Raw genomic sequence first — 144,179 nt, 5'->3', positions numbered from 1 at the left:
GCGGAATCTTAGATATGACACAAAAGCATTAGCAATGAAAGAAAAAAACAGATAAACTGGGCTTCATCAAAAGTAAAAAGCATGCAGGCATCAAGGCACATTATAGATAAAGTGAGAAGACAACCCACAGAATGAGAGTAAATGTATTTTCTCTCATTGTCTTCTCATATATATAATATATATTATATATATATATTATATATATATGATAAGGGTCTAGTATCCAGAGTGTAAAGAACTGTTACAATTCAACAAAAAGTCAAGCAACTCAATTTAAAAACGGGCAAAAGAGATGAGTAGATAGTTCTCCAAAGAAGATATACAAATAAGTGGCCAAAAAAAAAACACATTAAAAGATACTCCACATTGTTAGTCATTAGGAAAATGCAAATTCCACTTCACACCTACAAGGATGACTATAAACAGAAACTAACAGGGATTGCTGAAGATATGGAGAAACTAGAACCTTTGTACATGGCTAGTGGAATATAAAATAGTCCAGGCACTGTGAATAGCAGTTTTGTGGTTCTCCAAAAAGATAAACATAGAATTAATATATGATCCAGCAATTCTACTCCTAGGTATATAACCAAAAGTATTTTTTTCTTTACCCAAAAGTATTAAAACAATTATTTGTACACAAATGTTTATAGCAGGGTTATTCACAATAGGTGGACACATTCCAAATATCCATCAACTGACTATTGAGGTGTCTTTTTGGATATACAGGGGTCAGGGAGCCACTTGAGGAGACAGTGTGTCCCTTATCAGAGCTCAAGTGCTGTGCTAGGAGTTCCATTGCTCCCTTCAGAGCTGCTGGGCAGGAACGTTAAGGTCTGCTGCTGTAGCACGCATAACCGCCTCTTTTCCCAGGTGCTCTGTCCCGAGAAAGTGGGGCTTCAGTTGGAAGTTCCTCACTTGATGCCTTTTTTCAGAGATGCCCTGCCCAGCTAGGAGGGAATCTAGTCACAGTCTGCCTGTAGAGGCGCTGCTGAGCTGCCATGGGCTCTGTCCAGGGGCTGTGTAAACTTTCTCGCAATTTTGTTTATACGGTTAAGGTCAGAACTGCCTCAGCAATGGTGAATGGCCTTCCCTGCACCAAGCTCAACCACAATCAAAAGACACAGACTGGCAAATTGTATAAAAAGTCAAGACCCATTGGTGTGCTATATTCAGGAAACTCATCTCACGTGCAAAGACACAGACTTAAAGGGATGGAGGAAGATTTAGGAAGCAAACAGCAAAAAAAAAAAAAAAAGCAGGAGCTGTAATCATAGTCTCTGATAAAATGGACTTTAAACCAACAGAGATCAAAAGAGACAAAGAAGGGCATGGACTTTAAACCAACAAAGATCAAAAGAGACAAAGAAGGGCATTATGTAATGGTAAAAAGATCAATGCAACAAGAAGGGCTAATGATCCTAAATATATATGCACCCAATACAGGAGAACCCAGATACATAAAGGAAGTTCTGAATGACCTACAAAGACACTTAGACTCTCACATAATAACGGTGAGAGACTTTAACACTCCATTGTCAATATTAGACAGATTAATAAGACAGAAAATTAACAAGGATATCCGGGACTTGAACACAGATCTGGACCAAGCAGACCTGACAGAAATCTACAGAACTCTCCACCCCAAATCCATAGAATATACATTCTTCTCAGCACCACATCACACTTACTCTAAAACTGACCATGTAATTGGAAGTAAATCACTTCTAGGCAAATGCAAAAGAATGGAAATCATAGCAACCAGTCTCTCAGACCACAGTGCAATCAAATTAGAACTCAGGATTAAGAAACTCACTCAAAACTACACAACTACATGGAAACTGAACAACTTGCTCCTGAATGACGAATGGATAAATAATGAAATGAAGGCAGAAATAAAGATGTTCTTCAAAACCAATGAGAACAAAGACACAACATACAAGAATTTCTGGGACACATTTAAAGCAGTGCTAGAGGGAAATTCATAGCACTAAATGCCCACATGAAAAGGAAGGAAAAATCTAAAATCAACACCCTACTGTCACAATTAAAAGAGTTAGAGGAGAAAAATCAAACTTCAAAATTCAAAAACTAGTAGAAAACAAGAAATAACTAAGATCAAAGCAAAACTGAAGGAGATAGAAACACACACACACACAAAACTAAGCCTTCAAAAAATCAATAAATTCAGGAGTTGGTATTCTGAAAAGATCAACAATATAAATAAACCGCTAGCCAGACTAATAAGAAAAGAGAGAAGAAACAAATAGATGCAATAAAAGATGATAAAGGGGATATCATCACCAATTCCACAGAAATACAAACTACCATCAGAGATTACTACAAACAACTCCATGCGCATAAACCAGTAAATCTAGAAGAAATGAATAAAGTCCTGGACCCTTACACCCTCCCAAGACTAAACAAGGAAGGAGTTGAAACCCTGAAAAGACCAATAACAAGGTCTGAAGTTGAGGCAGCAATTAATAGACTAGCAACCACAGAAAGTCCAGGTCCAGACAGGTTCACAGCTGAATTTCACCAGATGTACAAAGAGGAGCTGGTGCCATTCCTTCTGAAACTATTCCAAACAATACAAAAAGAGAGAATTCTCCCTAACTCGTTTTATGAGACCAACATCATCCTGATACCAAAACCTGGCAGAGATACAATCGAAAAAGAACATTTCAGGCCAATATCCGTGATGAACATCAATGCAAAAATCTTCAATAAAATACTGGCAAACTGATTGAAACAGAATATCAAAAAGCTTATCCATCATGATCAAGTAGGCTTCATCCTGGGGATGCAAGCCTGGTTCAACATACACAAATATATAAATGTAATCCATCACATAAACAGAACCAAAGACAAAAACCACGATTATCTCAATAGATGCAGAGAAGGCCTTAGACAAAATTCAACAGCTCTTTGTGCTAAAAATTCTCAATAAACCAGGTATTGATGGAACGTATCTCAAAATAATAAAAGCTATTTATGACAAGCCCACAGCCAGTATCATACTGAATGGGCAAAAACTGGAAGCATTCCCTCTGAAAACTGGCACTAGACAAGGATACCCTCTCTCAGCATTCCTATTCAACATAGTATTGGAAGTTCTAGCCAGAGCAATCAGGCAAGAAAAAGAAATAAAAGGTATTCAATTAGGAAAGAAGAAGTCGAATTGTCTCTATTTGCAGACAACATGATTGTATATTTAGAAGACCCCACAGATTTTGGTCTCAGCCCAAAATCTCCTTAAAATGATAAGCAACAACAGCAAAGTCTCAGGATACAAAATCAATGTGCAGAAACCACAAGTATTCCTATATACCAATAACAAACTTAAAGAGAGCCAAATCAAGAGCGAACTCCCATTCACAATTGCTACAAAGAGAATAAAACACCTAGGAATACAACCAACAAGGGATATAAAGGATCTCTTCAAGGAGAACTACAAACCACTGCTCAAAGAAATAAGAGAGGACACAAACAGATGGAAAAACATTCCATGCTCATGGTTAGGAAGAATCAATATTGTGAAAATGGCCATACTGCCCAAAGTTATTTATAGATTCAATGCTATCCCCATCAAGCTACCATTGACCTTCTTCACAGAACTGGAAAAAAACCACCTTAAACTTCATATGGAACCAAAAAAGAACACACATAGCCAAGACAATCCTAAGCAAAATGAACAAAACTGGAGGCATCATGCTACCTGACTTCAAATTATACTACAAGGCTACAGTAATCAAAAGAGCATGATACTGGTACCAAAACAGAGATACAGACCAATAGAACAGAACAGAGGCCTGAGAGGCAATGCCATACATCTGCAACCATCTGATCTTCCATGAATCTGACAAAAATCAAGTCCCTGTTTAATATATGGTGCTGGGAAAACTGGCTAGCCATGACCAGAAAGCAGAAACTGGACCCCTTCTTTACACTTTATACAAAAACTAACTCCAGATGGATTAAAGATTTAAACATAAGACCTAGCACCATAAAAACCCTAGAAGAAAACCCCAGCAATACCATTCAGGACATGGGCATAGGCAAGGAATTCATGACTAAAACACCAAAAGTAATGACAACAAAAGCCAAAATAGACAAATGGGATCTAATTAAACTTAAAAGCTTCTGCACAGCAAAAGAAACAATCTTTGGAGTGAACCAGCAACCAACAGAATGGGAAAAAATTTTTACAAAACACCATCTGACAGAAGGCTAATATTCAGAATCTACAAACAACTAAAACAGATTTACAAGTAAAAAAAACAACAACAACAAAAAGTGGGCAAAGGATATGAACAGACACTTTTCAAAAGAAGACATTTATGTGGCCAACAAACACATGAAAAAATGCTCTTCATTACTGGTCATTAGAGAAATGCAAATCAAAACCACATTGAGATACCATTTCATGCCAGTTAGAATGGCAATCATTAAAAAATCTGGAAACAAGGCCGGGCGCAGTGGCTCAAGCCTGTAATCCCAGCACTTTGGGAGGCCGAGGCGGGTGGATCACGAGGTCGAGAGATCGAGACCATCCCGGTTAACATGGGGAAACTCTGTCTCTACTAAAAAAAAAATACAAAAAATCAGTTGGGCATGGTGGCACGTGCCTGTAATCCCAGCTACTCGGGAGGCAGAGGCAGGAGAATTGCCTGAACCCAGGAGGCGGAGGTTGCAGTGAGCCAAGATCGTGCCATTGCACTCCAGCCTGGGTAACAAGAGAGAAAGTCCATCTCAAAAAAAAAAAAAAAAAAAAAAATCTGGAAACAACAGATGCTGGAATGGATATGGAGTAATAGGAATGCTCTTACACTGTTCGTGGGAGTGTAAATTAGCTCAACCATTGTGGAAGACAGTATGAGGATTCCTCAAGGATCTAGAAATAGAAATACCATTTGACCCAGTAATCCCATTACTATGTATATACCCAAAGGATTATAAATCATTCTATTATACACTGCGGTCCTGGATCTCCCACAGCTAACATGGCTGCCCTCTGTATGTCCTCCTGCGGAGTAGTTTCCTACCGGCTGCTTCTCTGGGGTAGGGGTAGCCTCCCCCTCGAAGCAAATCCTCTGGAAAACCATGGCAGCTGAGTTGCAAACAAATGTCAGATCCCAGATATTAGGGCTAAGTCATACTGCAGTTGTAATAAGAAAGAAAAATGTTCCCGCCTTAAAACATGAAACTTACACAGTGGATTTTATTAAAAAGCAGATTGAAGAGTTCAACATAGGAAAGAGACATTTAGCCAACACGATGGGAGAAGATCCGGAAACTTTCACTCAAGAGGATATTGATAAAGCTATTGCTTACCTTTTCCCAAGTGGTTTGTTTGAGAAAGAAGCCAGGCCAACAATGAAGCATCCTGAACTGATTTTTCCAAAGGAGCAATCCAGTGGGGAGAAGATGGCCGTCCATTTCACTATCTCTTCTATACTGGCAAACAGTCGTACTATTCACTAATGCATGATATATATGGAATGTTAACCAATTTAGAAAAACGTCAAAGCCAGTTGCAAGCCAAAGGTCTGCTTCCAGAAGAAACTAAAACCAGAGACCTGATTGGCAGCAGATGGCTGATTAAGGAGGAACTAGAAGAAACGTTAGTGGAAAAACTGTCAGATCAAGATTATATGCAGTTCATTCAACTGCTAGAAAAGTTATTGACATTGCAGTACAGTGCTGCTGAGGAAGAATTTGTGCAGAGGTTTTGAAGAAGTGTAATCATTCAATCAAAAAAACAGCTGATTGAACCTGTGCAGTATGATGAGCAAGGAATGGCCTTTAGCAAAAGAGAAGGTAAAAGAAAGACTACAAAAGCAGAAGCAATTGTTTATGAACATGGAAGTGGAAAAATAAAAGTAAATGGAATTGATTACCTGCATTACTTCCCAATCATGCAGGACAGAGAACAACTGATGTTCCCTTTCCACTTTGTTGACCAGCTTGGGAAACATGATGTGACCTGCACAGTCTCAGTGGGCGGGAGGTCGGGGCAGGCTGGAGCAGTACGATTGGCAATGGCAAAAGCCTTGTGCAGCATTCTCACTGAGGACGAGGTCAAGTGGATGAGACAAACTGGATTGCTTACTACTGACCCACATGTAAGAGAACAGAAGAAGCTAGGCCAAGAGCGAGCCCACAGAAAGTTTACCTGGAAGAAGCACTATGGGTTTGTTCCCAGGAAAGAAGAAGAGCTGTGTATACGTGCTGACATGTAGCAGACACGCAGTGAATAATGGCTGACCAGCACAAGGGCAGTACTGTCAGAAATGTCTTTGAGTTGTGAGATGGATTTTTAAATGCTACTTTGTAAAGGTGACCTTTACAAAACAAAAGGAAAAAAAATCATTCTATTATAAAGACACATGCAATGTATGTTCACTGCAGCACTGTATAATAGCAAAACCTGGAACCAACCCAAATCCCCATCAATGACAGACTGGATAAAGAAAATGTGGCACATATACACCATGGAATACTATGCAGCCATACAAAGGATGAGTTCATATCCTTTGCAGGGATATGGGTGAAACTGGAAACCATCATTCTCAGCAAACTGACTCAAGAACAAAAAACTAAACACGGCATGTTCTCACTCGTAAGTGGGTGTTGAACAATGAGAACACATGGACACAGGGAGGGGAATATCACACACTGGAGTCTGTTGGGGGATGGGAGGCTAGGGAAGGGATAGCAGGGGTTGGGAAGATTGGGGAGGGTTAACATTGGGAGAAATACCTAATGTAGGTGATGGGCAGATGGAAGCAGCAAACCACCATGGCATGTACTTACGTAACAATCCTGCAAGATCTGCACATGTAACCCAGAACTTAAACTATTATATATATAAAAGTTTACTCTGAGTAAAAGATATGAAAGTAGAGGTTTATGGAAAGTAGAAGAAATTAGATTGATACCTGTCAAATGTGTATGTCAGAAAATAACAGGAAGTAAATAAAGTAAATAGAAAGAAGACAGGCTATGGGGACTTCAGAATCTTAGCAAGTTAAAATATCACCCCACTATCACACAATCAGACAGGGCTCAAACCGGGACACAGCCCACACAGAACTGTTGCATTATTGGTTCACAAAGCCCCACCTCAAATATATTTTTCAGAGTTTGCATGGTAGAAGAAAATTATTTCCAGAGCAAATAGCTGTTTTGTTGGGCATAAATGATGCTATCATCATGCAAACATGTCTTCAACTTTATTCCTATATTACAGACCTTCTCCAGTCAGATCGTCCTCCAGAAGGTGCCCATCTGGCAAAACTCATCCTTTGTCACCTCTTTGTCTTTGCCGGATGCTGCTCCATCTAGAGACAGCACACTCCTTCCTGATGGCTTCGGAAGGAATTAATTCTATCTGCTCTTAGATCATAAACTCTCAGAACATTCTGATCTTCGTCCCAGTCCTCTAAACCCACACTGATATCTCCTTTCTCTGAATCTTTTTAGGATTTAAAATATATACCATATGATTAAGTCCTTAATTATAACCTACCTTGTATTGTTCTCTAATCTTTATGTCATTAAGTGTCTTAGTAAAAACAACATATGTATGTACAGGAATCACATCATATTTTTTTCTCTCTCCTGAATAGCTCTAGATGTATATTATCTTTATTATTCTCTTTCCTTTCCTTCAGTACAGTGTTACTCATATAGTCCCAGGGATCAGCGATCCTAATGGCTAACATGGCCAGTATCTTCAATATCCTCTCCTGGGAGAGCTGAATAGAACATGAAACTAGGAACATTTTGCAAATTTCCAAGTCACTTAATCTTTTAAAGATGATCTCACTGAACAATAGCAGATAATACAGAGAGCTGAAATGATGAAGATGGGTTTTTTCTCTGCTTTTTTTTTTTCAGTTTGAAAAGCAGAGAAATGAGTTATGGGTTCTAAATTCTGAAATGTTCAATTCACCCACTTCAGAAAAATAAGCATATTAAAATGCATTGTTTATTTAAAAGTTTCTCCTAGTGGCACCCAAAATTTGAAATCCAGATGAGTCACAAGTTTCTCTATGTTTAATTCAGGGACCAGAACTAATCCAAGGTCAGCAAAGAGCAGACTGATATGCAAAACAGTTCCCCCTAGTAGTTTATAGCACTCCTTCAAGGAGTAAAATAGTCCCAGAGTTAACTCAATTAGCAATGGATTAATTTGATAGTTGGTTCGTTAGAATTTAAAACATTTCATTAGGAAAAGTATTGGCTGAAGTGTTAATTCTTGCCATTCTTGCAAAATGATGTTGGATATATCTTTCTATTTTCCTTTGTAATAATTTTTGCATGTACACTTGTATGAGGTAAGATGATTTAAGAGGGGAATTGTATGATGTTATCAGGTGCTTCCTTAAAACTCTTCCATTGAAGATTGATAGTATATTCTCAGGGTGCCATAATTCCCCTCTTCATTCCCAGATGACAATTTGTCATGGCAGGAGGTACGGAAAGATTTTGATATATATACACATTTCTCTTTATCATCTCTCACAGTTCCTAGTAACAATTCAACAGGTCAGTCAGTGTGTGGGGGCTCTGAAAGGTCCTTTTACTAGGAATTACAAACTCAAAAGGCTAGACCTGGAATTAGCCTAGCCATGAGTGACTCCCTTCTGGTTTGTTCGGGTGTGTGGGTCCTAGTGTAGGAGTTCCATTCAAAACAATGGCCTCTCATAAACTGTATTTGACACTGATCAGAACACCTCATTAAACAGGTAAATTGTTAATTCTGCAGTCCCTGAGCCTGATTTTCAGGGTCAAGGAGCAGATATGTGAAGGTCTTGAAAGAGAGAAAGAATGCAGTATAGCAAAAGAAAAAAAAATGGCCATGATTCCTTTCTTCAAAGAAGCTTACACTTTGCACAAGAAAAATATTCAATTATCCTTTCAGAGTAAAGTAAGAATTTATATAAAACAAAGTACTCTTTTGCTTATACAGAGTAAGAAATAGTTTATAATGTAACATATATGAGAAAGTCTATTTCTTACTATCAGCTTTCTCTTAAAATTCCACATTCCATAGGATGTAAGCTCACTTCTTAATTTGAAACAAATTATACTATTAATTTATTAAAGGTCAACCTTAGTCATTAATGTAAAGAGTTATAAAAATCAGTTCATTCTCCAATGAGGTGACAAACTTCACTCAAACATGGAGCCTCTCATCCATTCAGCATCCTAGGCTTTAGTAGGAACAGCCTAGAATCACCAGCCAATGAGGAAAGTCTCAATTGTTAAAGACAAAAATAAAGAAGTGGGGAAAACTACAAAAAAAAATAATAATAATAATAGACTGGCCCGAAGGAAACATAAAAAAGGAAACTATCGATAAATATCCCCAGAGAAGAGCTTCTGAATCTCACCAGGATAGAGTAACAGCAACTGAATGTCACCTTCCTTCCTTAAACACCTAGAAGACTGGATATGAAAAAATGGTTTTCAGACAATGAACAATAGACAGGGCAGGGCTGAGGTCTCTGAGAGAAGGGAAACCAGCCAGGTGAGCCCTGCAGTTGGCCCAGATGGAGGCAGTCTCTGGGTTGCAAGGCAAGGAGAAGGATCTAAAGAGAGCACAGAGTTGAGGAGACAGAGATGAAGTGTCGGGAGGCCTGAGTGGTTAGAATTTGCAGGACCAAGTGCAAGGGAGGAGGTGCAGTTGGCAAGGGAGCACACCTGAGCTGGGAGACCTGAGGCTGAGGACTGATTGGAACATGTGTGCAAGGCAGCAAAGAAATACCAGAAAGGAACAGAACAATTCCACTAACCTTTGGGAACAGAAAATAGTAGCAAAATGTTATGACAGATATTCAGGGAACAGCTGCTTTTCCTAAAAGCCTTTGTGGAAGTTTTTGTCTTTTGAAGCTATGTGCCTACACAGCCCTAATCAAAGCAGTGTTTAAAAAACCACTTCTTATAGCAGCACTATTCACAACAGCCAACAGGTGGAAACAACCCAAACATCCATCAACAGATGAATAGATAAACAAACTGGTTTAGCCACACAATGGAATATTATTGTGCTATGAAAAGGAAGTCCTGATACATGCTAAAATGTAGATGAAACTGCATTATCCTGAGTGAAAGAAACTGGACACAAAAGGACACATAGTATATGATTCCACTTACATGAAATAGCCAGAATAGATAAATGCATCCAGGCAAAGTGCACTGATGATTGAAGGAGTTGGCAGAAACTGCTTAATTATGGCTAGTGTTCCATTATTGGAATGCTAAGTTTGTGGGAGTTATTTACATCCTACTGCTCAATGTCATCGCCAAGGTCAGATTTTTCAAAAAAATTTTGCAACCTCTGGCATAAATGGGTTAATGGGTAAGGGATTTCATTTTAGAGTGATTAAATTTTTAGAGCCAGATAGAGCTTATGGTTGCACAACATTATGATTGTACTAAATGCCACTGAATTGTTCACTTTAAAACAATTCATGTTATGTTATGTGAATTTCACCTCAATAAATTATTTCTAAAAAACACTTATTAGACAAAAACAACAGATGCTATATTGTAGTGGGGCGAGGGAATGGGGGCGTCCCGAAGACCCTCCCGTTTCCCCATCCGAAGTCCTTGGCCTCTCTTACCCCCAAGAATGGGGAAAGGGACCCAGAGGCACGATGAGCTTACCATTTGAAGAAATATCGTGGGCCCAAAGAGTTTTGCAGAAAAAGTGATTTGTTAGGCAGAGGCAGAGAGAGAGAGCGCTCTCAGCTGTTCTGGGAGGGGAAGCGCGAAGAGGTAGCCATATAGGTAAGAAGCAGCGGGATTTTCAGTTTGAAAACTCCTCTCATTGGACAAGATGAATGAGGCGGGAATAACCCTGGAGTTACGCCCTCCTTCATCTTCAATCACTCCAGAGGAAGTTTGAAAGAACTCCTCTCATTGGAGTTGTTCCAGGGTTATTCCCGCCTTCATCTTCTTGTCCAATGAGAGGAGTTCTTTCAAACTTCCTCTTTGACTGTGATACCAGATTGGCTGCTTGGTCCGCAGCAGAGCCCCCCTCCTCCCAGAGCTTTCCACAGGCTGTTTGGACAAAGAAGCCCACCTGGATTCCTCTGACTAGCCAGCTGGCGGGAAACCTAGACAAACAACTTTAGGTTCCCGAGGGGGACGTGGATGGAGGCGTGGCGCTGGGAAACTCTTGCCTTTGAAACCACGCTTCTCGTGGACCCGGTAAGAGAAGGTTTTTTTCCTTAACACAGTCCCTCAGTATGTAGTCAAGTTTTGAATGTGAATTGCCAATTGGTTGAGCTCTAGTTAAGCTTTGTAATGGCTAACACAATTTATTTTCTCCAGAAAGCTTCATGGAAAGACTTCCAAAAAGATTAGATCCTCAGTAAATGCCAGTCCTCATTGCTGAAATATTAACATAACAAAGTTGCTAATTTGTTTGTAATTTATCGGAGAAGTAAACAGTGCCGGGGGGCGGAGAGGGGGGTTGCTGATGCTAAAATCTCTACCGCATTTGTACAGAGAAGCTTTGAAGCACCTTTGTTGTTTAGCAAAATACAAATTGCTTTTTGATTCAACACTGCTACCACAAGTGGAAAATTTCTCCTAATTTAAACTCAGCTGAAGAAGAGAATTAGATCTAAGTGTATAATGAATGAGAGCTATTTAGAAACATGAATATAAATGTCCCATGGTTTATGGTCATTCCTTCCATTCAGCAGCTTATGTGTTTGTCTTCTCCAGCTTGTGTCTGTATTCTGAAAGCTAAGATTTTATCTGTATCTGTGTTCCACATATTACAATGCCATTTGACACAGGAAAAGCTGAAATATACAATGACTTTGGGTTTAGGTTTCTTTTTAGTTGAAGGAAAATTAAAGTCATATAGAAACATCCTAAGCATGTTTTTGTGGGGTTTTGTTTTGTGTTTGCAACCTAACTTTTATCTTTAACAAGAAAAAAATGAACAAGGTTTTTTTTTTTCTCTTTTGTATTTCAAACTAGATCTGAACATAAAGGAAACCCAGTTGTTTAAGGCAAAAGATGAAGACAGAACTTTATTTTTCTATGACTATTAAAAACAATTAACAGGCACACCGTGTTGTTTGATTATGCTCACTTTATTGCACTTCATAAATGCTGCGTGTGTGTGTGTGTGTGTGTGTGTGTGTGTGTGTGTGTGAGTGAGAGAGAAATGAAGTCTCGCTGTGTTACCCAGGCTGGAATGGAGTACCGTGGCACAATCTTGGCTCACTGAAACTCCTGTCCCCCAAGTTCAAACAATTCTCCTGCCTCAGCCTCCCAAGTAATTGGGATTACAGGCACCTGCCACCACGCCCGGCTAATTTTTATATTTTTTTGTAGAGACGGGGTTTCACCATGTTGGCCAAGCTTGTCTCAAACTCCTGACCTCAGGTGATCTGCTTGCCTCAGCTCCCAAAGTGCTGGGATTACAGGCAAGAGCCACTGCACCTGGCCACAAACGCCGTTTTTTGTTTTTTGTTTTTTGGGTTTTTTTTTTTTTTTGCAAATTGGAGGTTTGTGGCAACCCTGCATCTAGCAAGTCTATTTATGCCAATTTTCTAACTGCACATGCTTATTTTGTGTCTCCCTATCACATTTTGGCAGTTCTGGTAATGTCTCAAACTTTTTCATTGCTAAGGTGATTTGTGATGGGTAATTTTTTGATGTTACTATTGTCATTGTTTGGGGAGCCACCAAGGACTGTGCCCGTCCAAGACAGCAAACATAAGCAATAAATTGCATAGCTCTGACTGCTCCACCGACTGGCCATTCCCCGACCTCTGTCCTTCTCCTCAGTCCTCCCTATTCCCTAAGACACAACGATACTAAGTTAGGCCAGTTAGTAACCCTACAATGGCATCTAAGTGTTCAAGTAAAATGAAGATTCACATGTCTCTCACTTTAAATCAAAAACTAGAAGTGATTAAGCTTAATGAGGAAGGCATGTCAAAAACCAACAAAGGCCAAAAGCTAGATTTCTTGAGCCAGAACAGTTAGCCCAATTATGCATGCAAAAGAAAGTTCTTAAAGGAAATTGACAACTACTCTGGGAAACACATGAATGGCAAAAAAGTAAAATAGCTTTGTTACTGAAAAGTTTGAGTCGTCAGGATAGAAGATCAAACTAGACATAACATTTCCTTAAGCCAAACTCTAATTCAGAGCAAGACTCTAATTCTCTTCAATTCTATGAAGGTTGAGAGAGGTGAGGAAGCTGCAGAAGAGTTGGAAACTAGCAGAAGTTGGTTCATGAGGTTTAAGAAGCAGTCTCTATAATATAAAAGTGCAAGATTAAGCAGCAAGTGCTGATAGATACGAAGCTGCAGCAAGTTATTCAGAAGATCTAAGATCATTGATGAAGGTAGCTACACTAAGCCACAGATTTTCAAAGGGGATGAAACAGTCTTCTGTTGGACGATGTCTCCTAGAACTTTCACAGCTGGAGAGGAGAACTTGATGCCTGGCTTCAAGGATTCAAAAGGCAAGCTGATTCTCTTTTTAGGAGCTAATGCAGCTGATTATTCTCAGTTGAAGCTAATGCTTAGAGACCATTCTGACAAATCCTAGGGTCTTTGAGAATTATGCTAAATCACTCTGCCTGCACTCCGGGAATGGAACAACAAAGCCTTGATGACAGTGTATCTGTTTATAGCATGATTTACTGAATATTTTAAATACGTTGTTGATGTGTACTGCTTAGGAAAAAAGATTCCTTTGAAAATATTACTGCTTACTGACAATGTGTCTGCTCACCCAAGAGCTCTTATGGGAGATGTGCAAAGAAGATGAATGTTATTTTTGTGCCTCATAACCCAACAAACGTTCTGCAGCCCATGGATTGAGTAATTATTTCAACTGTCAAGTCTTGTTATTTAAGAAATGCATTTTATAAGGCTACACCTATCATAGATAGTGATTCCTCTGATGGATCTGGGCAAAGTGAAAACTTGCTGAAGTCAGCATTCTACATGCCATTACAAATGTGATTCACAGGAGAAGGTCAACATATCAACATTAACAGGAGTTGGGAAGAAGCTGATTTCAACCCTCATGCATAACTTCAAGAGTTCAAGAGGAACTATAGATGTAGTAGAAATAGAACAAGAACTAGAATTGGAAGTGGAGCCTGAACAGATGAGTGAGTTGCTGCAATCTTATGATAAAATGTTAACAGGTTGAACATGGTGGCTCATGTCTATAATCCCAACACTTTGGAAGGCCAGGTTGGGAGGATGACTTGAGGAGTTTTTAGCAAAAAAAAAAAAACAAAAAACTGAAGTTTGGGACCAGCTTGGGAAACATGGTGAAACCTCATCTCTACAAAAGTACAAAAAAATTAGCTGGGACTGAGCATAGTGGTTCACACCTGTAATCTCAGCACTTTGGGAGACCACAGTAGGCAGATCACTTGGGACCAGGAGTTCAAGACCAGCCTGGCCAACTGTTGAGATTCACTTGGGGTGGCTGGCAAAATATTATGGAAAATATTAGGGAAAGTTATAGAGATTATAATCTCAAACCTTTTGGAAGGCCGAAAGGTTTTATTGGGACAGGCCAAAGACAGCCGGTTCATTCCTAGGGAAGAGATAGGGATGATAAAAGGTTTCCCAGTTTAAGTCTGTTTATCCGACATCCCTTTGTTTCTATTTTGTTTACTCATGTAAACTTTGTGCTGAATGGTCTTCTCGGGGAGATCAAAGGGGAATTACCCGTTAATAGGGTTTACTCTGGGCCTGGAACCAGAAGCTTTTATCATTTGTAAAACCACTCTTTTAACGATGTTAATATCCACAAGCCTGTTGACTTAGAACCTCTATTGTAAAATCTTGGCTAAATAAATGTGTGGATGGACAGGGGGTCTTGGTCAATTGGCAGCATTTCACTCTCTGAAAGCAGCCAATGACCATCCCTAGTTTACTTGAATCACTGAACTAGGTGTGAAAATGCATTCATTCGTCTGTTGTTGTGTCAGGGTCTGCAGGCCAGACCTCCGCAGGTAGTGATCAACATCTCAGCCAATATGGCAAAACCCCATCTCTACTAAAAATACAAAAATTAGCTGGTAGGGTAGCGTGTACCTGCAGTCCCAGCTCCTTGGGAGGCAGAGGTTACACTGAGCTGAGGTCAGGCCACTGCATGCCAGCCTGGGTAACAGAGCAGGACCCTGTCTTTAAAAAAAAAAAAATCTACAGATGAGGAGTTGCTTTTTATAAATGACCAAAGAAAGTGGTTTCTTGAGATTAAATCTACTCCTGGTGAAGATGCTGTGAACATTGTTGAAATGACAACAAAGGATTTAAGATGTCACATAAACGTATTTGATAATAATGGCAGTGTTTGAGAGATTGACTCCACTTTCAGAAGACATTCTGCTGTATGTAAAACACTATCAACAGTATCACATGCTACAGAGAAACTTTCCTGAAAGGAAGACAATTGATGCAACAAACTTCATTGTTATATTATTTTAAGAAATGGCCACAGCCACTCCATCCTTCAGCAGTCACCACCCTGATCAGTCAACAGCTATCAACATCAAGGCAAAATCCTCTACTTGCAAAGAGATAACAACTTGCTGAAGGTTCAGTTAACAATTTTTAGCAATAAAGTATTTTTTAAGTATGTACTTTTTGACGTAATGTTATTGCACACTTAATAGACTACAGCATAGCATAAACTTAACTTTTATATGCACTAAGAAACCAAAAAATTCATGTGACTCACTTTATTGCAATATTCACTTTATGGAGGTGGTCTGGAATTGAACCTGTATTATCTCTGAGAGTTTACATGATAACCACAGAAAGTTTAGAAACACTGGAAGGTACAAGGAGAAAAATAATATCACAGTAAACATTCCCACCCAGAGATAACAAAGGTTTTTTTTTTTTTTTTCCTTTCAGTCTTTCAGTTTTCTAGTCTTACAGTCTCAGGCTATAGTATGATATCGTCCCCTGATTTTTAAGTTTTTATTATATCATGAGCATTTTCCATGTCATTAAGTATTTTTTACAAAACATCATTTCTCTTGTGAAGATGTACCTTAATCCATTTACCATTAATAAAATATTAATGATAAGGTTTCTGCCCCAAACCTAGCCCCACTCCAAGCACTTCCCATAATTGTACCATAGTTATAAAACAAATGGTTGGTGCAAAAGGTAACATCTGCCTTAAGATTTAAGTAATATACAATTATTGACATATATCTCTTAGTTTTACAAATAAAAATTAAGGGTATATCTAGAAAATTAAAGAAGCTGGAAGAGAATTAGAAATAATGCTTTACTTTCCCAAGTGTTTTTTTTTTTACATTTTATATTATACTTGTCATATCTATGTCAGTTTCCATGCTACCACAAGCACACATGTCATAGAAATGGCATGTATATAGAAATTGACATAGACATGACAAGTATAATATGAAAAGTAAAAAAATACTTGGGATGGGAAGATAATATTTCTAATTCACTTAGAAAGGAAAGCATTATTTCTAATTTTGCTTAATTTTAATATTCTCTTAGAAAAGTGCTTCTTCTCTCTCAAGTCCTTTTTCAACTTGAGTTTGTGACTTGCTTCAGAGTAGGCAAGGCCATAGTCTCTAGGACATAAAGAGATCATTCTAGACACAGACGTACTTTGGCCTTGACTTTTTCTTAGTCAAGGAGGCAATTTGCCAACAAAATAAGCTAGGTCATTCATTCTCAGCTACCTTCAAGTAAATGGTTTTCTTTAAAATTTGATCCAGTCTACCCCAGACCAGACATAAAAATTAAAAATAAAAATAAAATCTCACTCAGATGCCACCTTGAGCTGTTGCTTTTTGTTTATTTCAAGCAAAAAAAGGTGAAATGCACATTGCACATTTTGTAAAATCCCAGGAGACGAGAATTAGAGAAAAGCATCTTTTTTTTTTTAGAATTTTATTATTGTTTTAATTTTTTGTTGTTGTTATTTTACTTTAGGTTCTGGGGTACATGTGCAGGTCATGCAGGGTTGTTGCATAGGTGCACACATAACCAGGTGGTTTGCTGCCTCTATTCCCCCTTTGACTGCATCTGGCATTTTTCCCCATGTTATCCCTCTCCACCCCCCCACTGTCCCTCCCCTAGCCTCCCCCAACTGCCTCCAGTATGTGATCCTCCTCTCCCTGAGTCTACATGTTCTCATTTTTCAACACCTGTCTGTGAGTGAGAACATGCAGTGTTTGGTTTTCTGTTCTTGTGTCAGTTTGCTGAGAATGATGGTTTCCAGATTCATCCAAGTCCGTACCAAGGACACAAACTCATCGTTTTTTATGGCTGTGTGGTATTCCATGGTGTATATGTGCTACATTTTCTTTGTCCAGTCTATCATTGATGGGCATTTGGGTTGGTTCCAGGTCTTTGCTATTGTACACAGTGTTGCAATGGACATACGTGTGCATGTGTCTTCACAGTGGAACAATTTATAGTTCTCTGGGTATATACCCAGTAATGGGATTGCTGGGTCAAATGGAATTTCTATTTCTAGATCCTTGAGAAATCACCACACTGTCTTCCACAATGGTTGAACTAATTTACATGCTCACCAACTGTGTAAGTGTGTGCCACATCCTCTCTAGCATCTGTTGTCTGCAGATTTTTTAATGTTCACCATTTTAACTGGCATGAGATGGTATCTCAATGTGGTTTTTGATTTGCATTTCTCTAATGGCCAGTGATGATGAGCATTTTTTCATATGTTTGTTGGCCTCATATATGTCTTCTTTTGAAAAGTGTCTGTTTATATCCTTTGCCCACTTTTGAATGGGGTTTTTTTTTTTTTTCTTGTATATTTGTTTTAGTTCTTTGTAGATTCTTGATGTTAGCCCTTTGTCAGATGGGTAGACTACAAAATTTTTTCCCCATTCTGTTAGTTGCCAGTTCACTCTAATGATGGTTTCTTTTGCTATACAGAAGCTCTGAATTTTAATTAGATCCCATTTGTCTATCTTGGCTTTTGTTGCCATTGCTTTTGGTGTTTTAGTCATGAAGTCCTTGCCTATGCCTATGCCCTGGATGGTTTTGCCTACGTTTTCTTCCAGTGTTTTTATGGTGTTAGGTTTTATGTTTAAATCTTTAATCCATCCGGAGTTAATTTTAGTGTGAGGTGACAGGAAGGGGTCCAGTTTCTGCTTTCTACACATTGCTAGCCAGTTTTCCCAACACCATTTATTAAACATGGAGTTATTTTTCCATTGCTTGTTTTTGTCAGTATTTTATTAGGAAGGAAAAATATTTAAGGGCGTTGAAATAGTTAAGATGCTTTACTCCACTGCTTGTTTTTGTCAAAAAGCATCTTAACTATTTCAACACCCTTAAATATTTTTCTTTCCTAATAAAATACTTTGCATTAACTGAATATTTATTGATAAATGAATAAGTGAAGGAAGGAATGAATCTCAGCATTGAATGATGTGGAGAAATCAGAACCCAGGGAGCAAGAGTTGACTCATAAGCTTTAGCATTGGGAAAAGAGATGGCAATTAGAAATGCCTTTGTGCCCTGACACCTCTGTTTACTACTTTTGTTTTTGTACAAGTCATTGTGTACTTTTTCTTTCCTGCATGGAAAAAAAAAAATCTTTATGCCTCAGTTTTCCCATCTACAAAATTACATTATAATAGTCTTCACAGGATTATGAGGGTGACAGTTGAGATTATAATGTTTTTTTCATATATGTGGTAAACCAGGGTCCCCAGATACCAGTCTGTGGCCTGTTAGGAACCAGGCTTCACAAGCAAGAGGTGAGTGGTGGGTGAGTGAGCAAAGCTTCATCTATATTTACAGCCACTCCCCATCACTTGCATTACCACTTGAGCTCCACCTCCTGTCAGGTCAGAGACAGCATTAGATTCTCATAGGAGCACAAACCCTGTTATGGACTGCACTTGCAAGAGATCTAGGTTACATGCTGCTTATGAGAATCTAATGCCTGATGATCTGTCACTGTCTCCTATTACTGCCATATGAGACCGTCTACTTGTAGGAAAACAAGCTCAGGGCTCCCACTGATTCTATATTGTGCTGAGTTCTATAATTATTATGTATTACAATGTAATAATAATATAAATAGCATGTACCATAAATGTAATATGCTGAATTTTCCCAAAACCATTCCCCTCTTGACCCCCTGGTCCATTGAAAAAATTATGTCCCATAAAACTGGTCTGTGATGCCAAAAAAGTTGAGGACAGCTGTGGTAAATAGCAGGGTGAATGGATTTTGGAGACCAATGGACTTCGGAACACACTCTAGTTCCTTGTTTTTTTAACAATCCCCCCTGGGCAAGTTACTCAAACTCAGTAAGCTCATTGTCTCACCAGTGAAATGGGGATAACATTAATGTACAATACTATGAGTTTTAAATGTCATGATATACATAACATGCTAAAAAGAAGCCTGGCTTTTTAACAGTAGGAGAACCCTCTTTACCATTCTCTCTCACAACAGAAACTGATTTGGGAACTGTCACTCATGCTCACTGTGGGACATGCAGCCCAAGTCAAGAAGTATTAGAGCCCAAGGCAAGCAGAACTCTAAAGTCTTCCATAGTTTCCTGCCTCCATCTCTTCTTCAGTGCTGATGCTTTCCAGCCATTCAATACTCGTTTTCTCTGTAATGATAATTGTTTAAACTTGTTAAAAAGCTTTTTAGATATAGAATAAATTATATTTCAAGAACTCTTACGACAGCTAGAAAAAAACATTTGTATTTAATTTTGTTTTTGTTTCCTCCCTTTGCTAGTTTCCCAAGAATAGAATAGCTTTTACTTTCCATGACATAGGTATCAAGCAGTAGAATTTTAGGAGACTCCCAAGTATTTAAGCTGAAAGACATTTGGCAGGTTTTAATGATGAAAGTTTGTGTTCAAACTTTAATAGTCTCATAAGAAATTTAAAGAGTCAACTTTAGAATTGTAGTTAGCCTTCATTAATGAAATTATTACCAGCAAACACGATCTTTTCAAGCACATATTTTATTGAAAAAGCATTAAGATTACAATGATAAAGTATGCTAGCGAATGTATTAAGCTATGGCAGAGAGTACTTTTTTCAAAACATCATTTCTCGTGTAGCTGTACCTTGGTCCATTTACCATTAATAAAACATTAATAATAAGGTTTCTACCTTATTATTATAACTTTGTAACAGTTAATAATGTTGAAGTTGCTAAAGTGATTTAAGTTTTTTCAAAATATTTTTGCTTTCATTCACTCTCCGCTGCAAAATTATTGTCTATGTTTTCTGAAATGTAAAGGAATTGAGTCCCAGAAGCCATCCGCTTCCCAAGGAGATCACCCAAAAACACTTGCAGGAAACAGTTTAATCCAGAGTGATAGATTATGGCCCTTAAAGTCTCATAAGAGTTAATCCACATGCCATGTAAAGAATGATCTTTGTGTTAGCTTATTCTAGAAAGCTGCCACTAATTTTTTTCCCTCCCTATACAAGCATACCATCCTCCATCAAAAAAATGAAGTCACTTCCCTTCCTCTTCTTGAAACTGGGCTAGATGGGAGACTTGCTTGATTGATAGAATGCAAACAAACAACAACAAAAAAAACTGATGCTCAGAAGTCAACATAAACTAGGTAGAGGAATTCAAAATTATTTTAATAGAAACTAGAGAGAAGAGAATTGAAACAAAAAAAAAAATGACCAGAAGTAACAATATAAAAATTCTGTTCTGAGATAAGTCCTGATGAAAATAACATACTGTATCATAAACATATCCTCTACCCATAGCTTAATGTATTCTCTATTCTACTTTAGCATTGTAGTATTTATGTTTTTATATTCTTTTTATTGAACTCTTTTAGCCCTACTTGGAGAGTATGAATTAGAAATTTTAAAACAGTGACTTTTTAGACTTTTTCCAGCCTGACATGTCATTGATTAATGTAAATATTTAAAATTATATTTAAATGTAAGGAAAATTGGCCAGGCACGGTGGCTCAAACCTGTAACCCCAGCCCTTTGGGAGGCCGAGGCAGGTAGATCACCTGAGGTTGGGAGTTGGAGATGAGCCTGACCAACATGGAGAAGCCCTGTCTCTACTAAAAATGCAAAATTAGCCAAGCATGGTAGCACATGCCTGTAATCCCAGCTATTCAGGAGACTGAGGCAGGAGAATCAGTTGAACCCGGGAGGCAGAGGTTGCGGTAAACCAAGATCATGCCATTGTACTCCAAGGCTGGGCAACAAAAGTGAAACTCCATCTCATATATATATATATATATATATATATATATATATATATATATATATATATATATGAAAAATTAGTTTATTTAGAAAACGAGAGAACTTGTAGTAGAGTTATAATGTCTATTGTATCACAATCAGTGAACCCATCAATAGTTTTGCTTTTTTAAAAAAAAAGGCCGGGTGCGGTGGCTCAAGCCTGTAATCCCAGCACTTTGGGAGGCCGAGGCAGTTGGATCACGAGGTCAACAGATCGAGACCATCCTGATCAACATGGTGAAACCCCATCTCTACTAAAAATACAGAAAATTAGCTGGGCATGGTGGCACGTGCCTGTAATCCCAGCTACTCAGGAGGCTGAGGAAGGAGAATTGCCTGAACCCAGGAAGCGGAGGTTGCGGTGAGCCGAGATTGTGCCATTGCACTCCAGCCTGGGTAACAAGAGCGAAACTCCGTCTCAAAAAAAAAAAAAAAAAAAAAGACACTGTTTTTATTTATTTTTCAGATAATCTCTTTTTATTCTTTTATTCTATTTCAAAGGTCAATTGACTGCATTTTAAATATATATTAAGAATAGGTAAGTCTGAAATTGACAAGATGCACTAGTTTGAATATCTTAAATTTCCATTTTTGCAGTCTCCTCACAATCATTTTTATGTCTGCCAAAGCAAGTTTGAAATGTTTTTTGTAGCAAAATATTCTATATTCTTCTTTTAATTTATGTTTTATTGTTCTGGGGTACATGTGCAGATCATGCAGTATTGTTGTATAGGCACATACATGGCCAGGTTTGCTGCCTCTATCCCCCTGTCACCTACATCTGTCATTTCTCCCCAAGTTATATCTCCCCAACCTCCCTACCCCCTGCTGTCCCTCCCCTAGCCCCCCAACAGACCCCATTGTGCGATGCTTCCCTCCTTGTGTCCATGTGTTCTTATTGTTCAACACCTGCCTTTGAGTGAGAACATGCACTGTTTGATTTTCTATTCTTGTGTCAGTTTGCTGAGAATGATGGTTTTCAGATTCATCCATGTCCCTACAAAGGACAAGAACTCATCATTTTTTATGGCTGCATAGTAATCCATGGTGTATATGTGCCACATTTTCCTTATCCAGTCTATCATTGATGGAGATTTGGGTTGGTTCTAGGTCTTTGCTTTTGTAAACAGTGCCACATGAACATATGTGTGCATGTGTCTTTATAATAGAACAATTTATAATTCTTTGGGTATATACCCAGTAATGGGATTACTGGGTCAAATGGTATTTCTATTTCTAGATCCTTGAGAAATCACCACACTGTCTTTCACAATGATTAAACTAATTTACACTCCCACCAACAGTGTAAAAGTGTTCCTGTTTCTCTACATTCTCTCTAGCATCTGTTGTCTCCAGATTTTTTAATGATTGCCATTCTAACTGGCATGAGGTGATATCTCCATGTGGTTTTGATTTGCATTTCTCTAATGACCAGTGATGATGAGCATTTTTTCATATGTTTGTTGACCTCATATATGTCTAATTTGAAAAGTGTCTGTTTATATCCTTTGCCGACTTTTGAATGAGATTGTTTGTTTTTTTCTTATAAATCTGTTTTAGTTCTTTGTAGATTCTCAATATTAGCCCTTTGTGAGATGGGTAGATTGCAAAAAAATTTTCAGATTCTGTTGCCAGATCACTCCAATGGTTTCTTTTGCTGTGCAGAAGCTCTGGAGTTTAATTCGATCCCATTTGTCTATTTTGGCTTTTGTTGCCAGTGCTTTTAGTGTTTTAGTCATGAAGTCCTTGCCTATGCCTATGTCCTGTATGGTTTTGCCTAGGGTTTCTGCTGGGGTTTTTATGGTGTTAGGTCTTATGTTCAAATCTTTAATCCACCTGGAGTTTATTTTTGTATGAAGTATAAAGAAGGGGTCCAGTTTCAGCTTTCTGCACATTGCTAGCCAGTTTTCTCAACTGCATTTATTAAACAGGGAATCCTTTCCCCACTACTTGTTTTTGTCAGATTTGTGGAAGATCGGATGGTTGTAGATCTATGGTGTTGCCTCTGAGGCCTCTGTTCTGTTCTATTGGTCTATATCTCTGTTTTGGTACCAGTATCATGCTGTTTTGATTACTGTAGCCTTGTAGTATAATTTGAAGTCAGGTAGCATGATGCCTCCAACTTTGTTCTTTTTGCTTAGGATTGTTTTGGCTATGTGGGCTCACTTTTGGTTCCATATGAAGTTTAAGGTGTTTTTTTCCAGTTCTGTGAAGAAGTTCATTGGTAGCTTGATGGGGGTAGCATTTAATCTATAAATAACTTTGGGCAGTATGGCCATTTTAACAATATTGATTCTTCCTAACCATGAGCGTGGAATGTTTTTCCATCTGTTTGTGTGTCCTCTCTTATTTCCTTGAGGAGTGGTTTGTAGTTCTCCTTGAAGAGGTCCTTTATATCCTTTGTTAGTTGTATTCCTAGGTATTTTATTCTCTTTATAGCAATTGTGAATGGAAGTTCGCTCTTGATTTGGCTCTCTGTTAGTCTGTTATTGGTGTAGAGGAATGCTTGTGATTTCTGCACAGTGATTTTGTATCTCGAGACTTTGCTGAAGTTGCTTATCAGTTTTGGGCGATTTGGGGCTGAGATGAGGTCTTCTAAATAAAAAATCACGTCGTCTGCAAATAAAGACAATTTGACTTCCTCCTTTCCTAATTGAATAGCCTTTATTTCTTTTTCTTACCTGGTTGCTCTGGCCAGAACTTCCAAAACTATATTGAATAGGAGTGGTGAGAGAGGGCATCCTTGTCTAATGCCAGATTTCAAAGGGAATGCTTCCAGTTTTTGCCCATTCAGTATAATATTGGCTGTGGGCTTGTCATAAATAGCTTTTATTATTTTGAGATATGTTCCATTGATACCTAGTTTACTGAGAGTTTTTAGCACAAAGCTGTTAAATTTTGTCTAAGCCCTTCTCTGCATCTATTGAGATAGTCATGTGGTTTCATCTCTGGTCTTGTTTATGTGATGGATTACGTTTATAGACTTGCGTATGGTGGACTTGCCTTGCATCCCCAGACGAAGCCTACTTGATTGCGATGGGATAGCTTTTTGATGTTCTGTTGCAATCGGTTTGCCAGCATTTTATTGAAGATTTTTGCATCTATGTTTATCATAGATATTGGCCTGAAGTTTTCTTTTTTTGTTGAGTATCTGCCAGGTTTTGATATCAGGATGATGTTAGTCTCAATAAAGGATTTGGGAAGGATTCTCTCTTTTTGTATTGTTTGGAATAGTTTCAGAAGGAGTGGTACTAGCTCCTCTTTGTACATTTCGTTGAATTTGGCTGTGAACCTGTCTGGACCTGGACTTTTTTTGGTTGGTAGGTTATTAGTTGCTGTCTCAACTTCAGCTCTTATTATTGGTCTATTTAGGGTTTCAACTTCTTCCTGGTTGAGGCTTGGGAGGATGCAAGTGTCCAGGAATTTATCCATTTCTTCAGGGTTTACTGGTTTATGTGCATAAAGTTGTTTTTAGTAATCTCTGATGGTAGTCTGTATTTCTGTAGAATCGCTGGTGATATCCCTTTTATTGTTTTTTATTGCATCTATTTGTTTCTTCTCTCTTTTCTTTTTTATTAATCTGGCTAGCAGTCTGTGTATTTTGTTGATCTTTTCAAAAAACCAGCTCCTTGATTTATTGATTTTTTGAAGGGTTTTTTGTGTCTCTGTCTCCTTCAGTTCTGTTTTGATATTAGTTATTTCTTGTCTTCCACTAGCTTTTGAATTTTTTTTGATCATGCTCCTCTAGCTCTTTTAATTGTGATGATAGGGTGTCGATTTTAGATCTTTCCTCAGTTCTCATGTAGGAGTTTATTGCTATAAATTTCCCTCTAGACACAGCTTTAAATGTGTCCCATGGATGCTGATATGTTGTGTCTTTGTTCTCGTTGGTTTTGAAGAACGTCTTTATTTCTGCCTTCATTTCATTGTTTATCCAGTTGACATTCAGGAGCCAGTTGTTCAGTTTCTATGAAGTTGTGAGGTTCTGAATTAGTTTCTTAATCCTGAGTTCTAATTTAATTGCACTGTGGTCTGAGAGACTGTTTGTTATGATTTCCATTCTTTTGCATTTGCTGAGGAGTGATTTACTTCCAATTATGTGGTCAATTTTAGAGTAGGTACAATGTGGTGCCGAGAACAATTATATTCTATGTATTTGGGGTGGAGAATGCTATAGATGTCTATTACATCTGCTTGGTCTAGATTAGAGTTCAAGTCCTGAATATCCTTGTTAATTTCTGTCTCGTTGATCTGTCTAATATAGACAGTGGAGTGTTAAAGTCTCCCACTATTATTGTGTGGTTGTCTAAGTATCTTTGTAGGTCATTAAGAACTTGGTTTTTATATCTGGGTGCTCCTATATTGGGTGCATATATATTTAGTATTATTAGCTCTTCTTGTTGCATTGATCCTTTTACCGTTATGTAATGCCCTTCTTCCTCTTTTTTGATCTTTGTTGGTTTCAAGTCCATTTTATCAGAGACTTTGATTGCAACTCCTGCTTTTTTTTTTTTTTTTTCTATTTGCTGGTAAATCTTCCTCCATCCTTTGTTTTGAGCCTATATGTGTCCTTGCACATGAAATGCATTTCCTGAGTACAGCACACCAACGGGTTTTGACTTTCTATCCTATTTGCCAGTCTGTGTCTTTTAATTGGGGCATTTAGCCCATTTACATTTAAGGTTAATATTGTTATGTGTAAGTTTGATCCTGCCATTTTGATGCTAGCTGGTTGTATTGCCCATTAGTTGATGCAGTTTCTTCATTGTGTCGATGGTCTTTACCATTTCATATGTTTTTGGAGTGCCTGGTACTGGTTGTTCCTTTCCATGTTTAGTGCTTCTTTCAGGAGCCCTTATAAGGCAGACCTGGTCGTGACAAAATCTCTCAGCAATTGCTTGTCCATAAAGGATTTTATTTCTCCTTTGCTTATGAAGCTTAGTTTGACTGCATATGAGATTCTGGGTTGAAAGTTCTTTTCTTTAAGGATGTTGAATATTGGCCCCCACTCTCTTCTGGTTTGTCGGGTTTCTGCTGAGAGATCCACTGTGAGTCTGATGGGCTTCATTTTGTGGGTAACCTGACCTTTCTCTCTGGTTGCCCTTAGCGTTTTTTCCTTCATTTCAACCCTGGTGAATCTGATGATTATGTGCCTTGGGGTTGCTTTTCTTAAGGAATATATTTGTGGTGTTCTCTGTATTTCCTGGATTTGAATGTTGGCCTGCCTTTCTAGGTTGGGGAAGTTTTCCTGGATAATATCCTGTAGAGTGTTTTCCAGCTTGGATTCATTCTCCCTGTCGCATTCAGGTACACTGATCAAATGTACATTAGTTCTTTTCACATAATCCCATTTTTCTTGGAGGCTTTGTTCATTTCTTATCACTCTTTTTTCTCTAATCTTGCTTTCTCATTTTATTTCATTGAGTTGATCTTCAATCTCTGATATCCTTTTTTCTGCTTGGTCGATTCGGCTATTGAAACTTGTGTATGCTTTGTGAAGTTCTCATGTTGTGTTTTTCCAGCTCCATCAAGTCATTTATGTTCTTCTCTAGGCTGGGCATTCTAGTTAGCATTTCATCTAACCTTTTTTCAAGATTCTTAGTTTCTTTGCATTTGGTTAGAACATGTTCTCTGAGCTCAGAGAAGTCTGTTATTACTCACCTTCTGAAGCCTGCTTCTGTCAATTCATCAGACTCATTCTCCATCCAGCTTTGTTCCCTTGCTGGTGAGGAGTTGTGATCCCTTGGAGGAGGAGAGGCATTCTGGTTTTTGGTGTTTTATCCTTTTTGCACTGGTTTCTTCCTATCTTACTGGTTTTATCTACCTGTGGTCTTTATAGTTGGTGACTTTCAGATAGGGTCTCTGCATGGATGTCCTTTTTGTTGATGTTGAAGCTATTTCTGCTTTTTATTTTTCCTTCTAACAGTCAGGCCCCTCTGCTGCAGGACTGCTGGAAGTCTGCTCCAGACCCTACTTGCCTGGGAATCACCCGTGGCAGCTGCAGAACCGTTAGGGTTGCTGCCAGTTTCTTCTGTTATCTTTGTCCCAGAAGGGCACCTACCAGATGTCAGCCAGAACTCTCCTTTATGAGGTGCCTCTTTGGATATAAGGGGGTCAGGGGATTGCTTGAGGAGAGAGTCTGTCCCTTATCAGAGCTCAAGTGCTGTGATGGGAGCTCTGTTCTTCTGTTCAGAGCTTCTGGGCACATACATTTACGTCTGCTGCAGCAGAACTTGTAATTGCCTCTTTTCCCTGGTGCTCTGTCCTGGGAAGGTGGGGCTTTATTTAAAAGTTCCTGATGTGCTGCTGCCTTTTTTCAGAGATGACCTGCCAAGCAAGGAGGTAGTCTAGTCACAGTCTGCCAGCAAAGGCATTGCCCAGCTGCTGTGTAAACTTCCTTGCAGTTTTGTTAGAGGTCCAGTTAGAACTGATTCAGTAATCACAAGTTTGAAAATTAAACAGTTGTTTTAATCCATGGTGGTCATAAATGGTAAAAGAAAAAGAGCTTTTCTTTTCTCTCTTTTTTTTTGAGGTGAAGTTTCACTCTTGTTGCTGAGGCTAGAGTGCAGTGGCACAATCTTGGCTCACTGCACCTTTTTACTTTTAGGTTCAAGCAATTCCCCTGTCTCAGCCTCCCAAGTAGCTGGGATTACAGGCATGTGCCACCATGCCCAGCTAGTTTTTGTATTTTTAGTAGAGACAGGGTTTCACCACATTGCTCATGCTGGTCTTGAACTCCTGACCTTGGGTGATCCACCACCTCAGCCTCCCAAAGTGCTGGGATTACAGGCATGAGCCATTGCGTCTGGCCCAATCTTCCTTTTATAACACATTTTTACTACTGACTCCATAACCTTAAGTTAAATACCTTAAATACTGTGTTTATTGGCTTAAATTTGTTAGGCGTTGGTAGAGGTACTGTGTGCCACCACATATTTCTTCTCTGTCTTGTATGAAACACAAGAAAGAATGATATATAATTCTTCTATTTTGAAAATTAGTTTGAGGGTAGATCCACTTCTACCATCCAGTAGATAACAGAGCTCTCTTAAAAACAGCACTGCAAAAACATAAGCAGAATGGGATCTGGAGCACTATAACAGAAATTTAAAACACATACACACACACACACACACACACACACACACACACACAATTTTTCAAAGAGATACATATTCAAAGAAAAATTTCAGACTCATTAGTGTGGATGCCTTGAGAGGAAAGAGAGGTAAGAGGAAAAGAGTATGGATAGGGAGTAAGATTTTTTTTTTTAATAATAAAGAAGAGTTAGGCCTTTCGTTAATCACAATCGTTTATCATGATTTGGATAGGGTTAACTCTGAGCTTGGAGTTGAGAAAAAAAAAAACAATATTCCAAAGTCAAATATAATTTTTTTGTTAATGCATTTATTGCACACCACCTGTTTGCCCAACACTCTTCTAGGCACTGGTGCTCCCAGGCTGAAAAGACAAAATCCTTGCCCTGATTGAGTTTACCTCCCAGTGTCAATGACAAACAATAAACAAGTGAGCAAATCAGCAACCATTTTAATAATGTCAAGTGTAATTCAGTGAAGAAAAAAAGCAGAAGGAGGGGTTAATAGTAATGTGGGTTATAGGAGCTAGTTTACATAGAGGGATCACTGGCCACAAAAGGCCTTCTAAAGAGAGTGACAAGTGAGTATTCGGAGGTGAAAATAAATTATGATTGGAAATAAAAGTGTGTTATGAAAAAATGTCACTGAAAATGGTGATGAGGATTGTTGGATCTTGGAAAGTGATACTCCCAAAGCAAAGGGATTATCTCTGGTGAAATCCTGCTGAATCTGAGTGTGCTATAAAAATGTGTGATGAAACCCAAAAGGAAGATCAACATTAGAGACCAAGTGTGGCTTAGAGACAAACATCAGAGCAGGAGCAGTGAAAAAGACTGATGAAGAAACAAAAAAAAAGAGAACTCTAGAGAATATCCGCCTTCAGAGGGCAGAAAGAGGAACAGAAGTAAATGAAGGAGACAATAAAAGCAAAAAGGTGGGAAACTTAAAAGCATTCAGTATTATGGATGTTCAGATAGAGAGAAAAAAATATATGAAATAATGCAAAATAAAATACATAAAATAATGCAAAAAGGCCAAGGAGATGAAGGACTGAGAAATCACCACTGGATTTATGCATTTGTGTTTTGCATTGTTATGATTATCTGAGAAAATTTTAATAGAGTCTGAAAATTAGGCAAATATACCCTTATTGAACATTTTCTATGTTCTGAACATTTTATATATACCATCTAATTTAATTTTCCAGCCTTAAACATAAGAGTAGTCCTTATTGTTCCTGCCTTACATATTTTTTAAAAAACTGTCAGAAACAGGAAAGAAGTAAGAATTCAAATCAGGTTTATTTAACTATAAAGTTCATGCTCTTTCCCCACAATGCTCCCAAAGTTTTAAGAAGTAAATGAAATGAGAAGGATTTTTTTTAAGTTTCCCTATAAAGAAATAGTAGCTAGCACTTACTGATGCTTACATGCAATAGGTCCTGTTCTGAGAGCTTTGCTTATTTCATCTTAATCATCACAATAACCCTAGGGGTGACTCAGTGGTGTGCTTGAGCCATCTGTCATTTGCTCTGCAGAGCTAAATATGAGCATCTCATCCCAACTCAGAGTTCAATAAAGTCATATTAATAGCCTGAGGTCAGCCAGTGTGGGAGTATTTGCACAACAGAAATTGGCACACTCACAAATCAGGGCTTCCTCTTTCACCTGCCCCTAGGACTGTTGTTAGTAACACACCACAGTTATGTTTATGCCCATGACATAGTAGGGGGAGCTGTTTCACATCACACAGCTAATAAGAGGCAGAGCTAAAATTGAACCCAGACAGTCTAGCTATCAAGTCTAGATTTTAGAACCTGAGATGGTGATGGGATCCAGGGAAAGTATATTGTAACCGGAAATTGATGTGTTTAGAGGCAGAGGAAGCAGGGCAAGTGGAGGAGGCAAAACTGAAGATGTGAAAGAGACTGAGGGGTTATACATAAAGTGTGATCAAGTAAGAAGACAGGGAAAACAGAACTACCAGCTCAGATATCAGCTTTGGATTCAGCAAGGACAAGTGACAGTTTTTACCTAGAAAAAGAAGGAACATGGGTCCAGCAGATACACGTAGGCATTTTGGAGGTAGCAAGAAAGAAAATTAAGAAAAATTAAGAAAATGTAAGGCATTACATGTGGTAGAGAGCTCAATCTTGTCAATAAAATTGAAGCCAAGGTTATTTGTCAAGAGCAACATGACAGAGATAAGATGGAAACATTTAAAAGGCAAAAATGTTTTGAAATGTTATTTTCTGTAATCTTTCATCACCCCATCTTAGATACTTGAAAATGAATATGATACATAGAAAAATATTAAATGAGAGGCTGGAATCCCATTATGTGGTTAATATGCTGCAATTTGCTACAATTAAATTGCAAACCATCACTTCATTCACTCAACAAGCATAGGTAATGCAATCTGCATATCTGCTAACTGGCCAGTAGGGCTATCTGCCAATGTTGGGCCATGTGGAAGAAGCTGCCTTTATTTATTTTACTAGTTTGTATTGCCTGTGGAGAAGAATGATTAGTAAGATACATTCAGTTGGATGATGATTATTTGCAGTTATTTTAACCATATGGATAAGACCACTAAAAATAAGACCACTAAGAAATAAAACCAGAAGTCTGCCCTGAAGGAGCCAATTTACAACCAATTTGATTTGATCTAAAATAATTATAATAATGTATCTGAATCTAAGTAGTGATAGCTTCCCCAAAATTTTCTAATAATATTCATGTGATATAGGTTAAAACAATTTCTGGTAACTAAATCAGAAGCAGAGGATGTCTTTGAAATGAATGTTACACAGTTTTAAAGTGATTTACATTGTGGAGGAATCAAGTTGACTCTACTTTCACAAAGATTTTCCGAAACTTTTTTTCTGGCATTATCTTATACACAGATGCTGACATCCTGATGTTTCATTTTACATTTTTTTCTCAGAGAGATATGTGGGAGTGAAATGTGCACAATGTATAAAACGTGAGTCATAAACTGCACATCAAAAGTACACTAAATGCAAAAAATAATCTTAGATTCTTCATGAAGTCTCAATTTGTGTAGAATTGATGTTTCCAGGATTGTTAAAATTTTAATTTGACTGACAGTGCACAGCAAATAAATTTAAAATTTATTTTTCTTTAAGAAAAATAAATTGAGGACTTTTAAAATCAGTTAATCTTTTTGACAAAAGGAACTCTGTAGGAAGAAATGCATGCCTATAAGGATCGAAACTTTCTTTCCTCCTAGACTTTCTTCTGAATTGTTCTCCTCTGGAATAGCTTCTCTTTCACATGAGTATACCCATAATTGGGTTGATTTTCAACTAGTTATTGCTACCTGGGTGTTCTCTTAAGACTCAGAGTCAGCCAAAAGTAGAAACTCAACCCTTTTCCACAGGACATTGTGATGTATTTCCTTGGGCTTTATCACTGTAAGTTAAAGTTTTATTTACAAGACACAGTAGCTGCCTTCCATGTATCTTCCCTGTTGAAAAAGGAAAGCCCCTTGGGAATAATTCAAAAACTCTCTACAGCTTGTATCTTTTACATTTCCCCTCGACTAGAGTGAACAAACACAGAGACAGTAACTGCACAAAGCAAAGGAAATGACTGCGTTCTGTGCTGCTTTCTCTTTTATCTCACTATTGTGCACACTCAGTGCTCCATATTCAAGAACAAAATGGCGTCTGTGACGTACTTCTTCTTAATATACCACAGATATCATATTTGGCCAAAAACAGCTCACAGAAATTTAAAAAATCATTCTGAAGGTTGAATGATTTTTTTAAACTTATTTTGGCTACTTGTGCCAGCAACTGAAACAACTAGTTCTGAAGCCCACCTACATTTCAGATAGAGAACTTTGGCTTTGTTCCTCACTGAAGTATATTAGTTCATAAATTCAAACTAGTTCTCAAGTAATACAACAGGTATAGCACATAAATCTGTCTGTAAGAAAAAAAAATCAGAGCTTTCCTAGAATTACTCTGCAAAGCAACAAATAAATAGTAGGGATCCCACACCAGGATAGCAATAGATCTGAGGCATTGTTGCTTTTATTATAGGTCTGTATACATCCATGATTGTTTTTTCTGCATGTCACGCTGTTTTAGCACCCAGTCAGCCTGCATTTTATGTTCACTGTAGGCAAGCATCTGTCTTTCTGACCGCAGTTACTCTAAGTTTAGATTTGAGAAGCACCATCAACCGTGATTTACATAGCTCACAGTTAGTCCTGTTTGGTTTGCAGAGTTGACAGAGCTTACTGTGCCTGTTCATGGTGCAGCACTAACTGCAGCTCCCTGCCATGCTGGGAGTGGCTGGTTTCTATTACTCTGGACTGATTCAGACTTTCACGCGTCAATCCACCTGTGAGTCCATCTGTACACACAGGTGCTCATGAAGGTTGGGTGGAGTGAAGATTTGATAATTAGCCTGTTCTCCCACTGAATAAAACTGACTTTCTTATTTCCCATCTCAGGTGGTCTAACATGCTACAGCTTCTCCTCCCAACTCACTTCATTGAGAGTTGTCTATGATTTTGCTATTTTAAAATATCTTGCCCATTATGTGGGATCTTTTTAAGGAATTTGTATAGATTAATAAATATGAGGTTGTCCATATTTGACCTGCAAAAATAGCAGTTCCATATGATTCCTATCTAAAAGCTCTGTTCAAATAAAATATACTGCTAGTCCAAAAAGCGCTGATTTTCAGGCTGTCAAATATTGCATATCGCCACTTTTTTCACAATGCAATAATTAATCACACTTTTTGTATTAAATATATACATCATGTCATGAAGACGTTTAAATAGAATTTCAGATTCTGTAATTTGGGAAGAAAATTTTCCAGCCAACTGTGGCTAATTTACTCATCAGATCCTCTTTGTTATTCTCCCTACACATCTTTCATATTTCATTAGCAGCTGTCTCAGAAAATAAGCAGGTAGAGGCAAGTGTAAATCAAACTCATTTTCCTGATGTTTTACAGTTCTGGTAACTTTTTATTAAGAACAAGGTTGAAACGAGGTTTTGAGATTAAGCCAATGTCTATGTTCTTTTTCCTCGGAGAAAACTAAATGCCAATTGCAGGTATAATAGGAAAATAGATACCTATGTTATCAGTAAAATTTCCCAGAACTTCCAAAGTGATTTTCATCCAGTCAAACACAGTATTATGTGATTCTGTGAAGCCAATAACACAAAACCAAACAATGGAATCCTCTGAAACACTTTTCTAAGGGATCTAGATAGGCTGTAAATTCTCAAGAGCATTTTATCACAAAATTTAACACTACCTACAAAAAGCATGTAAAAGGTTGAAGGCAAATTGGGAAACAGGAAAGGAAGCCATTACCCTAAAGGAAACTCATATTTACATAATATTTTTTCTTTATGTGGGGTCTAGTAATTAGATGCGTTTAGTAAATTATGTTGCTGTTATAAACTTAAAAGATCATTTAATTCTCACAGAGTATTTATCTTACCTATATTACCAGGAATTCTACACCTTTGAAAAGAATTATTATCTATGCACTTCCAGTGCTTTAATCTCATATGTCTTTCGTAGATTACACAGGAATAGCAAAAAATAAAGTAAAACAGATACTCTACATTCCTGGCTTTAAAATAATTTCTAGCATCTTCATAATATTTCTTATAAATTGTTCATCTTCATTTGGTTTATAAATATTTTCCTTTCTGTACAGCTAGAGATATTACAGTGAAATAAAAAGTTTTCCAGAATTGTATATATATATTTTTAAGTGCCTTATAGGTATAAGAAACCTTGGATTGACTGATATTTAACTAAATATTTTCATCAGGTCTTCACATTTTGAATCTTAAAATTTGTAGCACTTCTATAATTTTATTATTTTGCTTGAAACTGAATTAACTAATATCAGATTTTGTGTACAGAATTTTAGCCAGTCATATTTCTCTTAATCATCTTTCTTTTCCTCACTTTTAATAATTTTTGTTTTCTTAATAATTTCTACATGATAAAAGATTTCTAAAGAAAATTAAAATACAAATAATAATTGGGAGAAAATATTTTCAACATATGTAACAGGAAAAGTATTAATACCCACATATTAGAAGAATTTCTAAAAAAAGAAATAAATGATAGAAATACTTCCACATCTGGAAAGGTAGAATAGATGTACTTTATCCTATTCCTTTCATCAGAAACAACTAAAAGCCCTGGACATTGCACATAAAACAAACACAAGAAACCTGAAAGATGGAGAGAAGAAAGCAGACTGGCTGGAAACCTGGGAATCTGAGGTACAACACAGTGGCTATTTCCTTGGATCTTCTTTCTGCCTCATTTAGTCCAGACGTCAAGCTGAAGAAGCTGACAACCAAGAAATGCCAATGGGCACAGACAAAAGAAACCCTAACAAAAGTCACTGTCTCTAGACAAAGGACCATGAGAGGGACAGCCTAGCAAAACAGAAAAATCTTAGGCAATAAATATTCTATACCACCAAACACCGTAAAAAATGCTGCCCCTCACCCACTCCTACTCATGCCAGCAAAGAGCAAGTAGGGAGCCCACATTTTCATTTTTGCAAGGCTATAGCCAGAAACCCAAACACTGCCCCATTGGGATCGCATCAGAGGTGGCCTAGTGTAAGCTCAATTTTCACTGTAACCCAGCAGTAGTAAGACCACTCCACTATGGTGACAGAAACATGTGGGGAACAGGAACTTTCAACATTGCCCAGCAGCAAAAAGGAGGCACCTCCCTCACATGTCCATGGAGGCCAAGGGGGACCTGGACTTGACGGTAACAAGGCAGATCTCTCCCTTCCCTTGACACGGCAGTGTCACAAAAAGTCAGCTCAAATGGAAAATTTAAATAAGATCTATAGCCTCATAACACAATATAAAAATGGGAATGAAAATCGTTCATCATACCATAAACGGCATATCTCAAACTGAATGAGAAGACAGTCAACACATATCAACACTAAGATGGTAGAAATGTTTAAATTATCTGACAAAGACCTTAAAGCAGTCATGATAAAGATGCTGCAATAAACAATTATGAAAATGCTTAAAACAAATGAAAGAGTGGAAGGCCTCAGTAGAGGAATATGAAGAAGACATGAGGAAGAATTAGGTGGAAATTTTAGAACTACAAAATACAATAACAAAAATAAATAGCTCATTAGGGGGAATGAGCAGAATGGAGGACAGGAAAGACTCAGTGAATTTGAAGATAGAACAATCAAAATCACCCAATCTGAACAACAAAGAATAAAAGAGACTGAAAAGTGCACAGTGTTTCAGGACCCGTGAGACTTTAATAAAAGTTCTAATGTTCATGTCAGTGTAGTCCTGGAAGGAGAGGAGAAAGTCATTGAGACTAAAAGTTATTGAAGAAATAGTGATTGAAAACTTCTCAAACTTGGCAGGAGACATAAACCTACAGAATTAAGAATGTGAGCGAATCCCAAACAAGATAAACTGAAAGAAATTCACACCAAAATGCATCATAATTAAAATTTTGAGAAACAAAAGATCTTTAAAGCAGCCAGAGAAAACAACACCTTATCTATAGGAGAAAAGTAATTAGAATGAGAGTGGACTTCTCATCAGAAACCATAAAAGCAAGAAGCAAGTGGCACAATCTTTTCAGGAACTGAAAGACAAGCACTCCCAACCCAGAATCCCATATCCTTCAGAAATATCCAGTAAAAATATCCTGCAGAAATAAAGTGGGCTGGATATGGTAGCTTACACCTGTAAACCCAGCACTTTGGGAGGCTGAGGAAGACAGATTACTTGAAGTCAGGAGTTCAAGACCAGCCTGGCCAAATGGTGAAACCCCGTCTCTACTGCAACCACAAAAATTATCTGGGCATGGTGACAGGCATCTGTAATCCCAACTACTCAGGAGGCTGAGGCCAGAGAAATGTGTGAACCCAGGAGGAAGAGGCTGAAGTGAGCTGAGGCCGTGCCACTGAACTCCAGCCTGGGTAATAGAACAAGACTCTCTCCAAATAAATAAATAAATAAGTGGAGGCTTAGCATGGTGGCTCACACATATAATCTCAACACGTTGGGAGGCCAGGGTAAGGGGAGGATCACTTGAGACCAGGAGTTTGAGACCAGCCTGTGCAACACAGTGAGAACCTGTGTATATTAAAAATTTAAAAATCAGCCAGGCATGGTAGCTACTCAGGAGGCTGAGGCAGAAGGATCACTTGAGCCCAGGAGTCTGAGGCTGCAATGAGCTGTCGTCACACCACTGTACTCCAGCCTGGGCAACAGAACAAGACTCAGTCTCTAAGATATAATGATAAACAAATAAATGATAAAGGAGAAACCAAGATATTCTCAGATAAAGAGAAGCTAAAAGAATTTGTCACCAGCAGACCTAACTTAAAAGAATAGCTAATGAGGCCTGGCACGGCAGCTCATGCCTGTAATCCCAACACTTTTGGAGGCTGAAGGGGTGGATCACTTAAGGTCAGTAGTTTGAGACCAGCCTAGTCAACATGGTGAAACCCTGTCCCTACTAAAAATAAAAAAATGAGCCAGGTGTGGTAGGACATGCTTGTAATCCCAGTTACACGGGAGGCTGAGACAGAAGAATTGCTTGAACCTCGGAAGTGGAGGTTGCAGTGAGTCCAGATCATACCATTGCATTCCAGCCTGGGCAACAGAGCAAGATTTCTTCTCAAAAAAAAGAAGAAGAAGAAGAAGAAGAAGGCTAACAGTAGTCCTCTAAATAGGAAATAATCTAAAAAGGAACTTTGGAACATCAGAAAAAAAGAAAGAGCACAGTAAGCAAAAATATGGGCACTTAGAGTAGGCTTTCCTACTCCCATTCAAGGTTCTAAATTATGGTTAATGACTAAAGCAAAAATTAAACTGTCTGATACGCTTCTACATATACAAACATACAGAGGAAATATTTAAGGCATTTATACTACAAATGAGGAAGACAAGAAGATATAAATAAAGGCAAGTTCTCTGTATTTTACTCAAACTGATAAAAATGATAGCAATCAACTGAGACACTAGTCAAGGTTATATATAATGTAACACCTAGAGCAGCCACTAACACAAAAAGATACACTCAAGAAAAATTATAAATAAATCAAAATGGAGTTCTAAAACTCTAAGAAATGTTTAAGTAAATCACAGGAGGCAGAAAAAAACAAAACTAAATGGAAAATGCAGAAAATAAACAGACAAAAAGTAAAAGTGATAGACTTAAACCCTAAAATATCAATAATTATACTAAATGCAAATGCTCTAAATATACCAATTAGAAGACAGCAATTTTAAATGTGTACAAGCCAAAAAAAAAAAAAAAAAAAAACGGCAAAACTGCAAAATATGTGAAGCAAACATTTATGGAGCAATTATAGTTGGAAACCTCCCTGTTCTCTCAACAGTTGATAAATTAACTAGACATAAAATCAGCTAGAATATAGAACTCAACACTACCATTAACCAACAGGGTCTAATGACATTTTTAGAATACTATACCAACCAACAGGATTTTTTTCAAATATTCGTGAAGCATGTATCAAGTTAGACCATATCCTAAGCTATAAAATAAACCTTAGCAATTTTAAAAGAATTGAAACCATACTAAGTGTGCTCTTTGAACATGACATAAACTAGAAATCAATGACAGAAAAATAACAGAAAAATCTCCAGACATCTGGAAACTAAATATGATAAATAATACATAGGTCAGAAAGGAATTATAAGGGAAAGTTAAAAGTACATTGAACTGCATTACAACACAATATATCGCTGGGCACAGTGGCTCACACCTGTAATCCCAGCATTCTGGGAGGCCGAGGCGGGTAGATCACTTGAGCCCAGAAATTCAAAACTAGCCAGTAACATGGAGAAATCCTGTCTCTACCAAAAATGCAAAACTCTGGGGCATGGTGGCATGTAACTGTGGTCCCAGCTACTGAGGAGGCTGAGGTGGGAGGATCTCTTGAGCCTGGGAAGTGGAGGTTGTAGTAAGCCAAGATCACACCACTGCACTCCAACCGGGGTGACAGAATGAGACCCTATCTCTGTCTCTGTCTCTCTCTCTCTCTCTCCCCCCTGCCCCATATTCACAGGAAGTCCCCCATATAGATGTACCATTTTTTATATTTTATACTATATTTTATTGTATCGTTTTTATATTTCAATATGTTTAGATATTCAAATACCATATATTACAGCTGTATACTATATTCAGAGCAGTAACGTGCTGTACAGGTTTGTAGTCTAGGAGCAATAGGCTATGCCACATAGCCTAGGGGTATAGTAGGCTATGGCATCTGGGGTTTTTGTTGTTGTTGTTGTTGTTGTTGTTTTTGAGGTGGAGTCTTGCTCTGTTGCCAGGCTGGAGTGCAGTGGCGTGACCTCGGCTTGCTGCAACCTCCGTCTCCTGGGTTCAAGCGATTCTTCCACCTCAGCCTCCTGAGCAGCTTGGACCACAGGCACGTGCCACCATGCCTGGCTAATTTTTGTATTTTTAGTAGAGATAGGGTTTCACCATTTTGGCCAGGATGGTCTCGATCTCTTGACCTTGTGATCTGCCCACCTCGGCCTCCCAGGCATCTGGGTTTGTTTAAGTACACTCTGTGGTGCTCACACAATGATATAATCACCTAATGGGAAGCAAGAAGCAGAGCAAGGTGGCAGAATAGAAGGATCCATTAATCTCCCCCCACCCCCAACCCCCGGTAAGAACATCAAGTTAACAACTCTCTATACAGAAAAAAACACCCTCTTAAGAACCAAAAATCAAGTGAGCACTCACTGTACCTGGTTTTAACTTCCTATTACTGAAAAGGGCAATGAAAGGATAGGAAATACAATCCTGAATCATGGACCGCCACCCCTAGTGGCAGCATCTCTGGGTGCTGAGAGAACACAGCACTTGTGAGGCATTGAACTCAGTGCTGTCTGGTTAGAGCAGGAAGAAAAACCAGACAAAACTCAATTAAAGCCACACACAGAGGGAGCCTTTAAACCAGCCCTAGCCAGAGGGGAATTGCAGATCTCAGCAGTATGAAATTGAGTGTCTGCAAACCTTGCTACCAAGGGTCAAAGTGCTCTGTGTCTCTAAGCAAACTTGAAAGGCAGTCTAGACACAAGATTAAGATGGTGGATAGGAAGCAGGACTAGCTTGTAGCTCCGGCTCAGACAGAGCAGCGTGTGGAGGCTCACATCGTGAACTTCTGCTCCTAGAACTGCTGCAGGAATATATCAGGAAAACTGACAGAATCCACAAGCCTTTTGAAGGAGCTAGATTGCTGTTGCAGAGACTCTCTGAGATACCAAAAAACTGAGTCAGCTTGCTTTCTCAGTGGATAGGCTGATGATCTAGGGCAAGTTCTCAGCCCTGGTCAACAGCTGCCTGGAAATGGACTTGGTACGGTTGTGGCACCACAGTGACATATTTGAAGAAATAATTAAGGAAAACTTCCTCAGCCTTGCTAGAGATCTAGACATCCAAATACAAGAAGCTCAAAGACACCTGGGAAATTCATCACAAAAAGATCATTACCTAGGCACACAGTCATCAGGTCATCTAAAGTCAAGACAAAGGAAAGAATCTTAAGAGCTGTAAGGCAAAAGCATCAGGTAACCTATAAAGAAGACCTGTCAGAGTAACACCAGATTTCTCAGAAACCTTGCAAGCTAGAAGGGATTGGGTGTCTATCTTCAGCCTCCTTAAACAAAATAATTACCAGCCAAGACTTTTGTATCCAGTGAAACTAAGCTTCATAAATGAAGGAAAGATACTGTAAGAGTTAATACTGAGTGTCAACTTGATTGGATTGAAGGATAAAAAGTAATAATCCTGGGTGTGCTTGTGAGGATATTGTCAAAGGAAATTAACATTTGAGTTATTGGGCTGGGAAAGGCAGACTCACTCTTAACCTGGTGGGCACAATCTAATCAGCTGCCAGCAAATATGAAGCAGGCAAAAAAACATGAAAGGCGAGACTGGCCAAGCCTCCCAGCCTACCTCTTTCTCCCATACTGGATGCTTCCTGTCTTTGAATGTAGGGCTCCAAGTTCTTTAGTTTTGAGATTTGGACTGACTCTCCTTGCTCCTCAAGCTTGCAGACAGCCTATTGTGGGACCTTTTGATCATGTAAGTTAATACTTCATAAACTCATATATAACCTATTAGTTCTGTCCCTATAGAGAACCCTGACTAATACAGATACAGTCTTTTCTAGACAAACAAATGCTGAAAGAATTTGTCACTACCAAGCCAACACTACAATAACTGCTAAAAGGAGTTCTAAATCTTGAAACAAATCCTCAAAATGCATCAAAATACAACCCTCTTAAAGCATAAATCTCACAGGACCTGTATAACAATGACATAAAAAAAGTATTCAGAGCATGATGAATAAAATAGTACCTCACATGTTAATACTAATGTTGAATGTAAATGGCCTAATTGCTCCACCTAAAAGACACAGAATGGAAGAATGGATAAAAATTCACCAATCAAGTTACTGCTGTCTTCAGGAGACTCATCTAACATATAAGGACTTACATAAACTTAAGGTAAAAGGGTGGAAAAAGATATTTCATGCAAATGGATGCCCAAATCCTCAACAAAATACTAACAAACTGAATTCAACAATATATTATGACCAAGTGTGATTTATTCCTGGGATGCAAGGATGGTTCAACATATGCACATCATTCAATGTCATACATCATATCAAAAGAATGAAGAATAAAAACTGTATGATCATTGCAATTGATACTGAAAAAGCATTTGATAAAATTCAACATCGCTTTATGATAAAAACCCTAAAAAAATGAGTATAGAAGAAACAAACTTCAACATAATAAAGCCATATAAGACATACCCAGAGTAAGTATCATATTCAGTAGGAAGAAACTGAAAGGCTTTCCTCTAAGATCTAGAACATGACAGAGAAGTGAAAACTCTCTATAATGAAAACTATAAAACACCAATGAAAGAAATTAAAGAGAACATTAAAAAGTTTAAAAAAATATATGTTCATGGTTTGGAAGAATCAATACTGTTAAAATGTCTGTACAACCCAAAACAATGTACAGATTCAGTGCAATCCCTATCAAAATACCAATGACATTCTTCATAGGAAAAACAATCCTAAAATTTGTACAGAATCACAAAAGACCTAGATGGCCAAAGCTTTCTTAAGCAAAAAGAAGAAAATTGGAGGAATTACATGACAACACTTGAAGATTATGGGAACTACGATTCAAGATGAGATTTGAATGGGGACTAAACCATATCAACATGGATGGAACTAGAGATCATTATGTTAAGTGAAATAAGCCAGAGACAGAAAAACAAATATTGTATGTTGTCACTTATGTGTTGGATCTAAAAATCAAAGCAATTGAACTCATGGATGTAGAAAGTAGAATAATGGTTACCAGAGGCTGGGAAGAGTAGTGGGGTGTAGAGGAGAGGTGAGGATGGTTAATGGATACAAAAAAATAGAAAGAAAGAACAACACTGGTATTTGATAGTACAAACAGGATGATTATTGTCAGTAATAACTGTATGTTTGTAAATAATTTAAAAAGTATAGTTGCATTGTTTGCAACTTAAAGAATGTTATTTATGGGGATGGATGGATACCCCATTTCCATGATGTGATTGTTTTACATCACACTTCTATATCAAAATATCTCATGTACCCCATAAATGTATATACCTACTATGTGTTCACAAAAATTAAAAAGAAAAAAAAATCACCTAGTGCCACATTTCTCAGAATGTATCCCCATTGTTAAGTGATGCATTACTGTACATGAAAAGATGTACAACATCATTAGCCATTAGAGAAATGCAAATGAAAACCACAATGAGATATCACTACACATCTATTAGAATGGCTAAAGTAAAAATACAGTGGCAACACCAAATATTGGCAAGAATGCAGAGAAACTGGATCACTCATACATTGCCAATGGGAATATAAAATATTACAGCCTCTCTGGAAAATTGTCTGGCAGTGTCTATATTTAAAAATAAAAAACCGAAATATGAACTACCGTATGGCTCAGCAATTGCACTCCTAGGCATTTATCCTAGAGAAATGAAAACTTATGTCCAAAAATCCTGTAAACTAATCCTTACAACAGCCTTATTTATAATAGTCAAAAACTGGAAACAGCCCACATGTCCTTCAAGGAGTGAATGCTTAAACAAATTATGGTGCATCCATACCATGGAGTACTACTCAGAACCCAAAAGAACAAACTGTCAATAGGCACAACATCCTGGATGAATGTCCAGATAATTATGCTCAGTTAGAAAAAAAAAATCCCAGTTACTAGGTAGGCTGAGGTGGGAAGACCACTTGAGCCCAGGAGTTCAAGTCCAGCCTGGGCAACCTAGCAATACCCTGCCTTTAAAGAAAAAAAAAATCCTGAAAGGTTACATACTGTATTATTCCATTTCTGTATCACTGAAATTACAAGATGAGATTTGAATGGGGACTAAACCATATCAACATGGATAGAAATGGAGATGATTGTGTTAAGTGAAATAAGCCAGAGATAGAAATACAAATATTGTGTGTTATCACTTATGTTGGATCTAAAAATCAAAACAATTGAACTCACGGATGTAGAAAGTAGAATAATGGTTACCAGAGGCTGGGAAGAATAGTAGGGTGTAGAGGAGAGGTGAGGATGGTTAATGGATACAAAAAAATAGAAAGAAAGAACAATACTACTATTTGATAGTACAAACAGGATGATTATAGTCAATAATAACGGTATATTATATATACTGTATATTGTATATTTGTATAATAATTATACAAATGGAGAGCAGATTTATAGTTGTAGAGTTTAAGGAGGGAGTGTGGACAGAAGGAAAGTGGATGTGATTATTAAACAGTAAACTGAAGATTCCTTGTGGCAATAGAAATGTCTGTGTCTTGACTATGTCAGTGTCAATATTTCCATTGTGATATTGTACTATACTTTTACAAGATGTTATCATTGGTGGAAACTGGATAGAAGGTACACCCAATCTCTTTATATTGTTTGTTACAACTGCAAGTGAATCTACAGTTATCTAAAAATAAAAAGGTCAATTAAAAACAAAAAAACTATGAGAAATTAATTTTATAGAGTCAATTCTGCCAGTTTTTCCTTTATGATTTCTGGTGTTGTATCTGCTTAGGAAGGCTTCTCCCCTCTTCAAGATTACAAAAATGCCTTTCCATATATAATTATTTTCCAGTTTTATTTCTAACATATGGAACTTTTTTCTTCATTTGAATGTTTTTAAATCAAGTAAGCATCTGCATTCTCTAAGAGACAAGGAGTGATGTTGATACTCTGTATTCTCTCTTAAATCCACAAACTGTGATTTTGACAACTTGGATGAATTGTATACATTCTCAAAGGAAATTGCTAATAAAATACTTTCTATTTCTGATGGAATAGAAGTATTCCATAAGCAAAACCTAGAGGCTTAATTAGGACATTAGTTGCCAGCGCTAAAAGTACATCAGTAAACCTGTTTCAAGTTAAATTTCTGTTGTACCGTTATGCTAAGTAAGGTCACCTGATGCAGTAGTGAAGGTACACGCAGCTTCAAATAGCACCATTACTGTGGACTACAACCTCCACACCCTTAGATGCAGCACTTTATATTCAGCCAGGTCACCCTCAGATCCATTCCCTCTCTGCTTATTTATAATGTCCAGGTACATCAGACCATGACTCTGTAACAGAAGAAGAAAAACTTTGGGATGAAAGAAGGAAGGTTAATTACAAGGAAAGGAGCTAAGAAAGGCTTGTCGGGAGGATAACTGAATGCTAAGTCTCCCCCCAAACACCCTAACCAGGCACCTCAGTGTCTTGAGAAATGCAAAGAAAAGCCTCTTTTCTCTATCATATTCCCCATCTCCCAAGCTCTGGCTCTCTGAATCTGGAGATAGGAGTGAGGAGAGGACCAAACAATAGCCTGAACCTTCAATGAAAACATGCAGAAAAAGTATCATAGGAAGCAGTCACAGGGTGGAGATGCAACCCAGGGGTTTGACCTGCCTGAGGCCACAGGGCTCCCTGACATTTGGAACAGTTTCTTTGACATTCTACAGCTGACGATTTAGAAGTGCAGCCTGGGGAGATGAAAGAAAGTATAATAACCCTGGGTTTCTGGTCAGCAACAGAAACATGTGATTGTCATGAGCAAACTAGTAACCACAGATTTAGAGTCCTGCTGAATGCATTACTTGAATATCCATTAACACTGACCCAAAAACAAGTCTAAAATCTGTCTTAATTATTTCGCTTCCTTGAGGAAAAAAAAAAAAAAAGACATCACATCAAGTATACATAATTATATTAGGCCATTCTTGCATTGCTATTAAAAAACCGCAAGACTGGATAACTTATAAGAGGTTTAATTGGCTCACAGTTCTGCAGGCTATACAGGAAGCATGGCAGCATCTGCTTCTGGGGAGGCCTCAGCCAGCTTCCAATCATGGTGGAAAGGGAAGCAGGCACATCACATGGCCAGAGCAGGAGAGAGAGAGAGAGAGAGAAAGAATGGACGGGCTGCGGGGAGGTGCCACACATTATTAAATGATCAGATCTCACAGAACTCGCTATCATGAAGACAGCACCAAGCCATGAGGGATCCACACACCTCCCACCAGGCCCCATGTCCAGCATTGGGAATTACAATTGAACATGAGATTTGAGCAGGGATAAATATCCAAACTGTATCAATAATCAAAAAGAATTGCTCAGGAAATGGACCAAGCAAATGTTCTCAAAATGTTTAATCATCGAGAGACTGATTATAAGAAGTTACTAATGGCAACACCTAGGCCACATGCTCTGAGCCTATTCTGAACAGAGATGTATTCTTACAGATAGAATGTCTTTGTAAACTATATTCGCCCCCGCCCCCCAACACCACTTAAAATAAATTGGGTATTTGTTGAATAACACAAGTTACTCAAAGAAATAAATGTAAATGAAAGAACTTCTACATGGAAATCTCGCTTTGTCATCTAAATTATCATAGAACTAACTAGAAATCTACATTTCTAAAGTAATCCAAATTTATGTTTTCCAGTAAATCAGACACTGAGGATTTTATATTAAAGTTTCCCAGATTAAAAACTAAAGAATTTATTTGTGTGCAGAGAAGGCTATTACAGTCAGTTTCGTTGAGACGCCACCAGTAACTTTGATTTATATGAAGCCTTCAGTGCTAAGAGTTCTATGTGCCTTCATGAGGAGGTCCTTCGTGTGCCTGTAAATTCAGGGATGATTGGGATTCAGATCATTCCTCACCTTTGCAATCTGATTTATGTTACACACTAGAAACTAATCATAGTAAATATTACTTGAAATAAGCAGGGATTGAAACAGATTCCTTTTTTGCTTGGTTTTCCTTCTAATTATACTTTTTGCATAATCAAAAACACGTGCTATATGGAATTTCTAAAAATTTACCTCTAAAATATGGAGTCCTTATCCAGTATTTGTGTATGGTTTTAGCTATGATTACTAGTAACAATATTAATGATGGCTGTGTTTCTAAGAATTTAAGATGTGTGAAATACTATTTTGTATCCAAAATTATGTAATCATTACCTGTCAGGTAGGTACTACTGTTATCCCCATTGTAAATACACACATGCCTTGGATATATTGTAGATTCAGTTCCAGATCATTACAATAAAGAGAATACCACAATAAAGCAAGTCACAGAATATTTTGCTTTCTCTGAGCATATAAAATTATGTTTATACTGTCATCTCTTAAATGTGCAGTAGAATTATGTCCAAAAATGTAAATAATTTAAAAATACTTTATTACTTAAAAATGGTAACAATAATCTCAACCTCCAGTGAGTCATAATCTTTTTGCTAGTGGGTGGGGTTTGTCTGAATGCTGATGGCTGCTGACTCCTCAGGGTAATATTTGCTGAAGGTTGGAGTGCCCGTGGCAATTTCTTAAAATAAGACAACAATGAAGTTTGCCACATCCGTTGATTCGTTTTTTTAATCTGTAGCCCAGGCTGCAGTGCAGTGGTGCAATTTCAGCTCACTGCAACTCCCACCTCCTAATATCAAGCCTCAGCCTCAGCCTCCAAGTAGCTGGAACTACAGACATCCACCACGCCCAGCTAATTTTTGTGTTTTTAGTAGAGACAGGGTTTCGCCATATTGGCCAGGCTGGTCTTGAACTTCTGACCCCAGATGATCCACCTGCCTCACCTTCCCAAAGTGCTGGGATTACAGACGTGAGCCACAGCGCCTGGCCACTTGACTCTTTCTTTCATGAGAGATTTCTCTGTAGCATGTGATACTGTTTGTTAGCGTTTTATCCACAGTAGAACTATCAAAACTGGAGTCAGTCTTCTCACACCTGCTACTCTTTTATCAACTAAGTGTGTGTAATGCTGTAAATTCTTTTTCTTTTCAGCAATGTTCCTAGTATCTTCAGAGTAGATTATGTCTCAAGAACCACTTTCTTTGCTCATCCATTAGAAACAACTCAAGTTTTACCATAAAATTTATCATATGATAAAACAACTCCTCAAGTTTTATCACAAGATTACAGCAATTCAATCACTTCTTCAGGCTCTACTTCTAATTCTAATTCTCTTGTTATTTCTACCACCTTCAGTTTCTTCCTTCACTCAAGTCTTGAACTCTTCAAAATCAACCAGCAGTGTTGGAGCAATTTCTTCCAAACTCCTGGAAGAAATTGGGATGTTGATATTTTGACCTCCATCCATGAATCACAAATATTTTTAATTGCATTTTGAATGGTGAATCCTTTCCAGTAAGTTTTCAATCTACTTTGTCCAGATCCATTAGAGGCAGCACTATTTATGACAGCTTATGAAAAGTGTTTCTTAAATCGTAAGACTTCAAAGTTGAAATTATTCCTTGATCCATGGGCTATAAAATGAATGTTGTGTTAGAGGAATGAAAACCATATTCATCTTGTACATCTCCATCAGAGCTCTTGAGTGACAAGGTGCATTGTTAATGAACAGTAATATTTTGAAAATAATTGTTTTGGTTGGATGCAGTGGCTCACATCTGCAATCCCAACACTTTGGGAGACCAAGGCAGGCAGATCACTTAAGCTCAGAAATTCAAATCCACAATGGACAACATGGTGAAACCCTGTCCCTACGTAAAATACAAAAATTAGCCAGGCATGGTGGTGCATGTCTGTAGTCTCAGCTACTCTGGAGGCTAAGCCAGAGGATCACTTGAGTCTGAAAGGCAGGGATTGCAGTGAGCCAAGATCATGCCATTGCACTCCACCTTGGGTGACAGAGCAAGAGACTGTCTCAGAAAAAAATTTTTAAAGAAAATAATTAATTTGCTGAGCAGTAGGTCTTAACAGTGAGCTTAAAATATTCAGCAAACCATGCTGTAAACAGATGTGCAGTCATCTAGGCTTTTTTCTATTTCTAGAGCACAAGCAGTGTAGAATTTGCGTAATTCTTAAGGGTCCTGGGATTTTCACAATGTCCAACAAGCATTGGCTTCAACTTGAAATCATCAGCTGCACTGGCCTCTAAGAAGAGAGTCAGCACCTTCTTTGAAGATTTGAAGTGAGCCATTAACTTCTTTCTCACTGTGAAATTCCTAAATGTCATCTTCTTCCAATAGAAAGCTGTTTCTTCTCCACTGAAAATCTGTTGTTTAGTGTAGCAGCCTTCATCAATGTTCTTAGTTAGATCTTCTGGATAACTTGCTGCAGCTTCTACATCAACACTTGCTGCTTCATCTTGCAATTTTATGACAGTGGAGTTGGCTTCTTTCTTTAAACTTCATGAACCCAACCTCTGCTTGCTTCTAACTTTTCTTATGTAGTTTCCTCACCTCTCAAGTTTCATAGACTTGAAGAGTGTTAGGATCCTGCTGTGGATTAGGCTTTGTTTTAAGGAAATGTGGCTGGCTTGATCTTTTATTCAGACCACTCAAAATTTTTCCCTATCAGCAATAAGGCTGTTTCACTTACCATTTGTGGATTCCCTGGAGTAGCACTTTCAATTTCCTTCCAAAACTTTTCCTTTGCATTCACAATTTGGCTAACTGGTGCAAGAGGCCTAGCTCTTGGCATGTCTCAGCTTTGATCATGCCTTTCTCACTAAGCTTAATCATTTCTAGCTTTAGATTTAAAGTTAAAGATGTGAGACTATTCCTTTCCCTTGAACACTTAAAGGCCATTGTTACCAGTTGGCCTAATTTCAATATTGTTGTGTCTCAGGGAATAGAGAGGCCCCAGGAGAGGGAGAGAGAAAGGTAAACAGCCAGTTGGTGGAGTAGTTGGAACAAACACAGCACTCATCATTTAAGTTTGCCAATTTATATAGGCATAGTTTATGACATCTCCCAAAATTACAATAGTAATATTAAAGATAATTGATTGTAAGTCACCATGACAGATACAATAGTAATGAAGAAGTTTGAAATATTGCAAAAGTTACCAAAATGTGACATAGAGACATGAAGTGAGCACATGCTGTTGGAAAAATGGTACCAATAGGCTTGCTTGATGCACGGTTGACACAAAACCTTCCATTTGTACATACAAAGACAAAAACATAGAGTCTGCAAAGCATACTAAAGCAAAGCACAATAAAATGAGGTATGCCTGTATAAAGAAACTGAGCCTCAGAGAGAAATTAACTCTCCAAAATTACAGAGTTTCTAAGTAAAAGAGGCAGAATATGAGCTTGATCTGTCTACTTCCAAAGCCTGTGCTTGAGCCATTGAACTAAATTGCTATCCTGAATGTTCTCTCCCCAGATCTATGTGATACAGACACAAGGAGCAGCTCTCCGCTCCAGAGTATTGGGGATGACTTCCCATTTCCTGAAACATACTACACTGGTGAGTTTTCCCTGGCTTGTGGTGAAAAGATAACTATTTGTTAACTGAATATTCCCTAAAAACACTTTTTCTACTACATAGAAGACAATGCTTCCCCCATGCAGTTAATAATAATAGCAAACACTTTGAAATCACTTACTATGTCCTGTGCACTCTTTTTAAGCACTTTGTATTAATTTACATAACACTTAATATTTGGTACTATTGTTGTCCCAATTTTACAATGAGGAAACTGAGGCACAAAAAGGTAAATGATTTTCCTGAGAGTACATGGCTAGTAAACAACGGACGTTCATACCCAGTCAGTGGAGCTCCAAGACATGAGCTCTAAAGTATACTGCAGTGTATCCTAACGTTTCTGAGCATGAGCTCCATAATAAATTATACACTGGGCTCCAGGGAAGCCACTGTGAACCAAGCAAATACAGCTTCTGTCCTTCTGGAGCTAATAGTCTGATGTAGGAGACAGAAATTAATCATATATATATATGATTACAAACTGTAATATGTGAAGGAAAAAAAAGAGAGCTGAGAGAGTACAACAGGGACCTGCTTTAGGCTGGATGGGCAAAGCAGGCCTGCCTCTGAGGACAGCTACACCTAAGCCAAGACCTGAAATGGAGGAGGAGCCAGCCACACGAAGGCTCTGAGCCCAGAAGGTGGCAGCATGTGGGAACGGGAGAACTAGGGGATATCCTGACAACCTCAACTCATATTTTACATTTTAAACTTGTAAGCTGGGTGCTAAAATATGATTCATTCTGTCTCTGTTTAATCTTCCCATTGGCTGACAACAAAATAATAGGTCCCAGGTACTTTCCACAAGACTTGCCAACAGGGTACTCAGCAACCTGTTTGTCAATCCCTGTTCTATCACCTATCTCAGGAGTCCAGTGGGGTTGGAGTTGAAAAAATTAAGAGCAGAATTTCTCTGGAGAAGCTGTAATTATGTTCTACAACCCCTCTCTGGCTCTCCCACAAGGGGAAGAAGAGGGGTGTCTTACCTCCATACTTGGAGATCTAGTGAGAGGCTTAGGGGTCTAATCAATGGGCTGGTCTCTGATTGAGCTGGAAAACCTAAAGGCGAGACGCCATGGCTCAGCTAGGCTAAGGGGCAGTGTTCAGAGAAAGTGGGCAGGCCTGAGAAAGAGTTGCATTTTCACACAGGCGAGGATGGAGGAGAGGTTCCCACTAACTTTGGGGCTTGTGGGGCTTGTGGGAGTCAGGCTGGAGCCATCTTCAAAGAGGCCTTTCTCAAGAGGTTTACCAGAATCTTGTGGGGTGGGAGGCCAGATCTCCACAAACTGAGAGTTTGTGTTAAATGGCCAGTCATATCCCACATCACAGGACTAGTCAGTGGAGGTTCCCAATGGGGAGTTTTTTAGAAACCCACAAAATGGATCCTAAGGGGAAGATCTGGATTTATGTTTGCCAAGTCTTAATGAACACTATGAACATGTCATGAAAATACCAATCTCTGAACACTGTGCATTTCCTTAATTCCTTCTTCCCAATTCCGAAGTAGTCAGAAGCCTGGGCTAGTGAAGCTGGGTTGAAGGAGTAGAACTAGGTTGCAGGGGATGTGGAGTGAAAGCCATTTATGTTTCCTCTTCGTTACAGGAAGCTAGGATGAGGAAATACTTTCAAATTGACTATTACTACATGGAACTCGGTCATTTAAAGCACTGAAATAATTCTGTCCCTGTAGCAAAAATTGTCTCAAGGATTTCTATTATCTAACTCTAACTGAAAAAGCTAGATGACCTGGTCAATATTTCTAAGGAGCAGGGGGAGAATGTAGATTCACTGTATGTGTTTGAAGACTCTTGGATGCGTTACAAAGAAAACATTTTAAAATCATTCAACAAATATTCATTTACTGCCTGCAGTGTGCCATGTATAATTCCAGTACTTGGAATAGACCAGTGAACAGACAAAATGTCTGCCTTCATATGGCTTACATTCTGCAGGAGTGGGAGCTGAGAGACTGTCAATAAACATGATAAATGGGTGAATTACATATTATGAGAAAAAGTGATTAGTGCTGTGAAAAAAATGATCAGGCTAATGTCATTGAGAATGCTAAGGAAAATCAGCCAGTCATTTAAATCAAGTGTTTATAGTGGGCTTTACTGAATGAGTGATTGCCTTAGTCCAATTGTATTGCTATAAAGAAAGAGCTGAGGCTGGGTAACTTATAAAAAAAAAAAAAAAAAAAAAAAAAAGAGAGAGATACTCATTTGGCTCACAGTTTATTTGGCTCACGGCAGGCTGTACAAGAAGCATGATGCTAGCATCTGCATCTGGTGAGGGCCTCAAGAATCTTCCATTCATGGTGGAAGGCAAAGGGGACAGGCATCACATGATGAGAGACAAATCCAGAGAGAGAAGAGGAGGTACTAGGCTCTTTTCTACAAGCAGTTCTTGTGGGAACCTAGAGTGAGGATTCACTCCCACAAGAATGGCACCAACCCATTCATAAACGATCCACCCCCACAATCCAAACACCTTCCATCAGACGCCACCTCCAACACTGGGGATCGAAGTTTAACATGAGACTTGGTGAGACCAAACACAGCATCTCCAAACCGTAGCAGTGATATTTGAGAAAGGAGGGGTTGTTTTAAAATGTAAGTCTGGGCTGAGTGCGGTGGCTCACGCCTGTAATCCCAGCACTTTGGGAGGCTGAGGCAGGTGGACCACCTGAAGTCAGGAGTTCAAGACCAGCTTGCTCAACGTGGTGAAACTCCATATCTACTGAAAATACAAAAAATTAGCCAGGCATGGTGGTGGGCACCTGTAATCCCAGCTACTCGGGAGGCTAGGGCAAGAGAATCACTGGAACCCAGGAGGCGGAGGTTGCAGTAAGCCAGGATCATGCCATTGCACTCCAGCCTGGGGGACCAGAGCAAGACTCTGTCTAAAAAAAAAAAAAAAAAAAAAAAAAAATTAAGTCTGATCATATCACTACTCTGCTCAAAACCCTGTAATGGTTCCTAAACTCTGACTGCTGAGTCAAAAAACTATAAAGAGTAAAGATGGAAGCAGAGAACTGCTGAGTGGCTAGTGTAATACTATCCAAAGTAAGAGATGGTGGTAGCAAACAGTAACTGTAGGGGAGGTAAGAAGTGGACAGACTGCAGATACTTTGAAAGGGAATTTCCTGACTGGGTAGATGTGCAGTGTGAAAAGCAAGAGTCAAGGTTTTGGGGATAAGCAACTGGAATGCTGGAATTACCAAAATATGACACAGGAAGGTGTTGGTAGAACAGTTTTGGACAGAGTTCAGTCTGAGGCTGTCCATTGAGATGCTAAGTGGAGTACTTATGTACATGATTTAATATATGGATCTGAGTCCAAGAGATCTGGGCTGGAGTTACAAATTTGGAAGTAAGATTGAGAGTTATGTATAACTTGAAATAAGAGCCCCAGTAATAAGAGAAAGAGCAGCCCATGGTAAACCAGCTTCAGTGAATAGTGAGATATCCAGAACCTAGATATAAAAGGAACAAATTGATTTGCATGAAATCTGAACAAAGATTTCAACCAAATCTCACTATTCAAAGAAATCCTACACATTTATTCTTTGGTAATTTAGAAGGTCTTTTTATACTAGTTATTCTTCTAAAATTTTCGGGATATTTTGGTTTAGATTTTTGTTTTTTGATTTCTTAAAATGGTAAATGCTGTGTATCTTCCATACTGAAGGGAAGGACGGACTGCCTAGGATGAGTGAAGAGTGACCAGAAAATGTAATAAAACATCTCCAGTCTCTACATAGAAAATGTTCTCCTATTCAACTTCTGTCTCTTGTTTCATCTATTCCTTTTTACTCTTAATCTACATAATAATCTGTCAATCATATGATTGACCTGCTGGTCTTGGAAAGGTGAGAATCCCACTGCGTCCCACTGACCTGTCTTCCTAGGGAATTAACAAGGCAAGCGCAGAGTCCCAGCCTGCTTCTCCAGGAGAATATCGTCTTCTTCATCATGCCATCCTAATAAGCTTTATCAGAGCCCAGTCAGCTCTGTATCTCTTGGCAACACAACTGACACAACATTTTTTGGTAGAACAAAAGAAATAAACATCCAAATCACTGTTCTCAATAAAACTGAATAGGATGACTGTCCTTGCTTAAAAGTTGGGGTGAGAACCTTCTCCAGCAATTTACTTTTTAAAACACCACATTTCTCTTAAATACAGACAAAATTTTTTTAATGGAAGAGTATGTTAATTCCTTCAAGCCAACCAGTCAGTGAAGGATATTTTCGGAGTCTCCTCTGTATATAAAGTATCACTTAGTTATCCATAATTTAAGAATTTGGAGCTACATTCCTGCCACTGTTTCTTGGTGAGCCCTCTAACCACAATAAAAAGGGATATTTTGTCTCCCATTCTGTAGTTCAGACAAAGAAAATTGCAGCTAGAAGTCAGAGGGGCAAAGTAAATGTCACTCTGACCCAAAGATCTGGAAGAAATGTAAAAATTCTATTACAAAAAATCAGAGAGCAAGAAAAATGGTGATAGTAATACCAAACTGCTAGATATACTCCAGACCTGATTATGTTTTCATGAAGGGTGGAGAGCAGTACACAGCAATATATAGACTGTCTGCTCAGTTGAATTCCTGACTGGAAAAAAGAGATAAACTATACTACCAGTCCTTAATAATATCCTATATGACTCTCAAGACAATAAGTAATTAGGGTTATAGATTGTTTTCAGTGAAACAAATGAAAAAAACATAGATGTGAGAATAAACATAGCCAAAAAAAGAAAAACATTTGTCATTTATTCAAGCTCAGAGGACTTAGCCTCAAGTTAGAAGGCAGTAGAACTGATTCCAAATCAGGCTGGGAGGGTTGTTTATTTTGCATCATTCGAGTCAGATCTAATGATCCTAATGACTTTAAATGTTCCTAAATTATTCCCCAGAGTGATTAGATTTTGTATTTGGGCCATAGTTGAGACAGAAAATGCTGATTTATTTAGCATTCAATCAACCCAGCTCTCCATTTGCCAATATTCTGGCCTTCTATCAGTACAGTGAATATTGAAAGTCATACTCCTACCCCTAAAATATTTTAAAACTATAAAATGCCTTCAGAATTATTAAAGTACTATTTCAGAGGTAACTGTTATCAGCTCTTTTGTTTTCATTCCTTTCTTTCTTTTTTCAGAGGACATGTGGTATTTCTCAGTTAACCAGAACAACCAACTGAATAGAATATTTCATTCTCTAGAACAGCACTGTCCAAAAGAACTTTCTGCAATGATGAACATGTTCTACATCTGTGCTGTCCAATACTGTAATGAGTCACCGTGACTACTGAGCACTTGATATCGGGCTGATGTGTCTAAGATTTTTTAATTTAATGATTTGAATTAATTTGAATTGAAATTTCATTTTAGAGACCCTAATTTGGCTAATGGCGTTTTGGACAGTGCAGCTCTAGAATAACAGAGAAGGCATTGTACTATATCTAGAATCTGTATCATAACATGGAAGGTGTTATCAGCCTATAGATGAGCACCGATTTTGTGTGCAAATGTGTCTGCAATATACTCTCTAAGCAGAAGAAGTTTACCTTGTATTAGTTTGTCTCTGGTAGGCTGTAGGCCGTCCTGGGACTATTGACGAAGTAAAGGAGCAGTATTTATTTTCTGTGACTGCCTTAGCAAAGTACCAAAACACTTGGGAGCTTGAAACAATATAAATGTATTGCTTCACAGCTTTGGAGGCTAGAAGACCAAAATCAAAGTGTCAACAGGGCTATGCTCCATCTGATGGCTTTAGAGCATTCATCTCTGCCTCTCACAGCTTCTGGTGTTTGTCAGCAATCCTTGGCATTCTTTGACTTGTAGATGCATCACTGCATCCCACAGCCATCATCTCCCTGTGTATCTTCACATCATCTTCCTTCTCTGCGTGACTGTCTCTGTCCAAATTTTTTCTGTTTGTAAGGACAACATTATATTAAATTAGGGCCCATCCTAATGACTTCATTTTAACTTGGCTGCTTCTGCAAAGACCCTACTTCTAAGTAAGGTCACATTCTAAGGTACCAGGGGTTAGGACTTCAACATATCTTTGGGGAATGGGCAGCAAAATTCAAAACATAATATTTGATATGGAAATAATTTCCTTATACAGCAGTAGGTGAATCTCTGAAAATTGACATGGCCACTTTCTTACTCTAATCCTTTAAAGGCAATAGGACCAGATCAGAGGTCCTGGCACACCCTCATTTCCGTGTAAATAGCCTTGACCACAGAAATCTGGGAAAGAAACACTGAGGCATGGCATCCATTCATGTCTGACCTGACCGTGTGTCTTCTCTGCTTGACTTAGCACAGGTTTGGCAGTAAACTGAGGAAAAAAGCAACTTGAATAGAATCCAAGGCATCATTCTCTTCCACTTATGAAACAAACCAATCTCTATGGTGTGGCCTGCACAGAGCTGCTTTCAGAACTCACCACTGTTCAAAGCCTCTTAGAAGTTTAGAAGAGGGAAGCCTTTCTTTTTAAAAATTAAAATTAAAAGTACACTTACCCTTCTCTCTTTTGTCTTTTCCCTCGGTTTCTTTTGCTAAGTCAGTCTGGTGCTCCTTTTTATCAAGCAGCATCCTTCCCTTACTAGATGTGGCATTTCACATCGCACCTAATCCTTTAGGTAACATGTTAGCAGTGTGTCCCAGCCAAGGGCAGAGGGCGTGGATCTCCCCAGGTGAAGTGTGATCCCAGCTGCAGAGGTTCAGAGAAAGCTACAGGCCTTGATGAATTGGGTTGATGAACATTTCCCTGGTGAAGTCAGAGATCTGAGGGTGCAGGAGGGTTCAGCAAGGGAAAGAGAATTTGGATTGAGCAAGTGAGTCTGAATGCCACAAAGGGAAAACAGGAAGGTGTGGAGGAACTGGGAGATGACATGGTCCGGGGACTCCATAAGGACTACGAGACACAGAACAAGAATGAGGCCGTTGGGATGGTTAATTTTACATACTGCTGTTAAAACATTATTTCTGGATGTGTCTGTGAGAAAGTTTCCAGAGGAGATCATCATTTGAATCAGTAGACTGAGTAAAAGAAGCTCTTCATTGGGCATCATCCAGTACATTGAGGGCCTGGATAGAACAAAAAGGCAGAGGAAAGGTGAATTCTCACAGTCTTTCTACTTGAGCTGGAACATGCATCTTCTGCCCTCCAACATCACAGCTCCTGACTCTCAGGCCTTCAGCCTCAGACTGAGAATTCTACCGTCAACTCTCCTGATTCTCAGGCCTCAGACTTAGACTCAATTATGCCACTCTCTCTCTCATGGGTCCCCAGCCCACAGATGGCATATTGTGGGACTTCTTGGGCTCTACAATCCTGCAAGCCAATTCTCATAATAAATCTCCTCATATATTTATATCTATTAACCTGTCTATTTCTTTATATCCTCTTGGTTCTGTTTCTCTGGAGAACCCCGACTAATACACCTTGATGTGAGATGCTGAGGAAATCACTATGGTAGCTTGAGGAAAGAGGGTAAACAAAGAGAGAGAAGACCATTCAATCAGCATCTCTAAGTACTAAATGAGATGATGTCAACTAGAATCTCAATAACACTTTGTTGATGGATAGTTGCGTCAATTTAGATAGCAGGCTCCTTGAAGGCAAGAAGAAAAAGTTGCCTTATAATTTTTTCTATACCAGCACCCAGCATGGTGTCTGATACATGGAAGTTGTCCAATAATTATTAAATGAAAACACAAAAAGATGAATTTGATGTCAAAGTACAAGAAATTGAGGCTCAGGTACTATTCTAAGAGTTAAGTGGGAGATGAAGATGGATAGCCTAACAATAAAGATATTAGGAAATAAATGATGAAATGTAAGGAAAAAGAAATTGTCTTCAGTAGTGTTGATAAATACATGAAGAAATGAGAAGTGAATGAAAAGCTTAAAAAAAACCCTGAAGTTTCTTACTTGAAGCATTGGTGTTAAAATTCATTAGCTATTAAGATAGAAATCTGGGTATGAAGTCTCCTGTAATGATAAATGCCCATGGCCATCCTGCATATATGTTTTGTTTTATCTGCACAGGATTAAAGAGTCATTTTTAAAAACAATATTTCTAATGCACATACAAATCCACTGGACTCCAATTCTAATGCACTCCAGGGGAGCAGGCTGCTTGGGCTGCCCAAGCTTACTACAGTTGGCACCACACCATAGTATCCTCATAGAGCCCACTTTACCCATGTGGAAAGGTCTGATAGCTCTCTAGTACACATCCATTTAGCCAAACAGGTTGTTAAAACATTGAAATACTTTAAATGGTTGGTAAATGTGATGGTTCATACTGAGTGTCAACTTGATTGAAGGATGCAAAGTGTTATTCCTGGATGTGTCTGTGAGGATGTTGCCAAAGGAGATTAACATTTGAGTCAGTGGACTGGAATAAGCAAACCCATTGAATCAACTGCCAGCACAGCTAGCATAAAGCAGACAGAAGGTGGGGGGAGCCCAGTTGCTGAGTCTTCCAGTCTTCATCCTTCTCCTGTGCTGAATGCTTTCTGCTGTGGAACATCAGGCTCCAAGTTCTTTAGCTTTTGGACTCTTGGGATTACATCAGTGGTTTGCAAGGGGATCTCGAGCCCTCAGCCACAGACTGAAGGTGCATTTGTCAGCTTTCTTACTTTTGAGGTTTTGGGGCTTGGACTGGCTTCCTTGCTCCTCAGCTTGCAGATGGCCTATTGAATTCACCTTGTGATCATATGAGTCAATACTCCTTAATAAATTCCCCTTCATATGTATTACACATCTATCCTATTAGTTCCGTCCCTCTAGAGAACCCTGACTAATACAGTAAATCTGCATTGTACTATGCCCTCCAAATGTATCTCTGCTTTGCCAACTGTCCAGACCCAACCGCTCAGCACCCTCCAGACTTCCCTAACATTCAGCAGATAAAGAAGAAATTCTGGTGGCACAGGGTACTTGTTGGCCCCGTTCCTGATTGGGAAGTGTTGGTGCCACATCAGCTGTTAGATGTTATCAATAGTATCCCTGCATGTAGGTCACCTCCCAACTCCTTGCAGGTATTTGAAATTGTCACCTTTGCTCAAAACTTAGATATCTCTAACCCTTATCCATAGGTGCTTATCTGAAGTCCTGTCTTTCTTCTACTACCCCATAAATCTCAAAATATTTGTCTTATTGACATTATCCTTAAGTGATCTTTAGAACATGGTTTTGTTACAGACCCACTCCTGTGGAGGGCCCTAAACAACTTCTGTGTCAGCGTCTCAGCATAATCACCCTTCTGATTCACTGCATTGCTGGTTGTCAATTTTTATTTGACATCTTCCCAGAAACCCCCCACTCCTCCCTTTCTCTGGACTTTTCCCTACCCGATGGTTGCCATTTTTTACTGCATTTGAATACTGAATGCTTGGGTATTTTTTGTTTACTTAAATGGTAGACAAAATAAAGCAGGAAGGGGGAGGTTAATTATAGACAGAGTTTCATCAAATAAAAGGTGACTATCAGTTTTTTAATAAAACCCAAATAATCTGAAGATAGGAAGGAAAATCAAAAACATTAATTTTCTATCCGATTTTTTAAGTGTTTCTGCCTAAGCCAAGAAAGTATCTAATGTGTTAGGAGCTTCATCTGAACAGTGGACTCCTGTGGTGGCCAGAATTTGGCTGCATTTCAAAATAATAAGCATTTGCTTCTGAAGGCTGTTTAAAGGAAATAAAAAGGCATAAAACTCCACCATCCAATATGGTTTGTATTAGAATAAATTGATTACCCAAAACGTAACACGATCAGAACTCTGCCAAGAGCCTGGCAAGCAACAATTGTTGACATAGTCCAAATCCTAATCAGCTATTTGTAACAAGTGATTATTTAATAAGCATTCACATTCATCTGTGCTCCTTCAGCCAATAAAGGAGGAAGAGAGAGGGATGAACCCTCAGAGGAAATCAAAAGAGCCGCAAGCCAATTTTTTTCTTTTTGTATTACAAAATGTGTCTATAGGCAAAGAAAAAATTCAATGTTGTCAGTCAGACCCTGTGCAGTGAAAAGTTGCTCACTCGTTCCATCTTTGAAACTCCCAAAGAGCAGTTGACTTACTAAACTGCTCCTAAAAGTGGATCTATTGGGTGAGGAGATTCCATTGTCATGATGCTTTTCCTAAACCACAAACTAGTTTTTTCTGTTGTTATTTACATATGTGAAAGTATAGAATTACAATAAAAAGCACAGAAAATATACAAGATGGGTTCCAGAAAATAAGGAAGTACTCAAAGAAAAAAAAAAAAAAGCATTGATAAAGGGCTATTAAAGGGACATGGGGACCAACTGTCCAAAGAGGTCCAGTGTCCAAAGCTGGCATCATGTAAACAAAAAATAAAATGGTACTGGATTAAAATCTAAAGGAGGAAAGAAGTACCCATCCTTCTACAATAATATAAATAAGTAATTGGATACATTAACAAATGGGAGAGAAAAGTCTCCCATGCAGAAGAATTCCAAATTATTTATTTAGATACCCCACCCTCAAAAAGCAAGAACAAAATTCCTCACTCCTAAAGTGTGGGCTGCACATAGTGACTTTCTTCCAAAGAGCAAGCTACAGAAGGGACTGGGGGAGTAGCTTTACAGTGGAGAAAACTAACAAGCGCTATCTTAGATGATCAACGTCAATATCAACACTCACAAGTCATGTTGATAGTGTATGCCCTTGGTATGATGTGATGAAAATGTCACTTTACCTCTGTGATCTTCTTCCCAGAAATCTATAAACCCATTCTAATCATATATTTCTGTCTCTCATGAGAGAAACATCAGGTAAATTTCAGTAAATAGACATCCTACAAAATACCTGACCAGCACTCCTCAAAAGTGTCAAACTGTCAAAGTCATCAAAAACAAGGAAAGTCTGAGAAACTGTCACTGCCAAGAGGAACCTAAGGAGCCGTGACAACTAAATGTAACGTAGTGTCCTGGATGTGATGCTGGGACGGAAGAGGACATTATGGATTTCAGTTAATGAAAATGTATCAATAGTGAGTCATTAATTTTAACAAATGAATCATACTAAAATAAGATGTTAACAATAGGCAAAACTGGCTGTGGGGTAGGGTATGTGGGAATTCTTTGTTTTAGCTTCTCAATTTTTCTGTAAGTCTAAAACTGTTCTAAAAAAAATAAAATTTATTTAGAAAAACAGGTGGACCATTAGATTGTGGATCTCTAAGACAATGCCCATGTTTTTCTTTTCTTTAGTATTCCAAATAATTTTCTGACTAGAAGAAACTTTACAAATGGTTAGAGCCCATTTTTTTCCCTGTCAACATACACAAGTATGATATAGTGGGCAGAATGCAGGATTTAAAGAACCAAAGGCCTGTATTTTTATTTTCCATTTGTCAATATTCAGTTAACAATTCTTTATATTAAGGTCATTTTGTTTAAATAACTGGCAGCATTTCTGTCTCTTGACTGGACTGTGGCTGATGTAGACTGTCTTATGTATTTGAAGGTTTATATGTATACATATTAATATATATTTTTCTGTCTCTCATATATATGAGACAGAGTCTCACTCTGTCACGCAGTTTAACTAAGGGGGTGACTTTAAGTTAATTAAGTCAAAGAGCTTCAGTTCTATCATCTGCAAAATAGAGATCAAACCATTACTTCACAGAATTACTGACAGGAAAGTCCCCAGCTCTGGTATCACATAGAAGACACTTAATAAACATTGCATTTTCTCCTTTCTGTAACTCAGCCATGCCCTCACTTAGTAAATTCTATTAAACTTACTATGAATGAATTCATGCTTACCAGCCCATAATCAGGAGGAGTTGGCGGGGGTGGCGGGGAAGCTGACAGACAAGTAGGAGTAGCTATCAAATGAGTAAGAGCTGCAAATACCCCTCTGAGCACAGAGCACAGATTTCTCAAGGGAGAAATTTTCCTCTGACCTCAGAATAGCCAACTTCAAGCCAAAGCTTCTATCCCTGAAATCCATTCACACTCCTGCTGAGCCATATTGAAAGGAATATTTAAGTCAATTCTTTTGCTCTCCCTGGGGCTACCCCTTCCACTGGAAGGACTAAGAAAGGCCCAGGGTCATCTGCTTCCTGGGGTTGATGAATCTCAGTGGCCTGTGCTGCTCCCTCCTATGATTTGGAAATGTCACAAGAGTGGGGCTGACTTGGATATTACTGTTCCAAGTCATCGCCTCTCTAGGGTGTAGGGGACAGGGCAACACAGAATAACAGCAATTTTTGCTTGCTGGAAATGAAAATTTGGGGATTATTTTTAAGTCTTGAGGGATAGTATTAGCATCAAACCTGTTAAGCAGGTGATAGAGAGAGGGAAATAATGATTTTTACATCATGGCACTAATTCAGATACATTTGGTGGAAATTTGAGAAGGCGAAGTATATGGATTAAAGGATTTATTTAAAATATTTTTAGGCCAGGCACAGTGGCTCACACCTGTAATCTGCACTTTGGAAGGCCGAGGCAGGAGGATCCCTTGAGCCTAGGGGTTCGAAGGCAGCCTGGACAACATAGGGAGACTCTGTATCTACAAAAAATAAAATAAAATAAAATCAGTTGGGCATAGTGGTGCGGGCCTATAATCCTAGCTACTTGGGAGGCTGAGGTGGGAGGATTGCTTGAGCCTGGGAGATCGAGGCTGCAGTGAGCTGTGTTGTACCACTGCATTCCAGCCTATGTGACAGAGTGAGACTCTGTTTCATATATATGAGAGACAGAAAAATATATACTAATATAAATATAAACCTTCGAACACATAAGACAACCTATATGATCTGTTATCAGTCACAATCCAGTCAAGAGACAGAAATGCTACCAGTTATTTAAACAAAGTGAATTTAGTATAAAGAATTGTTAACTGAGTATTGAAGAACAGAAAATGGGGTGGGGGGGAAACAAAACACAGACCCAGAGGATTCCCAAACTTAAAACCACACTAAGCAGCTGCTATGTTCTTAAATCCAAAGAGAAGGTATAAAAATTATTAAAAAGCAAAAACTAGGCCAGGCACTGTGGCTGATGCCTGTAATCTCAACATTTTGGGAGGCGGAGGCGAGCAGATCACAACTTCAGGAGCTCGAGACCAGCCTGGCAAACATGATGAAACCCCGTCTCTACTAAAAATACAAAAATTAGCCAGGCTTAGTGGCACATGCCTGTAATCCCTGCTACTTGGGAGTCTGAGGCAGAAGAATCTCTTGAACCCGGGAGACGGAGGTTACAGTGAGCTGAGATAGTGCCACTGCACTTCCAACCTAGGTGACAAAGGTAGACTCCATCTCAAAAAAAAAAAAAAAAAAAAAGCAAAAACTTGGAAGAAGGATCTCACTGTTGCTGGTTCTGTAAGGGAGTACAATGAGGCTGGTGATTGTTCAGAAAATTGTAAACTACATCCAGATGCTGCTACTGAAATAGACTGCCACTGCCAGCGTGAAGAAGAGAGGCTGAGGGTGATGCTGAACCAGCAGCAGACAAGAAGGAGCTAGTTTCTTCTTCTAACTTTCCAGTGACTCTCAAGTCCTTATTACTGAGAAAGCCAAGTGCCAAATCACAAAACAGAAATATGGTTTCCTTCACAAAGCAGGAATAGAAGGGTAGGTCTGAAGCAGAGAAAATCACTTTTTTAAACTACCATAGGTGAAAGAGGAACCTTTTTTTTTTTGAGACAGGGTCTCATTCTGTCTTCCAACTGGAGTGCAGGTGGCACAATCCCACAGCTCAGTGCACCCTCAAACTCCTGGGCTCAAGCAGCCCTCCCACCTCACCCTCTTGAGTAGCTGAGACTACAGGTGTGTACCCCCAGGCTCAGCTAATTTTTTTTAAGGTGGTGGTGTCTCTTTGTTGCCCAAGATTGTCTCAAAGTTCTGACCTCAAGCAATTCTCCTGTCTTGGCCTCCCAAAGTCCTAGATTACAGACACAAGCCACCATGCCTAGCTGAAGAAAAAAATTAAAGCAAAGATGGAACCTTAAAAAATAAAAGTGGCCGGGCGCGGTGGCTCAAGCCTGTAATCCCAGCACTTTGGGAGGCTGAGGTGGGTGGATCACAAGGTCAAGAGATCGAGACCATCTTGGTCAACAAGGTGAAACCCCGTCTCTACTAAAAATACAAAAAATTAGCTGGGCATGGTGGCTCATGCCTGTAATCCCAGCTACTCAGGAGGCTGAGACAGGAGAATTGCCTGAACCCAGGAGGCGGAGGTTGCGGTGAGCCGAGATCGTGCCATTGCACTCCAGCCTGGGTAACAAGAGCGAAACTCCATCTCAAAAAAAAATAATAATAAAATAAATAAAAGTAAACTTCAAAAGTTAATGGATAAACATTCCTCTTGATCTTATTTATCATTTTTAATTCATTTGGAAAATATATTCTTCCAAGGTAATGCAAAGACAGATGGTAATCTGTCTAGAATGTATCAGACATTTTCACAAATCCAACATTTATGAGAAATGGATATACTGGGTCCTATTGTACTTGCAGAGTCATGTAAGGTAATCTTATTAAAAGAGAAAAGAAATAAGTACATGCAACCCCCTGAGGTTCAATTTCTTGACCTTTCTGTGATTAGATCCTTGAACTATATGCCATTTGAACGTATCTGAAAGAAAAATTGAGAATTAGTTGTTCTGAATGGCAAGTAAACACGTAGTTTACTTATTTGTAAATAGGTAAAGGGCAAGTAAACAATGACTATCTAACAAGTGGAAGGAAAGTGCTTGTCTGTATACTTTTCTTTTGGATAATGAGAATAGCTCTGTGGATTCTGGGACAGGATTAATCACATGAGAATTTTCTGTGAGATGTTCACCCAGTCCATCAATTGAAGCAGTCATGGGGAAAGATGTGGTTGTTTATTAAGATGTATTTAGTCTGGCTTTAACAAAAACAAATCCTGTAAATTAGCTCTTGCTATCAGCCAGGGCTAAGGCTGAGGAGTCAGTACATCTTTGTCAATTTCTCATGTTTCTTATGTCCTGGTAAAAGAGAGAAGGCAACTGTAATCCAGTTAATAATCCAGGTAATAATCATCAATAAATATTTATAGACTGATCCCTATGCTTGAACTGGGAGTATAAAAATGTGTAGGACACTCTGCTGTCCCCAAAGAGATGATGAGAAGTTAGAAATATAGAGAGAAATACAGCATCTGTTAACTTGTTGTGCTTAAGCTAAAAACCAAAAGGAGAGGCCACCATATCATCTCAGAAGGAAGTGATACCCAAGGAGGTAGTTGGAAAAGACGATACCAAAAAAGGAAGACTTACACTGGGCATTAAAGGACTAGGTAGGACTTGGAAACAGGAAGAGTCCAAGGAATAGTGGAAATAGTTTGAATGCAGGAATAGAAATGAGTAGATTAAGGATGCATAAACCATCTAATTACATTAGAGTAAATGTTTGTTCCAAGGTTTAAATAAAATATAGTGTTTTTGAGAGGTGATCATGGTTACTGCCACTTTAAAAATAAAACTTACGTAATTCTGGAGTTTTCTTCTTTTTATAAAAAAAAAAAAAAAAAGACCACAATTACATTCTTGATTTTCCAATTGGAAAAAAAAAATCCATATCCAGACTTTGAGCAATTATAGTTCAGGTTTTCAAAATTAATTGTTCAACTATAGAGTAATCAATAACTACTTATTAATGCTTTATCCACGCAGGGCAGTGTGCTAGGGATTACCAAATCTACAGAAAATTTTAGAGTATGTTCTGTTTAGTGACAATGGACATGACAGTATAAGCAATACAAATTTAAGGCAATGCATGGTAAATACAGAATGAGTAATGCAAGTAGTGATGCTTGCTGTGTTTTATAGCCTGAACGAAGGTAGCATGTCTGAAACTTAAGTAACTGCCACCAGGTGTACACTGGTCGTGGACTAAGTATAAGCTAGCATTGTGCCAGAAAGGAGGAGAAAGAGGAAGAGGAAGAAAGGAGGCTGGGCATGGTGGCTCACACCTGTAATCTCAGCACTTTGGGAGGCCATGGCAGGCAGATCACCTGAGTTAGGGACCAGCCTGGGAAACATAGTGAAACCCCGTCTTTACTAAAAATACAAAAATTAGCTGAGAATGGTGGTGCACACCTTTAATCCCAGCTACTTGGGAGGCTGGCGCAGGAGAATCGCTTGAACACAGGAGATTGCAGGGAGCTGAGATTGCACCACTGCACTCCAGGCTGGGTGACAGAGCGTGACTTTGTCTCAAAAAAGAAAAAAAAAGGATGGAGCTGGTTAGGTGTGGGACAGAGGGTGTGCAAGATGCCAGCAAGCCAAAAGATATAGGCAGACCCATTAAAAACCTGGTGTGGTGAGCAATTCAGGTGGCTTGGAATAGGGTGATGTCAATGGTCATGGAAAAAAGTAAATGGAAAAAAGGGACTTTTAGAGAATAAAATCAGCAGTCTTTGGTGATTGCTTATATATGGGATACAAGGCAGAAAAAGCAACCAATGATTTCTTCTAGATTCCTGGCTTAAGACACAGAGTGGATGGAAGGGCCATTTAGTCAGCTGGAGGAGGGCAGGGAGGAGTGGAAGGCAAATGAGGCCATCTCTTAATGAAAAATAATGAGATCACTTTTCATGTTTATTTTTCTGTATTTCCCAAATTTTCCCTGGTGAACACTCATTACTTACACAATAAAAAATTAAAAGGAGAATTCATGATATTTAATATACCAATGTATAGAATAAAGAGATTAAACAGGTGTTTTAGTCATAACTAAATGTTGGAATAATGGGTGAATTCTTTTATTTCCACATTTTAAAAAATATTTTTAATCTGCCTACAATGAATATGTATGTGGATGTATTTTATAATTAGAAAAATAAGTTTTGTTTTTTGTTAGTTAGCTTTCTTTGGTAGAAAGTCAAAGCCATACTTGAGTTCAACAACAAATAAGTCAGCCTGGCCAGGAACAGACCAAGGGAAAGAGAAAATAAAAGGGAGCAGAACAGACAGCAGCAGAGAACCAGGATCCAAATGCTGTATTCAGACAGCCTTCGTAGCTGAGCTGCCACCCTGTTGACACACAGCCAGTTCCTGAATGACTGTAGCCCTCCAGGCTGCAGAGAATAAAATGCAAGGAGTTTTTCAGAGAAGGGAAAAGGGGTACACAGAAAATTGCCAAGTTCTAGAGTCCAAATTTGCCTTCCCTGCCTCTGGCTTTACTTTCTAATGAATATTTGCCTCCCATGGAATGGATCTCATAGGTAATCTGCTGCAATCACATGAAGTTTTTAGTTTTCAGAATCACATAAGAAATTATGAATCTTTGAATTAGTGAGGATTCGTTTTGATTCTGAAAAGAAAACAAAATAGTCTTCAAACAAGGTAGAAAGTCCATCATTAGGAAGTCCAGGGCTCCACAAAGCTACCTGGGATCCATCCTCCTTCCATTTCTCTGCTCTCTCACATATAGAGCATAGCTCTCTTTCTCCTGGCCTAAGTTAGAGCTCTAGTTACCATATCCATATATTAGAACCACAATGGATGACAAACAGCAGAAAGCTATGTCCCCTCTCTTTAAGATTTGCCATGAGTCCCACAGTCATTTTTGCTTATATATTATTTGTCAGAACTTAATCATATGAGCTTACCTATCTGCAAAGGAGGCTGAGAAAATTTTTTAATAAAGGCAGTAATATGCTGAGCCAAAAGTGGAGCTCTGCTGATGAAGAAGAAAGAGGAGGAGGAGGAGAAGGAAGGAGCAAGAGTGATTATTGGAAACAGCTAGCAGTCACTTACATAAGCTTTGATACAAAATATCTCTTTGAACATTTAAGTAAGGAATAATTTAATTATAAAGCAGGTTGTAGAGATAGAAGAGTGAAGTAAAAGTAATTCAGAAGAATTCTGCCTAGAAAAGTAGCAGAGAAGGGATATGGAAATAGGAAAATTAGATGAGAAAGCCTTTGAAGGTTAAAGAGACAAATAATACATTGTATTTTAGGGCGACTACAGGTCTTTTCTCAGTCCTTTAGGGATTATACTGTCTTTTGATTTTCCTCCTAGTTGTTTCCTAGCCTATGGAAAATTGAACAGAATAAAGACTGAATGAATAGGGTAATAGAGAAACTTCTTTTAGAAAATTAAGTAGCACTAGGGCAGTAGAATTCAAACTAGTCCAAGTCAATAGTGGAGAACAACGCTGGTCAAAAATGTGATGGCAGAAGCTATAATTATTAGGTTAGAGTTTGGGTTGAATTAATTTGATTTTCAGTTCAAAGCTAACCTCTTTAACCTGAAGGTTTTTTTCTGTGCCCAGAAAATAGGTGAGAGTAGAAAGAAATCCAAGGAGAGTGATGTAGTGGCCTCCATGTGTCTGCAGTGGTAAAATAAGAGCCTTAACAGGAAATCGCTATTAGATTGAGGTCCAACGTCTTTCCTCATCAGTCTGCAATTAGCGGTTCTCCACAAGACGAACTTTCAGTTCTTGAGCTTAAACTGGAACAGAGCAAATGCTCCTTTATTTGGAATAGGCATATCTCACCCCAACCTTGCATTCCTTTCTTAGCCTCACCACGCCTCCTCTTCCCATCTGCTCAGTGCTTCTCCTTCCACCTTGTTTTTTGTTTTGTTTCTTTCCTCAATGATGATCTCTCAGCTCTTCCTGACCCATCACCATTCATAGATTATCATTCATATATTACCACCATTCGTAGATTATCACCACTATTCATTGATTATCAATTATTTGTGAAATGGATATGATATCAAAGCAGACCAATCATGAAAAAAAAAAATCCCTGACTTACTGACTTTAATCATTTTTATTTTATTTTGGAAACTAGAAACCAGTTAAAGTGGGAATTTAATACAGAAAACCAGAAAGCAAAGACTTCTTTAAAATGTTTATCTTTTTCAGACATTAAAAAAGTAACAATAAACAAAGCTCAGAGGAAACCCTGGTAAACAGCCATCTTAATGGACCAGATGGTAAAGACTTTGAAGTTAGTTTGGTTTTTGGTTTTCTTGTTTGTTTGGGTTTTTTTTTTTCCCCGATGGAGTCTCGCTCTGTCACCAGGCTGGAGTGTGCAGTCACATGATCTCAGCTTACTGCAACCTCTGCCTCCCAGATTCAAGCGATTCTCCTGCTTCAGCCCCCTGAGTAGCTGGGATTATAGGCACACACCACCATGCCCAGCTAATTTTTGTATTTTCAGTAGAGATATGGTTTCACCATGTTGGTCAGGCTGGTCTTGAACTTCTGACCTCGTGATCTGCCCACCTATGCCTCCCAAAGTGCCAGGATTACAGGTGTGAGCCACCAAGCCTGGCCTTCATTGAAGTTAGTTTGTATGTATTCTATCTTCTGTCCACCAACATTGCCAAGCCCCTACTTGTTCTAGTGATGTGAATGTAAATTCTTTTGGATTTTCTATGTAAATAATTGTATCAATTGTGATTTATAAAAGGCTTTTTTAAAATCCCTATGTATGATTTAATGAAAATGCTTTTGATGTATTTTTGTGATTATTATAGAGTTTTGATCTGTTTATGAGGTAAATAAATTTATCTTCTATTCCTAATTTGCTAGAAGTTTTTACCACAAGTGAGCATTGAAACTTACCAAATGCTTTCTCGGTACCTGCTGAGGTGATCATATGGGGTTTCTTTTATAATTTGTGAGGTGAATTGTCTCAGTAGGTTTTTTGTTTTGTTTGTTTATGATAACAAGCTTGGATTTCTGGTATAAATCCAGTTAGATCAGGAAAAAAAAAGTAGACCATATGGTAAATACCTTTCTCTATGAATGTGTCATAAAAAGTTACATGAGAAGAAACTTGTTCTCACTCTTGACATTAATGATAAAAATAATAATTTTTTATTTAGAGTGGGTTTATAAACAATATTTCTATTTTTTGAATTATCTGTTACTGACCAAAAGATACTTTGTTTTTCCAATGAACATTGAAGAGATTCTTCATCTGTATTTCTACTTGATCTTCAGTGGGGTACAACTCTTTAATACCTTACTGTTAAATTTCTCTCCAAAGCCCAATCTTTCTGTCAAGTGGTTATTTCTAAATATGGTAGGGCCCCATCCACTGTTACTTAAAGGGCATACTAAGCAATCATATGGAAAGTCAATATTCATCCTCTGATTTTTCTCTGGTTTTCATAAATTGAATATAATTCAGGTATGTTGTATGCATAAAGGGAAGGAGTCTAGGGGAAGAAAAGAGGAGGTCTTATGAAATCAACTTACATGCCCATGAATAGTGGACTGGATAAAGAAAATATGGTAAATATACCATGGAATACTACACAGTCATAAAAACAAACTAAATCATGTTCTTCACAGCAACATGGATAGAGTTGGAAGCCATTCTTTTAAGCAGACTAATACAGAAACAGAAAACCAAATATCACATGTTCTCACTTACAAGTGGTAGCTAAACATTGAGTATACATGGACACAAAGAATGGAACAACAGACACCGGGGCCTACTTGAGGGTGTAGGGTGGGAAGTGCATGAGGACTGAAAATCTGCCTGTTAGGTACCATGCTTATTACCTGGTTACAAAATAATCCATACACCAAATCCCATCCTCACATCATGCAATTTACCTGTGTAACAAACCTGCACACATACCCTTGAACTAAAACAAAAGTTAGAAAGAAAGGAAGAAGGAAGGAAGGAAGGAAAGAAGGAACAAAGGAAGGAATCAAAAGAAAAGAGGAGGTCTTCAAATTCTGACAGATTTTATCCAAAGATATTTTTCAAAAATTTAAAGCCCCAATTGTGTAAAAGGCACATGCTGCTGTGTTGTAAAACTACTAAAAAGAAGCCCTGGGATGCATAAAGAGGCTGGCTGTTAGCCTGGGCTTTGGCTTGGGGAAGAGCCTGGAGAAGGAAGGAAAGGTTCTGTGATGCTGCCACTATAAACACTGAGCATTCATGCTTCATGTGTCGGTCTTCATGACTATTCCATTAACATGTGCACACATACATCTATCCGAGCTGGCAATCTGATCATGGTTTCCCTACTAGTAGGAACTGGTATATCCCCTGGTCTTTAAGGCAGGGCAGAGTAGAGAGCTATCCCACCTGCATGGAACTCAAGATCCAATTTTCTTAATGCCATCAAAACTTATTACTGCTCTTGTGTCAGTTTGCTGAGAATGATGGTTTCCAGGTTCATCCATGTCCCTACAAAGGACGTGAAGTCATCGTTTTTGATGGCTGCGTAATATTCCATGGTGTATATGTACCACATTTTCCCTATCCAGTCTATCATCGATGGGCATTTGGGTTGGTTCCAGGTCTTTGCTATTGTAAACAGTGCTGCAATGAACATTCGTGTGCATGTGTCCTTATAGTAGAATGATTTATAATCCTTTGGATATATACCCAGTAATGGGATTGCTGGGTCAAATGGGATTTCTATTTTTAGGTCCTTGAGGAATCGCCACACTGTCTTCCACAATGGTTGAATTAATTTACATTCCCACCAACAGTGACACAAGAGCAGAAAATCAAACACTGCATATTCTCACTCATAGGCGGGTGTTGAACAATGAGAACACATGAACACAGGGAAGGGAGCACTACACACTGGGGTCCGTTGCGGGGGAAATGGGGGGGCGGGGGGTGGGGAGGTGGGAAGAGATAGCATGGGGAGAAATGACAGATACAGGTGAGGGGACGGAAGGCAGCAAACCACACTGCCATGTGTGTACCTATGCAACAATCTTGCGTGTTCTTCACATGTACCCCAAAACCTAAAATGCAATAAATAATAATAATAATAATAATAAAACATTACTTCTTCCAGTGTCATGAATGATCATTTCTAGAAAAGAAAATGTGCAAATAAGTATTCACATTGACTGGTCATATGTTCTATTTCTTTAAAAGCATCATTTTGGGCAGCTGGCATATCTTAAGACATGGTTTGGGATGCAGAAAAAGCTATTTCCCACTTGGGATCTCAATTTCTTCATCTTCAAAGTGATCAGAAAAGCCTAGATAATTAAACTGTATTGTTATAATAGAAGTATGGACATTTCTATTTGATTCTGGATTTTTGGTGATTATAATTTAAATTATGTGATGTTTAGGAAAATCACAATAGACAGATAATGAATCACTTTAAAAGTCTGAATCAAGAGTCATTGGAAAATTGTATACTTTCTTAATCTACTCCCTTGTATAACTCAGTCCATTTCAGAGGCTAAAATTAGGTTTCAGAGAGGTGTCTTGTACCAATCTAAGTAGAATTGCTTTTCATGACAGACTTGGAGAAATTAAGATCATTAAGCAGCTGGGTTTTCAAGTGCTCTTTTGTTCAGTAACAGGCCAAACCCAAAGAAATGGTAAAGAGAGTAGATGTTGACTAACAAAAAATCTGAAGATAGGATTTGCAGTTGGATCAGGAAATTTGTGGGTGTTAACAGAATTTCCTACTGGAATTTGTTCTAGGAAATAATTTTTCATTTTCTGACATGACAAGTCCAGGGTTTGTTCAGAAGCTTAGCAAATTTATCAAGAACCCAGTCTCTTCTCATCTTTCTGACCTAGCATCCTCAGCATCTTGGGAATGCCTCATTTCTAGTCTCAAAATTAGTCACTGTAGGGTAGCTGTCAAAGCCAATCACTGGCAAAAGACAATGGGATCACCATAATTGGCTTGTGCTAATTATCCTTTCCTGGGGAAGGGTCCATATTCCCTGAGCAAACTGCTGCCCAACACCTGAACAAAAGTGGGGTTCTATTGACAAGAAAGAAGGCAAAAGTGACGGTTGGATAGGCAATCACCATCTCTGCCACAACAGCAAAAAATTTCTATCTGGGGACGATTTAAAAATGGTTGAACTTGGTTTAAAAAACATCTCTTCATTGACTGCAATTTATACCAGATTTGGGAAGTCAGTATGAGACACTTTCAAACCAACATATTCTCTTCTTAAATGAGTTTATGACAGTCTCAAGGGGGAAGTAATCTAATTTTGTTAGACATGTTGGGACAAGATTTAGGATGTAACTTGGGATTCTGATTTTCAAATGAACAGATAGGTAGGTGGAATTTACAGTAAATCTCAATAAGAATTTGTTTTAAATTCTAGGAATGATGGGTATCCTCCATTTGTTTGTCCTGTCATTAAAATAGGTTGTATCTGAATCCATGAACATCTGCTGTTTCTATCAAGCCTCTGATGTTCTCATAGGTTGACTGTCCAACCTCTGAAAAAACTGCTTGGGCTGAGCTGAGATGTAGCTCATGGTTATGGTCAAGGCTTGGCTTTTTTGGAAGGAAAATTGTCTTCACACTCAATACACCTGTTTACAAACCAGGGCATTGGCATTTCTTTCCTTCTCAACCTGTATATGGTTCCAAGGAAAATGACCACCATGCCTCTGTGTAGGCATACAATGTAGGCTGTGCATAAATAGCACAGAGGGAACAAAGCATTGTGGGTGAACACAGGGCACCCTTATGACCCTCTGCTGGTCTAAATCCAAGAAGATGACCGTTAAAACAACAAACAGATGGTATCCAGGACAAATAACACCCTCATGTGAACTGCCCAAGGAGTCAAGGTCTAGCAGGAGGGAGTGGGCACCCAGCCAGCAAATGCTCTGTTAGATAACACAGCTGTGATTTCAACACCAAGAGGATCTGTTCACATTTAAAACTCAGAAATATCCCAGTGTTTCGCTAGAAAGTCTGTAACTGTAGAAAGCTGTTCATTTTTCCACATTCTTGCAAAAGCAGTGTTGGAGACAGCAAAAGTAGGAGAAGTTAAATTTATTATTATTACGATAGTGTAGTTTTTGCTAGGAACCTGGATGCCAAATCAAAAGGTTAAATAAATCAAATTTTTCCTTAGGCGTGGAGTTGACCTAAGCCCTCTTAGAAGGAAACTTCCCCTATTGAGCTCAGAATTGGGTTCTGAAAAGAACCTGCCAGGCTGGTAGTTTTCTTCACTGAATCCCTTTACTCTCTACTGGGAAGGTGTATGGTCATATATGAAGAACTTTGCACTGCAGTCCAAGACTGGAGCCCTCAGTTTTGTTTTGACACAAACTTAATAACCTCATTAGGTCCCTTCTTGAATTAGGACCCACTTGACAGGATTATTAAACGTCAAATGAAGTAAAGAGTTGGAAACGTCAAGCATTTGGTTTAGCAAATAGGGTATTTTTATACATTATTCTCTGATCATCCTCAAGATGTCCTAGAAAAGGTGAAATCACAAAATATAGTAACCTTATTCATCTGCCACCATCTCTGAATTGAGGAGACAGTGTCTGGTGGGAATTTGGGGGCTAGAAGTCAACTTGCAAGTCAACGAAAGTGTACGAACCTTGGGGATATGTATTTCCTTGTAATTTTCTAAAACATCAACCATGTTAAGTAGTTTAACAAACCACTTAAATTTACACACACAAATACACCAACATTAAATAAAATTGGCATTGCCTGCAGCATTAGATCCAACATAAAAACTATCACTTTCCTTTTCAGACTGGGAGCTGCTGCTGTTCTAAAAATGTGGTAGACAGAAATCTACATCTCAATTTCTCCAACCTGAGACTGCTAAACCATTCCTGTCCAGTACCACAAAATGGAAAAGGAAGGGTGGGATACATTGGAAAGATAGTTAAGGGGTAAAAAATTGAGTTTATGGTAACTTCATTCTTAAAATACGCTTCTCCAAAGAAACAGTGCTATCAATGAAGGTTCTATATGGCTGAAACAAACGAGATTGTCATTTTAACATAGTAAGAGCCAACTTGGCTACCTGGGCTTAAACTTAGGCACAAGTTACAATGTTGTTTCTACAAGGAAATATATTCTGAGTCCCAAACAACTAATTTATATTTGTACTTCAGGAGCACAACCCATTTGTAAGTAAAATTGTAGTGATTGTTTTCTTTAGATATTTTTAATGAGCCAAGCAAACAAAAACTAAAAACCTGTGAATGGCTCATTTGCAAGATCAATAATTGAATGATATGTACAGATCTATAGCGATTAAACTCATTTGCAAAATAAGCATTATGGTATTGACATTAGTAAAAATTTCAGATGAGAACTTGATCTGAAAAAAAATTATGTGTAATTATCTGTATACAGAATAACCAACATTCTAGTGACTGTAAAATCATAAGTGTAAAGTATTAACAAATTAATCGTGACAACTCCAAGAGTTATTATCATTTATATCCAATTTTAACAATGAAGAAACTGAGGCTGGGCATGGTGGCTCACACCTGTAATCCCAGCACTTCGGGAGGCAAAGACAGGCGGATCAACTGAGGCCAGGTGTGTGACACCAGCCTGGCCAACATGGTGAAACCCCGTTTCTACTAACTATACAAAAATCAGCTTGGCATGGTGGCACACTCCTGTAGTCCCAGCTACTTTGGACCCTGAGGCAGGAGAATTGCTTGAACCGAGGAGGCGGAGGTTGCAGGTTGCAGTGAGTCAGTCTGCACTCCAGCCCGAGTGACAGAGCAAGACTGTCGGGGGCAGGGGGGAAGGAAAGAAAAGAAACTGAGGCACAGAGAATTAAGTAATTTGACCAAGGTCAAATGGGACCCCAAGGCATTTTGACACCTTTCACTTAATGTCTATGTTATATTAAACATTTTTATTTGAAGTATTTTGTATTTGGTTTTCCAGACCAGACTTTTTAAATATATAACTTCCACTTTTTAGATACAAGCAGTACATGTGCAGGTTTGTTACAAGGGTATATCTCATGATGCTAAGGTTTGGGGTATGATCCTGTCATCAAAGTAGTGAGCATAGTACCCAGTAGTTTTTCAACTCTTGGTCCACCCTTCCTCCTTCCCCCATCTAGTAGTCCTCAGTGTCTATTGCTCCCTTCTTTATGTCCATGTGTACCCAATATTTAGCTCCAGCTTAAAAGTGAGAACATGTGGTATTTGGCTCCCTGAGTTCATTTGCTTAGGATAATGGTCTCCAGTTGTATCCATGTTGCTTCAAAGTACATGATTTCATTTTTATTTATGGCATCATAGTATTCCATGGCATATATTCCATAGGTATATGCCATGGAATACTATGATGCCATAAACCATGGCACATTTTCTCTATCGATGGGGCCTAGGCTGATTCCATGTCTTTCTATTATGAATAGTGCTGCAATGAACTAGGAGTGCATGTGTCTTTTTGGAAGAATGATTTATTTGCCTTTGTGTATATACCCAGTAATGGGATTGCTGGGTAGAATGGTAGTTCTATTTTAAGTTCTTTGAGAAATCTCCAAACCATTTTCTGCAGTGGCTGAATTCATTTGTATTCCCACCAACACTGTATAGGCATTCCCTTTTCACCACAACCTTGCCAGCGTGTTAATTTTTGATGTTTTAATAATGGCCATTCTGACTGGTGTGAGATGGTGCCACATTGTGGTTTTGGTTTGCATTTCTCTGATGATTAGTGATCTTGAGCATTTTTTCATGTTTGTTGGTCACTTTTATGTTTTCTTTTGAGAAGTGTCTGTTCATGCCCACTTTTTAATGGGGTTATTTTCCTTGTTGAATTGCAAAAAAGACTCTTTGAAAGGATTTACCTTTACATAAATAATGTTTGTGCATTAAGTTAGGAATTAAAGACAACTTTTAGATAGTAGACAACTTTTAGGATTTAAAACGTATACCTAGTCCCGTCTTACATTTGAAATTAAATAGAAGGTAACACAAATCAGATGCAGACATCCTAGATATCTTCATTGCCATTGCACATAGAAAATGGAAAAGCTACCTAGTATCATCTGAAAATCTATACTCTCAGAATTATTCTATAAAAGCCTGCTTCCAGAGAGGCAGCAGGACAAACAAGAGAGAAAATGGGCTTTGTATTTGCAAAGCTGAGGTCGACACTCAACTCTGCTACTTCCTGGGCCAAATACTCTGAGCCTATTTTATCTTGTTTGATGAGGATAATCATTTTGCAAGGTTGTTGGGAGACACAATTATTATTAAGCAAGATCTCCGCAGACCTATGAGTGAGAAGTTTGACCCTCTTACCTCACAGGTGAAAGTTTCCGCACACATGAAAATACCTTGTAAAATGTATGACTTCCCATCCAGTATGAGCCAAAGCTAAAGTGAATAGTGGCATTAGATACATAGCTGGGCCTGGGGATAGAATGCCAGCTTCAGGTCCTCAGACTTTTCAAATGAGAATAGCCAGGCCCTTCTGAGGCACTCAAGGCTCTGTTATCTCCACAGTCAGTGAATTAATATAAAACTCCATCCCCTTTAAAGAGAAGGCAGCTTATATGAATAGAAGCAGGAGAGCACATAACTCTCAACTATCAAGTGGTAGTTAACAATTTTAGGTACTTACTGTCCTCTTCAAGAAATAATTGTATCCCCCTCCTTAACTACAGAAGAGAAATATGAAAAACATGCTAATGATTAGTCCAACTTCAGACTGTGGTGCAATAAACCTGTGGCTTACAAGAACTAATTTATTTATTTACTGTTTAAATTTCTTTCATGACATATTGTCCATAGCCTGAAGGATTTTGGAAGAACTTGGAAATTCTAAAATAACAATTGGTGGTGAGCCATGCTAAGATAAGTTAGAAACTTTTGCAGACTCAAACCAATTGGAAAGTGGAAGAGCTCTCCCCTCCTTGAGTTAGGGGCCTCTAGGAAGAAGTACCTTAACTTCTTTCCAGGTGCAAACAAATCTGTGAAAATTTACTAATTCCAACAAAATAAATAAACTGGGATCAAATGAGAAAAATCACAAATCTCAAAGAAGGCAAGTGAAGAGGGTGAGGGGAGGAGTGTCTCAAGAAATCAGGCTACATTTACATTTTGGCTTTTCTTTCTTTCTTTTTGAAGATGCAGTCTCCTTAGACTGCCAACAATTCCCAATAACACAAAGGTCCATTGCAGTTCTTATACAATATTCATGGTAAAAGAATCATCTCAACCAAGCCCCTCGTTGTACAGATGAGAATCTGATTCCCAGATATCTGGACTTGATTCGCTTTCCCATATGATTTGTCAGTGGGAATCTTACTCATGACTCAACCGGTTTATAAGGTACTTGTGAGTTGGAATGGTAGCATGTTTACTTTTCACCCCATATGCAGCTCAGCTTATAGCAGAACAAGTGTTGTTAGCTTGAGGAAAAGAATAATGTCCTGGTTGTCCGCTTACAAGATTTGGAAAAATTCTCTACAATTATAAAAATGGAAGTATCCAAGTAAGAAGATCAGCAGCTACAGCACACCTAGGAAAAGATGAAGATGCTTTCAAGGACCCATGACACTACCCAGCAAAGCCTCCTGAGTGGAATCTTCCAGTCGCTGGAGACAGCCAACAAAGCTGATGGCTTGATCCCAACAATGTCTGCTCGGGGTCATGCCCTTGAACACATGGCAGCCCTAGGATGATTTATGGTAAGGATATTGCACCAGACCTCAAGCCCAAGCAACTGCAGAAAGAAGAGGAAAGTCAGGATATCACTTTCGGTTGATGAATACTAAGTAGCTTAATATTATTGAAGCATTATCCAACAACAGAGGTCACCTTGCAAAGGACAACTTTTAAATATAAATGATGGTGCGTACTGAGGTTTGTGTATCAATCTGGACTAAAAGCCAAGAACACATGATCTTTTACTAGCGCATGTCCTAGGAAACTTTTTTACCCTGATTCAGGAACATTAAGAACTTGTTCAAATCTTTCTGCATCTGACAAGGCTCATAATGCCTACATGTTTTCAAAACTATATTATCATCAATAAGCGAGCTGGGAAATAAGACATACCTGTATCCTTGATGATGTGGTTTAATGGAAGACACGAATGTAGGAGGCACTGGGCTGGACGTATTATAGTCCCATATACTCCTTATGACCCATATTCCAAATCATATCTTTTGATAAACAAAAGCTAAGATCTTTTGTTTAAAGATCTGTATCATTTGTTCAAACATTTTTACTTTTATAAGAAGCTGTTGCAGTTAGCAAGAAACAGTACCAGTATTCATAATACCTTTACACTTAGGAATCATTCTTACAAAAATGAAGGTGATTCTTTTATTAGAAAACAAAGGCTATATGTTAATACATCACTAGGTATGAGAATGCATACCAAATAACTGTAAGAAATTGGTTAAAAAAGAAAAAACACAATGACAAACACAGAGTATAGCACACCTCTAGGAAGCCTGCAACCCTAATTGGAAGTAAGCATATACCCACACACACATATATACAAGTTACATAAGCAAAGATGTCTAAAACAGACTGGAAGAGAAAAATAAACACTCCTGCATGTATATGTGTGCATGTTTTCCTTAAAAACATATAACATGCTTTTCTTTCATTTTACTCAGCTAAAAGAAATTCTTTATTCAAAACTATTCCATGCCTAATACTACAGAATAGAAGAATATCATAAAGCAAAAGTTTACATTTTCCTAGAGCTGTTAATTGAAAGTATAAAGTGTGTTTTGAATTTTTTAGTGTAAATTCCACATACAAACGAGATGATATGGTGCTTATCATTTTAATTGTAACATATTACCAAAAAGCTTTATAGACATAGCTTTATACTATGTACATTACAGGAGAGGAATGTCAATGCTAATAGGTCATCAGTGCTTCTCAACTTTTTCAATACCTACACATGGGTAAAGAGTACAATATATTTAAGACTTCTAAGGAATTGTTTTCTCCTCACTGATAAAGTGCTCCCTGGCTAAAGAAAAGTCCTGTAGGCAGAGCCTTATCTATTAAATGACTGTCACCTCCCAGGGGTACTGACACACAAGGTGTCTTCACTGGACCTTACAATTCTCACTGCCCTTGGGCTCCACGCCAGCTTTGGGGCTGGGGGTGAGTCGGCCTCGCTTGGCCCTCAGGCCCTCTTTGGGGCTGTCAGCCGGGCTTCTCTCAGGAAGATTATTGACCAAGAGAGATTTCGTGGTGGGTTCTTGGAGGACAGTGCCTGAATCCACTGGGCTCTGCTGAGCAACTTTGACCTGTAACACAAATATCTTTGTTAGAGGTTTCAATCACATTCACATTTCTACAATATGAAAAATAAAGTACTATCTCACTAAGTTTTAAGTTAAATTCTTCTCTACGAGTTACACATAACTGTAGTATTTCCTCTTCCCTGAAAACAGGCCCCACCTAACAGAGAAGTTAGGAGGATATCAGGTACAACCTCTAACAAGTTATCAATCCTCCCTTGGCACCTCTGATGGCAAAGACTATGTGTATACCTATGTATCCCTGGTGCCCACAGCATGCTTGACCACATGGTACATGTCCAATGAATTCCTAAGTGAAAAAACCTGCCTCCATTGTCCTAACTAGCCATTGCTGTTGTTTGAAACAAGTATAACCCAAATGAGTAATACTACCTCCACAGGGTGGAAAATTTTTAAATGACCAAGGACCTATTCAGTGTATTTTAATCATTTTCCCTTTATGGTTGGTTGTTTCCATATTGAATTTGGACTATAGCAGAAGGGCAGCTATCTAACAATAAAGTCCAGAAAAAAATAAATCTCTCAAACATCCTGCCTTTTAAAAGAAAGAGATATCTCAGAAAATGTAAGACTTTAAGTAGATGAGAGAGTAAGGTAACTGATCATTGAAAATATTTTGAAACTGGGCCAGGCTTACTGGTTCACACCTATAGTCCCAGCTACTCAGGAGGCTGAGGCAGGAGGATCACTTGAGCCCCGTTGTTTGAGTCTACAGTGAGCCGTGATCTGCCACTGCACTCCAGCCTGGGTGACAGAGCAAGATTAGAAAAAAAAAAATGAACTTTATATAGTAAAAAAAGATACGGGGTCAAAAAAGAGCAAGAAAAATGAAGTATAGGAAAGCTTCACCTAGCCAAAGTTAAAGGCAAGAGTGGAAGATTCAAGTAGGAAGATCTTTCAGAGAGAAAGGAGAAGGGCCTCTTGCATAATGGACACAAGGATCTGTGTCCAGCACAGATACCAAGAAGTAACTATGTGACAGACACTCCCTGGATCTCCTTCTGATGCAAGAAGAAAAGGGAATGGAAATTATTTTCCCGTTTATATTCTTTCCATAGGAAGCATGTGGTTTGAAAAAGGCAGTTAAATACTTTTCATTACATGAAACATAGCAAATCTGGCCAACAGATCAAATCCCAGGAAAGCTCACTTTTCCCTTGGGGTATGTCCAGGACACTGAAAAGATGCAGCCTTGGAAGATCAAGACTTAATGGAAAATTACCATCCATGGAAAGTTAAAGGAAAAAAATAAAACAGAGTTTTGCTGGTACTTTTTTTTTTTTTCTCCCAGAGAAACAGTGATTCCAAAGACAAGGTTTCCCTGGAACCCACCAGATGTACAAGAAACAAATCTTTAGGTTTGCCATTTAAAAAGAGAGAGACAGATACCCTACAGCAAATAGAAAATTTGAACCTGTAAGACTCTCTAGCCCAATCATATGGCTAATGTCCACTTTTTTTTGGCTTCTCCCCTCTAGATTCAATTTCTGATACTGAATTGAGGACACTGTAGTTGTGATCAGAATTTAAACTGTGGATTTGATCTTCTTTAGTTAGTTAGTTTCAGAATGGTCTATAACCAGACAAAGTCAAATTCACCAAGTATTTATTCTATTAAGATAGTACCTCCTCCTAGACTAAGACAGGGGGAAAATAGTACATGCATACCTTAATTGTCTTATTACCGATTCTTCAGTTGTAATAGGGAGAGGGCAAATATGCAGATAGTTCGGTGAAAATGAACCTCAAAAGTAGGAAAAAATGCAAGACCCCCAGACAACCAATGCCACCATCCATGATGGGCTCTACAGCTTACCGGCCAGTCCTCTGGAACTGATGGCAAAGCCCAGGTTCAGGGTATCAGGTCTACAATCGCTGCCTCCCTTATTCCCAACAAACCAGAAGTTCCTAAGCTTATCCGTCCCACTGACATAATCCAGAACGATCCTCACCTAATGCGCATTTTGCCCATTTTTTCCCCTTTGAACTTGTCAGATGTCACTAAAGGTCTTGCTAAATGACCTAGGAAATTGTCTCTCTCATAACTTAGCCAGTCACTTCAAAGGAGAACTCACAATGCTGAGTTTCTAAGCAACTTTGGGAAATAAGACCTTGTTCGAGATTTTTAAAACTAAGTGATGAAATATGCTTAACAGATGAGGCAAGCATTTTACAGGGCAACTCAGAAAAAGCTGAATTAAATTAAAAATTACTAGGCTAGCTTTCGAAGAGTTTGAATCTAATCATGAAGTCTCCTATTACTGCTCTCAAAAGGACCCCGTCCGAATTTGCAAGTGCACAAAATTGCTTAGCATTTCATAACTGCTGGTGCCTACTGAACGGCATGTAGCTAATGCACTGAACAAAATCTGCAGGAAACCATGGTTACTATTCCATACTCAGCAGATTCAACAGCAGTGAGGAGAGCAGGCCCCCTAGCGTGCAAAGCTCTTTTTCCTAGATAGTAAGTCTGAACACCACATGCAAACCGCTTTTTACCATCAGTTCTTCATAACAGCAAAAAAATGACTCATGATTATTTCATAAGACCATTTCCTAGCCTGCCTTAATAAACATCTATTAATGCAATCACTTCAGGACATTCACAGTTCATTCATTTAATGAATATTTGTTGAATGTCAGACACTACTTTAGACATAAACTATAGATATAATCAGTAACCTTACAGAACTCAGATTGCAAATCAGAAGACAGATATTTAAGCAAAAGATTACAATAAAGAAGCTGCCTAGGCCGGGCACGGTGGCTCAAGCCTGTAATCCCAGCACTTTGGGAGGCCGAGGCGGGTGGATCACGAGGTCAAGAGATCGAGACCATCCTGGTCAACATGGTGAAACCCCGTCTCTACTAAAAATACAAAAAATTAGCTGGGCATGGTGGCACGTGCCTGTAATCCCAGCTACTCAGGAGGCTGAGGCAGGAGAATTGCCTGAACTCAGGAGGCAGAGGTTGCGGTGAGCCGAGACCGTGCCATTGCACTCCAGCCTGGGTAACAAGAGCGAAACTCCGTCTCAAAAAAAAAAAGAAGCTGCCTAAAGACAGTGGAGGCAGAGTACTAGCTTATGTCATGGTTTTCTGTTCTGAGAGAATCAGACAAACACTTCATTTGATCTCCATTAAGAGTGAGACAAACAGGAATGGATGTTACTTTTTACTGAGGGGGAAAGGGTGGCTCCCAGTCACCCTTCTAAGAAAATGGCACCGCCTGTATCAGCACCCCAAACCTGACTCCTTCTGTATTTAGTATCCAGTGGATATCTTGTAGTTGATAGCTTTGGACACGCTTGGTAGCTCCACTCTTTAGGGGCACTAGTTACTTAAAAGAGAAGCTGTCGTTATGTTCATTGGAAAGTCAGTATATTCAGTATATTAAATATATATTCTCCAGTATATACTTCAGTATTTTGTTGTTGGCAGCATGTAAAAGTTAAATCCAAATGTGAGTGAGAGAGAGAATTTGGTGGGGGAGGGGAGGACAATTTGCACAAAATAGTAGAATATTTCTAATAGGAGTAATGAATGGGTCCATTTTAATGAGTGAAAGAAAATCTCAGATTATTCTTCTTCATACTTGAATTAATAAAATTTTTATTATAATGAGGATGATGAACAAACTTATTACTAAGTATAATTCCTTAATGCTTATAGCTTTTATGTATCAACAAAAACAAATTTGCAAATCTGTTGTTGTGACATTTAAATTAAGAAATTAAATATATTATGCTCTTTAGATCTCCCATGTATAACCACCAATATGTTCATATTTGGAATCCAAAATCCTAAGAACGTGCTTGCTCGCTGATGAATTATCACATTACACAAATAGGGGTTATTACACTTTCAAAGCTTTGTTTTCTGGTTCAAGGTTATCAGCTCACATACTTGATCAAACTCTGACAAGTAAGCAATCAAGGTAAAATCACAGACTGTTCAAACTCTTTGAAGCTATTCCAGCAATTTCCAAAAATATTCCCCTGGACTCTAGTCTAAGAAACACTAGTATCATAGAAAGATCAAGACTGTGGAGTCGAGAGAAAATAGGGGTTCACACGGGGAGATTAAATCTTTATAAGTCTCATGTTCTTCACTCTTCTATATCACTTAATGTGAGAGTTCAATAAAATGAGAAAGATAAATAAAATGCATATACTTTGCATACTTAAATGGTAGCTGCTCGTATGGATCATAACAGGAATGAAGATCTGTTAAGCAAATATTCTCTATATTCTACAGAACATTTTCTGGGATACCGTAAAGTACACAGAGGTCACTAAGATTCTGTCATATCCTCAACAATCAAAAGAGAGAAATCCATAAACAGAGTTCCTTTCCTTAAATATCTACTGAAATATGTGCTTTTTTTTTTTTTAAAAGAATGTAAAGGATTAATAAAAACAGAATTAGCAGCTGGGGGCAGATAAGTGAAAGTTTGAAACAAACTATGACTAATACCTGTGGCAAAAAAGAAAATTACCTCTTCAAATCCTTCATCAGTAATGCCTGAAACTTTCTTACAAATCCACTGAGTTTGATGTAACAATGCCATTTTCCAAACTACACTCAGGTGGCCTGTTGAGTCAAGGATGAGATCATGTACCCTGATACTATCATGCTCACCCTCTCACTTGCTCACTACTGACTGACTTATACCACACCAAGAAGGTCAGACTTTTTGAAAGGGCTCCGGAATTAGGGAGTGTAGTGTCCAATCCTCACCCAGGTTAATACCGCCGTTTTCTGGATCTCAAACAGTAGATGGATGTTGACAGTAGTTTACCTTTTGTGATCTGCTGCCACCAGCTGTTGGTTTGGAGGACTCTGCAAGATTTTCTTTGCCGAGACTCAGTGGGGATAGTGCTAACTTCTGTGCAGCCAGGCGGGGGCTGGTCCGAGTTGCCATGGTTGTTCTCCGCAGGATATATGGGCTAGTCTTTCCGGTTGGGATGTCAGCAAACCCTAAGGGCAAAAAAGCTAACTGTCAGCACTGCTAGGTCCAATTCTATCTACAATGGAAACCATATTCAGGTGGTTTTAATAAGGATAAAGCAAACTCCAAAAAATATTTTGTCCTAGCCACTGTGGTCAATGGATTACTCTTCAGTTGCCCTAGGAGTCACCAAATTGAATCAAGTAACTAACAGGTTTCTCTTATCAGAAAAATGGAAAACAACAATGAGAGAAGGGGAAAATAACACTACAAAGAAAAAACCTTTTTGCTTCTATCTTCCAGATGGATGTTTTACTATGCATTTTTCTAAAATCTAAAGAACATCAGCAGGCCTTATAGTAAAATTGGATTAGGGGAAAAAAGAGGGTATAATAGAAAAATAAAATTATTTTTTAAAAAAGGCAAGTGCTTGTTTACAGGGGGAAATGCAAAATGGTAACAGCTGCTTCAGGCGAGCACTCTCATGTAGGTGGGAGGAGAAATTTTTGACTGACATTCCTAAAGGTGATTTTACACTCACTCCTGTTGTCTCTTTCCATAGAAGGAAGTGACATGACTTTTGATGACCCAGAGAAGAAAGTCAATCCCAGGGATAGTCAGAGTTAGCATATCAACAAACACTACAGAACTGCATTCAGGGCTAACTAAAGCAGCATTTGTTTTTGTTTTTCACATTTTAACTACATATAAAAATTACCAGTGAGAGATAGCTAACCATTTTTGGGCTTGAGTTACTCAGAACAATGCTTTTCAAACCGACTATGGCAAAGAATCAGTTTTGATATTCGGGGGCAGTTGGCGGGGGGTGGGGGGAGAAGAATTTCCAATCTGCTGTGGAATAGTATTTTTGTATAATAGAATGAGAATGAAATCAACAGAAAAAAAAAATGATTATTTGCTTGGATGCTGCAAAAATGTCAAGTTGCTATGAAAATTCCTAAATTCCTACTTAGTTGCTATCCTTTTTTTCAGTCAGGAACCAGTAACAAACAGTTCCTAGACTGGCACAGTCCCTGGGCCAGACTTGAGGGAGAACCAAGTTTAAAAACAAAACAAAACGAAGTGTACTCAGTAGCTCCAGTCAGGGGACCAGCATGACAGGGTACACCCTCCAGCTCATCTGTTAGCTGGGTCAGTCATGACCAAACGTAGGAAACCTTGAAGGGTGTCCTTGCTTTAATGATTCTTTTCAGTGTTCAAATAACAAATAACAAACAGATTTCAGACAGTCATTTTTCCAGTCTACCAGCTCTTTTGTTAATGTGACACAAGTAGTTAGATCCTTGAGAATATATGCCTCATCCATTTAAAAGCAGACTACTGTTTATGAACATCAATGAGACTATTGCACGATAATGTAAAAAGCAAATGCTTTTGCCTTTTTATATGTGAACTATTACATGGAATTTCAAAAAAAAAAAAAAACCACAAATAATTTTGTTTTTAAATTAGGCATACCTTTCTTTACAACTTCTGGAAGTCCCTCTGGTTCAAACTCAGTATCTTCCGTGTCCTTTGCAGGGTGAATACCTCTCATGACTGCTTTCTTACTTTTTTTAGAAAATGTCTCTGGAGTAGAAGGTGTTGGTCCTCTACCATTTTCCCATATCCCACTGGACCTTTGCCTCTTGCCTGAAGCTTTATTTGGGCCAGATGATAACCTCTTTTCAGTAGCAGAAGGCATTGGAGATGGTTCTGGAACAGCTCCATCTAGCAAAGGAGACCCTCGGAAATCTTGTTTAGATTGCTGTGAACAGAGATGGGCCACTTGTGTCTCTAACATCTCTTTAGCCTTCTCTAACTTTTCATGCCTTATAAGCAAGGAACAGTACTTATCCAAGTATTCATCTGCCTCCTTGGTTTTTTCTTCAAGAGTTTCTTTCAGTTCTTTGATCTCAGTCATGAATTCATCAACCTTAGCATCCAAAATAGCACCTGTCCAAAATAAAGCAACACATCATGTGCAACTTGATGCTTCTCTGGTTAACAATGGGCACTGTGAAGCAGATAATCTTAGACTTGTTCTTTCTTTGATTTTTTTTTTTTTTTTTTTGAAGAGACGGGGGAGATATATCTGTATATGTTCTTATAGTTCAAACAACTCTCATTTTGGAGGTATCATATCAAAGTAGATATTCTGGTCCCATGACATTCACTGGGACAGCTTAAATAAAATCCACCAAAATCTCAAACACATATTTCAGCCAACTCATTAAATTTTTTTGTAGCACCAGTTATATGCAGTCAATAAATTCATTTTTACATCCTTGTTTTCCCCAGTCCATTCTGTCTACCGTTAAGTGGATGAACAGAAGTCAGTAAAGATAATGAAGCCTCTGTTGTATGGCTTTGGGAGACACGATTCTAACAAATAACCAGGCAAATCCAAAAAACACTCTGAAAGCATTTGAAGGCAATGGAGGGTCTGATGAACAATGGTTTGGGGGAACACTATACAGGTGAGAACCTTGGTCAACTTATAGCTGCCATAGGTGATACTAAATCCATTAGAAAAATCTCCTGAAGCCCCAGTCTACCCTGAGCACTGTTTCCAACAGGGAAGACTGTTGACCCACATTCTGCCATGCTACAAACCAGAGAAACCAGTCAGATTATGCTTGTCGTCATCTACCCACACGGTAAGCACCTGCCACTCCAGGGACATAAGTGGGTAAGTGACAAGGAGAGTTATCATTCTTTCCTTTTCTATTTTGCCTACGCAACTAAATATATACCTCCCACCCTCACCCATTCCCTTTAGTTGACCCATACGAATGGACCAAGGACAACCAGAGTCAGCTATTTATAAATTTACCAAAGCCAACTTCAATGCCAATCTATTGACAAAGAAACCACATAACTGGACATCAACATAAAAAAACTCTTCTTAGAATGGCTCATTAGCAAAAAATACCACCGGTTTTTTGAATGTTTTATAGAACAGAAGATGCAATAATTCTACTTCAAAATGGCTTCATTCAGCCCAAGCGTGGTGGCTTATGCCAATAGTCCTAGCACTTTGGGAGGCTGAGGTGGGCAGATTGCTTGAGACCATGAATTCAAGACCAGCCTGGGCAACATGGCAAAACCTTGCCTCTACAAAAAATACAAAAATTAGTCAGGCGTGGTGGCACCTACCTATAGTTCCAGCTATTTGGGAGGCTGAGGTGGGAGGATCCCTTGGACCCAGGAGGTCGAGGCTGCAATGAGCCATAAAGGCACTACTGCACAGCCTGGGTGATATAACAAGACACTGTCTCAAAAGCAAACAAATAAAAAGGCTTCCTTCTGAGTCCTATAATGATCCCAAGAGAAGTACAAAATTCAGAAATTGGAAAATGGATTAATGCTGAAAAATCAGCACTCGGTAATAGAACACAGCACTAAAAATAGCTCCTATGCACTCACACCATGTGTTATTTCACTATTGGAAAAGAGTTCTGGCTAGCTGATGTGCCCCAGTTAACACCCACCTGTTTTCTGCCTCTCCTGTGCAGCTTCAAGTTGAGACAGTTCTTTCTGCAATGTCTCCTTTTCCTCTTCCAGCTGTTTACAGGATTTCATCAACAACTTAATTTTCCCCTGGGCATGTTCATTTTCCTTCTTCAACTGATTTACATATTTTAGATGGTCCATCTACAAAATAAAAGCAATTCCATTTAAAACCTTGAATTTATTTTTATAAGCAAATGGAAAAATACTGAGATACAAGAATCATATATTGTAAATTTAAGAATTATTAGATTCACAACAAAACATCTAAAGATGCAAAAAACCATTCATCTTCTCTACTCAGTATCCTAAGTCCTCCTAATTGACAATGTGATTTTTGTTATTCTCTTTCTTAGTATCACAAGTATAAGCTATGGTTCCTGAGATGTCTGTTAAGTGCCCATTGTGTCTGTATTTATCCAGTGGAAATCGCATTGGATTACTGGGCAGGGAGACCAGGAACTATACTTGATGGGTCCAAAATTCTCAATGAGAGAATTGTGTCTCCATTTGTAATCACACTGTTATAGTTTCAATATCTGCCATGGTATTTGTTTTAGCCATACCAAGTGAAGGCCAAATGATATTATAGCTCACTATACAATGTTAAATTTTATTGTGGCTCAAATAGAAAGACAGTAGAATGGTGGGAGAATTGTGTCCTCATAATTCTTCTGAGTGGTACAAGTTCACATCCTTATTCAGAATTCCCAAATCAAAAAAGAGCTATGAAAATGATTTAGAGGCAAAATCCAACCTGAACAGATAGAAAGGCACTTACAGTCTTTATTAATTAATTAATTTATTTATTTTTAAGACAGGATCTTCTATGTCATCCTGACTGGGATGCAGTGGCACCATCATGGTTCACTGCATAACCTTTTAGACCCAAGCAATCCTCCCACCTCAGCCTCCCGAGGTTTTATATTTTTTTTAGATACGGAGTCTCACTATGTTACCCAGGCTGGTCTCAAATTCTGGCCTCCCAAAGTGCTAAGATTCTAGGCATGAATCACCCACCATACCTTGCCCAATATGTATAGTCTTTATTTATCCTGCCTGGTGAGAATATCCACACATTTTGCTGCAGAAATCTGAAGTTGATTATGCAGTATTATAGCTGATCTCACTGGGATATTATATATGGCATATGCATTATATTATGTAATATCTTTTAAAATGCAGAATTCTAAAATAATCTGATTTGGCATCATGAATTTACAAAGGAAGACCAAATGGCAGCAGGAGGAGGAGGGGGAATGGGGGTAGAGGGTGCAGTACCATATTCATGTTACAAGTAGATGTTATAGCTTGGATCTCATCTTTGTAAATTTCATTTTGAAATAATCTGTTAGTAACATTGCAGTAAACCTTACCCTTTCGGAACTTGCTACTTCTGATTCCAATGACAAATGAATTAAAGACCCATTTAATTCTATTTCAACAGTGCTACTTCTTTCTATATTTAAACCCAACATCTCATTTTATAGAAGCAGAACATAATTTTTTTTTTTTTTTTTTTTTTTTTTTTTTTTTTTTTTGAGACGGAGTTTCGCTCTTGTTACCCAGGCTGGAGTGCAATGGCGCGATCTCGGCTCACCGCAACCTCCGCCTCCTGGGTTCAGGCAATTCTCCTGCCTCAGCCTCCTGAGTAGCTGGGATTACAGGCACGCACCACCATGCCCAGCTATTTTTTTGTATTTTTAGTAGAGACGGGGTTTCACCATGTTGACCAGGATGGTCTCGATCTCTTGACCTTGTGATCCACCCGCCTCGGCCTCCCAAAGTGCTGGGATTACAGGCTTGAGCCACCGCGCCCGGCCAGAAGCAGAACATTATTAACATGATTTTGAATTTTACTAATTTGTATTTAATTGGTAAATTTCCTTTACCTTGACAGTTATATAAGAGCCATAAACATAATAAATATACATCTAGTTTTCTGTTTTCAATTAGTGTCAAAGTTTAAAAAACATAATTATCTTCTAAGTAAAACCTTTGCCAGAAGATATTTATTATCCTGTTCATTAATACATGGTGGGTAGTATTCATCTTATGAAAAATACCTGTAGGAATCAAAACACGTGCTTTTCCAGGTAGAATTACTGTGGTACCATCTTGAACTTAACAATCCTGAGACTAGGGTTCTATGATCCTTGCGTGAAGAGGAGGAGGGAAATATCCACATGCGTCTGCCTGACCAAGGTGCTCTGCCACACTTTGATCTCCCATAAGCCACAGGAGAGTGGGTATGGTGACAGTGAACTTGGAGACAGCTCATTCAAGACTTTGGAATTGCCCATCAGACTGTTTTCTACAGCTTAAAAGGCCTGCCCTTGTCTGCTGTGCGACTAGATCTTCAAATCTATCTCAAGATGTCTTTAACATCCTCTAGTTTGAGAGGACGCATGAGGTGAGGCAATGGATAACTTATTCAAGCTATGAGACTCAGATCATTCACTAATTTTTTAGTGAGGTAACTCAGCAGACAACTGATGAATGACATCATATTTGACTACCAAAAATGTTCATACAAATTTAATGCTATACCGTAATCACCACCACTGTATAAACCATTCAAAATCATGAAGCAAAGAAAAGTGAACATACCTTGGTTTTCTTCAGTTCTTCCAAAACCTGAGTAGTAGCTTTCAATGAATTACTGAGTTCTTCTTTACTAGACTTTAAAAGGTCCATCTCCAACTTCTGTGAAGTGAGACATTCTTCTTTAGAAGACAATTTCTCTTGATATGTCTGGATTTCTATTTCATACTAGAGCAAAAAAATATATATTATTTTAGCCAGAAGGCACAGCTAAGAAAAAAAATTGTAAGAAAAACAAAAACAACACTGTTGTACCAGGACGATTTCAACTTTGTAACTCTCCTATTATTCTATCCAAATCATCTTTTTTAAAAAATCAAGTGATAAGAGACAAAACAGGGGGAAAGATCATGAAGTTAATGTGAGACCTTTTATAAGATTATATAGCATAGTCATAACCCAGAATGTTGACTTTTTGGGGGAAAAAAAAAAAAAAAGCCTTACCATGCATGATCAAAATACACTCGCCAGCTCCCCCAGTAACCAAACCCCATATTTTACCTGTTTGTTTGTGTCCAAAAGCACAGCCTGGTGTTTCTTTTCAGCTTCGTGAAGTCGTAGCTGATATTCAGCTATTTCCTCTCTCACTTTCCCTTCCTTTTCCACCTGGTCTTCATGCATGCAATCCAGGCTCTTCTTCAGTTCACTATTTTCTAGTGTGAGCTCCTTCAATTGATCCTAAACAGAAAAGTAATAAAATCATAATAGTGCTTCCTCACAATTAAGAACCTGAATAGGCCAGGCACGGTGGCTCAAGCCTGTAATCCCAGCACTTTGGGAGGCCAAGGCGGGTGGATCACGAGGTCAAGAGATCAAGACCATCCTGGTCAACATGGTGAAACCCCGTCTCTAATAAAAATACAAAAAATTAGCTGGGCGTGGTGGCGCGTGCCTGTAATCCCAGCTACTCAGGAGGCTGAGGCAGGAGAATTGCTTGAACCCAGGAGGCAGAGGTTGCGGTGAGCCGAGATCGTGCCATTGCACTCCAGCCTGGGTAACAAGAGCGAAACTCTGTCTCAAAAAAAAAAGAACCTGAATATATATTTTTAGAAAATCATAAGTACTGTGAAGAAAAAAATTTTTATGGTCAAGATAAAATCTGTACAGCATAGTGCTATAATCCTTAGCAGTGTATTCACTTTAAATTGTGACTTCACCTCCAATGATACTTTCCTCTGCTCCAGCCCATCCAACTCGCAAGGTCATATCCAGAGACCACAGAAACTATGAAACCTTGAATGCAACTAAACCACTCTGGGACCACACCTTCCTATGCTTCCAACCTTGTTTGTTAAAGTACTTCCATTGCAAGAACTCCTGACCTCATCAACAGAACCACTACCATCTTCACACCAAATCCCCTCAGGACTTGCATTTTCTTCCTTGACCAGCACAGACCCCATGTTCTATCACTATAAGAATTCCCTTCCAAATGCCCTCCACTTTTGCCCAGTCCCTTGAATGTGAAGAACTGGCCAAACTCCAACCCTGGAAGCATTTGTCTTCATGCCTGACTCCAAGTAGCTGTTGCTGTATGTGTTTCTGTGTGGTATCTAATTCCTCATCTTCAATTCTTCAACCTGCTCCAATCGATTCATCCCATCTCCTCCTGAAAAAGCTTTCCATGGCATCATCAACCTCCATGCTGCAAATTAAAGGCACACTCTTCTGAGCTCATCTCAATCGACCTCTAAATAGTACCTGGGGCTGCTGCACTCCTTCCTTCATTTTTTTGTTTGGTTGGTTGGTTGTTTGGTCGGTTGGTTTGACTTAGTTTTTTCCAGGCTAGAGTACAGTGGCAGAATCATGGCTCATTGCAGCCTCAATCTCCAGGACTCAGGTGATTCCCCACCTCAGCCTTCCAAGTAGCTGGGACTATAAATATGTGCCTCCATGTCTGGCTAATTTTTTGGAGAGACAGAGTTTTTCCATATTGACCAGGCTGGTCTTGAACTTCTGGACTCAAGCTATCAGCCCACCTCAGCCTCTCAAAATGCTGGGATTACAGGTGTGAACCACTATAGCCAGCCACTCCCTCCTTGAGACACTCCTTCCTCTTGATTTCCAGAACATGACACCCCCCTGGTTTGCCTAATCAAGCCATCTCTGTTTTCTTTGCTGGCTCTTCTTTCTCCATCTCACCTTGTATGCTAGAGTTCCTATGAGCTAGGCCCTGAGCTGCCTTCTCTTCTCCATCATTTTCTACCATTTCCATAATTTCTAAATACTCCCTATATGTTGAACTAGCCAAGTTAATATTCCCGCCTCAAACCTTTCCTACCCTCTCCATACCCTTCCTAACCCTCCAATCTTTGTGCATGTCATGTTTCTATCTGGCTCCAGCCACAATGACTTCCTTTTCATTTCTAAAACAAATACAAAGATCTTTCTAATCTCAGAGCTTTCACCACACTGCTCTCCAGACCTAGAAGCCTCCCTCCTCTGCCTCTTCATTTTATAGCTGACTCATCTTGCAGGTGACATCTGCTGACCACCCTATCTAAATTAGGTTGTTTCCTACCTTGACATCCCCACATCCCACTTACTCTGCAGCAAAGAGTCTTGTTTCCTTTATAGTATTTGTCCACTTATGATTGTTACATGTTGCCTATTTCATGATTTATTATAGGTCGAGACTATAAGCTATATGAGTACAGGAAACAGAATAGGTCAGGTTCAACAGTCTATCCCTTGATCTTGCTAGCACTTATTATTTACAGAATGCATAAATGAATGCATAAAGCCATTGCAAACTAACACACTCATATGTATGGACCTGATGCCAAACTACTATTCTCAGTGGTGCCTATACATGAAATACAATAATGATGCACTTGGGAGACTCCCAAGCTACTCAAAACCAAAAGAGATTTCAGCAGAGGCAATACGCAAATACCGTTCAGAGGAACTCCTTCCATGCAGTATGGCCAGAACATTCTCTAAGTCCATTCCTGAGATTTAATGCCAAAACCTTTCCATTTTTATAAATTAAATATTATTTTTAAAGAAAAGAACCAATTTCTCCAACTCTTTATACAGAATATTACATATATCAACTTTCTGTGATTATTCAGGGTCGCAATCATAACTATCCTATTTTGCTGTTCTTTAAATACTTACTACTCAGGGATGAAGTTGCATTAGGACTATACAGATATAGGAATATTTATAATTTAATCAGGTCTGACAAATAGGTTTCACTGCATCTGCCAGCTCTCCCTGCATGGCAGCAGCTACCCAGGACACAGTGTTAGGAGATTCAGGAGAAGGGGAAGGCAGGAATCCGCACTGCCTGCTATGGAAATGGCAGTGGGGAGTGGCAGCCCAAGTGCTACAGATGTGCCACATTAACCCTGCCCTAAAACAGCACCCCAAGAGTCTTCTAACTTTACATATTACTGTGACTCTAGTTCTGTTACTTTGTTAGTTCTCAGCGGATCGATGAATGTGTTTCCAGCAACATTCCAGCCTGTAATCTGTGGCAAGCTGGGAAAGCAGATAAACTTGTTGAAAGCGGCATGAGATCTACCTCTGATGTGTGTTGATTTGGTACAAGAGTCCTCTTCTATGAAAGCGTATTTGGGCTCTGAGACATATTTCCATGTGTTGAGAGGCTTCTCACAACTGCTATTGGGCTTATGATAATGTTGGATGATAGAGATTACTATAAATTTGATCATGACAGAAGCACAGGGTTATATTTTTCAAGAGCTAAAAACAGGTAAACTACAGAAGGTCTTACAGAAACCAACAAGGAGAGTGGGCACTAACAGATCACAGAACATTTGTTATGAAGAAACTTACTTTGCTGCTCTTTATTTCTTCCAACAGTAACTGTAACTCTCCAGTTAGCCTGTTTTTCTCTCCATTGAGTTCTTCTTGCAGCTCTGCTGTTTTCTGTGCCATCTCATGCATTTCCCTCTGCAGCTCAGTTTCCTTTGCAGTCATTGTGTTTACCTGCAATTTCATCTTTCGTTAGAATCTGCTTTCTGGTGGTCTGTTTTGATGAGATTAATCACTCTGGTACAACATACTCACATTTACTTTAGCTTTCAATCATAAAATGGAAGCTGGCTAATTCCTGCTTTACTAATCCTCTCAGTTCAACATACTCAACATCTTCAACTGGTAAGCTTACCTTTTCTTCTCAGCAAAGATTTAATAGAATAGCAATAAGGAAAGGAATGACAAATAAAGATAATATTGCTAAGCCTTAAAATCTTTCACAAAGGTATTAACTTGAACTTAAACATCAGAGAATATCATATCAGGCAGCATCTTGCTTTATCTGTTCTTGTATCTCTACTAATCCCCCAGTGCCATACTAATCTTCAAGACACATGCTTATGATCAGTGAAAAACAGTCAAAAAGCTACTGTTTGCATTTGCCCCTTGAAGTAGAAACAGCCTAGTATGGTTTGTCTCAGCATCTCCATACTAATTGCCATCTCTTTTAAGGTATACCAAACCCCAAAATTCTTAGAAAATACAGGGTGGAAACTAAATGTATTTTCTGGATACTCCTTTTTTTCTTTAATATTTGTTCAGTAAAATTTAAATGTGATGGAATCACTTTCCTAAGTCACTAAGTAAGCTCACTGGACCAAAATATAATTTTCCTTTAATAATTGAACCTCTTGATCTTCCCTGTAAGCATCAACTAACAAGATAGAAAACTGCAAAGAGAATGTACAAAAGGGGGACTGAAAGCATGAAATCCCCAAGACACACCCTAGAAGCCATGAGTGTTCTGTTGGTTATAAATCTATCTGTATCTTTAAAAGTGCTTTGTTCTAAAGGCAAAAAAGACACATTAAGGCAGGCATATCCCTTCTGATCCTAGATAATGTCTGTTATACACCCTATAGCAGTGAGTCTCAACTGGGCATGGGGAGACCACGATTCTGATGTAATCTAAGAAAGGGAAATATAATTAGAACAAGTAACTGTGCATAAACCAAAGCTTTGCCCATATGTAGGTGCCACATTAAAAACCTGGTCCAATCCATGAAAATGTCCCAAAGAATCAGCTAGAATAGTCACTACTGCCAGAGCCAACTCAATGCTTCTGCAATTCAAGACCCAGTAAACATAAAGCCTTTACAAAGTTTGGTCCAACATAGCAGACATTGTCTAGAAGTAAATGCAATTTGGTGTCTAGAAGTAAATATGGTTTCCTCCCTCATGACTACATATTTAAACATAAACAGATATAGCCACTTACTTTTTCAACAAAGGACATTTTGTCCATTTTTGTCAATTCAAGCTCATTCTCTAGACTCTTGTAAGAACTCTGCAGCACTTCCAGCGTGTCCTGCAAAGAGGCATTTTTAGATTGTAGCACTTGGATCTTCTGCTCCAATTCCACTGTCAGATTTACCAGTTCTAAGTTTTGCTTCTTCAAAAGTTGGTGCTCTCCTTCCACCTCAGACAGTTTAGAGATGAGCTGCTCTTGGTCTTGAATTTGATTTTTTAGTCTACTGATTTCTTCATCTTTCTTCTCTAGTTTCTGCTTGCCATCTTCTACTTCTTGAATGAGGCCATTCACAGAAGATTGCAAAACAATATAATTATTTTTGGCCTCCTCAAGGCCTTGTAGCAACTGAGCCTTTTCAAGTTCAAGACAATCTACTTGACTACTAAGATTCTGCTCTTTGGCCTTACATGTCTCTTGGTCATTATGCAGGGCTGCCACTCTCTCATTGAGCTCTCTTAATTGTGTTTGAAGCATCTCCACAGCAGTGTTTGATTTTTCTTTCATCTGTACTTTCTCTTGCTCTTTCTCTTGCAGAATATTTTCAAAGGATGAATTTATTATTTCTAATTCAGATATCCGCTCTTGCTCTTTTTGTAATGCATTTGTCAGATTTTCTTTTTCTGACCTTATAGTGACAAGATCTAATTCCAGGTCTCTCAGGCTTTGGGTCATCCCTTCTATCTTTGCTTTCAGGGTATCTACCTCTCCTTTGGAATTCTCTGCCTCAAGAACTGCATGCTCTTGGTTTTTCCTGGATAGCTCTAGCTCTCTTTCAAGGTTCTCCATTCTACCTTTAAGTAAATCTGCCTCATGCTCACTTTCCTTCAGTTGTTCTAAGACACAGAGCTGCTTCTTTTCATCAGCTTCTAGGTGGACTCTCAGCTTTTCAATGCTGTTTCTCAGCTGATGCACTTCCTCTACTGGTGAGTCTAGGCTCTGTTCTGTGGCCTTCACAGTTTCCTGGTCACCACACAGGGCAGCTACTGCATCATTTAGCTCTTTTAACTGATTCTGAAGCATCTCCGCTGCAGTTTTAGATTCTTCTTTGACCTGTATTTCCGCTTGTTCCTTTTCTTCTAACAAACTTTTAAATGAAGAGAGTAACTTGTCTAGTTCTGACACTTGACCTTGTTTTTCTTGTAGCTGTTTGGCCAGATTTTCTTTTTCAGACCTTAACATGACATGGTCTAATTCGAAAACTTTCAAGCTTCTGGCCGTCTCTTCTAGTTGTGTTTTCAGAGTCTCTACTTCTGCTTTGGAATTCTCGGCATCAAGAATCACTAGCTCCTGGTTTTCTTCTGACATCTGCAATTCCCTTTCAAGGTTCTCAACTTTATCCTTAAGTGAATCATTCTCCCGCTCGCGCTCTTTCAGTTTCTCTGCGACATGCAGCTGCTTCTTTTCATCGGCCTCAATGCGAACTCTCAGTTTCTCGATGCCTCTTCTCAGCTGATGCACTTCCTCCTGTGTTGAGCTCAGCCTCAAGGCGAACTCACCTTTCTCCACCAGTGCGGCCTCCAAGGCCTTGGAGACGTTCAGCTTTTCATAATCAGATTCACTCAGTCTGGCCTGCAGGCTTTCAGATTCCTTAACAAGCAATTCCTTCTCTTCATTCAGCTGTGCAATTTGGTTTTCCAGCTCACATTTTGCCAAAGACAGTGCCTGTGAGTCCTTTTCCAAACTCTGCAGCTTTTCCTGGAGATGAGTTTTCTCTTTTAACAGCTCACTCACATCAGAGGACAAAGTCTGAAGGAGTTCTGTCTTCTCCTTCACCTCTGCCTCCGCCACCTGAAGGCAACGAAGACACTCGCTTTGATGAGACTCGAGCTCTTGTGTTTTCTCCATCTTTTCAGACAACTGATCCAATTTCAAGGTTTTTTTTGACGTACTATCTAATTCTCCACGAAGCTGGTCTCTCTCTCTTGTGACCACTGAGAGGTCTTCTTCAAGACAGACAATAACCTTCTGCTTATTTTCATTGTCTTTTTCTAAACATAGCTTCTCTATTTGAACTCTCTCTAAGGCAGCCTCCAAGGAGAGGGCTTGATGCTCAATCCTAGCTTTCTCAGATCTGATCCTACTCAGCTCATTTTCCACATCAAGAAATCTCTCTTTCCAGCTGTAATTCACCTTGGCTGCATTATCTTCAATATCTTCATGTGATGATTTATCTGCACACATTTCTAAATTAGAATTGAGGCCTTCAGAAGTTTCTACTCTCTGGAGTAACTCCTGGTTATCACAAGAAATAGATTCCAATTTTTCACTTAAATCTGTGTTTTCTTTCTTAAGTTCCTCAACTATTTTTTCCAATTCTATGCATGCTTCAATTTTGGTCATTAGTTGAACCTCCTGTAAATGGAGTTTTGAGTCTAATTCATTCATTTCATTTAGCAAACTTTCAACTTTTCTGTCACGGTCCTCTATCACATGAAGTAACCTCAGATTCTCATTTGATATCTCTTTTACCTGCAGTTGAAGATTCTGGGTATTTTCCTGATTACCCGGGAAACCCACAGGTACCAAAGCATTAGTACCAGAAAATGACAATTCAGAAATGCATTCTGAATAGCCCTGGGTTTTGTCTTCCCTGGGAGTCTCATAACTGGTGTCTGGGGACTGTTCCCCAGAGCACTCTCCTGTGAGTTTCACTGCACCAGTCTCAGTTATTTTCTCAATGTCTAGACTGAGGTCCTGCTGAACATCTTTATCACACATGTGATGAGCGTCATGCTTTGGTGTTCCTTCCGTAGTTTCTGAAGTATGTTCTTTTGATTCCTTTATGTCACCGCTCTCATTTCGGCCTTGAATAGCCTGTAATTATAACACATAACAAGCATTCATTTTATTTTTCAAAAAGAATCAAAATAGAATAGACTTAATTATTCCTTTTTAGAAACTAGTATGTGGCCTCTGCTAAATACATCTCTTCAAGTGGTGTATTTCCCACTACATCTTCCTTTCTCCATTCAAACGTTCAACACAATTAAACATTCAGTAGGTGGCCCCTATGGGCAAGACTCTGGGGTTAGGTATTTAACTTGAAGACAAACCCTTTGGCTCAATTACAAATTGTAATGTATTTACATTTCATATTTTCTTCCCTGCCAAGAATATTCAGGTAGCCTAATATGAAATCTCTGCAATTATTAAATAAGAGGCTAACAAAATGTTCAGCTTCCACCTTCAGTATTTATGATAATTCTTTAATAAGGCAGTAGAGTTTCATGACCAGATTCCCAGCCCAAAGACTTAATCCTCAATCCAGCACTTACTATACATGATTGGATAAATACATATTTGAGCCTCACTTTCCTCTCCTCTGTAAACTGGGGATCTGCTGTTGTGCCTGTTCCTGCCATCACCTCACCATGACCTGCCTTCTCTGCCTCACAGAGGGAATCAAGTGACATTCATACACTACATAGCATTATTAATTAAGCTAGCAGACTAGAAAGAACAAAGTTATAAGCAATTAAACAATTACGTATTCAAGTTTTTTAAAGTCCTTTTAAATTACTTATACCAAATCACATTTTTGTGCCATAGTAAATTGTTAGAGAGAAAACTGTTTAGTAACATATAAAGAATCTCCTACATTTAGTTTCATGACAATAATACTATAACATCAAAAATAGTTTGAAAAGTACAAAAGACATTAAAAATTCATATCATATTACCATTCTTAAGTTCTTAATTAAATAACTAAGTATACTTTATTAATGCACAAAGGGTGGAAACACACATTCTAAAGACTTTCTGACTCCGTAATATAGTTTTCTCCAGACTTTAAAAACATCTTTAGTAATATCCTATATAGTACTGTGTAAATCTAATCACTACAGAAATTTATTCCTCAAATAAAGTTTACTCATTTTCTTAAGTTCTGGTTTGTTTTGAAAACATTTTGGTGTATTTTATTTCCTTGAACCCTAAATTTTTTTTTTTTTTGAGACAGAGTCTCACTCTGTCACCCAAGCTGGAGTGCGATGGTGCCATCTCAGCTCATGGCAACCTCCACCTCCCAGGTTCAAGTGATTCTCCTGCCTCAGCCTCCTGGGTAACTGGGATTACAGGCATGTGCCACCACGCCCAGCTAATTCTATATATTTTTAGAGACGGGGTTTCTCCATGTCGATCAGGCTGGTCTCAAACTCCTGAACTCAGGTGATCCAACCAATTCAGCCTCCCAAAGTGCTGGGATTACAGGCGTGAGCCACCATGCCCTGCTGAACCCTCAAAATATTTTAACTTAGAGTTAATGTGCATTTCAATTAGGCAGACATTTACTGAGTGTCTACTGGTCACATAAAGAGAAATAGCATTTAAATCCCAGGCACTTACATCTTCTGTGTCGATGCCAAGCAAAGACCGAGAACTTAAGTCCAGGCCTTGTAGCTGGAGTCGTGCTACTTCCAGTTCGAGTGACAGTTGTTCTGTCTGTTTCTTTTCTGCTGCCAACTTGGACTCCATCTCCAGAGTCACGCTTGTCAGCTTCTGTTGCCACTGTTCATTTTCTGACAAATACCGCTTCCTAAGGCAGTCAAGCTCTTGCCTTTCAGAACTTAGTAACTGTTCGAGCTCTTGAATTTCCTTATTTTTCATAATCTCTTGACTTTCCATTTTCTCTTCTAGTTTCTCAAGAGACTGCTGGTATACCTGGCAGAGGGACTCAAGCTCTTCAACACTCTTCATTGGGGCCAAAGGGATTTCTTTCTTGGTCAGATTCTCCTCCTCCAGACTGTTGCAAAATACTTCATCTACACTGCTCTGGTTTGCTGAAACATTCCCTTCTAAATTATTCAAAAGAGACATTTCTCCTGTCTGTTCTAAAAGAGCTTTGTAAAAGGAGCAGTCTCCCAGACTGCTAAGACTAGGGCTGACAGGCAGGCAAGAGGATGACAGGGATGGAACGAGCCCCTCCTTCAAGCCTGGCTGCATCTCCTTCACCAAGTCACCTTGAAAGTTTCTGAGATTCGTTGACAAGACCAAATTTTCAGCCTTTAATGAGTCAACATAGGTCTGTAGCTCTAACATTTTAGAGCTCATTTGACAGTGCTGATCATGTAAAATTTTGTGTTCACTTTGTAAAGATGAGAATTTCTCTTGCAGTTCGGCAAAGTGCATTTGAACTTCTTTGTTTGACAATGCCAGGTGCTCGTAGAAATTACTATCATCCAGTGTAGCCAAAGACACAGGGTGCTGTTCATTTGATTGTTCACCAAATTCACCTCCTGGTATGCCTTCCATTAACTCACCATGGAGAAGACCACTATCATCGTTTAATATTTTAACTTCATTTACTAGTTTCCCCACCTCCTCTGCCATTTTCCTAGTTGCTGTGATACATCCTGACCTTGACTCATTCAGCTCAGATACTAGTTCACACTTGTCAGTCTGCAGTTTTTCACACATTTTCTCAAGCTCATTCAGCTTGTTCACTGCTGTTTCCAGAGAGCACTGAAGGTGTCCATTGTCATTTTGAGTTGTTGACAACTCACGAAGCACTGAAATGTGCTTTTCTTCTGCATCTATTTCACAGTCTTTAAGGCCACTAATTTCTTGTGACTGCATGTCTTGCAAATTTCTGGTTTCCAGTTTTCCTCTAATTGTCTGTAATTCATTCTGCAGGCACTCCTTCTCCTTCTCACTTTCCTTAAGTTTTAATTCCATATTTCTTAGCATAGCTTCTAATTGCACCAACTGTGCATTATAACTATCCAGAGAAATTTCTTTAACTTCAAGATTCATCTGAAGTTTAAAATTACATTGATTTCTCTCACTCTCTCTTTCTTTCATGGAGTTCCTAATTGGTTCCAATGCTAGATTTTGACATTCATGTTCAGTCTTCATTAACTTCATCAGCTGTTCATTCTCTTGTAATAAGTCATTAACTTCCTTTTGCATTTTGTTTTGTTCTTCCTTTAAAGTCATGATTTCTGGCTTTAAACCATCAGCCTCGTTCTTAGAATTGTTTTGGATATCTGTCATCTCAGATCTCAGATCTTGCTGCACTGTCTCCAACTCTAGTATCAAATTCTGATTTCTTTCTTCAGCAAATGCTAATTTTGTTAAGAATTCTTGGTGTTCCTTTGCAAATGCTTCCTTTAGCTGTTCCAAGTCATTTTTTCTATGTTCACAAAGAGTAGTGCATTCATTTAGCAAGGATTCTAATTTAAAGTTCTTTTCTTGTGCTGCTTTGTATTTTTGACTAAGATCCTCATATGCATTTCCGGTTTCTTCACATCTTTGTAGTAAAATTAGTTTTTCTTGATTGTACTGATCAGATAATTCTGAAATGCTTTTCTCTCTTTCATTTATACAGTTTGCAAAACTCTCACTTTTCTGGATTAGGTTCATCTTCTCTTGATTTAAGGATGCATTAATTTCTTTGAGAGACCCATTCTCTTGGGTCAGCTCTTCAATTTCTCTTTTATTTAGAGAAATGATAGAACTCATTTCTTTCTTCTCCATGCTTAGGGTTTCAGATAAAAGTTGTAGCTCCTTTAGAGAGTCTTCAAGCAAATGGTTGCTCTTTTTCAGTTCTTGAATCTCTGCCTGCTCGGTTTCTAACTTACCATTTAAAAGTTGCAACTCTTTTTCCTTGTTCTCAAGGGCACTTAAGGTTTCAGCAACAACATTCTGATGAGCAGAAGTGTCTTCTTGTAACTTATTAATACGCTGACTTGTTTCAGCCACAAAACTTTGATGCATCTGTTCTGCTCTCATGAGATTTTCTTCTATTTCTCCTTTGATTTGTACCAACTCCTCACACTGCTTTTGCAGGTCTGAGTTCATCTGTTTTTGAGACTCTAATGAAAATTCAAGAGAATCAACTCTATTTTGTAGGATGGCAGAATTTTTTGGACTTTGGTTTGCGTCTAAATGGCATTCACTCCTCTCTGAGGGCATGCTTCCTTGTTCTCCAATTATGTTTGCAAAGGAATTATGCATGGCAAGCAGCTGATCAAAAGCCAAAAGACTTCTCTGATGAACTTCATTTGTCACCAGAGAAGCATCTTTGGATTTTAGCAGATCCCTGAGGCTCTCATATTCAGTATGCAAGTCTTGGTAACACCGGTCTTTGTCCATTATTTCATTTGACAGTAACTGAAGCTTATGTTCTAGATCTTCAACTTGCCCAGTAAGCTGAAAAGTCTTCAAACACATATTTTCTATTTCCTTCTGATGTTTCTGATCTGAGAACTCAGCTTTCTGCTGTAGCTCTTCATAAGCTTGTTTCTGGGTCTCTACCTCCACAGACTTGCTGTCTATCACATTGTGAAGGTTTCTGATCTCGACACTTAGGTTTTCTCTTTCCATCTCCAATGTTCTTACTCTCTCGTTGTACTCATGACTTTTTATTTGTTGTGTCTTGAGACAAGTTTCCAAGTGATTAATTTTACTCTGCAAGCTTTCCTTTTCTGATTCCATCTGAGTTAGAAGTTTCTCATTTTCACTTTTCCAACAAGAAAACAGAGTTTTCTCTTCTTTCAATTCTTCATATTCTTTCTTTTTTAACTCCAAAGCACTCAGCAAGGCTTTTGACTCTTTCTCTGTCTTGTTTAACTTATCATTCAGTTGTTCAATGTGATGTTCTCTCTTCTTCAAAAGGTCTTGAGAACAATCTCGCTGCTTTTCCAGATCAGCCACAGCAAGCTTCAGTTTCTCTAAAGTCAAGCAGTTTTCTTGTTGATTTATCTTTTCTTGAAGATCTCTTAACATAGTTTCCTGAGAGGTATTCTTCACTATTTAAAAATAAATAAATAAAAGTTGTCAATGTTTGTAGTAAGTATTTATTCTAAAGAATGTTAATCCCTCCCCCTTCCAAAAAAAAAAAAAAAAAAAAAAATCCAAACAAACAAGTTCTCAAGCCCTGGAAAAACTGGCATTATTGCCTGGGTACCTCCTAGAAAGTGGATCACTTGATAATTATATAAAAACAATGAAAAAAAATGGTCATCTTAAAGATAGTAACATGTTTATTCATCTTCTTTCTAGTAGCTTCAGTAGCTTGGAATAAATACCAAGGGATAACTTTCCTAAGCACTTGAAACTTTCTCTTCTTTTTTTTTATGTGTTTATATATGTGTGTATTTTTACCATCTTTTCAAATATTTATTCAAAGAGAGAAAACTGGGACAAGAACAGCACTGAAACGGGAACATTCCACTTCATTGTAGAATAATTCTGATGTCCCAGAAAAATCAATAAGTACTCCACCATTTTAGCCAGAACATCCAAAGGATTAGACTTAAGTAGAAAAGAGTAAATGATGTCATATATCAGTAATCCTCAAGGTCTATATGTGAATATTCTTGAGGAACATTATCACCCCCACCCCAGCCCATCATAGTAAAAATGACAGAGGCTATGAATATGATAGTCATCTGGAAGCTTCTTCAAACTCCGTTACTCCTCTGTTTTCTACTCAATGACTTATCTATACACACTGACCCCTCCTGGTTGGGAATAACCACAAGTTTTCGTTAAACAGTGATGAGAGGCTTCAAGTTGCTCAAGTATTTGGGGGGAGATTAAAAGTTGAGAACCTCCTCAGTAGATGATAAAGGTAACATGTATCACAATCTCAGACATCACATTAAGTGGAAAGAAGTACATACTTCCAACCTGCCAATCTGTCTGCCTACTGACAGTTGAGGGCTTGTGTAAACAGCACCACAAGGACTTTAACCCACTTTGCTCTGAGCACCTCAATCACATAGTGACCAACATTGAAAAATGCCCCAACTGTTCCTTTTCTTTTCTTTTTTTTTTTTTTTTTTTTTTTTTTGAGATGGAGTTTCGCTCGTTACCCAGGCTGGAGTGCAATGGCACGATCTCGGCTCACCGTAACCTCCGCCTCCTGGGTTCAGGCAATTCTCCTGCCTCAGCTCCTGAGTAGCTGGGATTACAGGCACGCGCCACCATGCCCAGCTAATTTTTTGTATTTTTAGTAGAGGCGGGGTTTCACCATGCTGACCAGGATGGTCTCAATCTCTTGACCTCGTGATCTACCCTCCTCGACCTCCCAAAGTGCTGGGATTACAGGCTTGAGCCACCGCGCCCGGCTATTCCTTTTCTTACAGTTTCCCTTCAAGACAGCTCAAGACTGACACTGTTACCTGCTGCTGTGGAAAAACTGAAAGCTGTCTTGGGGAAATCTGGGTTTTAAAAAGAAAACAGGGCCAGGCACCGTGGCACTCAGGTGTCATCCCAGCACTTTGGGAGGCCCAGGAGGGTGGATCACGATGTCAAGAGATGGACACCATACTGGCCAACATGGTGAAACCCCGTCTCTACTAAAAATATAAAAATAAGCTGGGCGTGGTGGCGCACGCCTGTAGTCCCAGCTAATCGGGAAGCTGAGCCAGGAGAATCGATTGAACCCAGGAGGCAAAGGTTGCAGAGAGCCAAGATAATGCCACTGCACTCCAGCCTGGTGACAGAGCGAGACTCCATCTCAAAAAGAAAAAAAAAGAAAAAAAAAAGTCACAGAGAAGTGTGACACACATTCCACAGGACAGAGTTCAAAGAAATCCTAGATTTGCAAACACCCAAGGGTATTTAGAAGACATCCAGCACAAACACACAAATATGAAACCAAGAGTGGGTTCATTTGATGTGCAGAGAGGAATTCTTTGGCTTTAAAATAAGAAAATAAAATCAGTCAAGTTAAGCCATCAAAAAGTAATGGTCATTAGGAGCTTGGAAAACATGCATTTAATATAGGGTTTTTCCATTATAAGGGAAATGGTAATGAGTCAGGAGATGAGCTGTCTGGATCTAACAAGCTCACTTGAGACACAGAGAATAGCACTCAGGGGTGAGAGACAGCACTGACAATTTAGCTTTGTGTGGAAAATATTTACCCTCTGCTTTCAAAATGCTGAGCACCAGGCATTTGGGATTCAATATGTTCCAATTAAAAAAATGCCCCACTCTCACTCTGCAAACTAAATGGAAGAGGGAAAACTCTTCCACATCTTTTTAGGGAAAACTCTGCACACATCTTTTTAGGGAAATATGTGAAAAAAATCCAGAGAGTTTCTCTAATATGTTAATGTCATCCATCCTCTCTCATGGAAATAATAGCTTAGAAAGTTAACTCTAAAACACTAAATTTACTTACCTTTCATTTCTTCTGCAAAATTCTGGCTCTGATTTAAACACTGTTTGACTTTCTTGAGTTCTGCCTCCAGGTGGCAGACTTCTCTGGCAGTTTGCTCAGATTGACTCTTAAGGAGGCTATTTTCCTTCTTCATTTCCTAAAACACACATTTAATTGGTTATAGCCAAAACAAATGCTCAAGTAAGTTATGTCTTCTGCCTCAGTAAAGGTCCCTAGCAGAACTGTGTGTGTATCTCACTAAGGAAACAATCAGACTTTCCCTCTGAGTACCTAATGAAGGCAGCCTTTCCTTAAATAATGTTATGAACAGAAGTCAAGACAACAGTGCCAAACCCAAATCTGAAGATAATTTTTTTCTTTCAAGAAGTAAGTTTCATTGAACTTTCTTATTGTTCATATGCCTATTAAAGAGTAAGCTTAAAAGGAAAATCCTATCTACAAGATCCTCAAGACAAAACCTCCCAGTTCCTATCACACCTGAATGGCCAAATATACCTTTGCAAATATTTGATTTGTTAATAAATCAAAAAAAAAAAAAAAATCAGAGCTTAAATGTTTACTTTTCATTGCAAAGCTGTCTTAAGGTTTGCTTTTATGGGAATGACTTTGTAGGAAAAATTACCTTCAATAAATGTTTATCAAGAAAACCAATAATGTTCAATATGCTGGAATGGGCATTATGAAAAATGCAAATATAAATAAGACAGAGTCTCTGCCCTCAGGGCAGACACCCTCCAGAGGGGAAAGATGTGATACTAACCATTTAATACACAATAGGAAGTGCTAAATACTAAAGAGACATTGAGTGTGCTATGAGAAATCAGAGGGCTGGAACACAGAGGAGGAGTTAATTCTAGCTTCTGAGGTTTCACAGTGAAAACAGGTTCTTTGGGCACCTAACTAAAGAGCTATCAATGCAACAACATGCAATGAAGTAGCATAGATACATGTTCGGTTCCATTCTACTATCTAGGGAGGCCTATATGTTCTGAATCTTAAAAGCAAGCAATATCATTTATGTGCCGAAGAAAAACTCCATTGCTTATTAACCACATAAGATTCACACAACAAACAAGTATCTCAACCTATACTGTATGCCACCCTTTGGACCACAGGGAATTGGCATATATCATTACAAACTGAGAAAACCAAGCGCCTCACATCCTTAAGGGGGAAAAATATCATATAAAGCTATTTTCTAAACTGCATTTCAAAACTACCAAAATTACCCCTTTGTGAAGTAGAGGAAAAATTCTGAATCTTAAAGAAACAATTAAGACCCATCCTCCAAAACCCTACTGCACTGTTAGAAAACAGATGGCCATGGCAATACTGTGTTGGAAGGCTGCCTTCAATTATCAGTCTGGTTACTACCAGCAGATGGGTACCGATGTAGCAAAGCCAAATTCAAGAAGAGGGAGAATCTGGCTAGGAGAAAGCACTTGAAAACTTGCTGGCAGCTGCTCTGTTCATGTATATGCGTTCATTTCATCATATAAAATAAGACAGACCTGTTGTAGTTATTATACTCTCATCTCCCGTGTCCTAATCCTGCTTCCCTGCTGCTAGCTAAACTGACACTCTATCAAATTAAGATACCAGTCGGAACTAAAGGGCAGCTCCAACCGATCTCAAGATTGATAGGCTAACATTCACACTAGTCAGTGTTAAATATTGCAAAGCACAGTCATTAAGGTGCAACAGTGTTATTGATTTAAATTAGCATCATTAAACTATGGAACCTATAATGACTGGTTTGTTCTTCAGACTCAGAATAATCACCCCTCAAATGAGATCACAGATGTGAAAGGACAAACACCTTAAAGCACCCTGACAGGGGTAATGTAGCATTATTGGTAGCATTTCTTCCCGAAATTTAACAGCAGCCAGATCTCTGTGATCAATGCTAAGATCAGTTGAATGAGGTCAACACAGAGGAACTAGACTGTAACCACCTGGGTCGACTTAGCATTTTTATTTTGCAAATAAAAGAATATTTTCATATGCTAAAAAAAATTCATCAAATCAAATGACAACTGCATCTGGAGGCTTGACAAGAAAGCTGGAAAGACACTGTGCAAAACTGGGTGCATCCCAACAGGAAGGAAGGGAAAAAGAAGGGAGAGAGGGCACCAGGGAAAGGGGGAATTTCATGTTTATGTGTTTGTTAATCTCGATCCATGTCTGTCCATAACTGGAGACATTTAAATGAACAGTAAGCTCAATGGAAAGATTAACATGACTTTCTCTGTTCTGGCATTAGCTCTGTAAATATTTGTTTCGAACGAAGAAATGTTCAGCCAATCCTGGGACCCAGCAGGCTTATAATGCTATGGCTATGACCAACCCAAGAATTTGAAAAGGCCAGAATTTAGAAAATGAACATCTGAAAATGGATGTGCAGGCTGCCATCCATCCGCAATTAGTTTTCCACAAGGCTACAGCCACTTAAGACTTGATTGGGTATCTCATTATCAACAATGAGTTAAGCATACAAAGATACATTTTCCTAGGCATCTCTTGCATCCTCACATGATTTGCAAAATTGGGTACTATGCTGGAAAAACACAACATCCCTATAACCACAAGCCAGCATTAGAGCTTAGCAAGCAATTCCACCCAGATCAACTTCGCTTTAGGAGCAGCAAGGGAGGCATCATTTCCTAGGGCCAGACAAAACAAATTTCAGTTACTGTGTGGCATTTCATGATCCCATCCATGAATATAGCTTAATACGTCCCCTGCTGGGGTGAAGCCTATATACTTGGATAAGGGATGGATGCAAAGAATGTGTTTTTCCCTTTCTTCCTCATCGATCTTGATTGCCAGAGCCAGCTCCTTAGAGGACCTAGTGTAATACAGATCCCTATCCTTGGAAAGGTCCCCGAGCAATTGTTCCCTCACCTTAATTGTCAAACAATGGTATTTTATTGCCTAACCCCAATGCTACTGGGCTGGCACTGGATCCTGGCCGAGCAGCTTATCTAAACCCTCCATTCGCTTTGATACTAAATGTTAACTTTACCCTTGATTGGGCCATTAAATCACGTTTCCAGGACTGATAATTTCTCATTGTGAGCAGCATGTTTACTAAACATGGACAAGGAAAATTTCAGTACAACTGTCACATTATTTCGGCATCCAAAACCTATAAGCGTGCTAAATTTGTTAGTGCTCACTTATAATTAGACACAAAGAGATACCCAGAGTGACACAATAACAGAACAGGCAAAATATTAAATCTGAGAAATCTCAAGTGGACTGTCCTCTGATCACACTTCCTGTGCCTGTTGGTGACAGCAAACAATGCTAACATCAAAGGTCATGGCAGTCAAAGACCAAAGCAATGAGCAGGTGGTGGACTGCAGTAACTGAGCACTTATGTGCTGGGCACGGGGCTAAGCACTTTACATACAACATTTAACTTAACAAAGAATACACCCTTGAAAAGGGAGGAGAATGATTTGTCCCTATATGCAGATGAGGAAAGTCAGACTGAGAAAGGGTAAGCCATTGTCTCAAGGTCACATAGCGGGAGGTGGCAGAAAAGCAATGCAATTTCCGATCTCGCTCACTCTAAAGCCACTACCATTTCCCACTAAGTTACACAGCCACTCAAACTGGGTTCATCACTTATCTGGTCCCAATACCAATGCAAACACAAGAGCCAGCTAAACTCTTAGAAATCTTGTTATCACCCTCAAAAGATGACATGTACATAAACATAACCATAAATTAAGAGAAATATTAACTTCATTTCCGGACCCTGTGCTAGGCACTTTCATGTAGAGGCCCTCATTTGACACAGACATCAATGAAATACCAGTGAAACGTGATGCACACGCCTCTGTTCAGGCTAAGGGTTAACCGAGCACAGCTCTACAGCTCACAGACCAGACCTTGTGGGGATGAACGAGTCTTCAGAAACACCTGCAAGACGATGTCCAGCCCACTACTGCGACTTGGCCAAGCAAGCAGTTTTAAAAGTGTTTGGACTCTCTTAACCAGATGATTGCTTTTACAAAATGTTTCCACCAGGCAGCCAGTGGAGTCGCAGGAGAGTTCCTGGCTGAAAGGGAAGCTCACAGAGGGAAGAGTTCGATGCCAGTCTGCCTGTGGAAATGTTAGCAGAAGCATCTGTTGGTTGGTCCCCACTGGCCAAAAGGCAAACATTTGTTTTGCTGAAACAAACGCTTCCATTTGAAAACGTTTGCTGATGAAACTATCATCTGATTTGAAGTTTTCTTCCACTTTGGTGGCTGGAGCTGTGGCCCCCTGTCCCCAGCAGCATTGCCTTTTGGGGGTTAGCTCATTGAACAATCGCCTGTCTGCTACCGACAGGATGTTCTGACTTTACCATTGAGATACACTCTGCAAAGTGGTGGGGATAAATACGTTCAGACTTTCCTCACCTGAACAAACAGCTGTTCTTTACAGAGAAAGATTTTTTTAATCTTTACAGCCTAAAGTGATCATAGAACATTTAAAGAATAAACAGAAAAACATTCTTTTCCTGTGAGGTTTGATGGAGAAGAAATTTCTACAATTCTTGTGTTCTTCTTCTTCTTAAAATTACAATGTTGATTTGTGGCTCTATTCAAATTGTTTCAGTCTATTAACTGCCACTGAATGGTTCTTAATTAAGCCCTTTAAAATAAACTCCAGGCCACTAAGTAAATTCAGAGAGAAGCCAAATTGAAGGATGTGTGCATAAAATCCCATCAGGGTATCCAAGCCATTCAGGAATCCTCATCCACCGTTTTGTGGACAAAACAAGATCTCCAAAGATACTGTCAACCAGGGCGTGCACAGGCTGATCATTCAGGTCAGTGTCGACTTCTGAAGCCAGAGTAATATAATTAACAATTACCTGATGGTTTTATAAGAATGTTTAATCTAGAAACTCTTTATCTGTCACGACTTTTGTTTATTTAAATCTGTGACTTTCCATGTGTCTTTAATATTGAAAGTCTCAAATGCCAACACTTAGAAAAGGGATTTAGATGATACTTCCCATCCACAATTTTGTTTCTTTCCATTTAAAAAAATCCCTTCCTTCCTTTCTTCCATCTTTCCACCTCCCAGGGACTCTAAAACCATCTTTAAGGAAGGAGCACATATTCTTAATACAAGTCATTTTGGAGTTGCATATTGCTAGATATGCTATAATTGCTAGATGCAGATGAGTGATTACATACAGAATAAAGAATAGAAAAATAAGCAATCATACCTCTGTCATAGGTTATATACAGAACATTGTGTAATACTTCTGGCAAATAGAAAAGAAAAAGGCACAGAGTCATGATAAGCTACTGACAAATGCAACAGGAATTTTCCTTTCCCCTTGCACATGGTCCTGTACGTAAGTGGAGAAAACGCAGCATCCTCCTCCCTTACCTCCGTGCTTCTCCTCAGCTCACTCTCCTTGACCTCACTTGCCTGGAATGCCTGTTCAGCTCTGCACAACTTCTGCTTAAACTCTTCCACATTTTTTTCTAGCTGTTGCTTTACGGATGTGACCTACAAAAAGGAAATGAGGCCGAGTTTCATTTTTATGTTCTTTACTTTTTCATTAATCATGTATTCTTCAACAATAAAATGGTCATGGAATAGAAAAACTGATGCCATCTATTTTGGTTGAGATATAATATACATCATGGCTAAATATGTCTTAAAATACCATAATGTGAACCTGCAACGTCACTTGGTGACAGCATACAGGAGATCAAAGAGGCTGGGTTTGACAAGGAGGCCACAAAGGAAAAAGATTTAACCGCCAAAAATAAAACAGCTAGGCAGTAATAAATAACCAAAAGAAAAAGAGGTTGAGATAAGAAACGGGCTAGGAGAACACACTGTCAATATATAAAACAGAATAAAAGAGAGTATATCTGTAATACAACATATAAAGTGCCTCTATGATTAAACAAAAGGGTAATGGATAGAAACAGAAAAATTTATAAAAAATAATACAAATGGCTACTGAAAGAAATAGCTTCAATGGTAACCAAGGAAGTATGAATAAAAACAATGATATGACAATATTTTTCACTCCTTGATTGGCAAAAGGTTTTAAAAACCAAGACTATCTCCAATTAGCAAGGATGAGAGGAAACAGACCCTCTCTTGTACCTGGTGGGAGAGTAACTGCTACAGCTTTTATGGAGGGCAATTTGGCAGTAACTATCAGTTGTTAGGATGCTGGCTAGACAGGGTGGCTCATGCCTGTAATCCCAAAACTTTAGGAAGTTGAGGTGGGCGGATCACCTGTGGTCAGCAGTTCGAGACCAGCCTGGCCAGCCTGGTGAAACCCCGTCTCTACTAAAAATACAAAAATCAGCAGGGCATGGTGGCACACACCTGTAATCCCAGCTACTTGGGAGGCTAAGGCAGGAGAATCGCTTGAACCTGGGAGGATAAGGTTGCAGTGAGCCGAGATCACGCCACTGTGCTCCAGCCTGGGTGACAGAGCGAGTCTCCGTTTCAAAAAACAAAACACACACACACAAAAACACAAATATTAGGATGCGTATGTTCTTTAGGCCATTGATTTCACATGCAGAAATCTGCCCTACAGAACATCAACACACATATACAAAGACACCTGCCCTGTAATATTACAAGCAATGCCAAGGGAACAAGAAAATATTGAGAACCTGAGCAGTTTCAGGTGTGAGAGATAAAGAAGAATAGAAGGTGACATGGAGGTTTTGGCCCCAGCAATGCAGAGAATATAAGTGCAAGTTAGCAGGATGAGGAAGACTAAGGGAGGTAGAGTTCAACTCTTAGCATGATACATGTGAAGTGCTTTTAGACACATGACTGGACTGTCAAGAACACCACCCACACATCTGAAGTCCAGAACAGACGCCCAGGCTGGACAGAGTCATCATCATATAGATGATATATAAAGCTGCAAAACTGAATTGGACTACTTTGGGAGTGAGTGATTATAAATTTCAGTGCTTTAACTTCTAGGGGGCATAAGTTACTTGGGACAGCTCCCACCTGGTCACATAACCGAGAACAAACAATATCAGAGACCTCCGTAGACTTTCGGATCTGAAATCCTAACTCACCCCCACATTTTCTGCAGATGAGGAAACCTAAAGCCATAATGGTTCTGTACCCTCTCCGCTTTGATAGGGAAAGTGAAGGTGGAATGCTTTCTCTTTGAAAGTACTGTATGTCAGTTATGATAGAGAAGTAACAGGTATAAGGAACAAGAGGGGATGACTGAGGAGAGAAAGACACAGCCCCTACTTTATCCAGTTCAGCCTGCAGGACGTTGTGCATATTCTTGGCTTGCTGTAACTCCTGGGTGAGTTTGGCCTTCATCTGGATGGACTCCTGATCCAGTGTTTGGAAAGAACGCTGCTGACGGGAGAGCTCCTGCAAAACAAAGGGCATGCACATCTGCCTGATGATGGTTTGTTTGGGAGACTCCAGGGGGAGACATGAGCATCCTAGCAGGTGACTGTACAGAGAGCACAGGAGACAGCAGGGAGTCGAGCTGACCATTCACTTAACGATAAACATAATCAGCCTCAGTGTCCATGCTGGGCCCAGGCATCAAATCCAAGTCTTTGAGGGAAACAGAAAGGGCTCTATCAGTTGACCACATGGAAACTAGCCTGTTTCCACCTCATCTTCAGTCTTAAATTAATTACTGAAGGATCAGGAGCAAGAGAGAAGAACTGAGCTACAACAGTCACAGCTCAAACACCACGCAGACTCAAGTGGTGTTTAAAACACAAAAAACTGCACATCATTTTAAATGAGCTTAAATTTAGAAGGATAGGAAGTATATGCCACCAATTAACTTTAATAACCACAGAAGGATACCAGCTAACATTTCCAGGCATTCTTATTTAAAGGCTGTAGACTCTCCATCTGTATGATACTTTCAGGCTAAATCACCTGAAAGAACCAAACTGGCGATACTTAATGGAAGGGCACCTTCCACCCTCACTCTTCTGCCAACCGCTTTCCCCTCATCAACTACCCCTCTAATTTATTTCCAGCCCACAGGCTTTAAAAACAACTGGAGCTATAAAGGAAATAGAGTAAGAAGAAAAAAAAAAAAAGATACAACCCAACTGGAGAATGTAATACAGTTTCCTTCACAGCAGAGAAAATGTCCAAAAGAAGAAATGTGATCATTCCCTACTGAATATCAAATCTCAAACAAATCAGAAAACATGGATAAATTCTGAATACTCATTCCCTTCTCTAATCAAAAACTGAAAAATTTTTTTAAAAAGCACAAAAGTGAAGATGTGAAGGAAAATAAAGTGACCTTTAGCTCACAAAGCATTTCCCCTCTAATCGAATTTCCCAAATTGTGATAAACAACTCCCCTTTCCAAGTAATCAAACTATGAAAAGCCCATAAAAAACCTTTCAAATATCTCATGAATCCATTTACCTTACCTCTTGAAACTCCTTTTCTTTTTCCTTAATTTTCTGTTCCAGAGAACACCTGGCACTTTCTGCATTTTGTCGCTGACAACTCAAATCTTCCGTCAATTTTTTCAGTTTTTGTTCCAATGCAGTACACTAATAACAAAAATGTTCAAGACAAAACAAATACTGCTCAAGTAAAAGAACAAATATTTTGTGTTTTAGAAAAACAGCTATAATGATTTTAGCACACAGTTTTATGTTTAGGAACTATTAGCAAGGATGTAAAGCATTAGCCCTCTTAAATAAATACTCTCGAATTTGTGCCGTGAAAACAGACATCAGCATGTCTAACGATTCATCTGACATTTTGTTGCAGGGAAATGAGAGGTTAAAATGCAATGGTATTAACCTATGTTCATTTTAAAGCTGTAAAATCATCAGAGGGTGCCCATTACCCTCATATGATAGTCTGTTTCAAACATAATGGATTTGGTGGGACATTTTAAATATTAAAAATGCTTCTTTCCACTGTGTTCCCAGTTTGCCACTTTAAATTTCAGGGGGTTCACAGGACTCCAGAGGGTATCACAACTGGTTTTTAATCATGCTGCCATAAGCAACACAAAGAACAGTCAACTGCCTTTTCACAAAGCCAGTTATCCCTACAATAATTTTTAAGGCATGTATTACATGAAAATTTAGGAGGCTCTTAAATTAAATTGCAACGAAATGGTCTTAACTCTTCAAGTGTTGAAAGTCATTCATCTATATATTCCCCATGGGCTCGAACCCTTAACCTCCCCTACCAAACAACTTTATAAAGACCAGGGAATAATAAGACAACTTCATGTTGGTAGGGAAGAATTCTCCACTACAAAAGAAATGTGCCCCAAGTAGGCAGATCTTTGTAGTAATGTAGATTCTACAAAGTCTGATTTAAAACCTTGAGAAATAATAGAAATGTAAATAGAAATGAGAATTCAGAGTAAAAGAAAACACTAATACTCAATTGCTACAAAGAATTTACTAAAAAATCCTGGTGACCAGTCAACCACCAACTATTAACTAACCAAAGAAGAAAGGGGCAAAGTTGGTCATTCATGAATAAATGATATTGCAAATATCACGACTTAAAAAATATCAAACTCAAAAAAATCAAAATTTTGAGCCAGATGTTCAGTGACCCTCTTGTCATTATCTTTATTGTCCTTAAATTTTCAAAGGCCCAAAGAAAAGCATTACAGAGACTATTTGTAACAAAAATAAATATGAATTTAACAAATATTGTTTGAGAGCCCATTATACATGTCAAGCATTGTTCTGGGCATTGAGGATACAACAGCAAACAACTCAAACAAAAGTCACTGCTCAGGTCGGACGTGGTGGCTCACGCTTGTAATCCCAGCACTTTGAGAGGCCAAGGTGGAAGGATCACTTGAGGTCAGGAGTTTGAGACCAGCCCGGACCACATGGTGAAACCCTCATCTCTACTAAAAGTATAAAAATTAGCCAGGCTTAGTTAATTTTTATATTATCACAGTTACTCGGGAGGCTGAGGCAGGAGAATTACTTGAACCCAGGAGGCGCAGGTTGCAGTGAGCCAAGGTCGTGCCACTGCACTCCAGCCTGGGCAATAGAGTGAGAATCCATCTCAAAAGAAAAAAACAAAAAAAAAGTCACTGCTCAAGTGATGGCTCAAAATTTTGATGGTTGACAAATCTCAGGGAAAAAAAAAAAAAATCACGTTGCACCACAGAGTAAATGAATAAACCCTTGGCGCCCTCTCATGGCACTCCTTCAAACTGCACTACATTCCATTAAAGGATCTTGGAATCAAAAATCCTTTTCTACTAACACAGCAGGTTAAAAGAGACTTTAGAATGTACTTATGTTTTATTTAAAGTTTTTTAAACAACATTCTACTATCAACAATACCTAATTCATATAAGAGTATCTGACCACTAGGTGTCATCAGTGCTCCATAATACTCTAAAATAGTGCCCAGAGCTCAAGTCCTTGAAAATACACAGCACCCGACTATGGGCTTATTCCCTTAAGCTTTCTGGACCTTTTTATCTGTGAATGGGTGTTGAACTCCAGGTCAGCTGCCAACTCAATGCTCTGTTTCTCCACGAATTCAAGCCTTGTATCTCACACAATTTGTAAATACTTGGAAAAGATATACTACAAACAGCATATGTTCACTTAAGAACACGTTGTTGATTTTCTTTTTTCTTTTTTTGAGACGGAGTTTCGCTCTTGTTTCCCAGGCTGGAGTGCAATGGCGCAATCTTGGCTCACCACAACCTCCACCTCCCGGGTTTAGGCAATTCTCCTGCCTCAGCCTCCTGAGTAGCTGGGATTACAGGCACACGCCACCATGCCCAGCTAATTTTTTTGTATTTTTAGTAGAGACGGGGTTTCACCATGTTGACCAGGATGGTCTCGATCTCTTGACCTCGTGATCCACCCACCTCGGCCTCCCAAAGTGCTGGTTTTACAGGCTTGAGCCACCGAGCCCGGCCACATTTTTGATTTTCTTAACAGTAATTCCATTTTATTTAATAGATAATTCTAATGTTAGTTCTAGAAACAGCATAAACATAGCATAATTTTAGTTCAGTTACACCTTTGACAAGGTCATATTATCCTTAGGGACTAGACAGAAAAGAATAGACTGAATTTTCAGTTAAATGGGTTAGTGACTCAATGGAAAAAAGGAACCCAAAAAGCACAGGATAAACAAGTATTAAAAACCTGGAGGGCCTGCATGCGTGGCTCACACTTGTAATCCCAGCACTTTGGGAGGCCGAGGCAGGAGGATTACCGGAGGTCAAGAATTCGAGACCAGCCTGGCCAACATGGTGGAACCCTGTCTCTACTAAAAATACAAAAAAATTAGCTGGGCGTGGCATAATCCCAGCTACCCAGGAAGCTGAGACAGGAGAATAGCTTGAACCCAGGAGGCGGAGGTTGCAGTGAGCCAAGATAGTGCCACTGCACTCCAGCATGGGCAACAAGAACATAACTTCATCCCACAAAAAAAAAAAGAAAGAAAAGAAAACCTGGAGGGACTGGGTGCAGTGGCTCACACCTGTAACCCCAGCTGAAGTGGACAAATTGCTTGAGCCCAGGAGTTCGATAACAACTTGGGCAACATGGTGAAGCCCCATCTCTACTAAAAATACAAAAATTAGCCAGGTGGGATGGCAGGCACCTATAGTCCCAGCTACTAGGAAGGCTGAAGTAGGAGCCCAGGAAGCAGAGGTTGCAATGGGCCAAGATCGTGCCACTGCACTCCAGCCTGAGTGACAGAGTGAGACCCTGTCTTCCAAAAAAAAAACCTGGAGGGAAGACTCTACTAGAGAGCCAGAGCTGTATTCTTAGCCCTATCTTAGTCAAAAATATTAATTTATGATTTGATAAGAAGAAACTTGATTATATGTGTCAGGCAGAACAAGAATTTGGTGAGCTTGTCACTCCAAAACCAAAGAAGTAAAATGTACGAGGAGAAATTGTAATTCTTACACGCAGGAAGGCCTAGCTTGGCAGAAATGCAACTGAAAATTAGCTTCATTAACTAGAAACTTGAAAATAAGCCATGATAATAACAGCTAATATTATTATAAGTTCACCATGTGCCAGGTACTATGCTAATGCCTTTAAAAAATTCTCAATCTTTACAACAACCCTATGACACAGGCATTATTAACACAATTTTATTGATTAGACAACTGGGGCTCAGAAGTTCATTAAATAATTCAAAAAGCAATAAAACTGGGATGTGGCAGAGCCAGGTTCAAATCCAAGTCCTTCTAACTTAAAAGACCAAATTACTATTACATACTGAGACTGCACAAAGAGATTAAATGTATGGATCAAAGAAGGTCATAGTTGTTCCACTGAAGCTCCATTGTTCCTTTATATATCTAACCAATATTTTTCCAGAATTTCTCTGATTAGGCACTGCACTAGGAGAATATGTAAAAAAGAACCTGACTTTTACTTCCAGGAAGATGGGATAATCACGCTTTTCCCTATTCCTCCTAACTAGAACAAATAAAAACCCTGGATATTATAGTAAAACAAACACAGGAAAAGTCTGAAAGATGGAGAGAAGAAGGCAGATGGACTAAGGAGCTCAGCACCTGAAGAAAAACACTGTGACACTGGGAAAAAGAACTGTCAACATGGAGTCCTATACCCAACAGAATATCCTTCAGGAGTAAAAAGAAAATCAAGACATTCTCAAATAAAGGAAAACTAAGGATTTGTGGAGAGCAGACTTACCCTAAAAGAATGGCTAAAGGTTTCGTGGCCAGCAGACTTACCCTAAAAGAATGGCTAAAGGAAGTTCTCTCAACAGAAAGGAAATAAAGAACTAATCCTGGAAGGAAATCTGGGAGAAAAGGAAGAACAAGGTTAGCAATGATTACACACACACACACACACACACACACACACACACACACACAAACACAAGTATAATAGGCTTTCCTCTTCCTCAACTTTTTTAAATATGTTTAAGAATTGAAGCAAAATGTAGTTCTAAATGTCTGTACAGAAAACATTTAAGACAGTTCTATTACAAATGAGGGTGGGTAAAAGGATGAAAAGGGAGGAAACAGTCTGTAAAATTCACTAGAATTAGTAAAAAATAAAAACACCAATAGACTGATAAAATGAGTATAAATAATGTAATATCTAGAACAATCACTATAGAAGCTCTACAAAGAGATTCACTCAAAAATACATAAACAAACCAAAATGGATTTTTTTTTAATGTTCAAGCAACCTATAAAGGCAGGAAAGACAAATGAAAAAGCAGAAAGAAATAGAAGACAAAAAATAAAATGGCAAACTTAGGTCATAATATATCAATAATTACATTAAGTGTAAATGGTCTAAATAAACCCATTAAAAGAGAGATAGTGGAAGCCAGCGGTGGTGGCTTATACCTATAATCCCAGCACTTTGGGAGGCTGAGGTGGGTGGACTGCCTGAGGCCAGGAGTTCAAGACCAGGCTGGCCAACATGGTGAAACCCCATCTCTACTAAAAATACAAAAATTAGCCATGTGTGGTGGCGAGCACCTGTAGTCCCAGCTAGTCGGGAGGCTGAGGCAGGAGAATCGCTTAAACCTAGGAGGTGTCAATTGCAGTGAGCCAAGATCGTGCCACTGCACTCCTAGGCAACAGAGCCAGACTCCGTCTCAAAAAAAGAAAAAAAGACAGATAGTGGCAGCATATATAGAAAACCATGGCCCAACTCTATGTTGTCTACATGAAAGTCACCTCAGTATAACAAAACATGTTGAAAGTAAAAAGGAAGAAATACATAATGCAAACAATTAATCAAAGGAAAGTTGAAGTGGCTATATTAGTAACAGACAAAGTAGACTTCAGAATAAAGAAAATTATCGTGGACACTATATAGTGATAAAAGAGTCAATCTACCAAGACACAGTAATCCGAAATGTGTATGTGTTAACCAACAGAGCTGCAAAATATGTGAAGCAAAAACAAAGAAATCAAGGGAGAAATAGACAAATCACAGTTATAGGTGGAGACTTCCACATCCCTCTCTCAACAATGAATTGAACAACTAAACAGAAAATCAGCAAGTATGTTAACAAACTCAACAACGTCAACAACCAAGAGGTTCCAAAGACATTTTTTCTGAGCAATATAAACCTAAAGCAAGCAGCAATCAATGAAACTGAAAACAGAGGGGAAAAAAATAATCAATGAACCAAAGGGTGGAGGCCAAGGCGGGCGGATCACCTGAGGTCAAAAGTTCAAGACCGGCCCGACCAACCCGGTGAAACCCCGTCTTTAAAAGAAAAAAAAAAAAAAAAAAAAAAGAAGTATGCATAAAAGTTTAGGGCCGGGCGCGGTGGCTCAAGCCTGTAATCCCAGCACTTTGGGAGGCCGAGGCGGGTGGATCACAAGGTCTAGAGATCGAGACCAACCTGGTCAACATGGTGAAACCCCATCTCTACTAAAAATACAAAAAATTAGCTGGGCATGGTGGTGCGTGCCTGTAATCCCAGCTACTCAGGAGGCTGAGGCAGGAGAATTGCCTGAACCCAGGAGGCGGAGGTTGCGGTGAGCCGATATTGCGCCATTGCACTCCAGCCTGGGTAACAAGAGCGAAACTCCGTCTCAAAAAAAAAAAAAAAAAAAAAATGAACCAAAGGGCTGATTGATTCTTTGGAAAGATCAATAAAGATCAACAAAACTGACAAATCTCTAGTAAGACTGACAAAGAGGAAAAAAGACACAAATTATCAACATCAGAAATGAACAAGGAATATCACTACAAATATCAAAAGAATAAGACAATACAGTGAACAACTCTCTCTATATAAATTTGACAACTTAGATGAAAATACAAACTAATCCAATTCGCCCAATATGAAATGGATAATTTTAAATAGCTCTAGAACTATTTTAAAAATTGAATTTGTAATTTTAAAACTCCCAAAAAAGAAATCTCCAGGTTCAGATACATAAAGAAAGAAGAAGAAGAAAAAAGATTCTACACAATCTCTTTCAGAAAACTGAAAAGGAGGGAACTCTAATTTGTGAAACTAGGATACACTGATACAAATATCAAACAAAGAGGGCAGGGGAAAAAAATAAAGCCAACCAATATCCTTCATGAATACAGACGCAAAAAGTCCTTAATAAGTTATTAGCCAATAAAATTCAGAAATGTATTTGTTAAATTATACACCTTAACAAATTGGGATTCATTCCAAAGATGCAAGGCTCATTCAAATGTATGAAAATCAGTGTAACATTAACAAGCTATTATTTTGTACAAATGCATAAGAATCTACAATTATCTTAAAACAAAAATTTTAAGTAAACAAATGAAAGAGTCTGCCCCCACAAAGCAAATAATAGAAATATGTATACTACAATGGTTTTTACCTAAAGCCTCAGAAATACCTAAAGAGTCAATTCCTTAGGCCCACCCAAACGCAGCAGATCTAACAGGGTTCATCTTTCAAAGCTCTCTGTGATTCTGTCAATTAGCCAAGTGTGGGAACCAGAGGGCTAGAACACAAATAACAATAAAAGGGTCATAACAGGGATGCCAGGAGAAAATATCTTACTACATTAAGAGATGAGGGAAGGAGCTCACAAGAATGAGGAAGTTATAAAGAGCCAGACCTGGAAAGAAGGACATTTCAAGCAGAAAGGCAAATACAAGAAAAACACTGGGCCCAGAGAAAGGGTAGTTGTAGGTTCAGTAAACACCAAATCCTCATGGTTGGTCTTAGAAGATAACTCATTTTTCTCCACAATACTTATTACCATATACCATACTATCTATATTACTTTATTTTTGTTATTTATTTTCTGCCTCCCTCTATTAAGATGAAGCTCCACAAGGCAATGATTTTTGTCTGTTTATCACTGTTCTAGCCCCAGGTCTGAAACAATGCCTAATATATAGCACACACAAATATCAGTACATGTTTGTGCAATGGGTCAGTAAATGAATGAGTAGAAAAAAAGAGGAGATAAGACTAACTAGAGAGGTAGGCTGGGACCAAAGCAACAACAAGAACAACAACAAAATAACGGGCTAAGAAGCTTGGCTTCCACTGGAGTCTTAAGATTCAATGGTGGGTGTACAGTCATCCCTCAGTGTCCATGAAGGACTGGTTCCAGATACCAAAAGCTGAGGGTGCTCAAGTCCCTACTATAAAAATGGTATAGCATTTGCATATAACCTATGCACATCCTCCCGTATACTTAAATCATCTCTAGATTATTTGTAATACCTAATACTATGTAAATAGTTGTGATCATATGTTTGTTTAGGAAATAATGACAAGGACAAAAGGTCTATACGTGATCAGTACAGACAAAAGCCATTCTTTTTTTTTGAGACAGAATATCACTCTGTCGCCGAGGCTGGAGTGCAGTGGCATAGTCTCTGCTCACTGCAACCTCCGCCTCCCAGCTTCACAAAATTCTTGTGCCTCAGCCTCCCGAGTAGCTGGGTATGCACCACCACAGCTGGGTAACTTTTGTATTTGTAATAGGGACAAGGTTTTGTCATGTGGGATAGGCTGTTCTCAAATTCCTGGCCTCAAGTGATCCACGTGCCTCAACCTACCAAAGTGCAAGGACTTGGGCGTGAACTACAGTGCCTGGCTTTTTTTTAATACTTACAATCCATAATTGGTTGAATCTATGGATGCAGAACTCATAGATACAATGGACCAACTATATATATATATATATATATATATATATATATATATATATATAGGATCCCAGGAGTAGATTAATTAAATCCTATCAAATCTCCCAAAACTCCTTTAAGGTGCCATTACTTTAAGTGCCTTTTCTATGTGCCACACACTAGGCTAGATACTGTATTTACATTTTCTTTATTCTCTATTACCCCCTGCGACATAAAAGAGATCAATGACTTGTCCAGCCTCACTCAGCTGGGAAAGGGTGGCACCAGGCTTGATCCCAGTCTGACCAACTCTAAAACAACTTTCTAGTTCAATTGCATCAAGAGTGCCTAGTATATGTTAACAAAGAACATTACTGACATTTTTTTTTTTTTTTTTTTTTTTTTTTTTTTTTGAGACGGAGTTTCACTCTTGTTACCCAGGCTGGAGTGCAATGGCACGATCTCGGCTCACCGCAACCTCCGCCTCCTGGGTTCAGGCAATTCTCCTGCCTCAGCCTCCTGAGTAGCTGGGATTACAGGCACGCACCACCATGCCCAGCTAATTTTTTTTGTATTTTTAGTAGAGACGGGGTTTCACTATGTTGACCAGGATGGTCTCGATCTCTTGACCTTGTGATCCACCCGCCTCGGCCTCCCAAAGTGCTGGGATTACAGGCTTGAGCCACCGCGCCCGGCCTACATTACTGACATTTATTTCATCAACTTATATATAAAATACTCTTTCCAAGTAAGTATATGAAAAGATGAAGATTTCTCCAGTAATTCATGGAAAGTCAAGTACCTTGGTTGACGCCTGGTCATATTGCGCTGTTGTTCTCACTAGTTCATCCCTACATTTGTTCAAAACTTTCTCTTTTTCAATTAATTCCACTTTTGCTTTCTCCAGTTGGAGTTGGAGTTCTTGAAACTTATTCACTTGACTTTTCATTTCTTTTTCTTGTCCTTGCAGACGTAGTTCCAACTCATTAATCTTGCTTCTTAGCTCTTAAACCACAAAGAAAAATCACACTCCAATTCATATATATCTTTCCCAAAATGTTAATAACTTATCATTTGTTTGGTTCTACTCTGAAATCTTTGATGAAACAATATTTACACTAAACATAGAAGCTACTTTAACTGGATTTAATTTCAATCGTTAGTTTCTATTGTCATTTGCGTTCAAGTACTCTATAGAAAGCAGGAGAAACAGATTTTCTTACATTTTCACAAAGAAACATGGTAGGGGAAATGCTTTCCTAAAATCATGAATGCTGTCTTATTAAGACTGCAAAAAGTATATCACATGTGACAATCTTTGTTAAAATTATCATTTGGTTTTATACAACAGCAAACTATATTTGTTTTGTGCCCATATCCATGCAAATCAGTGCTAAGCAGTGAAAAGTTCACCCTCCTATATTCTCTGGTAGTTTTACCTCCAATAAACATTAAGACAGTGTGAAGCTCCCATACTGCCAAAATTAACAATGATTTTTTTTCCACTTTTTTCCCACATACGCACGACATTGGTTCCAACGGCATTGGCTACATGACAGCTCTCACCAGTGAACACTGACTGATTTTCAATATATCACAGCACTGGAAATTATTATATTCTACAGAGTAGATTCCAAAACACCACCTGGTACCCTTGGCTGTCAGCTGCAGCATGGCGCAGCAGCCAAGGTTACAGGTTTGCTCCCATATGGACAACCTGGCAGGGCACAGCAAAGCTCTTCTGCAGACACACACACACACAACCTCTGTCCAAAGCTAGTCAGACCACAGGCTGGTTCTGTGGGTCACAAAAGCAGCCACATGAGAAGCATGGGGCGTGTAAACTGTAACCAACCCACTCGGCCTCTTCTGGAAAGCTAAGTCAAAGCCTCTCAACCTACTTTAGAGTCTGGTTTCCAGGCACAGCTTTTTGAATAAAAGTACATTCCAACACTATGATGCCTTTTATCATTATTGAAAAGACAGTATATTTCACATAACCAGGCTAGGATGTTGAACGCCAATGTGCCTAACAAAAAACATAAGCACTTTCTGGGATTAAAACTATCTGGAATCACCTGTGAAATTACCTCAAGCAAAATTAATTTAAACTTAACTTAGCTCAGTGTTACCTTGATTCTGCACTTTTAATTGATCCAAAAGATGAGGACTATTAGAATTGTCAAAGAAACTGCTATTAGCATCTCTTTTCCCTATTTGCAAAGTTGATTGACTTGGAGTCATCTCTTGTTCCCCAGAAAAGTAAGATGCAGAGGTATCTCTCCTAATTGGAGTTTTTTGAGAACTAGATGAAAGGCGACTTGGGGTCTTGTCTTGTTGCCATGAGAACACAGATGATGAAGCTTGATGCCGGGCAATGTCGCGGTGATTCATGCTGGTTTGTGGAAGCGTCTGGTTTGCTTTCTGTGGAAATAGAAACGCTTTAGAGCCCTTTCAAGATTGTATATACTCAAGGCTATTTATTTTCAGATAGAATATAAAGTCATAATACCAAGAAGTTAACAGTTGCACTGCATACCAAGAAAGAACATTCATCAAGTCAAGTAAACCATAAGTCTAATACCCAGTGATGTAATGTTCTAATGCTCGACTTCTTAGCATTGAAGGAGTAAGCTACCACCATCCAATGCCCAACCTATTGAAAATGGGCTAAGTCTTAGTATTTATTCTGCATCCTTCTTAGAATCCATTAAACATATGTGAGTGTTCACTTTTATTTTGATTCCAAAACAGGCTTTTCTTAGCCTGTCCTTGGTCACCTCCCCCTATAGCTTTGCCCAAGATAATCAAAATTAAACATTAGACTAAAGAACTCTCAAAAATCACACATTCCACCATATTACTATCCCAAAAGAAAGGTCACATCGAGTGTTTACTATTACAGAATACACATTTGTGGATGATCTACTGCTTTGCATTGTTCTATTCTCTCTGCTGCCATTCTGACAAATATCAAGACATGGAGGTAAATGCACCATTAGATTTTTAGAGCAAGCACTTCTTTTTTGCCATAGGAAGAGGGTTAATGTTTACTAGAGACTCAAATTTTCCATAAAATAACTCCGGGAATCAATGTCAAGGGAAGAATTGCTATGAATGACTAAATTGGATGACAAAGCACATGATATTTCTAGACAATAGAAATATCATGTGATATTTGAAAAATAAATATATATATAAACATATTTGAAAAATAAATATCAAACTAGAGAATGAGTACTTAATTTTTATTCATCTTGCTAAGCAGTGCCTTTGCTACATATCAGAATCCTAATGACATCAAAAATGAGGGTTAAAGTCATGAAAATGATAAAAATTGTTAAAGCTCTAAGGAAGAGGTGCTTTTGCATTCTCAGTATTTATGGTAACAGTTTGCTGAATTTTGCCATCTCATCAAGCCCTTATGTTTAGTGGAAAGCCACTAGTAAGCACCAAATTCAACATTATTTTCAGCAAATAACACCTGAACAAAAATGGTAGAGGTAAAATTCAACAGTTCAAAAGGACTGTATAGGAAGCAACTACCTACAGGTGACAAAGCCAGGCAGAGAGCATCAGGACTAATTCTCTGGCCCCACTGTCTCCAAGAATGGCCCTGATCACTAGGTCTTAATAGGGAAATAATTAAGTGGACATTGCTTTCATAGACTTACATGATCATTTAATATTCAGGGATAAACTAACCTCCCCACTCTATTTTACTCATTTCTACCTATTTTTAAAAATAAAAAATAATCACCTCCACTAAGCCAAAACCTTCTCTGAGTACCAAAAAAAAAAAAAAAAAAAAAAAAAAAAAAAGCCAACTCTATGTAAAATAGATTTTTCTCTAACCTTGTTCTATCCCATATCAAAGTATTCTATAACTGCATATGCTATTATAGGGCCCATAATTAACTTACTTTAGCCTGAAAGGCTTTAACCTCTGCCTCTAATCTTTTTCGTTCTTCAACCTCTTTATTATATTTTTCTTTTAGATCTTCATATTTGGAACCTAGAAACAGACAAATACAATTTTATTTCAATCATTGATTCCATGAAGGAATTCACAGATCAACAACAATTTTGATAGTCTAGAAATGGGTATCTTAGTATAACAGCAAGTAGAAACAACATTTTGGTTAGGGAATTAGATCAAAACATGGATGAAATTAATCAACTATCAACATACATAAAAACATAAGTGTTGGGCCGGGCGCGGTGGCTCAAGCCTGTAATCCCAGCACTTTGGGAGGCCGAGGCGGGTGGATCACAAGGTCGAGAGATCGAGACCAACCTGGTCAACATGGTGAAACCCCGTCTCTACTAAAAATACAAAAAATTAGCTGGGCATGGTGGCACGTGCCTATAATCCCAGCTACTCAGGAGGCTGAGGCAGGAGAATTGCCTGAACCCAGGAGGCGGAGGTTGCGGTGAGCCGAGATCGTGCCATTGCACTCCAGCCTGGGTAACAAGAGCGAAACTCCGTCTCAAAAAAAAAAAAAAAAAAAAAAAAACATAAGTGTTTTGCCAGGCGCGGTGGCTCAAGCCTGTAATCCCAGCACTTTGGGAGGCCGAGGCGGGTGGATCACAAGGTCAAGAGATCGAGACCATCCTGGTCAACATGGTGAAACCCCGTCTCTACTAAAAATACAAAAAAGTAGCTGGGCATGGTGACATATGCCTGTAATCCAAGCTACTCAGGAGGCTGAGGCAGGAGAATTGCCTGAACCCAGGAGGCGGAGGGTGCGGTGAGCCGAGATCGCGCCATTGCACTCCAGCCTGGGTAACAAGAGCGAAACTCCGTCTCAAAAAAAAAAAAAAAATAAGTGTTTTAAACATTCTGAAATTGAATGTCCTTGAAAATATACCACAGAAGGATAAGGTAAAAAAGCTTAAAAGCTTAATCCAGTAGCTCAACATAATTCAACAAATATGCAAATTGATATGTAACAAGTGGTTGCAATTTTTAAACATATAAAAGTTTAAATCCAAGTTGAATTAATTCATTTCTTTTACAGAATTAAAATTTCAATCTAAACAAAAAGCTGTCTATACAAAGGAAAAACATGCATTACCACTATAATATTGACTTGGTGTTAGTGGAGTTGTAGAAATTTGTTGTGGTGTATTGCATGGATTCAGAGAGCCATCTGCAGACTGTGCAGCTCGTTGGCTTCTTTCAAGCTCAGATTTACACCTGTTCAAAAAGGACCCAAGAGGCAGACAAATCAGTTAGAGCAAAGACTATAGAATACCCATGCCATACATTCCCAGAAAGTAATAAACTTACAAAGAAACCCATCCACTAAGAATTCTTAACCATTTCTTTTATCCAACAGGCATTTAGTAAAATCTAACTTTTATGTGCCAGACATAAACGCAATCCTGTGTTTTCAAAGGAACTCAGTCTAGTAAAAGAAACAGAAATATAAACCAGTAAGTCCAACATTATAAAGGCTACAAGGAAGGTGTGTAATAACCACTATGACAATGATATGGTTGGGCTGTGTTCCCACCCAAATCTCATCTTGAATTGTAGTTCTCATAATCCCCACATGTGGTGGTAGGGACCTGGTGAGAGGTAAGTGAATGATGGGTGCAGTTTCCTCATGCTATTCTCATGATAGTGAGTTCTCACAAGATATGATGGTTTTATAAGGAGCTTCAATGCTTGGTTCTCATTCTTCTCCTTCCTGCCCCCATGTGAAGAAGGACATGTTTGCTTCCCCTTCCACTATGATTGTAAGTTTCCCCAGCCGAAAAGGAAAGCCCTGCAGAACCATGAGTCAATTAAACCTCTTTCCTTTATAATTTACCTAGTATCAGGCACTTCTTTATAGCAGTGTCAGAACAGACTAATAGTAAACAGACAGCAAAGAAGAGTTGGAGGGCTGGAATATATTCAAAGCAGATTGCATATTCTAAGCCAGAGAGAGGGATATAAAAGAACCCAGAACGTCAGAAACATGGGAAGAAAGTAGTGTCATTGAAGCATGGGCTCAATTCATGAGAAGAGATGACATTACTTAGGATACTCAGTCATTTCAAAAACATAGACTTGATATACAGATCATGTATTATATGATATTTTTAAAACAGATATAAAAATTAAGTCAATATAATGCATATCTAGAAAAGATATGGCTGGAAATAGTTACAAGAAATGGGAAACATAAGTTATATATTGTATATATGTACACCCTGTATGAAGGTATTCAGAACTATCAATCAAGTTCTGAACACCTTTTAAAACCAAAAAAAAAAATGGCATTAAAAGAGGGCTCAATTATTCCAAATCTCTAATGTCTCTGACTTTAATATAACATAAAAAATAAAATGAACACTCTTTTAGAATGGCTAATAGTGTGCACCAGTCTCTTAGCCATGGCCTATTACTTAAAACAGGAAGTAAAGGAAGTAATGCCAGGCCCAGTGGCTCACACCTGTAATCCCAACACTTTGGGAGGCCGAGGCAGGCAGATCACCTGAGGTTAGGAGTTCAAAATCAGCCTGGCCAACATGGCAAAAATCCCTCTCTATTAAAAATGCAAAAATTAGTCAGGCATGGTGACGTGCACCTGTAGTCCCCATTATTTGGGAGGCTGAGGCAAGAGAATTGCTTGAACTTGGGAGGCAGAGTTGCAGTAAACTGAGATTACACCACTGCACTCCAGCCTGGGCAACAGAGCAACACTTTGTCTCAAAAAAAAAAAGAAAGAAAGAAAGAAAAGAAAAAAGAAAAAGAAAAGAGAGTGCCCTTAGTACCATTTAGCTCCAAATTCAACCTGAGAAGGAAGAGCAACTTATGAGCTAAAAATGACTTCTCAGCAAATCAGACCGCTAAATCTGAGCTTACAGTAGGAAACAGCAATGTCCAATGGATATGTTCCATTAATATTTAAAAAACAAAAAGAAATAAGTAAAATTAATATTTTATTTAACTTGCTATTTTCAAGACACTATTATTTCAACTTGTAATCAATAGGAAAGTTACCAATAAAATATTTTACATTTTTTCATACTAAATCTTTGGAATTTGGCATGCATTGTATACTTACAGCTCATCTCAATTTGCACCAGCCACATTTCAGGTACATAATAATTGCCACATGTAGCCAATGGCCACCATATTGAACCTTACAGGTCTACAGACTAGCAAAGGTATCACAAAGTTGGTGATTCTAGAGATGAATTTTGAAGAACCTTGCAAAACCAGTGTTTCCTTTCCACTTTAAATTCGTATCTTATTCCCTTTTCCCTATCCTTACATTTTAAACAAAGTTATTTATTACTTAAACAAAAGTATACCCTGCTATTATTTTCATAAACCATATTTTCCCCTTCTCCCTTAAAAAAAAAAAAAACCATAAACACCACCACTAAAAAAGCACTAAAAAGCTAAAAGCATTTTCTACTAGGTTGAACTATATGAGATTGAAAATATCCACAGTTTTAACAAACATTCCAAATGATTCAACCTCATTTGCTGGAGAACTTCTGAAACCTAATCAATGGCAATTGATAGAAGAAGTAAGTTTCTGCAACACATTTGAAGGCTAGCAGTGAAAATTTTAAAACCATATTCAGTAGTTTCTGTAGTCTATTAGATAATAAGAATAATATAAAACCAAATATGCTAAGAGAATATGGTGCGATCTCAGCTCACTGCAGCCTCCACCTCCTGGGTTCAAACAATTCTCCTGCCTCAGCCTCCCAAGTAGCTGGGACTAGAGGGGCCCACCACTACGCCTGGCTAATTTTTGTATTTTAAGTAGAGAGGGTGTTTCACTATGTTGGTCGTGCTGGTCTCAAACTCCTGACCTCAGGTAATCCACCCACCTCAGCCTCCTAAAGTGCTGGGAATTACAGGTATGAGCCACCACGCCCAGCGAAAAGAAAACATTTTTTTAAATTATCACACAACCTTGCAGATTGGGCCTGCTTAAATGCTGTCTCCAATCTCAACTGAGTCCTCCATGCTATTCCATCTTTTTATAATTCCCTAGTTCTTCCTCTCATTCTCTACAACAGCTTTTTCACCCGGAGAAAACACGAGCCATCAGTATGCTTCAACTGATTTCCATCTTTTCGGTAACAACTGTTGATAGTTTTATTTTAAGTAGTACTATCATATTATCAAATAATAGTATGATAGTTTTAAGTAGTACTATCATATTATCAAATAATAGTACTATCAAATAATAGCATTATTTGATACTATTTGGTAGTATGATAGTATTATAATAATACTATTATTTGATAGTATGATAGTACTATTTATTATCCTATTACCCAGTGACCAACAGTGTCTGAATCATGGAACAGCTTAATAAACATATACTGAATGGATACATGAGTAACAGAGTAACCATTTGATAAATTTATATCATACTGACCTATTCAATGACAAAACTGAATCACTGTTTGTTTTTAATCTTTCACTTATTCAAGTTACTGATATAGACTGAATCATTACTTATTCTACTGTGAAAAAAAAATTGCAATATATAATAATTATAACATTAAAGGAAAAGACAAATGCATCTGATCAATACATACAAACATCATCCCTATAAATATCATTCCAAAATATTACCTTTTAAGCTCCTGTTCCAGTTTTTCTATTTGTTTTTTGCCTGAATTCAGTTGTCCTTCCTGGAAATTCACTTGTGACTCCTTGACTTGAAGTTCATGAGAAATCTTCTGCTTAGTTTTCTCCAGACTTTCACATATTTCTATCAATCTTTGATTCTCCCTTTTCAGGTTTGTACCCTCAGTTTTTTCATTTTCAACCTAATGAGAATAGTTCAGAAGACAGTAACTCCCTTATCTGATGAATTTACCAAGAATTATTGGTAGATATGAGTCTAACACTCTGCTAATTTCCTGAGATACAGCTGCAATAAGCCATATGTCAATGCTTTATGAACACAGAAATTTTAGATGAACACACTTTGAAGCCAATAGATAGGAAACGTCTATGAAGTCATGTATGATATCCTCTTTGGTCATACATACCCATCCTAGAAAGTGAGGCTTTACTATCCTTTCAAAAATTAAAAAATAGAAAATAAATCCTGTAAACCTCCCTTAACAATTCATTCTAAAGTTTGGCTGCTAAAACTAGTTATTCTTAGAAACCAGAAAATTCTCCCACAAGCAAAAACCTTTTAAAAGCAATGACTACCACTATTTAGTTAGCTAATACAGAGGTAGATTTTAAAAAGTACTATTTAGTTTTTATTTACTAGCCCTGAAAAGGTTGGGGAATACCAAGGTAAAAAGCGCAGTCTCAGAAAGCCACATCCATTTAACTGCAAAATGCTCTAATACCTTGCCCAGATCAGGAGCAGAAACCTTTTGGCTTGTTGCTATGCAGTGCAAAAGCAATCTCCAATTCATGGTTCCACATGGAAGTGGAAATGGAACTCACTAACCCTAAATATTAGCAGGTAAGCAGATAATGAGAACAGAAATGAAGAAAATTCAAACAATTAAAATAAAAATGACTCAAAAAAGGAGAAAGGGAATGGTGCAGGGCGGTGGGGGGGGGGTGGGGTGGATTACCACCTGAAGATAGCAAAATCATTTTTCTCTAAATGTAAAGATGAAATAATCCAAAAATGAGTGAACCGTTTTAAATACCAGTGCTTCTGTGATATTAAATAATGAGTGAACAGCTACAAATACCAGAGCTTCAGGGGTACCTTCTGTTTTTGCTTCTGCAACGCAGCCTCAAGACTGTCAAGCTGAAACTGCCTTTGCTGCTTTTCCTTCTTCAGTTTGTCAAGCTGTCCTTCAAGCTCTTGAATTTTCTGAAGAGCTCTTGTAGGAAGGCCTTCTTTCCATTCTTCCAAAGCCCAGCTCATTTTGTTCTCCCTTCTTTATTACTCCAACATTTGTAAAGAAACTGAAAAGAATAACCAGACTGTTGTTCTTACCACAGTAAAAGGAAACAAAGTCTCAGAAATTAGTGAATCTTTCAAACCAGCCCTAAGAATAAAGTGTCAAAACCATATTTCAAAAGATAACGAAGTTTCATATCTATCTTCACCATCCTCTGAAAGGTGACAGCCAATCATTGATTCTGAAGCACATAGTATGCTGCTTGTTTTCCCCTTGCTTTCTGTTTTTATTTCTCAGTGTTGACTTCTTATATCACTACCTGCTTTCTACTGCTCAATTTTTTCATTACACAAAACATAGGGCAACAGCGATGCAAGATGGCAGTCACCATGGGCTCAGGAGTATAAGTCCCTCAAAGTTTCCTACTGCAGGAAGAAGTTGAAGAAGGCCAGAAAGGAGCAGGAGATGGCAAGTTAGACTGGGTCTAGAATATAATGAAGACCTGGCACAAGACAGACAGGGATGATAATCGGGCCTCCAAAAACCATTTTAAGAACATCGAGTATATAGCCTTAAAATAGAATGTAGCCTAGATGCCCAGAAGCACCCTGCCTAAGATTTGTAACAAAAATTAATAAAAATGGGGTTAATAGTTCTAATGGAGTGGTGGACCAGCCAGCCATAGCAGTGCCAGCAAAACGGCAGAATTCATGCAGCATCAAAGTTGTCCTGCAAGAGCTTTGGTGCCTAATGATGTCTAAAGAAAGTATGAAACAGTTGCCTGAGGGACAGGATTACAGCAGTTAATCAAAAAGAAAAACCGTAGACCCTTCCCCTTCCCAACCCCCATTCCATTTAAAGAGTCTTCATCTTCCACCATAGTAAATTTTCTAGATACGTCTTGTAGACCTCAAGGGACTGGAAAGGAAGCATCCATTCAAAGGAAATTTATCTTAAGACACTGTAAATTATGCTAACTTTTTTGTCCATTTGAAATATGTTAGTTGTGCTATAACAAATCCTGTCATGTGTAACCACTGTCTACATACTTGAATTTCTGGGATCAAGAACGTTTATTTAAATTGATTCCTGTCATAACTGGTGGAGCACATCTAACTCCACTGTGAAAAGACATATCACACAATCATCTTGCTGCTGATTACATGGCCTGGGGTCGCTGCCTTCTCCTGTGGGATTACTGCTGGGTGTACAGGCTACTTTGTTTGCACCTCTGATTTCCAAAAAATTGAGTAGGAGGGACTCCTCCCCAAACTCATTCTATGAAGCCAGCACCATCCTGATACCAAAACCTGGCAGAGACACACACAAAAAAGAAAACTTCGGCTGGGTGTGGTGGCTCATGCCTGTAATCCCAGCAGTTTGGGAGGCCAAGATAGGTGGATCACGAGGTCAAGAGATTGAGACTATCCTGGCCAACATGGTGAAACCCCATCTCTACTAAAAATACAAAAATTAGCTGGGTGTGATGGCACCACAGTCCCAGCTACTCCAGAGGCTGAGGCAAAAGAATCTCTTGAACCTGGGAGGTGCAGGTTGCAGTGAGCCAAGATCATGCCACTACACTCCAGCCTGGTAACAGAGTAAGACTCCATCTCAAAACAACAACAACAACAACAAAAGAAAACTTCAAGCCAATATCCTTGATCAACATCAATGCAAAAATCCTCAACAATATACTTGCAAAGCAAGTCCAGCAACACATCAAAAAGCTAATATACCACAATCAAGCAGGCTTCATCCCCAGGATTCACGGTTGGTTCAACATACACAAATCAATAAATGTGATTCATCACATAAGCATAGCTAAAGACAAAAATGACATGATTATCTCATGCAGAAAAGACTTTCATTAAAAATTCAATATCCTTTCCTGTTAAAAACTCTCAATAAATTAGGTATTAAAGGAACATACCTCAAAATAATAAGAGCCATCTATGACAGACCCACAGCCAATATCATACTAAATGGGCAAAAGCATTCCCCTTGAAAACTGTCACACAAGACAAGGATGCCCTCTCTCACTAATCCTATTCAACATAGTATTGGAAGTCCTGGCCAGAGCAACCAGGCAAGAGGAAGAAATAAAAGGCATCCAGATAGGAAGAGAGGAAGCCAGACTACCCCTGTTTGCAGATGACATGATCCTACATCCAGAAAATCCCAGTCTTAGCCCAAAAGCTCCTTCAGCTGGTCAACAACTTCAGCCAACTCTCAGGATACCAAAATCACTAGCATTCCTATACGCCAACAACAGCCAAGCCAAGAGCCAAATCAAAAATGCAATCCCGATTATAATTGCCACAATATGAATAAATCGCCTAGAAATACAGCTAACCAGAGAGATGAAAGATCTCTACAGTAAGAATTAGAAAACTACTGAAAGAAATCAGTGATGACACAAATGGAAAAACAACCCACGCTCATGAATATAAAGAATCAATATCACTGAAATGGCCATACTGGCCAAAGCAATTTACAGATTCAATGCTATTCCTATCAAACTACCAATGACATTGTTCACAGAATTAGAAATAACTATTTTAAAATTGATATGGAACTAAAAATGAGCCCAAATAGCCGAGGCAATCCTAAGCAAAAAGAACAAGCTGAAAGCCTCACGTTACCCTACTTCAAACTATATTACAGGGCTACAGTAATCAAAACAGCATGGTACTGGTACAAAAACAGACACATAGACCAATGGAACACAATAGAGAGCCCAGGAAAAAGCCACATACCTACAATCATCTGATCTTTGACAAAACTGATAAAAACAAATAATGGGGAAAGGATTCCCTGTTCAGTAAATGATGGGATAGCTGGCTAGCCATATGCAGATTGAAACTAGTCCCCTTCCTTACACCATATACAAAAATTAATTCAAGATGGATTAAAGACTTAAATGTGAAACCCAAAACTATAAAAACGATGGAAGACAACCTAGGCAATACCATCCTGGACACAGGAACGGGCAAAGAAAAGCAATCACAACAAAAGCAAAAATTGACAAGTGGGATCTAATTAAACTGAAGAGCTTCTGCACAGCAAAAGAAACTCAACAGATAAACAGACAACCTACAGAATGGGAGAAAATATTTGCAAACTATGCATCTGATAAAGGCACTTTAATCAGATGCCTTTATCAGATTGCACTTTTATCAGATCCAGCATTTATAAGGAACTTAAATTTACAGGAGAAAAACAACAACCCCATTAAAAAGCGGGCAAAGGATATGAACAGACACTTCTCTAAAGAAAACTTATATGTAGTTAACAGGCATGTGAAAAAAAAGCTTAATATCACTGATCATTAGAGAAATGCAAATCAAAACCACAAAGAGATACCATCTCACACCAGTCAGAATGGCTATGATTAAGTGTTTAAAGATAACAGATGCTGGCCAAGTTGTGAAGAAAAGGGAACACTTATATGCTGTTGGTGGGAGTGTAAATTAGTGCAACCATTGTGGAAAGCAGTATGGCAATTCCTCAAAGAGCTAAAAACAGACCTACTATTCAACCCAGCAATTTCATTTCTAGGTATATACCCAGAGGAATATAAATCATTCTATCATAAAGACAAAAGCATGGCCAGGCACAGTGGCTCATGCTTGTAATCCCAACACTTTGGGAGGCCAAGGCAGGTGGATAACTTGAGCTCAGGAATTTGAGACCAGCCTGGGGAACATGGCAAAATCCCATCTCTACCAAAAAAAAAAAAAGCACATGCACACAGAAATGTTCACTGCAGCACTATTCACAGTATTCACAATAGCAAGACATGGAATCAAACTAAAAATGCCCACCAGTGACAGAATGGATAAAGAAATGTAGTACATATATACCACAGAATACTAGGCAGCCATAAAAAAGAATGAGATCATTTTTTTTTTTTTTGCAGAACATGGATGGAATTAGAAGACATTATCCTTAGCAAACTAATGCAAGTACAGAAAACCAAATGAACACTAAGAAGGGAACAACAGACAGAGGCCTCCTTGAGGGTGGATAGTTGGAGGAGGAAGAGTAGCAGAAAAAAATAACTACTGGGTATTAGGCTTATTACCTGGGTGACAAAACAATCTGTACAACAATCCCCTATGACATGAGTCTATAACAAACCTGCATGTGTACCCCTGAACCTAAAATAAAAGTTAAAAAATATATATTTTGCCATAAAGTTTTCAGGTGAAATAGGTCCTATAAACGAACAAAGAAAATGCACGACAAGGTATTTTGCAAATGCTCCTCTTTTCCTCTTCACATCATTAGTTACCACTCACATTTTGTCCCTCTTCCTCTAGGAAACTTTCTAAGATCCCTGACCCAGCCATAGTTTCTCGTCATAATTACACCACAGGTAGCCCATCTCCTTCCAAGCAGTTATCATTTTTTAATTAATGCATGCATGAATAAAGAGTGAATCCCATGTTAGTACTAAAATCATTTCAAAAGGTGGTAAAGTCATGTTCCAGACAGATGCTGACCAGGAAAGACATATACAGTACAATCTTAGTGATTCAAAGGGGATTCAATTCTAGCCCAGCCACTTAGAAGATATATGACCTTGGGCAAGTTATTCAGCTGCTCTATGCCCTGTTTCCCTCCTTTGTAAAATGAGGATAACAATGATGGTTACTTCCTAAGGCCTTAGAAACAGGATCTCCTGGTAAGCTTTCTATATGTTAGCAGCTATATACTTTTTATTTAAAAACACTTTTTCATTGTATATTTCAGCCTCTGGTACATAGGGTGAAGTGGCCTACCTCCTTCTCAGCCACATCTTAGGAAATAGAAATCAGCTGGGAGAAAAGTATGGCAGCTGTCCTTTATTTTAGCCTTCAGAACATAAATAAAAGAAAAATCATTCATTTTCCAGTTCCTTAGGCAAGAGGTTGAGAATTTGTTTTTTACTAAATAAAGTTCACGGCTATTTTAATGTTTGTTTTTTTTTTTTCCCCACTGATTTTATCAATGAAACTTTTTTTTTTTTGAGACCGAGTTTCGCTCTTGTTACGCAGGCTGGAGTGCAATGGCGCGATCTCGGCTCACCGCAACCTCTGCCTCCTGGGTTCAAGCAATTCTCCTGCCTCAGCCTCCTGAGTAGCTGGGATTACAGGCACGTGCCACCATGCCCAACTAATTTTTTTTGTATTTTTAGTAGAGACGGGGTTTCACCATGTTGACCAGGACGGTCTCGATCTCTTGACCTCGTGATCCACCCGCCTCAGCCTCCCAAAGTGCTGGGATTACAGGCTTGAGCCAGCGCGCCCGGCTTTATCAATGAAACTTTTTACCAAAACAATAAGCAGTTGATGAAAGTACTAAGAACAATAAAAAAAAAAAATTAAAAGGGAGAAGCAAAGTCTTGGACAACATATAAGTTGGATATCAAAGCCTTGGATAGCTGTGTTTCGCTACCAGTTTAATTTTTTTTCTCCCTAGCTCTCAGTTCTTGGAATACTGCATCTTATACTACACTCACATTTATCCCAAAACTATTGAAAGGAGTCACATCCCTCTCAAACAACAAAGGAGAGTTGAATCTGTCTCAACATCCTCCATTCCAATCTAGTTTGTCATGAGTCAAAAAACTGTACGCCAGAAAAACACAATTGTAATTGCCCTGAACAATTCAGCCAGCCACTGAAATCATTACATCAAGATGCCATAGCCAACAGAATATAAAAAGGAGCAATTTAGAAAGATGATTAGAAAATGAGGGGAATAAACATAAAGAAGACTGGCAAGCTGAATGCTTTTCTATTCCAAAGTCTAAGATACAGAGCAATATAGATGTAGACCCAAGCTAACTGTGATTAGAGCAGATTTTGAGCCATTAAGACAGCAGCTATCAGCCACCTGTACTGGGCCACTGGGGCAAAAAGAACAACAAAAAATAAACCTCAGAAGTTTACTTCTGAGGAACAGGAAATAACAGGTGGAGAGTGAAGAAAAGCCCTGGATGAAGCTTCCTGCATGGAGAATTTGCAGGACTATTGTCCTTTCCAGAAAATGCTGTATCTGTATATCTTAAATATGTGGAGGGCACTCTTCGATGCCCGAACTACCCAATCCCTTAAAGTCCCCAAGGAAGCTCTTGTGTGACCTCCTCCAGCCGCACCTCCACCACTTCTTTCCCATTGTCAGAATTCGTCATCTCCTACAAAAAAGCCAGAGTCCCCGTGCATTGTACCAAGGCTGGGTCTGAGAATGGTAACCCTGCCGTCTCTTCTACATCAGACTTCCCAAGGACACGACCCTTGCCATTTATTTCTGGGTCCTCATTACACAGCAGAGCAGGGCACACAGGCGCGTCCAAATAAAAGTGGACAGGAGGGCCGGGCATAGTGGCTCACGCTTGTAATCCTGGTACTTGGAGAGGCCGAAGCAGGAGGATCCCTTGAGCCCAGGAGTTCGAGACCAGCCTAGTTAACATAGGGAGACCCTAGCTCTATTTAATAAATAAATAAATAAATAAAACTGTGGACGGGAGGAAGAAGAGAGGGGATAGAGAAATGCTCGCGTAACTAACCGTAGGCACCCCACATCGCCGCCCTGATCAAAACTCAAGCTTATATCTCCTCGATAAAACGAAGGGCCGGGGCCCGAATTTCAATAAGACTAGTTACGGGACTAGGAAGGCGGCTTGGAAAATACCTAGTCATCTCCAGTTCTTTTATCGTACGGAGGAAAAAAAATGTTCCCCTAAAGTGCGAGTTCGTGACCGAGTAGAGTCTGGGACACTAATGCGAGACCCGTTTGACCCGGAGCAGAGAGGCGCCGACACCTCACTACGAACCACATCCCCGGGCCGACTCTCCCGTCCTGTCGGGTGGGAGGGGGCAGTCCCCGGCACCTACAGGAGCTTGTGCTCAAGAGACCTCCCCGCCCAGTATCCGCGGGCAGCACCCCACGCCTCCCGCCGCCCGCTTCCCGCCGCCAGGACCAGGATCCAAACCCAGTCTGGACGCTCACCTTACGATCGGGGAAGGGAAAACAACCTCTCGATGGGTCCAGCTCTGGTGCAGCCTCCGCGGACTGGAGCCCAGAATCTAATTCAAACTGCCCGCGGCCGCCACCAGTGCCTGATTCGTCCGCTTCTGGGTTCAACCAAACTTATCTCCACGCCTATTGGTCACTGTAAGCAGCTGTGGCCCAATCCGCGCCTTCGCACTCACGCTGCCTCCTCTGATTGGCTCTTTCGGAGGGATTTTAAAAACAAGCCACCTACTGGAGTTGCCTGCGCCGGAGTTACTGCGCCCCTTTGTTGTTGCGGGGTACACAGAGACCACGTGCTTTTGCTAATACTAGACGCGATTTTAGACCGCTGTTTCCCCAAAAGTCGGGGAATGCGCCAGCTGATTAGGAAGGCGTGGCCTATCGCCTACAGCCAGGAGAACTGTGCTGCCTGGTGAGACCTCTTGTAAACTGCACTTACAAATCTACTTATTTATTAAATATAAATTTAGGACGCAGATACTAGGTACTGTGCTTGTCATGCATTCTTTATCCGGTGTCGTTCTTAACAATTCTTTGAGAAAAGTATTATCCTCTTTTTATTAAAAAGCTAACAGGCTCTGGAGGACATTATGTTAAGTGAAATAAGGCAGATATAGAAATGTAACTACTACATGTTCTCAGTTATATGTAAGAGCTAAAAACTTTAATAGAAGTAGACAGTAGAATCGTGGTTACTGAGAAGGGTAGGAGAGAGGGGAGGATAGTGAGAGGTTGGTTCATATATACAAAATTATCACTACGACGAATAAGCTATAATGCTCTATGGCACGGTAGGGTGATATAGTTAACAATAATTTATGTTGTATTTTCAAATAGCTAGAGAAAAGAGGATTCTAAATGTTCCCAGAACAAAGAAATGGTATTAACAAATGTTTGAGGTAATAGATATGCTAATCATCCTAATTTCATCATTGCACATGGCATACTTGTATCAAAATATCATTATATCCTCCATAAATAAGTAAAATTATTATGTCAAGGAGTCATTTTCATTTGATGATTACCATTTTGTGTACTGTTTCAAAACAGTTTATTTGCTATGTTTAACGATGTATAACAAGAATTACTTCAAAAAAAAAGTTAACGGGCTCATAGAAGCTAAATATAGTAATCTGAAATTGCATCTAGGCAATGCAGGATGTCGCTCTTAATGCTGTCCTTTATGGATTACATTTCTTTTCTTCTTCTTTTTTTTTTTTTTTTTTTTTTTTAGACAGAGTCTAGCTCTGTCGCCCAGGCTGGAGTGCAGTGGCGCAATCTCGGCTCGCTGCAACCTCCCCTCCCAGATTCAAGCAATTCTACCTCAGCCTCCCAAGTAGCTGGGACTACAGGCACATGCCACCACACCCAGCTAATTTGTTGTATTTTTAGTAGAGATGGGTTTCACCATATTGGCCAGGCTGGTCTCAAACTCCTGACCTCCTGAGCAGCCTGCCTCAGCCTCCCAAAGTGCTGGGATTGCAGGCGTGAGCCACCACACCAGGCCTCAGGTATAATCTGACCTCATAAAATTTGTTGAGAAGTGTTTTCTCCTCATGTCTTTTCTGAAAGAGTTTGTGTAAAATTGGTATCATTTATTCTTTAGTGTTTCAGCCTAGAATTTTCTCTGTGGGGGTATCTTAATTAGAAATTAAATTTTTTGCTAGGAGCAGTGGCTTATGCCCATAATGCCAACACTTTAGGAGGCCAAGGCATAAGGATAGCTTAGGACCAGGAGTTCAAGACCAGCCTGGGCAACACAGCAAGACCGTCTCTACAAAATCAAAAACACTTAGATGGGCATGGTGGCAAATGCAGCTACTTGGGATGCTGAAGCAGAATGATCGCTTGGATCCAGGAGGTCAAGGCTGCAGTGAACTGTGGTCATGCCATAGCACTCCAGCTGAGGCAACAGAGAAAGATCCTGTCTCAAAAAAAGAGAGAGAGAAATTAAATGTTGTAATTGAAAATAGTTTTTTGAATGTTCTGTTTTATTTTACACAGTTTTGGTAGTTTCTGTCTTTCAAGGAATATTTGTATTTTATCTATGCTGTCAAAATTATTAGTACCTTGTTTTTTAAATATTTTATCATCCTTTTAATGGCCTTGTAATATGTAGTTATGTTCTCTCTTTCATCCCTGAAAACCCTGGTAATTTGTGTTCTCTCCACCCACTTCTCCCTCATCTTTCAGCTTAAATTTTATCAACTTTATTGATCTTTTCAAAGAACTGACATAATTTTACTGATTTTTATATATAAGATTGTCCATTTTCTATTTTATTAATTTCTGTGCTTATCTTTATACTTAATCTAAGTTTTTCTTTTTTTCCTGGCGACTTAAACTGGAAGCTTAAATAACTGATTTTTTGACCTTTCTTTTTTTTTTTTTTTTTTTTTTTTTTTTGAGACAGAGTTTCAGTCTTGTTACCCAGGCTGGAGTGCAATGGTGCGATCTCGGCTCACCACAACCTCCGCCTCCTGGGTTCAGGCAATCCTCCTGCCTCAGCCTCCAATTCTCCTGCCTCAGCCTCCTGAGTAGCTGGGACTACAGGCATGCGCCACCATGCCCAGCTAATGTTTTGTATTTTTAGTAGAGATGGGGTTTCACCATGTTGACCAGGATGGTCTCGATCTCTTGACCTTGTGATCCACCCGCCTCGGCCTCCCAAAGTGCTGGGATTACAGGCTTGAGCCACTGCACCCGGCCTTGACCTTTCTTTTTTTTCTAATACAAATATTTTAGCTTTACCTGATCCCCAAAATTTGTTTGTTGTCTTTTCCTTCCTCCCACCCTTAGAAACAGTGTCTCGCTGAGTAGTGACATGATCATAGCTCTACTGGCTCAAGCAATTCTTCCACCTCAGCCTCCTGAGTAGTTAGGACTACAGGCACATCCCACCATGCTTGGCTAAGTTTTTTACTTTTTGTAGATATGGGATCTCACTGTGTTGCCCAAGCTGGTCTCAAACTCTAGGCCTCAAGCAATCATCGTGCCTCCACCTCCCAAAAGTGCTGGGATTACAGGTGTGAGCCACAACTACCCCGTCTTTTCATTTGTATTCAGTTTTAAATGTTTTCTAACTTCTCTTATGATTTCTTACTTGACCTGTGGATTATTTTGAAATATAATGCTTAATTACCAAATATTTGTAGATTTTCTAGATATTTTTCTATTGTAAATCTTAATTCTGTTGTGATTAGAGAACATATTCTGTATGGTCTCAATCATTTTTAAATTAATGAGACTTAAGCAAGTCTCAGTATATTATCACGCTTACTGGACATTCCAGATGCTCTTGGGAAAATATGTATTTTACATTTTGTGTATGAAGTGTTCTATAAATATCAGTTATGTCAATCTTGTATTCGCGATCATTATGAATTTCCCATCTACTTACTCAGTCAATTACTGAAAGAGGAGTTTTGAAACTTCCAACTATAATTTTGAGTTTATCTATTTCTTCCTGCCAATTCGGATTTCGCTTCACAAATTTGGAGCTGTTACTAGAGGTATACATAAATTGTTATTCTTAATGAATTATACCTTTTATTATTATGCAATGACCCTTTTGATCCCCAGAAATATTTCCTGTTGTGAAGTTTACTTTCTCTGACACTGACGTAGGTTCTCCAGCTTTCTTTTGTTTATTGTTTACATAATGTATCTTATTTCATCCTTTTACTTTTATTTATATACTTATTTATTTTTAGAACTCATGGTCTATCTACTAGGATGGAGATATCCCTGCTTTATCGGAGATGAAGAGGCCACCCATTTGGGTCTATATTTAAATGGTTTTGCCGGGCGCGGTGGCTCAAGCCTGTAATCCCAGCACTTTGGGAGGCCGAGGCGGGTGGATCACAAGGTCAAGAGATCAAGACCATCCTGGTCAACATGGTGAAACCCTGTCTCTACTAAAAATAGAAAAAATTAGCTGAGCATGGTGGCGTGTGCCTGTAATCCCAGCTACTCAGGAGGTTGAGGCAGGAGAATTGCTTGAACCCAGGAGGCGGAGGTTGCGGTGAGCCAAGATTGCACCATTGCACTCCAGCCTGGGTAACAAGAGTGAAACGCTGTCTCAAGAAAAAAAAAAAGTATGGTTTTTGTAGGCAACATAGTTGAGCTCTTTTTTATTTAGTTTTGCAGTCTCTGCTATTTTAGTTGAGCTGTTTAGAATATTTATATTCAAAGTAATATTTGATATGGTTATTTTAAATCTTGCTATTTGTTTTTGTTTTCCTATCTATTATTTGGGGTTTTTTAAATAGGTTTCTTTTTTTTTTTTTTTTTTGAGATGGTGATGGTGTTGCCCTGTCACCCAGGTGGCTGGAGTCCAGTAAGAAGATCTTGGCTCACTGCAACCTCCGCCTCCCAGGTTCAAGTGATTCTCCTGCCTCAGCCTCCCAAATGGCTGGGATTACAGGTACATGCCACCAAACGCAGCTAATTTTTGTATTTTTAGTAGAGACGGGGTTTCATTCTGTTGGCCAGGCTGGTCTCAAGGTTTTTTTCTAGGTCTCTTATGGAATAAAGTAATGAAAAATTTTATGATTTATATTTCTCTTCAATATTGTCTTATAGCTATAGCTTTTTGGTTTTATTTGCAAAAATATCTCTGAGATTCATAATATATATCCTTAACTTATAAGAGTCTACCTTCAAATAATTATACCACTTTATATACAAGGCTACTATATGTTTTATTTTCCCCTCTCAACTTTTATGCTATTGTTATACATTTTACCTCATATATTATAAATCCTATCATTTTTTTTATTTAAACAGTTAATTTTAAAACTACAGAAAATTAGTGTTATATTAACCCATATATTTATAATTTCTAATAAACTTCATTCCAAGTTTCTA

At 38.8% G+C, this 144,179-nt stretch overlaps 1 protein-coding gene and 2 pseudogenes across 1 annotated transcript; 2 read left to right on the top strand and 1 right to left on the bottom strand.

Moving 5' to 3' along the window:
• The first annotated feature begins 5,006 nt into the window (after positions 1 to 5,006).
• On the top strand, positions 5,007 to 6,245 carry LOC101040473 (small ribosomal subunit protein uS9m pseudogene; annotated as a pseudogene).
• Positions 6,246 to 76,984: 70,739 nt separating this feature from the next.
• On the bottom strand, positions 76,985 to 139,413 carry CENPF (centromere protein F). The gene is made up of 20 exons (XM_003930355.4): positions 139,287 to 139,413; positions 132,149 to 132,351; positions 131,038 to 131,234; positions 127,517 to 127,638; positions 126,362 to 126,453; positions 124,571 to 124,862; positions 123,241 to 123,443; positions 114,261 to 114,386; positions 113,092 to 113,220; positions 111,226 to 111,348; positions 105,829 to 105,964; positions 100,041 to 103,444; positions 95,664 to 98,510; positions 94,244 to 94,396; positions 90,941 to 91,117; positions 90,446 to 90,607; positions 87,817 to 87,979; positions 85,802 to 86,278; positions 84,173 to 84,351; positions 76,985 to 79,359 (listed from the first exon to the last, which is right to left on the bottom strand). The coding sequence occupies exons 2-20, from the start codon at positions 132,308 to 132,310 to the stop codon at positions 79,156 to 79,158; spliced, it is 9,348 nt and encodes a 3,115-aa protein (XP_003930404.2). The 5' UTR covers positions 132,311 to 132,351; positions 139,287 to 139,413; the 3' UTR covers positions 76,985 to 79,155.
• LOC101049483 (ubiquitin-conjugating enzyme E2 variant 1 pseudogene) lies at positions 132,665 to 133,304 on the top strand (annotated as a pseudogene).
• Positions 139,414 to 144,179: the final 4,766 nt, after the last annotated feature.

Source organism: Saimiri boliviensis, chromosome 14 (genome assembly GCF_048565385.1).
Source record: "Saimiri boliviensis isolate mSaiBol1 chromosome 14, mSaiBol1.pri, whole genome shotgun sequence".
Lineage (NCBI taxonomy): Eukaryota > Metazoa > Chordata > Mammalia > Primates > Cebidae > Saimiri > Saimiri boliviensis.
The sequence above is the reverse complement of the archived record's forward strand: the minus strand, read 5'-3'. Positions and strand labels throughout refer to the sequence as shown.

Coding starts and splice junctions, on each gene's coding strand:
- CENPF (XM_003930355.4), bottom strand. CDS start 132,310: ATGAGCTGGGCTTTGGAAGAATGGAAAGAAGGCCTTCCTACAAGAGCT. Junction 131,235..132,148: donor TGCAGAAGCAAAAACAGAAG/GTACCCCTGAAG, acceptor TATTCTCATTAG/GTTGAAAATGAAAAAACTGA. Junction 84,352..85,801: donor TCCAGAAGTTGTAAAGAAAG/GTATGCCTAATT, acceptor TTTTGCCCTTAG/GGTTTGCTGACATCCCAACC.